Source organism: Canis lupus, chromosome 5 (genome assembly GCF_011100685.1).
Source record: "Canis lupus familiaris isolate Mischka breed German Shepherd chromosome 5, alternate assembly UU_Cfam_GSD_1.0, whole genome shotgun sequence".
Lineage (NCBI taxonomy): Eukaryota > Metazoa > Chordata > Mammalia > Carnivora > Canidae > Canis > Canis lupus.
In genome coordinates, this window is record NC_049226.1 from 67,058,668 (window position 1) to 67,198,534 (window position 139,867).

At 51.3% G+C, this 139,867-nt stretch overlaps 2 long non-coding RNA genes across 5 annotated transcripts; one reads left to right on the forward strand and one right to left on the reverse strand.

Annotated features, from left to right (window-relative positions):
• Positions 1-22,001: 22,001 nt before the first annotated feature.
• On the reverse strand, positions 22,002-44,601 carry LOC111096009. Its single transcript, XR_005359976.1, has 3 exons — positions 43,838-44,601; positions 42,519-43,765; positions 22,002-23,306 (listed from the first exon to the last, which is right to left on the reverse strand). It is a non-coding gene; the product is annotated as an uncharacterized LOC111096009 (long non-coding RNA).
• Positions 39,532-121,278, forward strand: LOC106558853. 4 transcript variants are annotated; one of them, XR_005359977.1, is made up of 5 exons: positions 39,532-39,731; positions 40,021-40,152; positions 67,732-67,864; positions 104,135-104,159; positions 120,906-121,278. It is a non-coding gene; the product is annotated as an uncharacterized LOC106558853 (long non-coding RNA). The 4 variants fall into 4 exon arrangements; XR_005359978.1 differs by lacking the exon at positions 120,906-121,278 and having other exon boundaries at positions 104,135-104,357; XR_005359980.1 differs by lacking the exons at positions 104,135-104,159; positions 120,906-121,278 and adding an exon at positions 74,015-74,344.
• The last annotated feature ends 18,589 nt before the right edge of the window (positions 121,279-139,867 follow it).

Below are 139,867 nucleotides of genomic sequence, written 5' to 3' on the forward strand. Positions count from 1 at the left end.
GTGCAAGGCTGGGCTGGAGAAAACATCAGTAATTCTAAAACTTAGAATTAGTGGGGCCCTGACATTGGGCTTGTCCCTCCTGTCCCCCAACCTCTGGAGACCTACACCTATTCTTTTTTTTTTTAATAAAGATTTATTTATTCATAGAGCACAGGGGCTGTGCTCAAGCTGACTCCTCGCTGAGCACAGAACCCAATGTGGGGCTTGATCTCACGACCCCAAGATCATGACCTGAATGGAAACCAAGAGTCTGATGCTTAGCTGACAGCCATCCAGGTGCTGCGACCTAGACCTACACCTACCCATTCTGTCCCACGCTTGCACTGCTCATCTAGGGTGAAGAGGTTGGGAGGTTTTAGCATGCGCTGATGGATTTTTCCTTGGGCCACTCAAGAGCTCACTCAAGAGTTGAGGAGGGATTTGAATGGCCTCCTGCAGAGTGCCTGTTCAGGAGGCACTGAATGCAGGGGGCGGAGGCCTCGGTCAGAGCCCACGCTTGAGTCACTCTCACGAAGGCCGGGCTTGGTGGATATGCCACAGGAGAACAACGTCACACGGTGCCCTGTGGACCTCGACTGGGTGGGGAGGCTCCGGGGAAATGGTAGTTCACCCTTGTCTGGAGAGGCCCAAGCAGGCTGTGACCTGGGCGCTGGGCGGTCAGCACGGAGGTGAGGGCAGCTTGATGGGAAAACAGGTAAAAAACAGGGGCTCTGAGTAGGCAGACGGTTTCAGGTGTGCCCTTCTGGATCCCACCAGGATGGGGGAGCTCCATCCTGCAGGTCTTCTCTCTTACGACTAAAAACCCTGAACGTAGCACAACCAACCAGTACACAAGGGCCAGGGAGAGTGGAATGAGGAGGGCTCACTGCTTTGGAACCCTGGCCCTGGAGGAAGGGTGGGCAGTGAAGTCCCCAAGTTCCCCAGGGCCTCCCTAATATCCCAGAGAGAGCGCAAGAGAAGGCTGCAAGCCAGAACCATCAACAGGTCAGACAAAACGATGCTTCCAAGCAAAGCCTGCTTCCCCAAGATCCCAGGAAAAGGACGGATGAACAGAATAGAAAACCTTTGTGACCAAACTGTCCTCCAGCCAGCTAGGCACCAGTAGAGCAGTTCCCTTTCCCTCTATGGTTTCAGAGGTGCTGAGGGGGACCCCCACCTCCGATGCCACGGAGGACACACTCCAACCCCCCTCTAGCAGCGTTGGTACAGCCAGTCAGGACACCTAACCCCACTGAGTACCAAAGAGCCCCAAACTGGTACCTTAAAATAGCAGGCGTGCATTCTCTCACCTGGAGGTCAGATGCCCCAAATCAAGGTGCCTCTGTCTGAGGGATCCAGCGGAGGGACTTCCTGCCTCTTCCAGCTCCTGGGGGCTCCAGGCATCCCTCAGCTGGGAGCCGTGTCACTCCAGTCTCAGCTTCTGTCTGTACGTGACCATCTTCCCTGTGTGTGTGTCTGAATCCAAATCTATCTTCTTGTAAGGACACGAGTCCCTTTGGGTCAGATCCATCCTGATTTGCACACACACACACACACACACACACACACACACACACCACAACCTCTACCCAGATCAGGTGGGCTTGGAGCTGAAAGACAGTAGCCTAATAACCAGGTGGGCATTGCTCTGCGAAGCAGGGACCCAGGCCTGTTCTGCCTACACAGGTCCACACCCCATTCTTCATCTATGATGAATAGGGGAAGACTTTGTGCGAGGCACGGTGTCTCATGTGTGGGGTACGAGGTAACGAGACCCGTGTTCTGCTCTTGAGATGCTTGGGGAAGATGATGGCAGCCCCAAGCCCCAAGCCAGCAGTGAGGTGGGGGAGGGGAACCCGTGAAGGCCCTCTGGGCAGCTGGGATTCCAGGCTAAAATCCTCTTTTGTTTGAGCTGGTGGGGGACAAAGCCACCCAGCTGGAGTGGGAATGGGTCCATGGATGTATAGGATCATGATGCCTTTCCTGACGCTTTCTGATGGGGCTGAGGGATCCCAGACAGGGAACAGAGCTTACGTACACTGTGCAAAGTGGTTTTCAAAGGGCCAGGGCTGTGGCTCCCATATTCATCCGACCCAGAGTAATGTAAACTGCCTTCTCCGCTAGACCTATGGTTTATTTGTATAATTTGGTCCATTTCTGTAAACGTTTGACCCGTTTGGAAATCCAATCCAAAGGGAAAGCACACGACGGCTTTTACTTCGTGCAGTGGGATTCCTGTCGGTGGCACGGACATTTTACCTACTGCGGCCTACTGAATGCTGCGTTCAGGGAGCAAGGGAAAGAAAGGACTCGTTCTGTTTTGTGTTTTGAAGAAACGTCTCAAAGTAAAGGGTGCAGTGAAGGGTGTGGAGATGTGAGATTGAGTAATCTCCCCACCACCATCGCTGCCAGCACATAGCGCAGGGTGTGGGGCGGGTGCCCACTAAGTCTTGGATGGGTGGAAGGCACTCCAGAGTCCCAGTGGGTGCCCCAGGTGGGTCAGTCGATGGGGCACACAGCCCTGCGTCCTTTCAAAGCAGAATCTTCCACAAGCTGCACATCACGCTTTTCTTGTCGATCGGACGTGCTGCAAAGAGAGAAGATACACGGTTTCTGAATAAAATGACCGATGACCACCAACTTCTCTTTTTTAAAAAATTAACATCGGTTTTCATAAAGCAGGACTTGCTATATTGCTAATATTTTGGAGGCAGGGAGAAAGGAAGAGAGGGAGAGAAAAGAAGAGGGAGGGAGAGCGGGAACACTGTTGGTACCTGCACAAATTCCAAATTATTATCATTGTCCTTGTGCTGTGCGACTCCTGGGACCAGAGATAGAAACAGCAGGAAACTGTGAGTGGGACAAAGAGGACACATCAGCTAGCAACCTGCTTAGGAGTTTGGGGGTGATTTTCCAAATCCTGAACCACTGGTACGGGTCCCTGCGTCCTGGCCCCTCCCATGCTTGCTGACCAGTTAGGAAGGACGCCCAGTCCAAGATGCAGTTTCTGTGTGTGCCAGATGGGACACAGTCCTGCTCCAGGCAAAGGTGTGACATGATGCTGCAGCGCTGGCGGCTCTGAGCCCGGTGCGTGGGCCATGGGAGTGGCTGGACCTCCATGTGCCCAAGAGCCCCTGAGAGTCTCGCTGGGACTTCAGACTCGGGGGCCCCCTCCCCGGAGGGTCTGACTCCCCAAGCCCGGGGCCCCCGAGGCTTCTTCACCGAGGCCTCCGGGGCTGCCCTGCGCTGTAGCATCTTGTGGGAACAGAGATCCTGCCAACACTGTTCTCTGCTCAGTCCCTGCACAGCCAGGACCTGGGAAGTGACCCAGAGTTTTTGAGAAATGGACATCCTGCTTGTATCTCTCTCAGCCAAGGTCCCACCAGGCAGCAGATGGACCACTCACATCAGAAGAATTCAGGAGGGTCCGTTTACAAAGGGATTTTTATTAAGGAGGGTTGGGGTGTGGGGGCCCCGGGGGAAAATGAGAGCTGTTGCCGTTTAGGGGACAAGGGAAGAAGAGATAGCAGGACACAGGAGAGATTCATGCACAAGGACCACCGGGAGGGGAATAGTGACTTTGGATTGAGGGACACACCAGCCCGAGGTGACCTCCCGGGGAGACCCTTGGGGAGAGGAGGACTCCTGGGCCCTGTCCTGTCCTGGTCTCCCTGAAGCTGAGGACAAAGAAGTCCACGCTCAGCTCGAGTTCACAGGACACAGAGGCTGAAGACTCCCGGGACAAATCTGCAGGAGACACAGCAATGTCCTAAATCTTCCTCCGTGCTCCCCAAATCCTGCTGCCCCTGCTGCTCACCTCCACCACCAGCGTCCGCCCCAAACCTGCATCCCTTGCCTAGTTTGTGGTCAGAGCTTCCAGACCAGATCCTCGACCCCTTCCAACCCCCCCTTCCAGAGGCCAAGACCCAGAGTTCTAACACCGCCAGGATCACACCCTCTGGTCCCCCTGCCTGCAGGACAGAGACCCAGCTGCAGGCCTGGTGCCTGGGCTCCTCTCAGCTCTCCACGCCCACCTCCCCAGCACTCCTCTCCTGACACCACCCTAGGGACCAGGAGTTCCCAGAAGGCTCCTGGCGATTCCCCAGCTCTGTGCCTTTACACACCTGCTTCTGGCTACAGTCCTCTCCCCCGGTCCTGGAGGGTCCCTACATCTCTTCAAGATTCTGCTCCAGTGCCACCTCCTCCAGGAAGACCCCCCTGACCTCTAAGGCTGCACCAGGCCTCCTTCCTCCGAGCTCCTATGGAATCCCAGTCCTTCATCGGAGTGATCCCACATAAATGGGGTTTATGCAGGAGCCGTGTGTTTGCAGGTTCACGTGGACCTTGGAAGCAGGGACCTAAGGAAGAATCCTCCTCAAATGAGACATGGTCAAATCAAGGACATGTGCGGTATGAGGTCTTTGGTGACGGTGTCGTCACTACCAACGATCGGCCCTCCTCGTGTGCCAGCAACTGTGACGCGCTGCCTGGGCTTGCAGAGGCGCGGGCCAGGCTCGGCCCTCCTCCCTGAGAACCTCTCTGGTTTCAGTAACTGCATTGTCCCTCAGGCCACTTGCCCTCTTCCCCAGAGACCTCGCCAGCAGCGGAGCCTCAGATCGGGCTTGGATCCCGTCCTGACTTGGAGCACAGCGAAGCCTCTATTCTGCTCAAGCTGCAAACCAGCCCGTTCCGGGGCGTTCGCCTTTCAGCTGGGTTTGCGGTCACATGCGCACTGTTCAATTTCACCTAAATCAGCAGCACTTGGGGTGTCGATCTCAGCCCTGTGGGTTTGGTGACCATCAGCGCCAATTACCCAAAATGCCATTTGCCGGGGCAGTTCTGCCTTCATACGAGCCAGCAGCAAGAAAAGAGTCGTTCCTAAAGTTAATTGAAACCAAACCGAGACCACACGGCTCCTTTCGGAGAACTGACCCCGGCCCTTTGCCATCTCCGTCCCCGCCGCCCCCCCGCGTGGTGTCGGAGCTGATCCCACCCGCCTCACATTTTGACTTTTGTACAATTCACCTTTGTTGGGATCCAGGTTTGAGTTCCTGGAGTAGTTGGTTGAATCAACAACGCAAGTGGATATTAGCATTTAAGGGGCAAACTAGATTATTTCTCTGCCAGACGAAATGTCTCCGCTCTGTGGGGATTTTCGCCTTCAGAGAGGCACTTGTAAGCTCTAGGATTATAAAAAAAAATCAAATCATAATAAATGGCATAAAGAGAGAGGAGAGGGCAGAGTGGCTGAGCCCGTGGGATATTGAGTTACTTCGGAGACCAGTTGATTTCTAGAACCTGTCCAACTTCCTTGCTTGTCGGTAGTGACGAAATTGATTGTGAATCGATTGGCCCAGGTTTCCCGGGCGAGACTCAGTGGGCTGTTTTCTGGTGTACCTCGGGCTGTCCGTTGAGCAAAGGCTTGGTTAATAAGAAACAAAAAATGGTAAAGAGCGTAAGATTCATTCCCGCGATGTCTGTGACGATGGATAGAATTTTATCTTACCATTCTGGGCTCCATAGCATGCTTTAAAGGTGTCTTGATAAAAATCAATTTATTTCTATTTGTTTTTAAGTGACTTGATTGAGGTATCAATTCAGGTATCGTGCCCTGTATACAATCTGATGAGCTTAGGTATAGGATATTATTAACCTTTTAAAAAAAATGTGGTAAAATACATATAACATAAAATTTCGAGTCTTAACCATTTTTAGGTGTACAGTTCAGTGGTGTGACTTCTTTCCCCCATGTTGTATAACCGTCCCCACGACTCATTTCGAAACACCTTACCTCACTCCCAAAAATATCTTTTTCAAAGGATTCTTTGTTAGCCTCCCCACAGATTGTGAGAATATCCAGATGAAAAGTAAAAAAATATTGTCAAGCTTCCTAAAAGGTATTAACCCCAAGTGCAAACACCTGGCTCACTGGTTACTAGAAAGTTCCGGAAGGTCCTTGAACCTGAGCTCCACAGAGGAAGGGAATTTGGCGCAGTGTCTCCAACATCAAGAGCCGCGTTTGGCATATGTAAGCACACAGTGTCACTGAGATTCATTCTTGGAAATGTCTTAAATTCGGGGTGTTTTGTTGGAACCACTGTGGTTGGGTATAGGATGGTTGACCAAGGAGGCGGAACTCGGTGTAGCCCCAGGGGGAGGTGACGAGGTCTGGATCTGGTGTGTCCTGGTGGTTCTCGGGGCTCCGTGCTGATGAGCCCCACCTCCCTCTCCATCCCATGCCACAGCCACAGCAGCTTGCATCTGTCCTGACACTCGGTATTTTTTCTAGAACTTTTTCCTTTTAACTTTAGAAGAATTTTTATTATGATGAGAAATGCTCACGTCATGTTAATAAAAATGCAAAACTGTATTGCTTGGGGTTACAGTTTTGTGTTAAAAAGCATAAATGTGGGATCCCTGGGTGGCGCAGCGGTTTGGCGCCTGCCTTTGGCCCAGGGCGCGATCCTGGAGACCCGGGATCAAATCCCACATCGGGCTCCCAGTGCATGGAGCCTGCTTCTCCCTCTGCCTGCGTCTCTGCCTCTCTCTCTCTCCTTTCTGTGCATTCTCATAAATAAATAAAATCTTAAAAAAAAAAAAAAGCATAAATGTGTCAGCTGGGTGACACCATGGGACTCAGTCATCTTGCTGGGCCTCAGGCCCCAGGCCCAGTGCCATCCTCCTCGCCTGCCCTCTGACTGTGCCTCTGGCTTCTCTCTTCCTCTCAACTCCAGCCTCATGAGCCTCTGCCTCCTCAAGCACCTGATGCTCATTTCCACTGTGCACAAACCACCCCTTCTTTCTGGAACAGTCTTCCCCAAACTTCCACACGGCCAGGTAATGACCTCCTTCCTCTGAGAGCCTCCCCCACCCACCCCATGTCTCCCTCTCTTCTTAAAACCCACTCTTACCACTACCTGACATTCCCTGGCTCATGCATCTGCTCATCTCCTGCCCCTGCCCCTGCCCCCAACAGGATTGGGAACTCATCCTGTGTGCCCTCATGATGCTAGTGTTTGGGATGTTTCGTGGCACTTAGTAGGTACTCAGCTAATATTTGTGGGCTATTCCAAAGTCGCCCAATGGGCAAGTGACAGGTGGTCATCTGGAGTCCCACCCCACAACCTCTCATCCTGGCTGTGCCAGCTGCCTCCTGCCCTGCTTCTCGGACCCTGTTCCCTGTCCCTTCTCCTGCGGGCTGGGGCCTCATGCAGGATGTGATGTTCCCTCCACACTGAAGGGCTCAGAAATAAGGCAACCTGTGGATGGATGCTTGGGTGTTTGTACTTGAGCAAACAAGCTCGTTAGATGACCACCTCCGTGGGGGTTTCAGTCCTGCAGGAGCCAGTGAGGGGAGTGATTTATTCTGTAGCTGGGCTGCCAGCATCTCAGCAGACAGTACCTCTGAAACCTCTCCAGGAAGCAGCTCTGCTTCAGGAATCGGGCCATTCATACGTCTGTGATGCCGGCAGTGACAAGATAACTATCACCCAGCTCCTGCCTCTGGCTCCTCTTTTCCTCTTTCAGCCTGAAGCCTCGGGGTGATGAAGAGACCCAGCTTCCAGCCTGCCCATGCCTGGTGACATGGAGACCCATCTCTTACAAAGCTGGTGCCAGCCACTTGGAAGGCTGCCTGCCCACCACTGAAATGTGAATGTCTATAAAAAGGACCCAGAGGGCAGTTAGCACAGCCCGGCTGGTTATTGGGCACTGGGTGTCCAGGGCTAACACTGCCCGGGGCAATGGCATGGCACTGGAGTCCCAGACGCTTTGGAAACAGCATGCCTGCTGGCTGCATAGGGAAGCCTTGCTCCCGTGGCACGTATGTTGTAGGACATCGTCCCTCCTGCTCAGTGCCCCAAGACAGGGGCTGGCATGTACCCACCAGGAACCCAGAGCTTTACTAGGACTGGGAGAGGTAAAAAAAAAAAATAAACTTCTGCTTACGAAAGCATGTTATTCAAAAAAGGATCGTCTGGGATTTGGGTCACGAGACGTGGATGTGAAGCTCATAGGAAGGAGTATCACACGTGGTGGAGAAAGTCTGCCATCTCTGAAGTGTGTTCTGTACGTGTATTACTGCACAGTGATGCTGACTTTATGAATCTGTCCCTTCCAGAAGCAGGGGCCTCATCAGATAAAACAAAACAGTAACAACAACCACCACTGAGTGTGTGTATTTTTTCTCGCCAGCATCACCGACTCAGACACTCGCAGACACCCTATAGCCCTCATGCCCAGATGGCAGCCTGGATGCCGCTCGTCAGCCCGGGTTTGTTGCAGGAACGTGTGCTCACTCCGTGCCGGGCTCTGTGCCTGGCTGAGGGAGGCAGTGGACCAGCCCCTCAGCTTAGGGAGTCTGGTGTCTCGAGGGGGAGACAGGCAGAGGTCAGACAATCCCACAAACATAAGGTCCTACACATGGCTGGTGCTGGGATGGCTCGTCCCACCTGTGGGGCAGTGTTTGACACCGTGTGGTACTGGTGGGCAGCCGGGACCCAGAGGAGAGAGTCCAGGCAGTGCGGCAGCTGAAGAGAAGCAAGTGGCCCCTGCATCCAGAGTCTCCTGACTCTGGGCTCCTTGTAACTGCTCGCCACCAGATTGGAACCTTCTAGAGCCCAATAAAGGACAAATGGGTGCTGAGCCCCAAACCGCCACCTGGATTTCAAACCCACACGATGGGAAGACTGTAACTGTCCTGCAGCTGTATGGTCTTGGCAGCTCTGGGGAAATGACCGCCAGCACCCAAGCCCCATGGGGGATGCTCGTGGATGCTCGAGGTCCCAGAGCCGACACATCCGGACACCTGCACCCAGGAAGGGTGCTGGAGGAGCAAAACCTTGTTCGCAGCCCAGAGTCAGGCCTATTGCTGTGAGGCACCAAGCTTGGGGCTGTAATGGGGGCAGGTCCACTTAGGGGCTGCTGGCCAGGGTGGTTGGAGACGGCCCCAAACCATAGGGAGCCATATGAGGTGGTTTGCTGTCTGTGCAAGACACAGGAAACTGTGTTCCGTGGTGCATCTTAGTGTGTGCGGAGTTGTGTGCGGGTCTGAGTGTGTGTGAGAACGTGCATGCGGGAGGACATGCACAAGTGTGTGGCCATCTGGGTGTGTGCCAGTGTGCACGAGCTTGTGTGTGGGAGTCTAGCGGCCAGGGCACCTCGGAGGGAAAAGGATGTAGATAGAGATCTGCTTGGCGCGCTCCCACGTGCTCCCGTGCTGGTCCACCGCACTCTCCGGACACTGCCAGTTATCAGGGGATTTCTGGAACACCCGGGAGTGATGGCAAGGTCCTTCCAGGAGGAAGCGGCTTCCTGGCAGAGGGAAGGAGGTAGCAAGTGCGTGGACCATTGGGAGGAGCTGATTGCAGAGGGGGTCACGGGGCTGGGCAGGCAGCGAGCTGTGCGCAGGACTGAATTGTTCTTCTCTGCGGGTTGGCATGCTCACAAAACCCTCTCGCTTCAACATCCTCCTGAATGCCTTCTCTATTTGTCTCTACTCTTTTTCCCAATATCCCCAGAGAGGAGGTCCACAGAGGGAATTATTCCCATTTTTGGCTGCAGAACTAGGCTTGATGAGATGACTTGTCCAGTGTCAAGTGGGTGCAAGTGACCAAGTGGAGTCCAGGGCTGGGGACCTGTCCATCTGCGTGGGGGCCCCCGAGACCTGACAAGGGGGGGTCAAGCAGAATTTTCCATCACAAGTGTCAAGTGTGTGCCAGTGTGTCAGCCCTGAAACGTTAAATCCCTCCCCATCTGTCCTCGATGGCCTCAATGTTAACGCCCCGGGGTGTCACTAGCTGCCCTGTTTTGCTAATTACTTGGTTGTATTACTTCTTCCATTGTTTATACCAAATACTTACACGCCTGTTTGAGGCAGCAGTTTGGAGGAATGCTTTGGGATGAGTGTGCACCGCCTACACCTCTGCTGCATTCCCTCTGGACCGTCGGGAGGAAGGATGGGCATCGCAGCCGTCCGGATGCTTTGTCCACGGAGCCCCAGACCTACACGAGTGCTGGCTCTGTCCTGTGGCCTCGGACGTTTGTCGTCCCAGAGATGCGGCTGCACAGGAGAGGCAGCTGGCTATTTATTGCATCCTCACAGTTTTACTGGGGTCCCCGTAAAACCTGCTTGCTGAGCCAGAAGGTTTATGGTCCAGGCTGTGTTCTGGGGATTGCAGATTCTGCGTGTCTGGTTTGTCATTTTGAGAAAAGCCACAAGTTTTGTTTTGTTTTGTTTTTGTTTTAAACAAAGGAATTTCAGGATTTGTGGGGAAGCTACATCCTGCAGGGAGGAAGAACATTTTCTGGGACATTTTCAAGGAAATAGAAGCTACAAAGATTGGGACCCTTCATCTGGTGTTTCTCAACCTTTAATTTTAAAGTTCTTAAATCTCTTTGTCTCTGTCTCCCTCTCTCCCTCTCCTTCTCTCTGTCTCTCACCCTGGTAAAATAGCTAGAGGCAAAAAGAAAAGCTTCAGGAAAAAAAAAAAGTTATCTCCATACAATTTCCAAAGACTTCATAGTTCTCGTAACTTAAACATAATTAAAACTTGCTTGCCAAGGGAAGAGGCGCAGGTCTGTGTTTCAAGAGGATGCCACATGCCACATGCCTGTTGTAAAGACACGTCTTGATTCTCCCAGAAGGAACATAAACTGTAAAGGTCACAGAGACGTGTTGTGCGTGAGTTTCAGGAGTGAGCAAGCACGGGAGCACGGCGCAGAGCGGTTTCCTGCTTCTGCCCCTTCCGAAGTAAGTGAGGAGCAGTGTAGAGAAGCCGATCCTGTCCACCTGGCCTCGTAAATATTCCCACTGCGTGATCTTTGCCTTCAGTGACAACTGCTACGGGTAGCATCCAATTCACAAAAACTGTGAGTCTAAGAGGAAAACTTTTGGTAGGCAAAGCCATTCTGCAAAACTTACCTTAGTGTAAATGTCACTCAAGGAATATTTCATGTATGTGCATATTCACGAGTAGTAAGTGCACAAAGTCACCTCGGGTGGGAGCAGGGCTTTTGCAATAGCTCACACTCGCCAAGATAGGTTGTTAGGTTTGCTGTGGCTGTGGACACAGCACGAGCCAGAATGCAGCAGAGTCTCCAGAGCAGCTCAGACTCACACACGGCACCAACCAAAGTGAGTGGAAAGGACTGGTAATAGCTCAGACTTAATCACCAATTTTAATAGGGTGAGTGGATGCACCCTCATTCGAGGTATTATGAATAAAACACCCTTCATGCTGGCTGTGGGGAACTGGTCATTTAAAAAAAAACACACACAGTAGGTCTCTCTCTGTCTGCACATCGTCTGCAATGAATCAATCAATAGATGTGGGTCATGTTCGCCCCCCTACAAGGCAGCAATGATCAAATGACCCCTGGAATATATGACGGCCGGGGGTCTTCTGGTGAAGACAGCAGACAGTTTCCCCCAGGACAGGGAGGGACCCGCTGGCTGCCAGATTGCCATCCCGCTGAGTGCTCCTGTGGGACACACTGTGCCAAAGCTGTGTCCCTCCCGCGTGGGGGTGACCAGCACACCCCATGGCGAGGGAGAAACTCGGTGGGCTCTTCGCATGTCTCAACAGCAGGGTTGACAAAATCCACAACTGGTGGAAAACGTGTCTCAGGAGTGACTTAACTTTTATGCTTTTAAGTTGGACTTGTGGCATTAAAGATGCAATCTGAAATACCTCTGCATCAAGCAACGTTGATGGCGATGTTGACATCCTCCCCTCCCCAGTCTTTGAGTGCTCCTGCTCGCTGGCCGTGGGAAGGAGTGAGCCAACCGACCCCAGGATGCCCGGTCCTGCTCCAGGCCGAGCCTCGGCCCTGCCTCATGCATGTGTGCACACATGTGCATGGAGCATGTATGGGGAGGGCACCCTCTGGGAGACATGAGGCAGCAAGGTGGGGAAGGAAGAGGAGGCGCAGGACAGGCAGTGGCAAGGAACTCCAAACCCTGTAGATTTCCCAGGCCCGAATTTACTCCATTTGCAGCAAAGAAGGAAAAAAGTCCTTCCCTTCCTCTGACTCGGGGCAAGGCTTCTGGCAGTGGCGCTTTAGGTGTGGCCTGCACTCCCCAGCTCAGGATGGGTAGGGCAGCGGGAAGTGTTTTTGAGTGGGAGCGGTGCCTTCTTGGAGCTCAGCAGGCTGAGGCACCCTAGAAGAATGACTTGCTCAGTCCCAAAGTATGGAATGAGGGTCAGAGGTGCAGGGGCAGAGACCGTCTGGCTCAGCTCAGGGACATTCTTCCTGCCATCTGACCAGGCAGGGGTGTGGGCATCAGAAGCAGTCTCAATGTGAGTGTGTCCTGCAGGGAGTGGCAGAGGCCAGAGTGCAGAGTGATTGTGGCCAGGTACCATCGTGGGCAGCTCCCACCTAGATGTGGGTCCCACCTCAGCTCCCCCTAGATGTGGGTGCCTGAGGGGAGGGGCCCACATGCCAAGATTCCATGGCCATCCAGGGAGAGGGTCGTGCCTACAACGAGCCATCTCTCTGTTCCTAATGGATGTGAGGCTGACAGGGGTTACATGAAGGTTCAAGATCTGACCAGATTTCTAGCATGGGATGGGTACCGGCCACCGCAGCTGTCACTCACTCTCAGGAACCAGGCTCAAGGCAGCCATGGACAGTGGCCAGGGACCCCCAGCCCTGGTGACTCGATCATTATAGACCGTAGTAAGTGCACAGTGCAAGGGCTAAAGCCATCAAGGCATCTCAGCACTGTTAGAGACTGCCATCAGGGCCGCAGGCAGGCAGGCTCTCCCACCAAGACCGTTGAGATTGGAGTCGGCACCTGCTTGCCCCTCAAGAGCACACATGAAGCCTCGGCGAGAGAGGAGAAAGGCAATCTCCAGGGGCTCCTTCTCAGCTGGTGCCCCTCAACCCGGCACCCCCATGAGGACCACAGCTCACAGTCATGCCTCCGCAACAGCCCTGGCCTCTGGCTTTGTGCGTCGTGGGGCTGAGGAATGACAGTGACTAAGGAAAATCTCCTTAAAGGAGGAAAATAAAAGAGCAGGAAGGTTGTTTAATATTCTATAATACATGTTATGGCCTCACCCACCAGCATGGCTAAAATACGATGTCGGCAAGAAGACAGGAAGCTGCTTGTGGGCACATGAACTTCCCCTGTGGAAGAGGACACGAGTGCTGACAGCAGGCCCATCGGGTGCCTGGGCGATCCTGCTCTGAGAGACACATGACAGAGGTAAATGTGTGCACATCCAAGAATATGCAGACGTGCCCCATTCCTAAGGCCCTGAACTGGACCCCGCCTGGCAGTCCCTCCGCAGGAGAACGGACAAGTGAGGTTGGTGGGTTTACTCCACGGAATAGTACGCAGCAGTGAAGACGTATCCCAGCCCTGCAACAGGTGGATCTCAGCAGGTGGAGCCAACAGGCCCCATGTGCAGAGTGTGTGCTGTGTGATCCCATGTGCAGAGTGTGTGCTGTGTGGTGTTCCAAACAGGGGGAACCACTCGGGCTACCAGGAGACCAGGAGAGCAGCTGCCTTTGGAGAAGCAGGGCTGGAGATGTGAGGGGCTTCTGGGGCACTGGCACCCCTTCAGTCCCTGATGTGGATGGGGTTATACAGCTTAATTCCCTGTGCTCTGCTCATAGGACCTGAAGCTTTCCTGTAGGTGCTTTATGCAGAATAAAGAACCAAATAAAAATCGTCTGACAATTTATTTATGTACCAAATGATAGTAGGGAAGGCAGTGGGCTGGCTGTGGGGGCCTGAGGCCAAATCCCCATCTACTTGCTCTGAGAATGAGGGGTACAGGAGGTCTTCACCTTTGTGAGAGCATGGACCTCTCCAACATGCTGTGGGTTCTCACCCAGCAAAATGTATGTACCATGTTTTGCATGGAAACTGTGAGGTCTTGTGGACTCCCAGAAGCCCATCCAGTGACACCCAAAGGGGCTCACAGACCCCAGGCCAAGGGTTAGGAAGCAGGTTCTAGAACCTGACACCTTGTATCTGAGCTCCACCACTTTCTAGTGAAGGGGTCTTGGGTGAGGGATTTGCTGTTTGGGTTTCAGTTTCCTTGTCCATAAAATGGGGACAGCAAAGCTTGAGGGGAGAAGGGATGGTTTGTGGAGATGAGGCGCCCCACGCTGAGTTCAGAGCTGGTGTCGCAGTGAGAATGCTATAAATGTCAGCAGCTGCTAGGAGGTGGTGGGAGCCTCTTCCAGCTCCAGAGTCCCGGGGTCCGCTTTCCACACAGCATTCCACCCCGAACTCAGAACTGGGTAACACGAGTCAGCCTGTGTCCTCTCTGTCAAGGTCAGGTTTCCTTTGGAGAGACATGGTTTTGGCATTTGGGCTCACTGGAAGCCAAAGTCAGCTCACGAATGAGGAGATGTCACATGTGTCCGGTGACAGCGTCATGGGCCTCCTGCGTGCAGAGAAGTTTCCAGGAGGACATCCGCTCCATCCCAGAAACCACAGGAGAGTCCCGCGTGGTCTCAGGCTGTCTGACTGGGGTTTTATGGCAATCAACCTTCGGCCAAAAGACTGCTTGGAGCCTCCCTCGGAGTCTGCTTACTGCTGCTGGGAAATGCGTGCCACATGCCTGGATTCCCGTGGGGCCGGGAAGGATGCACATCCCTTGCGGCCCTGCCTCCTCCACCCCAGCTTCTCTCCTCTCATGCCAATAAAAAATAATATTTGTAGCAATAATAAAATAAGCCCAGATGAACTGTATTCCTCCCTCTACTCCCTCTAATATTGAGAACATTATTTTCCTGATTGAGAACTGACCTGAAAGTTAAGAGACTCCTGGCCAGACTGGCTTTCAGTGATGTGTGTGTGTGTGTGTGTGTGTGTGTGTGTGTGTGTGTGTGTGTGTGATATGTACGTGATATATGTGGTATGTAAGGGTGTATGGTATGAATGTGTGTGGTGTATATGGTGTGATGTAGGTAGTGTGTATGGTGTATGTGGTGTGTGATATATGTGGTGTGTGATGTATGTGGTAAGTGGTGTGTATGTGCTGTATATGTGGTGTGTCGTGTGTGTGTGCTGTGTGAGTATGTGTGGTATGTATGTATGTGGTGTGTATGGTGTGTGTGATGTATGTGGTAGGTATGATGGGTGGTGGGCATGGTATGTGTTGTATGTGGTGTGTGTGCGTGTGTGTGTGTTGCTCTACCATTCGGAGTCAGGCAGGACTCCATGCTCATCTCCTGGCTCCCCAGTTACCCTCTATGCCCTGAGCCCTTCCATTCAAGAGTGAGCTGATTCTGAGAAGGGGACATGCCCATTCCAGCTGTCCCACTGCTGAAAGGGACCAGTCCTCCGCCAACAAGTCCTATGGTAATTATCATCTATGCTGGACATTTGTAACATCAAGTGCAACAGGTAGTCTCAGTTGAGGGCTTCTTGTGCTCAGGGTTGCATTGAACCCTCAAAGCAGGGTCAGGATCCATTTATATCCAGAGAAGAAAACTGAGGCTTAAGGAAGGTAGGTCCATATTAGTGAGTGCTAGAGCTGGGATTTGAACCCAGGCAGCACCAGTAGTCCTCCCCACTGTTACACAACATTCCCTTGATACAGATATGAGAGCTTTCTCTTCATTCTCCACTTGACAAAAGAGGTTCATAAGCTGACTAGGACCTTCATCAAAAAGTGAAATGGACCACAGTCTAATCATGAGCAAACACCAGACAAATCCCAATAGAGGGACATTCCACAAAATACCTGACCAATATTCCTCAAAAATGTCAAGGTCATCAGAAACAAGGAAAGTTTGAGAAACTGTCTCAGCCAAGAGGATACAAAGGAGACATGATGACTGTCATGTGATCCTGGATGGGATCCTGGAGCAGAAAAAGAACATTATGTGAAAACTAAGACAACAATATGAATAAAGTATGGGCTTTAATTAATAAAAATGTAATAATGGCATATCAATATTAATTAATTAATTAGAGCAAATGTACTATATTAATGTAAGATGTTAACAATAGGGAAATGGGGTGTTAGTTTGGGGGATCTCTGCATGATATTCTCAATTTTTCTGTGAATCTAGAACTAAGAACTAGTCCATTAAAAAGAATAAGATGACTGATCGGCTGGAAGGATGGATGAACAGACAGGAGGATGACAGAATGGATGGGTGGATAGATGGACAGACAGATGGGTGGATGGATGGATGGATGACAGGATGAATGGGTGGATTGGTGTGGGTAGATGATGGGCAGATGGGTGGATGAGTGGATGGGTAGATGATGGATGGATGAATGGATGAATGGAGGATGACAAGATGGATGGATGGATGAATGGATGGGTGGATGCATGGGTGGATGGATGGGAGGATGATAGGATCGATGGGATGGAAGGAAACAGAAGGAGGATGGAAAGTAAAGCATTAAAGCAAGAATCTCAGAATTAAAGCAAGAATCTCAGAATATTGACAATTCTAGAATCTCAGTGATGACTATATGGGTTTTCACAATGGGTAACTTTCCCATATGTTTGAAATTTCTTCTAATCCAATGTTGAGAGGATAAAAATGATCATAGGCTAAGGGATGTATGCAACCCTCACCATTTGGTTCCTTTATTCTTTGCACTTTGCACTACTCTGCTGGTGAGGAGAGTGAGGGTGGCCACATATTAAGTATCTAAATACATATTTAATATTCATGAAAACTTTGTTGCTGTCCTACTGCCTGAACACATTGCCTCTGGAATTATGCAGTATGGTCCCCTTTTATTTCTAAAGTGGATCCAAATTTTGACAGGGCTAAGAACACCAGGGTAAACTAGGGATTACCCCCAGTTTACTAGGGATGGAGACAGGACCCCTGGCTAATCACTATTCAGTCCTCACAGCACACAGTCAGGCCATTGGATGGAATCAGGATATTTTTGGGCATGAGCTTTGTGCTAGGCACCTCCTCCTGCATGGGAGGAGGAGAATCTCACACCCAGGACTAAAGAATCTGTCAACGCTTTGGAGAAGTGTAACAGAGAGAAACGTGCATCTGGTGACAGGCAGACAGCACTGGGCACATTGCTGCTACTGGCACAGCCCCTCCTCTGCCTGATTGAGGATGGGACGCACAAACAACCCCAAATGCTTCCAATCTGGTCCTTGAGGAGAAAGGATATTTGTGGTAACGGAGAAATTTGCCACCCAGCGCTGTTGCTTTGGTGTCATGTTTCTGTGGTCGCAAGTTATTCATCCAAAATTGGTCTCTGCTAGGAAACGAGAAAAATATTCCATACTATAAAATGAGATTTGAAGTGATCTTCCATCCCAAGGTTGACGTTTGGGGGGAATGAAAGAAAAAAAACGATCAAAAGAAGAATAAAAATTGAAGAAATCCTCCCACCTTTGAAAGGTTTTTCTCGTGTCCGGACACTGGGCTTTCTTTTCCTGGAGTCAGGGTGATCTGCCCACTGTAACTTAGAAGGTCTCTGGTCTTCCCTACCATGGATGTTGGGGTGCAGTCTCAAAGGGCTAAGGGTTAGGGTACACCCAAATGCAAACCCCAATAGCACACTGTAGAATCCCCATAAGATGGCATAACTCCCAAAACGTGTCCTCTCTACCCCCTCAGTTTCCATTTTGAAGAAAGAGGTTTCTCAGTCAGCCTCTGGTCCAGTCCCTGGAGGAACTAAATGCACGCAGTGACAGCCTACTCTCTGGAAGTGCAGAACATGGGGTGTCTGCTCGAGCTCCCCTGCCCACACCTGCCCCAGGCTCTCCATTGGCAGGATGGGCGGCTGACCTGGGGGTCTCTGACATGGAGAGCTGTAACCTCTTGGGAGCTGATCAGCCCAGGTTGGTCCCAGTGCAGATCCCAGTGGCTCTGCTGTGTGACCCGTCAACTTGCTTGGATCTTGCTAAGCCTCAGCAGCTTCATATACAAAATGGCAATGTGATAATGCTCACCCCTGGGATTTTGTGGGGAATGACCGAGTCAACCCATGCAAAGTGCTTAACATGACGCCGGACCAAAGTGATTACTCAGCAAGTGCCCCCATAATTATGAAGCAGACGCAATTCTGGAGGAGTCTGATCTCTCCTCCCAGATCCCAGGCCTTGCCCGCCTACAGCTGACATGTGAAGGAGTGCTGTTCGCAGTTGGGGAGCCCAGGCTCTCAGCTTCCTGGAGGAGTGATGGGGTGATGGAGCCACCCCATCAGAAACATGGAAATGCATTGGTTAGCCCACCGCTGCTCCAGACTTCCCCCACCTTGGGGACAGGTGAGCAGAGAGGAGCTACACACACTGTCCTGATCGGGCCCTTCCCAAGCCTGCTCTGTTCTGCCTGTCACTTGATGTGACCTGGGAAGTGACATTAATAATTATCCATTTAGGTACACTAACTTCCCCTTGTGTGTGCTCACAAGGATACAGGCCACAGATGGATAGGTTGGCACGATTCCTCACCATGCCCTGGAAGGTGAAGTCCAGCCTGTGTCTCTGGGCTAACAAGCATTTCAGTGTGGGCAGCTATGCTTCCAGTTGTTTCTTCTGATGACAGACTTTTGGGGGCAAGGACAGAGATTTTGAGCCAATAGAGTAGGGACTGGAACATGCTGGAATGGGTGCCTGAGTTCCTCAAAGCCCTCCTTCGCAGCAACACCTGGGGTGTGAGCTGATAACCAGCTGGCTCAGCTGCAGAGGATGAAGCCACTCAGTGTGGATGCAGGATCGCTCTGGGAAGCGTTCACAAGGGTAGAGAGAGCATGATCCCCAGTCACTGCCACCCTTAGAGCTCTGCTCCTGTGGGAAGATATCCTGTCACCTGCTACTCATGCTGCACACCCTCTGCTTGGGGACCCTGGGAACCGTGGATAGAACCAAAGGCCAACTAGTGATAGGGATTCCTGGCACTAGTCTATCCCAATGCCATTCATTGCTCTCCCTGTCCATTCATTCACTTATTCATTCATTCACTTACTCATTTGGCAAATATACCATGATATCTCCCCTGGGTCAGGCTTTGTTCCAACATAGTGGGTACTGAAATACTTCTGCATCCTCAAAGCCCAGACCAACCAGTGCCTGGCACCCGGTAGGAATACATTTTTGAGGGATAGATGGATGGATGGACAGGTGGATGGATGCATGCACACATGGATGAATGGATGGATAGAGGGATGGACGGATGGATGGACAGATGGATGGATGGATGGATGGATGGATGGATGGACGGACAGGTGGATGAGTGCTGATATCTGCGCTGTATCCACATAAAATCCAAGCAACAGTCTGTCTTTTTCACTTTTTCTTTCTGGAAAAAAGTAGATCACCCAGAGGTACAGACCCAGCCTCTCATTCCTACATCCTCTTATGTCCAACATTGACTGGGTTCCTACCTATCATATGTTCAGAATCATGCTGGGTCCCCAGGGTCGAAGTTAAAAAGAAATACGGTGTAGGTAGGTCTTTTCTCAGAAGGTAGGGATCTTCTGTTCTCATGGCCCTGCCCAGGTGAGGAATCCAAGATCAGAGAAGTTAGAGACTCAATCAAGATCACCCTCTCTGCTGCCTTGAGAGGCCAGTGTTTGCTCTAGGCTGGGGCTCTGAGAAGCCAATGCTAAGGAGGGCAGGGTGAGGAAGATGGACAGGCTCCAGCCACTTAGATTCGGAGGGAGGAGGGGCATGAGGGCTTCACGCCTAGGGGGGGCTCTGAGAGCTATGGAGCCAGGGGGTAGTGGGCAGTGGGTGGGGCCTGTGGGCTCTCAAGAGCAGAGAAGGGGTGACAGTGCCAGCTTTGGCCAGGCCAGCAGCCAAGCCCCCTCAGACACAACTGGCTCCTGGGACCGCCAGGATCTGCTCCACGTTCCCTCCATATCCCCCAAAACAACCTCGATGACAATAATGATAGCTGATAGACTTGACTCTGACTTGGTGTAGGCTCCCAAGCGGAGAGTCTGAGTCCACTGTTGTGCATGATGCTCCTGAGGGGGAGCCACCAGGGAGGGCAGCACCGGCGTACAGGTGAGGAGCTAGAGTGTGCAGAAGTAGGAAGGTCTGCCCTCTAGAATGGGCGCCCACGACCGCTCATCCCTGTGGCTCCTCTTCACCACCAGCTCTAGGAGCAGCTCCTGCTCACTATCCCAGGGCAAGAGCCCATAAGGATGGGATCCTCAGGGTGGCTGAGAACTTTGCCCCGGCACGCAGCATCTGAGTGGTGGTCTGAGGTTTGTTCCCTGTAGTCAGATCTGTCCCTGCCCTGTACCGCCTCCTGCCTCGGTACCCAAGTTCCTGGGCCAGACTCTAACTTACCTCCTCTGGGCCCCCGTTCCCCATCTGCAAAAGGAGCGGGTTCATTGATAACAGTGATTCTCAAGGGTGGCTTCGCCCCCCAAGGACATTCAGCAGTGTCTTGAGGCATTTGGGGTTGTCCTCACCGGGTGGCAGTGGGGGAAGGGTGGGATGATGCTCAACACCCTGCACCACACAGGACGCCCCCACAAAGAATGACCTAGCCCCAAATATCAACAGTGCCGAGGAGGAAAGCCCTGATCTAGCGGATGTCAAGCTTCCAGAAACTAAGTAAATGCCAAAGCTTGTCAGAAGTGGAATTCTCCTTCTGGATCTCAGAAAGGAAGAAAAAAAAATCCTTTCTCCCTTTCCCAGCATGGGCCCCAGCAAACCCACTCCCCAGCCTCACGCAGGGATCCTTGCAAAGCTGCAGTGAGTGATTGTGGGGGGCTGTGATCCAGACAGGAAAGGGACTAATTGCCCAGCGCAGACCCCGATTTTCTGACTATTTCATATCTGCACACGATCGCGGATCTGTTCCTACTGCTGTTCAGTGCGGGGGGCAGCAACTCCCTTCTTGCATTTTGTGTTTTCCCTCCCGGCTGCCCTGGGACCGAAGCTCAGTGAACTCTGGCGCGGGCTGCAAGAACGTCTTTATAAAGGGCCGCACGAGCTTTCTTACTCTATCGCAGTTCCTGAGGGTGATGTATCACGTTACTAATTCCCTTAATTGCATGTCTAGGCTAAAAACAGACTTTCTTAGTTTTCCTAAGAAGTTACATTCTTAATGACATTAAAACACTGTGGTAAATGAAGCTAAATGTTAACTGGTGCACTGAAATCATGAATCAGTATATAGAGTGTTTACCTAAACTTGTTTACCCTTCTTGGTCACTCATTTTGTAGGTTTTGCCAAAACTGAGAGACGAATCATGGTGTCAGATTCAGGATCTGGAAATAACTCAAGAATTCTTGTTTTCTTTCGATTTTCAGTCCCGGCCTGAGTGGATGCTGCAATCATGTAGTAATCAAAGAATTAGAGAGCAAAAGGCTGCAGGCTGATTCATTTCCCTGGATTTTTGCAGAGGATGGGAGGGCGGCGAGGCTGTAGGGAGAGATGACGTTTTTTCCCCTAAGGATGAAAATCTTAAAACTTGCATTGTTTGGTTCTTTTCAATTCAATTTTGGAAAAAATACAAAGCAAAGAGAGAGAGAGATGTGTGATTTAGTGTAAGGGGTAACAGCCAATGGAGTACCTACTGGATGCCAGAGGCCCTTCTAAATGCACTGCGTGTGTCGACTCCCAGAGTCCTCCCCACAGACCCAGGAAGCGGGAAGCAGCGTCCTTCCCAGATGAGGGAGCTGGGGCCCAGATGGGCTGAGTGCCTTCCCCAAGATGACCGGGCTAGCCAGCAGAGGGACTGAGATTGGAGCCCCAGCAGGCTGACGCCCGCACTCCTGACGATGATGCTTCCTGCCCAAAGGTCTAGCTATGAGGTCCTATGTGCTTTCAGGAAATAGAAACAGTCCACAACCGAGACCCATCTGTAACAAGCATTATCGCTTGTAAATCCCTTTCCCCTAGATAAGCTATCACATTGACTTCATGATGGGTTTTCCCCCCTCTCTGTGGGTTCAAAGTGCTCTTTTGCTTTGTTTCAATTTTTCTCTGTCTCTGTCTCTCTCTCCCGGGAAGCCACATTTTATTTGTAGATAATGTATTTTTTTATATAAACAATGAATTGACAAAATGATCAAACAGAACACTTCAGATCTCTGCATGTGACTTTATGTACATTTGGCATAAAAAAAAACCCCTCATAGACAGCTACTGAACTCTGGCTAATTGTTAGCTGTGCAAAAGAATCTGGAGCAGGGGGTATACTACTAGCTGCAGTTTGCTTTGAAATGCATCAAAAATAAGAGGGTTTGATGAAAGATGGATGGATGGGGGATGGATGAGTGGATGGATGGATGGATGGATGGACGGATGGGTAGATAGATGGGTGGATGGATAGATGGATGGTGGATAGGGGATGGATGGGTGGGTGGATGGATGGATGGTAGATAGGGGATGGATGGGTGGGTGGATGGATGGATGGATGGTAAACCAAGTACAGCAACATACTAACTGCAGAGCTAAGACGGTAGGTACACGGATGTTCACTGTACAATTCTTCAACTTTTCTTCATACTTACAAATTTTCATTAAAAAGATTGAAAAAATAGGGAAGAAAAATTCTTGATAGAAATTCAAAAGACACAAGTTAACAATAGATATTCCTCTACCTCACCCTCTCCTCAGTCTCTCGGTTTCCCTGGCAGAGCAATCCCTGGCACCTATGGTTCTGGGCACCCTTCCAGGAGCTTTCAAAGCCTACCTCAGCATATATGTGCTCTCTTTCCAATGATGGCAATGATACAGTAATAATAACTAGTATCGTACAGCCTTTGCTTCATGTAAGCACCATCCTATGTTGGTGTTTGATACATACAGGTTCATGACATCTCTTCCATGGCCCTGCAGGGTGGGTGCTGTCATCATCCCCACTGTACAGATGGACAAAGTGAGGAGGAAAAGGAGGCTGAACGTGAGCCCGATGTCAGCTGGCTCATCATGGGGAGCAGTCGGCATGCAGACTTTTTTGCACCCGGGGGCTCCCACTGAGTGACGTGTCCCAGTGACTGCTGCCTTTGCGAATCCGCCTCTTTGTTCTGAAGACTACACCACTTTCCATTTTGGGATGGGCCTTGGTTTATCGGCTTGCCTCCCCTCTCCACTCCAGCCTGTGAACCAGCATCTAGGCTGTGTCCAGGCTTCTACTACTGCGGACAGTGCTGCAGAGGGTGAACCAAACTGCACAGGCTTCTGAAAAAGCCTATGAGCTCTTAAGGTGGGACAAACCCTCGAGAGTGGAACCAGAGGGATGCCTGGGTGCCTCCATCAGTTAAGTGTCCAATGCTTGATTTCGGCTCTGTTCATGATCTCAGGGTCATGAGACTGAGTCCCACGTTGGGCTCCATGCTCAGTGTGGAGCCTGCTTGAAATTCTCCCTCTCCACCTTCTCCACTGCATCCATGTGCTCTCTCCCACTTAAAAAAAAAAAAAAGAGTGAAATTGCAGGATCCCAGAAAAACTGCATGCATCATTTTGGTAGTGACCACTATATGTCTTTCCAAGGGGCTTGTCCTGAATGCCACTGCAGCCAGCGACATGTGAGAGCCCCCGACCCCCACTCTGCACACACGCACTGCCCCTCCCGTCCACCACCCAGCGCTGCGCCCATGCCAACAGCACCTCCCAGGTTGTGCTGTGCACCACATGTGTGGTCACACCTAACAGCCCCGAGATGTTGGGAGAACAATCTAATTGTAGTTAGAATTTTTTTTTCCTTCAATGAAGAGTAGAACATCATTTTATAGATAGGTTGGAAACTCGTTTCTACTGCCTTTCCTTTGACTAAAATATTTCTCTCCCAAATTGTGGACTTAAGCTATTGGTTGGCACACAGACTTATTCCTCTCTCCCAGGGTTCTCATGGAACTGGTAGGTGGGAAAATAACATTCACTGAGAAAACACTTCTTTTACTGCTCTGAAGGAAGAAACAAACTGTAAAAGGCGATGTGAGGGGAGCACCTTGGGTGGCTCCGTCTGTTAAGCATCCGACTCTTGGTCTTGGCTCAGGTCCTAGTCTCAGGGTGGTGAGTTCAAGCCCCATGTTGGGCTCCACAGCCCACTTTAAAAAAAAAAAAAAAAGACAGGGAACATGAAGAAGAAAAGAAACATGGATTATGAGAGCCGCCGGGATCCCTGGGCCACATCACCCACTTGAATCTCATTCTGGTCAAACCCTGTTGCAACATTTTCCAAAAGGCTGAAAAAGGAAATACTCTGGGAGCAGAGGAAGGGAAACATGCAGGGAGCATGTGCTTGAGCGTACGTGTGTGTGTGTGTGTGTGGCACACGCGTCTATGTGTGTGCTTCAGACATGGACTTATAAAGACAAAGTAAGGAAGGAGAGAAGGCAAGAAAATTAAACATGAAAAAGCAAGAAAACACGAACGTTATGTTCAGGAAGGCATCAAGCAGGGAAACATTGCAAGGGGCTTTCAAGTATTGTGAGAGTCTGCAGGTGTGTCCTCAACATCTAGAACATTCCGATCCAGTGTGCATCTGTGCCCTCGGAGAGGAAGTGGTATGCTTCTCCAGTGCCCTGCATGCCCGGTGCCCTCTGAGTAATTCGCTGGTATTTATGAGGAGAACACAGCTTAGCGGTCTCTTTCTGATCTCACACACTTGGAACGTAACTTAGGACAGTACTGTGTGTTTTCTTGTGAAACTGCTCCCTGCCCCCCACCCCCACCCTGAAAGCTCGCGGTTCTTGGGGACTCTTGGGCGGCTCCTGAGCCCTGCCTGTCAGGAAGGGATGGTCCACGGGTCTGGGATAGGAAAGCCAGGCTCATTTTTGGTTTTGGTTTTTTTTTTTTTTTTTTTTTAATTGTGATGAAATTGCAAACTTACATCCTGAGACTAAAATTAAATGGAGGGAAGGTCTGCCGTTGTGGGTGGTCTTCCTCGGGCGTTTGGAAGGAGGGGTCGGATGGAGCAGGAGAGCGCGTTTAGCAACATTTCCAATAGGGTAATGACAGGAATAATGATAGCTGTCCCACTTGGGAAGGGGAAATCACAAAAGCCTACACGGCGACGAAAATAAACAAGCGTGCAAGGCTGGCCAAGGGGCCTGGGTCCGTTCTGAACTTGAAAAACATCAAAGTGAAGCCAGTTATCAGGCCGGCCAGGCTCCAGGCTCTGCTGCGTCCTGCCCAGCACTTTTATCAGCCTTGGACGAGCTCGGAGGACGGCTGCCCAGCACAGCTGTGGGAAGACGAACAGTGGACCAAGTCTAGGAGCATGTGCTCGGCTGCCGCAGCTGGAGGGGAGACGCTGATGCTGAACAGCGCACGGGACCCCCTGCACTCGGATGCCAGCAGCTCCGCCCCTCGGGGTGCAGCAGGGAGAGCCGAAGGAGCCCCACTGCGGCCCCAAGAGCCAGGAGCCTGGGCACATGGGGCTGTCTCTGAGGCCCCCTCTTCCGCACATAGGGGGTGTCGTGAGGGCGAAACGCACTGAACGTTCACCCAGTAAAGATGTTTTGAGTTTCTGCCATATGCCAGCCATGGTTCTGGGCACTGGGAACAAAGTAGTGAGAAAATAAGATTTTTTAAAAAGACTTTTGAAGAAATCAGGTTAAAATCAAAACCTCCAGAGAAATCAGATTAACAACGTCCTTGTGGTGATGGAAGTGTTCTGCACCACGCCGGTGGTGGTGGCAGGTGACTCTACGTGCATGACAAAGGTACGCACACACGCACACGACCACAGGTGAATCAGAGATGGGAGTAAAGAGTGGGTTGCATGGGCCTGAATACCCTGCTTGCAACGCCATACTAGAGTTTTGCACATGTTACCACTGGGGGATTTCCCTGAACCATTTCCTACAGCTACGTGTGACTCTACAATGATCTCAATACGAATTCTAGTGAAGCGGGACAAAGCCCCTGCCTCCTGGGACACGTGTTCTGGTGGGGAGCCCTCCCCTGAGAAGTAGGGTGGATATGGAGCCCTGCCTCCCATTAAGCATTAGGTGCTGGGCTGTGGGTAATCAGTAATTGCCTGGTTAGGGACACAGGGTCAGTCAGGGTCCTGCTGGGTTGGAAATAAACCGCCACTCAAACTGGGTTTTAAATGAAAGGGGGTTTAATTTATTAAATTAAAATTTAATAATTTTAATTAAAATTATTAATTAATAATAATTTTGCAAGTGTTTGCAAAGGTGTTTGCAAGGTGTGCACAAGGTTTGTGGACCTAGACGAGGGACGGCAGGCAGCAGTGGGCAACTGCAGGGACAAGGGAAGAGAGGTGACTTCCAGGTAGGGGGTCTACTTGGAGAAGATCCCAACAGGAGCTGTGACCTTAGGTAGGGGCCACAGTCAATCAGGTGGCCCAGTGGGGAGGGAGTGGACAACACCTGGCCTCCCTCCTCCCACTGCCAGCTCCAATCAGGAGCAGAGGCCGGGGCAGGACAACAGAGTCCATGAAGGTCAGCCACCAGGGCCGGCGAGAGGGCAGAGAAGGCAGGAGTGAATCTGGAGGGGCGCACAGAAGGTAATCCTCACAGAAACCGTCCATCAGGATGGTCTATCTTAAGACAAAGAGACTGGCGACAGCATCAACTTGCCCATCACATCTCAGGGCATCAGTAAGAGGGAGCACGGTGGGCAGCTGGGAAGGCTAGGGCTTGGGTAGCTCGCCCGTTGGGGCAAAGCTCTCCAGGTGTGACTCAGAGGAGTGGCCCCTCCTGGGAGTCACCTGGCTGTCTGCAGCTGAGACTGGCTGCATGCATCGGGGCCAGGGGGACAAAGGACTCATGGCAATGATGAGGAGCATGGGAAGAGGGACGAGGACCCCTCTCTGCATTCCCCAGAGCTTCATAAACCATAGGACAGGCTTTTGAAATTCCCCGGGTGGGGACTGGAGTGGATTTGGCTTCCATACACCCCAGGGGCTGACTCCCCACTGGGGTCTGGGGCAGTGCTGGCTCCCGCTGTTCTTCAGACCAACTACCCTGAGGACCAGAGCAGTGCTTCTCCCTCCCTGGCTCCCAGAGGCTCGCGTTGTCCCTGTTTGGGGCGCTGGCGCCACAGCTGTGAGCATCATACATGCACAAAGGCTTGCCCTCCTGACAGCCAGTGGGGGAAAGCCCATGGAGAGACTTGCACAAAACAAAGCAGAGAGGAAGTTGGATGGTGCATTAGTTTCCTAGGGCTGCCCTAAATTGCTACAAACCAGTGATTAGAACAACAGAAATGTATTCTCTCTCCATTCTGGAGGCCAGAAGCCCAACACCAAGGTATCACAACCTCCAAAGGCTGAAGAGGAGGATCCTTCCTGCCTCTTCCAGCTCCTGGGGACCCTGGGCGTCCCTTGGCTTATGGCCCTCTTCGTCTTCCTTTCTGGTTTAAAGTACCAGTCTCGGATTCAGGATGCTCTCCTTTGCAGATTCTTAACCTAATATATCTGCAAAAACCCTTTATCCAGATAAAGTCCCATCCACAGGTTGCAGGGATGAGAATGTGGACATACTTTGGGGGCCATGTGTGGTTACAGGGAATGGGGAGCCTGGCAGAGCAGAGGAGGAAGAGGGACCGCCCGGGCTGGGGAGAGGCGAGGGGAGGCGTCCACGAGGTGCACAGCCATCTGCCCTCTGAGAGCAAACTCTGGTGGCTCGGATCAGGCCCCGGGTGAAGTCCCACCCTCGCCATCACTCCCTGTGCTGGGTATTGAGTGCTCTGTGTGTACTTGTGGGATGGATTGCCTCGTGTTATATAAGTTGGGTGGCTAAAGCAGCCATCTGTGTTTTACAACATCCAGAAAGCCCATGCCGCCTTCAGGTACTGACCAAGTCAGCAGCCTGGGTCTGTGGGAGGAAGATCTCCTGCAGGTGGGCCAGCTGCATAAGCTGGGAGTGAGGGGGGGAGGGCTAAAGGGAAACCAGGGGCCCCTCCCTCAACAATTAGGATTTTCAGGATGGTGACAACTGGGGGTGAAACCTGGCTGGGCCTGTCAAACAGGGACCCAGTTTGTGTGGCGGAGGGTCAGGGCAGAGCTTCTCAGCCCAGGCTGCTCCTGAGAATCACCGGAGGTGATCGGAAAGCAAGCCCGGACTCCCGGACCCCACCCTGGCCACTGAAATCAGAGTTCAGGTGGACTCTCAGGCCTCTTCCTCAAAGGGCACCTGTCCCCTTGCACGAGGGCCCGCTTCTGCCCAGCACGGGGTCAGCGGAGCTGGAGTGGCGACACGGCGTTCTCGCCACTCCGCATGCTGGGGTGGAGCTCGGCTCCTGTACCTCCAGACGGTAACCGGCTAACTGTGCTGAAGCTCTCTGACACCACTGGCTCCTACTGGCTCCTGGGGGGAGTGCTGTCAGTGTTGGCTACCCTAACCAGGCACCTGGGCCAGCACTGAGGCACAGGTAGGTGTCCCGCAGGTGCTTGTGAACGCATGACACCTGGGTGTGAGAATTAGGGGAGGGAAGCAAGGGTCTGAGGTGTGCAGCATTCCTAGAGTCCTTTCCTGGCTCCTCATTTGGTTTTCTTGCTAACAGCAAGGACCAGCTTGAGTCTTTGCCTAAATTAAACAGCCCCTTCTGTGACTCTCAACCCAACGAAAATACACTCCCACAGCTTACACTCACACACACACATTTATTTTCATTGCTGTTCATACTTCTCCTCTTATAGTTTCTCTAATCCTGATCCTAAGACTCATCTGATTTTGTTCAGAGCCCAAAGCACAGCACTGAAGGCACACACCTGGTCTACCTGCAGCGAGTCAGTGAGTGGGTGGAAGGGCAGTCCAACACTGGGTGCCCACCATGCTGGGACGCATAGGGAGGCACAGAAAAGTCAAAGATATGGGTGGAGTATACCCTGCAAGGAGCAAGAAATATGATGTAGAGGAAGGAGCCATGGTCTACATGGTATAGAGGAGGGATCCCATGGTCTATGTGGAGTAGAGGAGGGAGCCCCTGATCTCTGCAATATAAAGGATAGAACCCATGGTCTCCATGGGGTAGAGGAAGGAGCCATGGTCTATGTAGGGCAGAAGAAGGAGCTGTGGTCTATGTGGGATAGACGAAGGAGCCCATGGTCTACATGGGGTGGAGGAAAGAGCTTGTGATCTACATGGTGTTGAGGAAGGAGCCAGTCTACATGATGTAGAAGAAGGAGTTCATGGTCTCCATGGTGTGGAAGAAGGATCCATGATCCACATGGTGTAGAGGAAGGAACCATGGTCTATGTGGGGTAGAGGAAGGAGCCATGGTCTAGGTAGTGAAGAAGAAGGGGCATGTGATCTAGAGGTGGACTGTCTGGCTTCAAAACCCAGGCACCGTTGTTCACCAGGAGCGTGAACCCAGGCAATTACTTACCTCTTGCTATGCTTAGCTTCCTCATCTGTAACCTGGAGACAAGAAGAGTGCTTTACTCTTTATGGCTGTTGGGAGAGTGGGATGATTGCACACACTGAGTTACTTCCATGCTTGTGAAAGAGCCTAACACCAACCAAGCCCCACGTGGGTTCACTGTCCTCATTATTCACCTACTGCGTCAACCAGAGGCTGAGTGCTCCTGGGCTCCTGGCTGTCCCACTGCCTCTGAGCTTTATTGTTTTCATCTATAAAATAAAGACGAACAGTGCTAGGCATTTAGTAGATGCTCAGCAAAATTATTCTCCTTCCCTGAAATTGCTTGTAGTCTAGTGGAGACAGGAACACCCAGGGAGGACCTCATAAGTGGAGGTGAGTCTGAGGGTCCTGTGGGGATTTCAGACAGTCGGCGTTGTGGAATCTCGGAGAAATCAGAGCCCCTTCTCACCCCGACTACGAGTCAGGGATGCCTCAACATCCTTTCCACTTACCCACCCTGAAAGCTGAGGTTAATTATTACAATTCCAGTATATCGCTTTCATTTTTGAAAAGTTGTAATTCCTCAACTAACATATATTTGTTGTGGGAAAATTAGAACATGCAGATATACAAAAAGGAGACAAAGACCCCACCATACCCCACCAGCCAGAGATAACCAGTTAACATGTTGGTGAGCGTCCATCCAGATTTTCTTACTTAAGACACAGCAATGGAATCGCCTTGTCCTCTAATCCACTCCAATCTGGCTTCCCCCTCACCACATCACTGACCCCCACCTTGTCAAGGTCACCAGTGACCTCAATGTGGCCCAGTTCCGAGACCACTTGGCTGATTTCATAGACACCCTATTGCAGTGACACTACTGTAATCATCCTTCTTGTGGAAACTTGTCATACATCTTATTTATATATAAATAGATTTTTAAATTAATCCCCTCCCCAAATGTATAGAATCTTAAAGCTATGGAAATAGCAACAACCACCCTGATCCCTGCCTTTGCATCCCTTCCCACCCCAGGAAACCAGTGCATGGAGTCCGATAAGGAGCAGCAGCCCCATTAAGACCAACTGGCCATACGGCAGACATAATGGGGGTATGGGATATGGCTCCGCTTGGCCGGGAAGAAGGAGGGTGTAGACCTATGCCACCCGGTACGGTAGCCCCTAGCTGCACGTGGCTACTGGGCACTGGCAGTGTGGCTGGTCAGAACTGAGATGTGCTGTCATATTTTGAAAAATTGGTATAAAGGAATTTTAAATATCTCAATTTTTAACATTAATTTGGGGTACTATTTTGGATATATCGGGTTAAAATATTTTAAAGGCATTTCCACCTATTTCTTTTTGTATCTTTTTTTTTTTTAATGTGGTTGCTAGAAAATTTTAAATTACATGTGTGGTTTGAGTTATATTTATATTGGGCAACACTGGCCAAAACATCCCCCTTTCTCACACCCGCAAAATTATTTATGCCTGTCAACGAGCGTTTATTGGCTTCCTGTGATCTCACCACCCCATCAGGTGAAAATTGCTCATCTTTGTTTGGCAGATAAAAATGTACCCCTTGAAGAGATGGGAGACTGCTGAAAAGAGCAGGCTCTAGAACCAGATCTCTATCCAAGGTCAGGGCGTGTCCCTATCCTCCTCGGGAGCACCCCTGCCTGGAAGGCTGGTCCGGGACTCCCAGCCTTCCAGATCTGGGCCTGAGAGCCTTTGTGCCTTGCTCAGCCTCGCTCTCTGCGGGAGTCTAGACTTCCAGGGGACTCTGCTTCTGATTCTGGAAGCCTGAGGGAGCCCAGATAACTGGGGAAAGAAAGCAGGGCCTTCTCTGCCCTTCAGCCCTGTCCTCCCCCTGCCCTGTAATCCTGCCCTGCAGCCTTGCCTTCCCCCACCCCGACACCCTCCCCTGCCCCTGTCTCCCCCACCCTACAACCTTGCTCCCTCCCTGCCTCCCCTGCCCTGCAGCCCTGCTCTCCCACTGCCTCCTCCTGCCCTGCAACTCTTCCCTCCCCTTCACTATCCAAGAAGAACAGGTTCTGTGGAGTGGAGGGGAGGCTGCCCACTGTCCTGCTGGGTCCTCTTTCCATTAGGGTGACTGTTGACAGGAACATGTCACAGGGGAAGACGGATGCTGGCTTTGTCACCTAAGTCCTCAGACCTCAGTGTCAGAGGCGGCCCCAAAAGGCCTTTTCTCTGTAAATCACTGCGTTTATTTAGTCCTTGAGGGCTGTACACAGAGCCCGGCAGGCCACAGAGGTGGTCCATCCAGTTCCCCCTGATGGTCACCAGTTGGGAGCGGGGCCTGCCCCGGACACACCATCCCTTCTACCACAAGGACACCAGAACCAGCCTGGTTCGAATCCACCTGCTTCAGGAATTTCTTTATGGATTAGAAGCACATGTCAGTCTTCACTAGATGTGATTCTAACCGTCCAGTTTGCATTATTTATAGCAACATAGTGAGTTGGTGAAACCAACACAGATTTGAGGGTCCTGCGGTGGCCTCTGACAGCACCCCGCATGCCTTCCGGGTGGGCCTCACAGCTGTGTTTATGGGGTGCCACTGTGCAGCCAGCAGTGGGCTTGGAGCAGCCCCTCAATCAGAGCCAGATGTGCCATTTTCTAAAAAAAGAAACTGAGGCCAGAGAGGCGTAGAGGTAGCCAGGGAATGGTGGCATCAGAACTTGAAGAGGGGCCACTTTTCATCAAGGGTCTCAAACAGACCACGGGCTGGGTGACTATGCGGGAGGCCCCGCCAGTGACCACAGCCCCACACTGGGATTGTTATGTACATAAGGAAGGCATGACAGTGTCCCTGGAAGGTGCTGTGAGTCAGCCTGAGCTAGAGCGGTGGGGACACCCACCTGCTGTGGGAAACCCAGCAGGCAGCTCCTCCGGAGGTTAAACCTACAGGCACCGTGAGATCCAGCAATCCCACTTCTGGGCTTATACCCAAAACGTTGAAAACAGGCACTTAAGCAGAATCTTGCACGCAAATGTCCCCCAGCCACACTATTCAGAACAGCCAAAGCTGCAAACGGCCCCAGTGTCCAACACCAGGTGCCCGAAGGGACTTAATGTGGCCCATCCACAAGGTGGGACGTCACTCAGTGTGACAGGGAGCGCTGGCACGCACACAGTGTGGAGCCCCTGGGAAGGGCCATGCTGAGGGAAGAGGCAAGCACACGGGATTGCATACGTGAAATATGGAATAGACACACCATGGAGCCAGAGAGCAGACGGGTGCTTGCCGGGCTGGCTTAAGGGGGATGGGGAGTGACCGCGGGTGGAGGGGCTGTGTCTCTTTGGGGATGATAAAGATGTTGGGAACTAGACAGAGGTTGGTGGTCATGCGACATCGTGAATGTGCTCAGTGCTGTGGGTTTGGCCCACTTGACGCCTGCAGATTTCCCAGCCGCATAAAGAACGTCAGGCACACGCAAGCAGAGGAGCAGACAACCGGGGCGGGGATTACGGACCTTCTCTGTGCTGTGCGGCAGGAGGGCCCTCCAGACTCTCCTATGTTGTCTTCAGTTTTTACAGCGCAGACCCCTTGTGCCTTCTTCGCGCTGCCCAGTGTCATCAGGGAGGAGGACTCCGCGATGACAGGCAGCGCAGTCAGGCGCTGGGGCGCAGGCGGGGAAGCCACTACAGGCCTCACGGAAGGCCAGCGGCCGCTGCAGCCCAGAGTCCCCCCCACCCCCAACCACAGGGCAGGGCGTTGCGGGAGCTGCAGGCTGATTCTCCAGGCTCCAGAAGGTTCTCAGCTGAGACCATTTGCTCTTTCAGAGAGGCAGGCTCCTTATCTCAAGCTTTCTTCAGCCACAGGGGAGGAGTTCGCAGGCCATCTCCCCGACTGCAATCTCCCGAGACGTCTCTGCACCCCTTCCTCCAGCTCCGGTCTGGGTAGGCCTCTCCAGCAAATTTCCTGCAGGCAGCTGAGATTGATAGCTGCCCAGAGAGAGCCCACCCCCCACCCCCCCAGCCCTGAGCTCTGCAGAGGGAGCTGGATGCTTTCACAGAGAGCTGCTGCATTTCCATAACAACCAGAGGTTGCTCTCCCGCATGTCCCAGCTAATGGGCTTAGAGCTCCCTTCGGAGACCAGAGGGTTCAGGATGAAGGCGTAAAGAAGCTAAGGCGGGCATCTCAGAACCACAGTGGAGATTCCACATCCTTGCTCCTTAAAGTAGCAACACGAAACAAAACAAAAAAAGTGAAAGGTGTTAATGCCCAGTGTTGACAAAGGTGTAACGAGACAGGCGTTGGCGTGCACAGCTGACGGACCGGTCAGTGAATTTACAGCCTTTCCACGCGGCCATCTGTCAGTGTATACACAGGAGCTTACAAGTGTCCACACCCTCGGAGCTGTAATTCCCTGGGAACTTACTGGCGGAAACACACAGGCGGGCCCACAGGACACGTCCACATCCTCGTGCGTGAAGGTGCATCTCCAGGAGCAGCTCACAGGCCGGTCCGGGGTGGGGGACAGGCTGGTGCAACGCACAGTGAGCTCCAGGGAGGCGTCAGCTTCACATCTGTGCTGTGTCCTGTCCTGGTGCTTCTGTTCGCTGGCAGAAGCATCTTCCTCTACACTTCCTTCCACTACAGGATTCATTTTTTTTTTTAGTTTAAAATATACATTTTCCCAAATAATATTTAAAGAAATGGAAATACTTCATGAAGAAATGGCAATGAGAGGGGCACCTGGGTGGTTAAGCATCTGTCTTGGGCTTAGGTCATGATCTTGGGGTCCTGGGATCGAGTCCCACCTCCATCTGGTTCCCTGCTCAGCTGGGAGCTGCTTCTTTCTTCCACTCCCTCTGCCCCTCCTCCCTGCCCGCTCTCTCTCTCTCTCTCTCTTAAATAAAATCTTTTTTAAAAATGATGAAAAAAATAAGATCTAAAATTATATAATACTTCTAACTAGGTTTTATATATATATATATATATATATAGAGAGAGAGAGAGAGAGAGAGAGAGAAAGGTTAAGAGAGAGAGATAAAATATAACAAAATGCATAAAGCTGTTAATCCCCAGATGGCAGGGTTATGATCAATAAATTATTCCTTAAATGTTTCCATTTCTTAATAAACTCTATAATGAATGTTTTGGTTTATAATAACATAAGATACTTATTTTACAATGGAAAGAAACGTGCTGGTTTTCAAATCCCTGCCCATTGTGAACTCAAAGTTCATCTTCAGATCCCCTGTGGAGCTTCGCCATCCCAGGGGGCAGGTGTGGGTCCTGCAGAGCCCTCAGATTTGGTGAGTTTGGTCAGTCAGGACTGGGTTGCAGACCTGGTGCTAAGCAAGGGGCCTCCCCATGGAGCAGAAAAAAAAAAAAACCGGCCACTGTCCCCCAAATCCCAGCAGGGCTCTGGGGCCCAGGGCCCAGAACAATGGAGGGTGTTAAGCTGTTTATTATTCCAAAGGAGCAGAATTAGCAGACTTCACCAGGTACTTAAGATACATGCCACCCTCCAGAACGCCTGCCTCCTTCAAGGGCCGCAAACCTCAAACCTCTTATTAGCGATGCTCGAACTGTTGAAAGAACACAGGCCCTTTTCAGGGCCTGACAAACCCCAGAGACCCCAGGGATGGCAAGGAACCTTCAAGGATGGTCAGCGACACCAGCTAGGGGTGCAGGGGGAGTTTCCCTGGATGTGGAAGGACCCGAAGCTGAGACCCCTCTGGATGCTGAGGGCCTGACACTGAACATGCCTTCCTCAGCCTGGTCCTCACCACACCCTGCAGGTTGGGAGCATTCAGCCCATTTTACAGATTTTTTTTTTTTTTTAACGAGCACAGAAAAGTTACCTGGCTCTGAGAGAAAACACCATTTATTCAGTCATCTGTTGAAAAATATGTACCAAAGCTGTACATGACAGGCCCTGTTCTAGACGCAGAGGAAACAATAGCAAACCCAGTCGACAAACCTCTGACCTCATGGACCTTGCATCTCCAGGGACGTGTAAACATCAGATACACAAATGTCAGGTCATGCTGAGTAAAAGGAAGGGAGGGAGAGGGGTAGTGGGCAAAGGAGACGGGGTCCATGCAGACTCTAGCCCTCCCAGAACCCTGCTGCCGTTTGGCCTGCACAAGGCGGTGGGTTATGTGATGTCATATCCTGGTTGTGACATCATGCGGCAGCTATGCAGGATGTCACCACCGAAGGAAACGAGGGATCTTCCCAAATTATTCCTGACAAGTGTGGTAGACGTCTACAGGACCTCCAAATAAAAAGTTTCTTGAAAAAGAAAAAATTTTCAACCCTCTCCCTAATGCTAATAATAGCTGCTATCCATCAGGTTAGTGGAGAGACTGCAGAGGCCGACAGCCCTTCCTCCAGACCACCGCCCTGTGCCTCCGTATGAGCCTCTGAAATATGCATCCAAGATGGTCCCTACCTCCTTCAGTTGATGGGAAGAGGAGATGTTTCTGAACAGTGCCCCACCTGTGCTGTTTGTTTCTTACTGTTGTGACTCCGTGGAAGGTTCTGGAAGGTTCTGGACTGACCTTTTAGGAGCAAGGGCCAACGCCTTACACAATCCTCACAGCCACACTTCAGAGGCAGGACTAGACCCATTTTACAGCCTGTGCGGGGAGCAGAGCTCAGAGGGCGAGCAGGAGGCCCTGGGCCCACAGAGAGGGGGCCGGCCCCTGGGCCCAGAGGCTGTAGGAATCTGGCCAGGTAGGGGGGAGGGGAGTGGGGAGGGGGCCTGGCTCTGCAGAACCCCCACCCCCACCCCACCCCCAGCAGCTCTCCCGCACCTCACCCTCCGAGGACTATTGCTGAGATTTGGAGATGCCCATTTTTTGGTGGACCAAGGTCTCGTGGTGAGGCTGGAGCTGGGTCAGAGCCCAGAGGGCCTGCCGCTGCAGCCAGCGCTCCTCCTTGCTTCCAAGCCTGCCCGAGGTTTGTCTCTGCAAAGAGAGGTTTGGTATTTCCAGAAAGGGTTCTTCTTTTCCCTGAGAACAAACAGACCCCAGCTCGTCACCATCCCAAGGGGAGAAGACACGGAGGAGAAGTCGTGGGCGCTCCTGCCTGTGGAGAGAGGGGGGCTCCGGGTGGGCAGCACATGAGCGGGACCACCCCAGCTGAGCCCCCCCCCCCCTTGCAAGGCTCTCAGAAGCAAGGGCACCCCACAGAGAGCAGCAGAGCTGGCTGGGCCGCTGCTCTGACACCATTTAAGAAGTTGTGGGAGAAAACAGTGACATCTCTGACTCCCCTAGCGCCAGCCTCTCCTCAGGGTACTGCCAACCGACGGGGGAGCCGAGCCCCCACCCCAGTTCCCACCCCAGCTCTGGCACTTACTATCTGTATCCTACAGGGAAGTCGACTACACCTCACTCACTCCATCTGCAAAGTGGGCACAAGAGTAACTCCTGCTCCATAGGGTCGTTGGCAGAGCAAAAGGCCCCTAGATTTCTAGATGCTCTCTATATGTTAGCTCTCCTTTGTGAGACTTGTGCTTTATGAGAAAGCAAAGAAGCCAACGAAACATCAGAATTACTGAGGATAAATGACTGCCATGTAGCCTCAGTTCATCAAGATTTGCATTTTTTCTTTGGAAAATTTTAAAATGTTGTGGTTTTTGTTTTGTCTTGCTACATTTACCAGGGAAGAGAAAAGGCCACATGTGAACATGAGGCAGCTTTGTGGAACTCCCATCCTGGGCTTAGAATCTCCTCGTTCTCCCAGTTTGGACGGCAGACGGCCCTGGGCTGGGAGTGGGACCCTTGGCTTTCCTGCAGACCCACCCAACGAGGGGAGAGAGCAGAAGCAGGCATTCGGGAAATGACCCCTGTGCTGAGCATGTCTCTGCTTCACCAAATGCACAGCCTGGAGGGCACAACTCCAGGGATCCTTATGGGTGCTGCAGCCCCTGGGCCAAGGCCAGCCCCCACCCACACAGAGCATCTCCAGGGCATGAATTACAAACAGTGAAACCTCTGCTGTCTGCAGTTAGGCAAGTGGGAGCTCACAGGAGTCTGCACGCAGAAGTTTAGGGTCAGGGCAGTGGTTGTTGTCCTTGACTGTCCACGGAACTACCTGGGAGCTGGTAAAAAGTGCTGGTGCCAGCTCCCACACCCAGCCTGACGCCTCCTCAGTCTCCGGGCTGGCACCAGGCATCTGCACTGTCAAAGTTTTCCAGGTGACCTAAGGCCAGTCACCAGGTGGGGGATGGGAGGTTTAGGGTGAGGGCAGCAGGACACAAGCTCCAGCCAGCTGACCGAGAGGCCAAATGGTGAAAGGGAGGATGATTCAGGGTCCATCTGGCCCCTCCTTTGTGACCGTCCCCCAGCCTCTCCTCTGGGCTCCAGCTCGGCTGCTAGTGAACCCCCACTTCTCCTCATGACACATCCTTAACCTTTCTTGTCCCCTCCCACCCGGCCCATTTGTCACCCCTAACTCAGTTCTCTTCCCTTGTGCCCCAGGCAGGACACACACCGTGTCTTCTAGATCCTGCCTCTCCGGGCCTTCGGGCTTCCTGCTTTGATGCTTGAGAGGTATAGGGCTCCTGCAGCCATGCTGGGAAGGAATACCAGGCTTCCTAGTCGCTCTCACTGACCAACTAGACTGACACGTGAGGCTTTTCTAGAGCAGCATTGCCCCAATACTGTCCTCAGGCCCCTGTCCAGCCAGAGTTCAGGCCACACTCAGAGCACCTCCTGGCCCATGCATTTCCAGCTGTCCCATCCCCTCTAGCCTGACAAGGGCCCAGAAAGCTCAGCACGGAGGTTGCTTTTGGGCTGCCTGCCATCCCGCTGTGAGGCTCCATGGCAATCACCAGGCCCCTATCCCTCCAGGCAGCATGCATAGGGGCCAGTGGTGCCTGCTAAGCAGGGAGCAACGACACCTGTCCAGGAATGAAAGACCGCACCCAGGGCTGGTACATACACTGCACAGTGGTCTCAGCAGGGCTTTTGCTCCCTGCCCATACTGTCACCCAGGGTGGCTTCCCAGGAAAGAATCAGCTTGTGTCTGAGCTGAAAAGCAGACTGCTCATCTGTCTATGCTGCAGAAAGGAATAAAACTTCCCGAGCAAGGGCCCCGGGAGAGATTAGGTTTTACGAAGGAAACCTGCAGGTCCTGCATTGCCTGAGAGGATGTATACCTGCAGATAAATCAGACAGGGGCTGAGGGTCGTGCGTCCCCTGTCTGGTCTGTGCGTCAAGTCAGTTGGCAAGGAAGACAATTCCGTGAAATAAAAGATCACTTTTAGGGTGAGGGAAGAAAGACGTGTGATCACTCACCCACCCAAGCGCACAGGTACACTGTGACATGGGAGGGCCTTCACCGGCTCGCTGATTCCCGGACGCTCATTGCCGCGGGCCAGGAGAATGTAACGAGCAAGAGGGTGGTCGTTGAGACGTGCACAGGATCTCGGCGCTGGGACAAGCCTCAGCACATTGCCAGCCCCCTCCCTGTTTACAGAAGGAGAAAATGTGGCCCAGAAATAAAGACGCCCCCCGTGGCCACACAGGCAATGGGAACAGATGCGCCATCTCCCCCGTCCCGACCCTCTGCAGAGACCCCAGGCCCTGCTCTGAGCTGGCGTGCACACACAGACGCACGGCAGCAGGAACGCGCCCATCTCTAATAAGCCAGCAAATGTGGGGAAGGGGTGGGATCTTCTACCCCAAATGATTTTTTTTTTTACATCTGAATGTAGACATCTGGCATCCTATAAATAAAATAGAAAATGTAAATATTGTAAAACCCATTAGAGAGTGGTTTTAGGTTTGGTGAGAGCGTGGGTCAGCTGCTGCCCCGCTGCACTGTGCTGGGCAAATAGCACCCCACACGCGCGGGTGTCCTCGGCTTGTAGCCCGTAACCCTTGTCACGGAGGCGGCCAGGCTGCCCTTTGCCTGATTGATAAACATGAAAACACGGGTCACTCGTCTCATATTCATGATGTTGCATTAACAGCTCTCGATAGCTACCTAAAACCTTTTCTGCTTTCGTTTTATAACACGGGGGAGAAATGCTTTGTGAAGGAGGAGTACAAACCCAGGTCCCGCGCACACCAATTAAGCCTCAAGACGTGCATCCCGCCAGATTTCCAGCACTGCGTTTAAACTCCCCTCAAAAGACATTTTCCGTTTGAGACATATTAAACAAGCTTTATTTAATAATGCTCGATTTGACTTATCCAGTTTAAATATTTGCTCTGATCAGCAACCATTTGATCCCGGCTTCGTTCCTGGCTGCAGAATGATTTCCCCGGGTTATTTTTCTATGGTACGAGGTTGATCCCAGAGGCAGGGTATAACTGCTCTCGGGTTCCCTCCATTTCTCTAATCCGCGCTGTGGGTAGAAGGGAATAGAGCCATAAAAAGCCTGAACTGAAGGCCGCTTTTATAAGGTTTATATTGCTCGTCCTCCCATCTGTCTGGTAGGAAGCAGAACATGGCATTTAAAAGACTTCTCCTAATCAGATAATTATAAGGAGAGATTTCTCTTTTTTAAGGAGAGCATTGGAATATAAAGAAATTCCCGGGGAGGTGATCTTTTTGAGGTATCTTCTGACATCTGCTTTCCCCCACCCAGGGATTTTTATAAATCGCTCACACCAAACGCGTGGTCATGCATTAGGAGTGGAAGATTCTAGGACAGCATGGAGAGCAAGAGTCATTTAATACCTTAATTCACCATGTTTTAAAGGAGGGAATGACACGTTGATCTCTACTAACTTTGGGGACGCTCCATATACATCTCTTGGTTATTACTACTGCTATTGTGAAGATTTTACTATCAGTGTTTAAAAACTGAAGCCTTTTCTTTCTTTCTTTTTATTTTCTTTTTAGGCTTTATCTTTGCACACTGCCTTTGAAAACAGCCACCTAGAAGCCGGTGGCCCTGGTCCCCTCCCTAGGTCTCGTGAAGCCATTCATAGCGACACAGACCTCTGACAGCTGGCCTCTGGATACCAGAGCAGGGTAAGCGGACAGCGGTGAGGGCAGCCCGTTATCTGAGTGGCCTCTACAAAGGGGCTCTGCTCCCAGCCGGGGAGGGGTCTTTCTCGGTGAGAGGGGCATTTATGATTGTGGGCCAGCGCCTGGTTTATGGACCCCAGCCGGGTGGGAGGGTGCCGCCCCGCCAGCCTGCAGCCTGCGCCGGCCTGAAGTGTTTACCGCCGGGGTGATTTACACCATCCAGGTGTTCATTTGGGAAACATCTCGGCTCTGAGCTGACACGGCAATTGCCCCGGATTTGCAGACTTAGGCATTTTTTTCTGTTCCTAACGGTCCAGGACCTGAAGAGATGGTTTAAAAAAAAAAAAAGAGGACCAGGCCAGAGTGGTTCGTGTCCTGTGATTTTCACACGGGAGGGCTGGGGAAGCACTAGCCCACTGCCCCGTGTCCTGCCCCATGCAGGAAATTCACCGGCACCGAATCTGCCCCTCATCACGCTAATTCCTCCTGTCTGCTCACTCTTCATAGATGCTACGTCAGGCTTCCTCTCTGTTCTCTTAGCACCCCGGTGCTTTCCAAAGGGCTCTGAAGCAGTGCCTTTCTTGGGCGAGATTCGGGGTCCTCCGGTATTGTGGACGCATCCTGGATGAGGGAGCCTGGGGTTGGTGGGGATTTGTTCTGTGTGGACCAGCCTCTGCTGGGGTGCTTGCACTTGGATGGACCCGCTCAACAGAAGTTTCTTCCATAATAGGACCACCTGCTGTTATTCTTGCTCACATTCAGCACAGGTGGCATTGTCACTATTTGTCACTAGGTTTGTGCCGGGAGTTCCAAACTCCTTGTGTCATCCAAACATTGAATTAGAACATGCCCCCAAGAAATCAAAATGATCTTTTCATTTCCCAAAAAAATACGTATTTTAAATTGTGTTTAATCATATCCATCCCACCCCCATTTAAAGGAGCTTGGACATTTATGACATATCCATTTTTACCCTTATACTAATCTTTTCTCCAGCCACTTCTGATAACGCTGATGAAAAAGAAAACAACTGGACTTTTGCCTCATAGAATATTATATCTATATCTATGTCTCGAGGTGAGGGTAGGTGAGGATGCTGGTAGGGGAATTGAGAATGATTCTTTGCCTATGTTTTAATTTTTGCAAATACCTTTTTTACCAATCCAGAGAATATTGGGCTGGTTTTAAGAGTTCATTTAAATTTAGCTATTTCTCTTTCGTTGATAAAATGCCTCCAAAAACCATCGTTTGCCTGTTCACACAATCTGCAAACATAAAGCATTTGGTCAAACACAAGCATGTAAAGAGAAGGGGCCATCAGACCGAGGTTTCGCAAATGATAGAATTCCTTCCGAGTCCTACATTTAAAAAGTCTTTTCAGCCAGTGATTTGAATACTTACAAATTCACTGAAAAACAGCATTCAAACCTCCCCGGTGTATGCTCCTCTCTCCCGGATTATAAATACAGAAAACTTCCCGCTATAGAAAAAGATCGTTGATGCGCCACACTGAACAGGGACAGCATTTTCACCAGCAGTGCGACCGTTTTAAATTATCAGCCCCGGGGCAAGAAAAAAAAATTCCAGCAATAAAACAAAAACCTTTATTTCTAAACATCAGGCTGGAGTCCTTTCAAGTGATCGTGGACTCCCGGGGAAAAATGGTTTTTCTCTGTTACCGTTCACAGCCTCATATCGAGAAGCACCATGGAAAATATCATGCAGACTCAAAGAAAAAGATCTGACGTTTAAAAGAACGACTTTTGCCTTCGCTGTAGACTTCCTGTGTGCATTCGTAAACCTCTATTCTGAATCTAAATAGGATGCCTCCACAGACGTCTGAAAATGCATGTGACCACGGTCTATTTTCAAGAATGGCCCGGAGAACGTTGAATTTTCAAGCACACGACACAACACCAACGCCACCATGAGTACAATTTCACTAACCTACCGAATTCATTTCTTTTAACCCCTGCTGGAACTGTCCCAAGAAAGCAGGTGACTATTGAAAGATTTTGGGTTGGCTTTTTTTTTTTTTTTTTATCCTAAATAACAAGAGGGATAAAATGAATGTCATGCTATAGGCTCTGAACATGAAAATGTAAGAGGGAGTTCGCCAGGATCTGGTAAATGGCTAAACAGATTAGTAGCCTTACTTTTTAACATATAAACATCTGAAACCCGTTTCCTGTTTAAGAAGAAGAAGGAAAAAAAAAAAAAAAAGTCTAGGTGGATGACCTCGGGCACTTTTTTTGATTAACAAATGTGAATTGTACATCATGGTGGAAAAAAAAAATGGCGCACGCTTGGTGGTCTTTCTACAGTCTGTATATGGGAGAGAGAGAAAAAAATACAAAAATAAACGTTACCTTCTCACTTCCAGGGTGGGCAATGCCATTTCTACAGCGGCGTCCAGGGCTCTGGCAAATGTTAAGGCTGTCACCGCGGACAGAATCCCCATGGTCTGTGTGCCTCGATAGAGTCCGAAGAAAAACATTCCCTGCATTCCTGCTGGCGGGTCCTATCTCCAGGCCCCGGGCTCGGCCCTGCAGACCCGTGTCACCCCGTCAAGCGGCGTAGGACACGGCTAATCTAAACCCACGCCTTCCCCAGCCGGCTCGGCAGCCGGGCGAAAACCAGGGCCAGTTTGCTGCCTACACCCCACACGCCAAGTCGATTCTCTACCTTAAGGTTGAAGCACCAGCTGCAATTCGTTCAGCCGAGAAGGGCTTAGAGGTTCTGGCACATTCTGACAAGATAGATTTTATAGGGTTTGTGCTAAAATTTGATATTGGAAGTTGGGATTCCAATTTTATGTCCCAAATGATAACAATAACAGCTGGGACCTTTAAGAAACGTGTGTATTCCTTCTATTTCAGAATTACATAATAAAAGCTATTTATGTCAAACACCTTATAAGGGAAAGATTTAGGCGGAATGTCAATATAACATATAATACTTTGTATATTCGGATCGGAGAAAAGAAATCCGTATCAGCGCCACATAGCATTCTTGGTTTGGACTATCGGATATGTGGGGCCTTTAAAAATTTTAAGTAAGCATCTCCTCGCTTTAATTTACAAATTCACTGAGTAGCGCTTTTTTTGGGGGGGGTATTATTTCTATTTAAAAAAAAAAAACAGTGCTGATGAATCATTATTTGTTTTTTTTCACATCCTTCTGGTGAAAGGGCACAACTTGATGCTGTTCGAGTTGATTTCTACAATCTCCAAGCATGCAATACGAGCACTCACGGCCCCCATGCGCTGATGGCTGTCCTTGTCGGAAAGCAGCCGCAGCTTTGGGGAGTCACTGGCCGCCAGAACTTTTGTAATTCTGATGAGCAAAGGGGTCAGCTGCTCAGAAGGAAAATCTCTCTGTGGCAGCCCCAGGCAGCCTCCGCAGCTGGATCTCAAAGGGGCTCAGGATCGTCGCCTGCTCCCCAGCGACAGCGACAGCTCGCCCCTGTTTTCTGAGGACAGTGACTCCACTGCCAAATCGACAGGATTCCTGCAGATGCCGGACGCTCGGAAATGACCACGTGGCCTTGCCAGGCCGGCTTGTTAGAAAAGCCCAGCTTCCTCCTTATCTTGTCTGCTCAGACAAAGAGCAGAACCTAATCGAGAGAAGAGAACCCCAATTAGCAAAGCCCAGAGACGCGGCCCCCCACCCCCTGCCCCGCACCCACTTGCAGGGGTTCAGCTCCACCCTCCCTCTCTTCTGGCTTATCGGGCTGGCGGTGTGACCGGGTTAATGAGAAGAGCCCAGCTGGGCGGTGGCAGGAACGGTCATCCGGACAGAGGCCACGGGGACAGACGCAAACCATGGCTTCTTGGGCCCCTCTGGAACCGGCTGACACCAACTGAAACTCGGCAAAACACACGCTTCATTCCTCCTGTTCTTAGGTCACAGCTTGAGTGTGAGTGCTCCCGAGCAAACCCGACTTGGAAAAGTGACTTCTGAAGCCTCTCCCTTGTCTTCTCTGGCAGAAAGCTGCTGCGAGCCCAGGGGAAGGCAGCTTCCTTTCGTTCTCTCCTCCCACGGTGTGCCCTTCGAGTGTCCCCACTAATGCAGCACAGAGGACAGCAGGCACGGGTGGCATGTGGACTGGTGCCCCGGGCGCCGGCTGACCGTCGGGCATAACCACACTCCAGGCAGGGCCCGGGAAGGGCATCCCAGGGCAGTGTGGATGCTCCAGTGCAGACGTGCTGGTGCAGAGGGTCCTGGAAACACGTGTTGTTTGCAACAGCAGCTTTATCCTGATCGTCTCCTCTCTTCGGCGACACCCACGTTCACTATCGTCACCTCCACCACAAGGGAGCAGCGGGGAAGGGAGAGGCGGCCACAGTCGCAGGAGAGGCTGCTCTGTCCCCAGTGATAATCACACAGCTCACAGCCGGCCTCGGGGAGGCGATGCTGGATGCCAGGCGCCTTGCACTGCTGCGGCAGCTTACAGGAAAAGCCAATCTGACCACCCCCCTCCCGCCCGACAACCCAGGAGGCAGACTCACATTGCCTTCATTTTGTGGAGGCAGAGAGAAGGTCAGCCTCCGAAGACCAGAGGGATGGACAGTGGCAAGTTCACAAGGTCAGGAGCCAAAGCCAGCAAGAGCTTGGATGTAGCTCAGTGCTGTGATTTTAGGGATAAAGCTTGGGTCACACCACCCAGAGTTGAGCTCTAGTCCATCTCCTGGGCATATTAACTTGACCATCTTGAGCCTCCAAATGCTCACCTGCCAAGTGGAGTAGTGATGGTCCCACCTCATGGAGTTGCTCGGGATGGCATAGAATAGGGCAGGAAGAGGGCACCTCACATCTCCAGCACTTAGCAGACACTAGGTGTTAGTCGAGGACCTCAGCCCCACAACCAGGCCCCCTCTCCACTCACAAGGTGAGCGAGGCCGAGAGGCTCGCTTCGGGAATCCACCTGGGAATTGGACCATGTTCTCAAACATGGGATAGCAGAGCCTTTGGGGGCAGCCAGTGTGGGCCCCTGCATCTGCCCACGGAAGCGGGGCTGGCAACAGATATCTTCAGTGCCCTCAGGGAGGGTGGGCACAGTGGCCCGGGCCCCAGCCCTCACAGGGAGGGATGGTGTGGAGGCCCCAGGCCTGGCCTCGGTGGTCACATGACATGTCATCACAAGACGGCACAGGAGCCCAGCAGGCTCGCCGGCCACCCACCAGCCTCTTGGCCACCCCGGCCGCCCTCTGGTTTCTGTTGCATCTGTTTGGACAACAACCCCCTGCGGGAGCCCTCTTGCTCTACTGTCTTCAAAGTCCACCAGCCCTCACCCTTCAAACAATGTGTTGACACTTGCACAGAGCCACAGGAACAATAAACAGCCCCCGCCGCTCCAGCCCGGGGGCCTTCCCACCCGCAGAGGCTGGGCGGCAAGGCTGGAGGGGGCTTGGGCGTCGGGCAGACCAGGTTCAAACCCCACGTCTGCCTCCTGAGCTGGGCTTGCGCAGGCAAGTAGCTTGCCCTCTCTGGATCCCAGTTTCCCTGGCCAGAAAAGGGAAGCAGAGATGGGCAAAGAGCTGGTTTGTACTGAGTATCAATTATTGCATCGCCATTTAAATCAGACTATGGAAGGAAAACACCTGAATGTGTGGAGAGCAGGAACTCCTTCTTAAGAAACAAGATGCTGCCCCGTGACTGCAAAGGCTAGCGGGAAGGTCGACGGTGGTCTGGCGTGGTGGAGTCGGAGGAGCGCTGCCGCAGGACACCTGGGCTTGGCTCGGTTCTGTTTGGTGCCAGGCACCTGCTACATGACCGGGGACAAGCTGCTCCTCATTTCTGGGTCCATTCCCCCCACTGTATGAGTTGATCCCCATGTTTCCTTCCTACCGTCTTCCTCCAACTACCAAATAGAACCTTGTACCCCTGAAACATCACCTCAACACAAGCACACTGTTTTCAGCCACCCCGGACACCCCTACAGTGCTGGCATCTGTAAAGAAAATGATGCTGAAATTTTGCAAACATAAGAAACCTGAACATGGTAGGATTGTGGGTGATTCTTTTCTATAATGTATCTCTCTCTCTCTCTCTTTTTTTTTTTTTACTTAAGTTTTAATTTTAATTCCAGTATAGTTACCATGCGGTGTGATACTTGTTTCAGATGTACATAGTGATTCAGCACTTCCATGCATCACCCGGCGCTCCTCACGACACGTGCTCTCCTTCATCCTCATCACCTGTTTTCTCCATCCCCAGCCACCTCCCCGCTGGTGACCACTAGTGTGTTCTCTACAGTTAAAAGGCTGCTTTTTTCTTTCTTTCTTTTTTTCTTTGTCCATTTGTTTTGTTTCTTAAATTCTACATATGAGTGAGATGGTGTGGTATTTGTCTTTCTGTGATGGACTTATTTCACTCAGAACAATACACTCCAGCTCCATCCATGTTGTTGCAAATGGCAAGCTCTCATCCTTTTTTATGACTGAAGAATATTCTATCATGAATATATATGCACCACCTCTTTATGCATTCGTCTGTCGATGGACACTCAGGCTGCTCCCATGATTTGGTATTATAGATAATGCTGCTATAAATACAGGAGTGCATATATCCCTTTGAATTAGTGTTTTCATATTTTTTGGATAAACATCCAATAGTAAGATTGCTGGATCATAGGGTAGTTCTAGTTTTAATTCTTCAAGGAGCCTCTATATGGTGTTCCACAGTGGCTGCACCAGCTTGCATTCCTTCCAACAGTACACGAGGGCTCCCCTTTCTCCACATCCTCACCAAAACCTGCTGTTTTCTGTGTTGAATTAGCCATCCTGACAGGTGTGAGGTGGTATCTCATTGTGGTTTTGATTTGCATTTCCCTGATGATGAGTGATGTTGAGCATCTTTTCATGTGCCTGTCAGCCATTTGGATGTCTTCTTTGGAGAAATGTCTGGTCATGTCTTCTGCCCATCCCTCCCCACCAACAGGGAAGAGGTGAGGGGCAGAGAGAGAGAGAGAGAGAGAGAATCTCAAGCAGACTCTGCAGTAAGCACTAAGCATGGAGCCTGACACCGGTCTCAATCCCACCACCATGAGATCATGACCTGTGTTGAAACTGAGAGTTGGACATTTAACCAATTGAGCCACCTAGGTGCCCCTCTTCTGTCCATTTTAACTGGATTATTTGTGTTTTTTGAAGTCTTGAGCTATATCAGTTCTTTATAGATTTTGGATATTAACCCTGTATCAGAGATGTCATTTGCAAATATCTCCTCCCATTCTATATGTTGCTTTTTATTCAGTTCTATTGACTGTTTCCTTTGCTGTGCAGAAGAGTTTTATTTTGATGTGTCCTGTAACATATCTTAAAGTCTCATGTCTTCTCTTCCTAACCCCTTCTATGAATTTCTCCTGATAAGCACATAGTTGTGATGGTAGATGTAGCTGTGCCCTCCACACAGCCCTGTTGCTCTGACATGTACCTCGCCCCATGTGCAATGCTCTAACGGGGAGCCACACCCCTCCCTATTGTGGGTGTTTGCATGATTTCATGTTTGTGTTACATGTTTATCTCTGTAATAGGAATATTTTATCCAGAAAGCTTTTTGTCGTATTTCAGTTTATTCAAGGCAGGTTTGGGGCAGATAGATTTCCAGTAGTGACAAAACAGAGGCAAAGGCTATCAGCCTTTGATGACCTTTGATACATTTTAATGGCACTAAGGAGCTCCCCAGGGGAACATGAAGCACCTATGCCCAAGCAGCATCCCAGAGGCTAAAGTTTGGTAGAAATGGCCCTAGGATCTTTGCTTTTGAACTGAAAGAACTGCATGAACTCAGACTTTTACAGACATGGTGAGGAAGACATTTTTTTTTCTTTAATTTAACTTATATCACAAATTCTCTGGAGGAGAATGGCGCTTTTTTTTTTTTTTTTAAAGATTCCATTCACTAATTCATGAGAGACACACAGAGAGACACAGGCAGAGGGAGAAACAGGCTCCTTGCAGGGAGCCTGATGCAGGACTCAATCCCAGGACCCCGGGATCATAACCTGAGCCAAAGGTAGACACTCAACCGCTGAGCCACCCAGGCATCCCTTGGAGAATGGCTTTATAGATGAGATTAGTATTAAGAGAATTCTTTACAGAGACTATGGAGAAAACACTTCTGCTGATTAAGGACATATCTAAAAAATAGAGAAAAATGCAAAACTTAAATCACCATGCCAATAGAAAAAAAAGACAGTTCCTGAACCATATCACCTCTTTAAACTCATACCCATTAAGTGATGGAGGAAGGTGGGTGGAGCCAAACCACAGGATACCAAGGCTGCAAGGCACCTGAGAATTCATCTCATCCAGGGCCCTTCTATAGAACATGCACATTATTCTCTGGAGTCTGGCTAACGTACAGTTTCAGGTTCAGCAGATCTGGGTGAGGCTGAGATTGTTCATCTTTAACCAGTACCCAGGGATGCCCAAAGTCACTGGTCCCTGAACCACTGAGTGGCCATTGATTTCACTAACTTGGTGAGAGTGGCTTCCCAAGCTCCTTAATTTGGAGCAAGAGTTCTCAACCTGGGCTAGACTTTAGAATCACCACAGAAGATTTTTAAAAACCCCAGTACCTAGGCTGCACCCCAGACTAATTAAACCAGAATCCTCATGCGTGGGGCCCTGGCATAAGGATGTTTTCAAAGCTCCCAGGTTCTCCAATGTGTAGCTGATGTAGATGCTTCCTTTATCTGGGCTGGGCAAGAGGACCAGGAAGACTGACCCCCCACTCTCTGAGGTCCTGGAAGTTCACAGGAAGGGTGCACACCATGGTGGACTGCCCAAAGTGGAACATTGAGGAATTTGATGTTTTTCCTGAACACACTGAGGGTAGAAGTCAGACAAAGGCCATCTTCAGGGGAAAGTATAGGCTGTGAAGGAACAGGGCTAATGGGGGAACCCCAGGTACTAGGGATATTGTATATTTCTACTAAGGTGAACATGTACATAAAATTCACCAAGCTATAAATATAAGATTTGTGCATGCTATATATTTTCTGTATATAAACTAAACTTGAAGAAAAAAACACTAAAAGTCAAGAAAGATAAACCTATATAACAAGTGAGATGGCTGAAAAAGCATAGAAGCCCAGAAACAGAAAGAACCTCTGTAGATTAACAAGAAAATCACAAGGCAATAGAAGGGAAAATGGAGAAATATATGACTAAAAAATTGGAAAAAATCAGAGAAGCAGTTAACAAAGATGAACCAATGAAGCAAGTCACATTAAATATGCCTACTATAAAATATAATCACTACTGTCAGCTCTTTGCTGGATTTCCTTATGGCTTTTTTCATGGTTTAGTATTGCTTTTATGTTGAATTTCATACAGGTATAGGGACAGCCTCATAATCTTTTCAGGGCTTATCTCAACCTGCCCTGGACTGGATTAAATGTCAACATTGATCAGCTGATACCTGAGAACCTGGAGGGAATATTTCTTCTAACAACACAAACTCTCAGAGGTTTTAAGCAAGGAGAATCCATGAAGTAGCCAGGGGTGGATTAAGTCAAAGACCAAAACAAGACTGACCAAGATATAACTAAAAATAAAATCAGGGCAGCCTGGGTGGTTCAGTGGTTTAGCGCCCTTCAGCCCAGGGCCTGATGCTGGAGACCCGGGATCCAGTCCCACGTCGGGCTCCCTGCATGGAGCCTGGTTCTCCCTCTGCCTCTTTCTCTCTCTCCTCTTTGTGTTTCTCATGAATAAATAAATAAAATCTTTTAAAAAATATAAAAATAAAATCAATGCTAAACTGTAAAATCAAAATTACATCAAAGTATTTCTTCCTCTCTTTGATGTATTGAATATCAAATCCTTTTTTTTTTTTAATTTAAAAAACTATTATTTTTGGAGGAGGGAACCCAGTAAGGGGCCTGTTTTCCCAGATGAGCTAAGCACAGGTGATGACAGGGAAGCTGGTTTCAGAGACATGAAGGCATTGAACACTGCTTATCTCTATAGTGACAGACCCTTCACATGTGTGCCTGCCATGAAAGAGGCTTGGTGTGAAGGTGGGTGGTAGGTGTGTCACAGTAGGTCTCTAGGAACTCTCCTTGCAGGAGCAGGTGCAGCTCCAGGGGCTTGGCAGCCCAGAAAGCAGATGGCAAAGAAGCCAAGGTTGCTCAGGGAAGGGCATCAGAGGTGGTCTGAACGTTATGGTGCAGGTACACCTAGCAAGCCCCTCCTGACTCTGCCTCTTTTACTTGAATGTTGCTCCTGGAAATAAGTCTTATTCATTCACAATGAGATGTAAGTCATAAAATGCCTTCCCCAAGAGGGATGGAAAAGCAGGGACAGAAGTTCATACCATGGTGCAAGTGACTACCTGCATGCAGAAGCCAGAATTGATGCAGAGCTTCAGGACATGAGAGCTTTGATGCCGGGGAGGGGCAGGAAGGAGGACCCTCCAAAGCAGCAAGAGTGGGCCCCGAGCCAAATCACTACCTGCTTTGAATCTGCAGCCCTTAAAATGAGCACAGGGTAAACTCCAGGTCAGCGTTGCTATCATTATTATCATAGAGGGTATCAACGGACTGATCCATCCTTACAAGTCTGGAGTCCCTTTTAGCTGGGTGCTGAGGGAGTGTCGGCAGGTTCTGCGTGTCTCCTAGGCCATTGCAACCAAAGTGGAGAAACAGTCAACACAGGTCCTCTGAAGGGTGAGCCCAGACCCGAGGGGAAATCCTGGTAGGCAGGCAGCCCATCCTCCAGACGGTATGTACTCTGGGGATGCCCGGGACAGAGGCCAGGGAGCAGCACCCCGGGGACTCAGAATGGCTGTCCTCAGCTGTGGAATCCCCTTAGACAGGCCCCTTCCTCTCCCCACCATGCCCCCTGCCCTGGGTGCTGCCAGTGGCTCAGCATATCCACTGCACATACACCCTCCAGAACTGGGGAGACAACCACAGGTGGGTTTGGGGACCCACTGGCCGTATCACAACTAAAACCCTGCTAATCCCCTGACCTTCCGGGACCCCCAAGACACTGTGCCTCCCGGACTAATGCCAGTGCAGAGCCTGTGTCCAGGGCTCCGCCAAAACACCAGATTGCTTTCTTTCCCCGGTACAGTCGACCCGGTCAACAGCTGCTCTTCCCTTGTCCGCACCTGCTCCCTGGAGCCAACCTCACACAGCAGCTGGGATGGCCTTTCACTCCCCAAGGTCAGTGTGTCATCCTTTTGCTCAAAGTCCTTCAGAGAGGGAAATACATCTACTGTTTCAAACCTGCACACTGCTGGGCATAGGTGGGACAACAGCCCCAACTGGGGATGGACAAAGTGGACCGTGTGGCCACCCATCGTTCATGGAGTGCAGCCAGAACGACCCAAGGGACTCATGGCACTCCAGTTATTGGGTTTTGGCCCCACAGTGGTCTTGTCCTGTCTTTGTGGCCCAGCCAACCAGGCCTCCCTCGGTTAGCCATATCTCTGAGCCGCTGCACACACATGGTTCCTCCTCACCTGCCTTCCTTTCTCATCTGGCTGCCTCTGAATACCGGGCCCTAGAGTAGCTCTGGCCTCTCCCCAGAGATATCCCCTTCCTGTCACCCTTGCCACACTTTGGTCTGTCATTTTTGCTGGTTGGCAAGGACAGGGCCACCCCCGAGCAGGTCCCCACTAGTGTCTGCCACGGGCACCCAGCAGACAACCGCAGATACTTGTCCAGCTCCCTGGATGCCTCCTACAGAAGAGGAAGAGTAGCTACCAGTCTACCGGGAGGCTCGGCGAGCAAAGGCAGCTTGGTGAAGCTTTCCTGAGCTGACATTTCCTGATTTGAACAACAGCCATCCAATGGAGAAAAATGAAAAGTCTAGAGCAAAGTGCAAACCTCCGTGGTTTCCCCAGATGTGAGCAGCCCCAGACTCTTTCCACGCACAGTCCCACGGCCTCTACTATAGGGTGAAAGGTGGAGAGCGAAAGACTGGCCAGGGCCGGGACTCTGTGGGCAAAGCACAGAAGTGGGAATCCGCGAAAAGCTCCTGGAGGAACAGGCAGGGCCACCAGAGCTGTTGCGAAAATTATCGGGGTGACTGCGCTCTGGGCAGAGTAAGCCCTACATGGAGTGAGGGGTTGGTGAGCTTCCCGTGGGTGGGTGGGACTGCCACCCCAATGACCCCTTGGCCAAGGATGGAGGCTCAGGGAGCAAACCGCACGGCTGCTCGCAGCAGCCCTGGAAGGTGCCACAGCCCAGAGGAGCCCTTGCTGTGAGTCAGGTTGTGCACAGAGCATCCTTCTCCACTTTCCTACCCTGATCCCCAGTTCATAGAACCAAACCCTGGTGGTACCCTGCAGAATGGCTGCCATTGGAGCCACCGCTTCAACGCTGGGAACAGTGGCTGCGCCTCCCCGCCCTATGTCATACCAATGCTATTTCCTTTTATTATAAATAGGAATTTCACTCAAAGGGGTACAGCCTCATACCCCTTGGCTGCTTTGTACTTTAATCAGAGCTTTCCTGCTGAAAATGTTTATCTTCCAGCAAAGAGGTGCTAATTTTATCTTGCAAAAGTGGATATCTGCTTACGTCCCTTCTACCTTGGAGAAAGATAACCAAAAGCGCATTATGTCATCTAAATACAGCATCCTTGGAGATCAAAAGGCATAATGTATACATCTGCCAAAGTTGATGGAGCGGCCATTGGTGGGCTCTTCCGCCCCGGTTGTATGCGCTTCATTGATAGGCACACTTTGCATTTCTATGAAAGAAACTTCCAAGCCCTCTGTTTGTGCCAGTTGATTTCGGTGATATTGGGAGGTTTTGAAATGAGAATCCAAAATAGATGTGCCCTTCTCACCCCTCTGTGTAAGCCCTCACCACAGGAAATGGCACAGGTTCAAATTTTCGTAATGGAAGCACCGTGGGACTAGATAAGGCATATGTCCCTCACAGTGACGTTCTGATGTTTAAAATATAGTCAAAATGATCCATAGCCAAACTCCACCTGAGCGTATTTGTCTTTTGACACGAGTCCTGCTTCTGGTTCTGGTTCAGTGTTCCTCACTTTCTTGGATCCCATTTTTTTAAGTGTGCACATCCCAACACATACACACACACACATTTGAAATCAATGTCCTCAAAAATAAACATGCTCTTAAGATGGGCATGGGACCCTGATGATTTGTCTATTCCAGTCTAGCAGGAAATCTCATCCTTTGCTTTTCAAAATGTGGTTCCTGGACCACCAGCATCAGCAGCATCTCAGAGTTACCAACACAGGACCCAGGCCCGCCCAGGCCTGCACAATGACGGTCTATAGCATCATCAAGAGGACAAGCTCCTAGTCGGTGCACACAGATAATCGAGAAGCTCTCGGTCCCATTTGTTTCCATTTTAAAACGTGTATCTTCTTGTAATTTGGTTGCTACTCTCTAAATGGACTAACCACTCCTCTGTGCTCCATGACCCAGCGTTTGACTAGCCTAATTTGGGACACTGGGGCCAGGATTCTTAGGGCTTCAGATCGCTCCGTTGGGAGAAGAAATTGATGTGTGCCTACAACTCTGCCCTTGGGAGATGCCCCAGATAGGTCTTCAGTATGCTCCAAAGGATGAAGGCATATAGTTACTTCTTGATGTAATAGTGCTGCATAATAACCAACCACAAAACCTCAGTGTCCTGAGGACAGTAAATGTATGTTGCTCATGTATCTGGGGTGAGCTGCGGGTCAGCTCTGCTCATCTGTGCTGGGTTTGCTCACATTACTGAGATTGGTGGGCTGTGGCTGATTCGGACTGGCCACAGCCAGGACAAATGCGAAATCAACTCAGCCGCATTGTTTCTCATAAACTCAGGCACGTCCTCATGGCATGGCAAAGACACAGGAGAACACATCCCACTGCGGGAGCCCATATCAAGCTCCTACTTTCCTCATGCTGGCTAATGCCCCATTGGCCAAAGCAAGTCATGTGGATGAGGCCAAGGTCCAGGGGTGAAGCATGCTGCCCAGTCCACAGTGGGAGAGCCCTTCACAGTCACACCCAAAGGCATGGATATAGGGAGGAGTGAACAACTGAGACCATAACTTACTGCCTTGAGCGTGTGACCCTCTTAGAGATTTGACTTCCCCGTAATCAGAAGACAGTTCTCTACCTCACAGTAATGCTGAGAGGCTTGGATTAGACAGTGTAGCTAGAGCAGATAGTGTAGTGTCTGCACGAAGGACATGCTTCATAAATGGCAGCCCTTCCTGTAATGACAGTAACAACCAAGGATGATGGCAGGTCTCATATTCCAGCCCCAGGGGCCTGACTCTCCCTATTCCTCATTCTCTACAGAGAACAGATAAATCTATGTTCTGTATTTCAGGGTGGAGGGAGTTGGAGTGTGTGTGTGTGATTCTGTGTGTGTATGTGTGTGTGTGTGTGTGTGTGTGTGTGTGTGTGTAGCCAGATTCCCCAACTCTTGCTTTAGTGAAGCTCATAATGAGGTTGAGGCTCTAGCAAACCCTGATTGCATTATGCAGACACATTTTCCCAATAATAACCACATTCAGAGCGATTGCCCAACACCCAGCTATGATACTGCAGCCGCCCTGGAAAGATCTCAGCTCTCACTACACCTCCCACAAAGATTAAAATGTGGCCATTATTTTAAGAGCCCAGTAGACATTTCCATTAGCCTGAGGGTAACATGAATACACATTTTTCTGCTTTGGGACAGATTTTTGAAATCAATCTTATTGAGGCAAAATTTATTTACAATAAGATGCGTCCATTTCAAATTTTGACAAATGTATATACAATGCAGCCATAACCCCAATGAACATACAGTTTATTTCATTCATTTATATCGCCACAAAAATCCCCATGGCCCCTCTAAATCAATCCTTCTACTCCAGGCTACCCCTCATCTGATGTCAAAGCTATAGATTCATTTCGCCTGTTCTAGAACTTCATTTAAATGGAATTATGCCGTATGTACTCCTCTATCTCACTTCCTCCACACAGGATAATATTTTAAGCTTCATCAATATTGCTTTGCATATCAGAACCTTGCTCCTTTTTATTGCTGAGTATTGCTCCATCATATGGATTTATCACAGATTGTCCATTAATTAACCTGTTGATGGATGTTAGGGTTTTAGGAGGCTTTTGACCACTATCAGTAAAACTGCTCTGATCATTTGCATGCTAGTCCTTTTGTAAGCATGTGTTTTAATTTCTCTCACTTTATTAGAAATTGCCAAGCTGCCTTTCCAAGTGGCTGTCCATTTTATATACCCACCAACAATATATGAGAGTTCCAGTTGTTCCTTATCCCCGCCAACACCTGGTAGCATCAATCTTTAATTTTAGCCATTCTGGTGGGCATGTAATATTTCCACACTAGTTTAAATTTGTGTTTACTAATAACTAATGATGTTGAGCATTTTGTGTGTCTATTGGATATTCTCCTTCTCTTGGTCATTTGTAATTGTCTTTTTAATATCACTTTGTAAGAGTTCTTTTGTATTCTGGACACACAACAATATCTAAGTATATGTATTGTTGCTATTTCCTTCCACCTGATGTTTGCTTTTTCATTTTTTTAAAGATTTATTTTTATTTTATTTATGATAGATACAGAGAGAGAGAGAGAGAGAGGCAGAGACACAGGCAGAGGGAGAAGCAGGCTCCATGCAGGGAGCCCGACACAGGACTCGATCCTGGGACTCCAGGATCGCGCCCTGGGCCAAAGGCAGGCGCCAAACCGCTGAGCCACCCAGGGATCCCCATGCTTTTTCATTTTTAATAATATTTTTTAAATTTTGAATTTCAATTTATCGATTTTTTTTATTTTGTTTTCTGACATGTCTGAGAAGTCTTTGCCTACTCCACGTTTGTGAAGTTTAGAAGCTTCATACTTTTAGCTCTTGCATTTAGATCTTTGATACATTTTATTTATTTATTTTTTTATTTATTCATGAAAGACACACAGAGAGAGAGAGAGAGAGAGGCAGAGACACAGGCAGAGGGAGAAGCAGGCTCCATGCAGGGAGCTCGACGTGGGACTTGATCCCGGAACTCCAGGATCACGCCCTGGGCCAAAGGCAGGCGCTAAACCTCTGAGCCACCCAGGGATTCCCTCTTTGATACATTTTAAATCAATGTTTCTTTATGCTGTGAAGTAGGGATTGGGGTTATTTTTTTTTTTCTCCATTTGACTTTCCAGTTGCTCTTCACCAGGTTGAGCAAGTCACCGTATCACACACTGAAATACTAACAAACATGAGTTGCAAAAATAGGTAATAATCACCAGGACTACATAATTGGGAATGGAAAGATTCGTTCCTTCAGGTGGCTTTACTGCCCTAACAGCTAAAGGCATGTGACAGAGTGTCAGCTAGTGGTCCAGCAGCCATAGGCAAATCTCTTTTCCTTATCTCCCCAGGCAACCACTTTTCAGCCTCTCTTACAGCTAGCAGAGGACACAGTTTGGCCAATGAGCAATAAAAGAAACTATATTGTAAGACTCCTGGAAAACTGTTTTTCTCCCTGATAAAAAGAGTGAGGTTGCTTCTCCATCTGCCTGCCTTTGGAAGCAATCATACAATGATCTGATGCCTAAATAAATACCTGCCCCCTGTGACTATGCTAGAAGGTCAGGAAAACTTGAGAGATGCTACCCAGGGTCCTGCCATCACTAAGAAATTAATTCCACCATAGGATGGAGAACCCCAGACTTCTTATTTGGGGAAATAATCTCTTTATTATGTGTGCTGTATCAGGTGGATATTATTTATAAACCATAACCAGTCCAGAATGAACCTTCTCTAGAGTGAATCAGCTAAAAATTTTCATTACCAATTCTTTCCAAACAAGAGAATTAGGGAAGGTACAAGCCAGGGGACGGGGTCTGCAGAACTTAGTGGAAACACTGCTCAGCCAGGAAGCTATAAGCCTGAGCTTTTGTGCTGCCAGCCTCCCCACATTTCTAGTCTTCCTTCATTTTCTTAGTGTCCCATGCTCCTTCTCTTGTTAGAGACTTCCTTCTGCTTGAAATGCTCTCTTCTACCTCCACCCTTTCCTTTGTCTGGCTGGTACTACTCATTCTTCAGGTCTCAGCTTAAAGATTACTTCCTTTGAGAGTGCTTCCTGATCCCAGGATCATCTCTCCTAAAATCCTGATTTTTTTTCTCACAACAATGATCCCAGTTGAAATTCAGCACCTGATTTGCTATAACCAGTCTCCTCCACTGGAACATAAGCTTCCTGAGTATGGGGATCCAATATGCTTCTTGGTACCCTAGTATGGTGCCTAGCACATCAGAAATCTTAAGCATGTATCTTTAATTGGTTGGATGATGAATGGATGGAGGGGTGGAGGGGTGGAGGGGTGGGTGGATGGATGGAGAGAGGGATGGATGGATGGATGGATGGATAGATGGTTGGATGATGGATGAATGGATAGGTGGGTGGGTGGATGGGTGAATGGATTGAATTGAATTGCATTACCACCAACTTGTTACATGACCTTAGGCAAGTCACTTCCCTTCTAGGTTATAGTTTTCTCATCTGTCATATAAGAGTTTGAACTCCGTGGATCCTAAGAGTCCATCCACTGCCAACTCTTTGTCAAATTCAATCCAGATGCTCAGATGTGGCTTTGTTTGTAAAACTGCCCCCCCCCCATTTATCCATTTACTTTCCACCACTGCTGGTGATGCCGCAATTGTTCCAGAAGCTCGTTCCAAAGAAGCATCCCATGGAGGACAGCTGGAGCTGGTTGCCCTGACTACCCCAAGATGCCGGGTGCAGTGGTTTACAGACATAGGAAGGCCACAATGTCTAGTGGTTTCTCCATGATGCCAAGTCCCTAGTCCCCTTGTTCTGTAATGCGAAAGCAGAATTTTTAGTGGGTTGGTAGTAATTGTCAGAGGAGGCCATACCTATTTGCTTACATTCCAGCACATCTGTTCATCATCACTCACATGGTGGATAAGAAGAGCCTTCTTTGCAGATTAAAGATCTCAACCAGTGCAATTTCCTGCAATGCCTATAATGGGCTTTGACATCTGCATAGCGGGTGCTGCAGGGGTTTAATCCTGAGCACCTGGCTGTACGTGGAAAGCTGTTCTAGAATCCACAGCATGCATATTGTGTATTAAACCCATAGCCTACACACTCATCATAGCCCCCAGTGGGAGCAAAAGCAAAGACAAGTGCCATCACATTTATTTTTTCCCTTTGTCCATGTCCTCAGGGAAGAAACACTGGCTCCTCTGCTACCCCCCTCCAACCACAAGAATCATGACAAGAGGTGACCAATTACTGAGCCTGCTGTACCAGGAACAGTACTGGGGACATTTCATACTTTCCCTCTATACTTCACAATTCTTGATTATGCATTCTCATTTCCATTTGGTAGATGGAGAAACTGAGGCACAGAGGCATGCTCAGATTTGCCCACAGTCACACAGGCCAAACTGGTGGGTCTGAGATTCTAATCCAGATCTGAGCATCCAAGGCAGAGCAAGTGTTCTATTCCTGGTTACCTTCTAATAATAACCTGTGTCAGAAACTAAACAAGGTGTCAGACTGTGGACTCAGAACCAAGTGAGCTGGCTGCTCAGCTGCTTCCCTTGCCTGGGGGTGAGATAGGGGTGAGCAGTTAGACATACACGGGGACCTCCTCTGGGTTCACTGCCGTCCACTCCAGCAGCCTGCAGCTTGAAGGCAGTGCCCCTACCCGAGATTACCATATAGCTCTCTGAAACAGGATTGGAACCATTTTTTTCCATAAATTAAAAGAGGATGCTTAGTAGAAAGAGATTGGGGTGGGCAGAAAACGAGATACTCAGAGCAGCTGCAACATCGTGGGGTAGAAGCTAAGAAAATCTCCAAGATGCCACTTTATAGAGTATTGATGTTGCTTAGCTAACTGCTTCCTCCAACCTTATTGTCCTGTGAGAAAAGTAACCTCCCATGTGTACCAGCTCTTGGTCTTAAATGAGTTACTTGTTGCTGATAGCATTCCTGAGTGATACACAATTTAAGCACCAAAGCACCTGCAACACACCCAGTTCCCTTCACTGGCTGTTGGTAGGAGAAAGGAGGGAGATCTGGATCCTTGACTCACTTTCAGAGCCCCCAGTACTCAAACCTCTGAACTTCGCTCCCAGACCATCTTAGGCAAGCCAACCGATATCCTTTGCTTCTCCCCTACAAAACCCCACCACAAATTCCAACCCCTGCATTGTCAAGGGATCCTTTTCCAGTGGGAATAATAGCCACTGTCTGTTCTCTAGCTGCACTTCCAAATTAAAAACAACCCCCCCACACACAGAAAATCAGAGAGAGAGTTAGCCTCCCCACATTCCCAGCTCAATAAATACAATCAAATGATGGGAGTTGAAAATCAAACAGCCTAGCATTCCATCTGAATCGGGAATCTGTAGCCCAGATCCTCTTGGGTAAAGCATGCCCCATCACCACATCATTACCCAACCCTGCCATTAGGGAAGGCAAACCCGTACTTACAATCACAATGAACGTAATGTGTAACCAGGAGGCAGCTCGCTTCCAGGAAAGGCAGCAGAGCCTTCTCCATCCCCCAGCTGGCCCTGCCAGCCTCCTTCCATCACCAGCTCTTGTTTCTGTGCTCAGCAGAGGTCCCCATGACATCAGAGACCTAAGGTCTCTCTGTCCCTCTGTGTTGTTCTCCTGCTTCCTGCCATGAGAGACACTGTCTTTCTCTGAACGTTGCCTCTTCTCTAACGTTAGCTTTCTTGGATAAGGCTCATTCTGCCTTCAATGGGGACTATAGGTCAAGATCTCAGGGCCAAAGAGTTTATATTTCACCATGAAAATGCACCTTGTTGGCCACCATGAAGGACAAAGAGGAAACTGGCGTCTTCTACGTGGCTTAACAGAGTCTGAGTTAGTGCAGCCAGGCTGAAGGGACAGTGGGTGGTATGTAGCCAGACCCCTCACCACGTCCAGGCCCATTGGCCCACCTACAGTAATGCCATCTAAGGAAAACCTGGAGATCACACATGAGCGTATGAATGTGGATACAGAATGAAGTGTTTTTATAGCAAAGTGCTGGGGACAACCTAAGTGTTCAAGAATACAGAATTGATTTTTTTTAAGTGCAAAAAAAGTATGCAGCCATTAAGAAGTATCTTTGTGAAGAACATTTAATGCAGAGAAAAGTTAATAATTCATATATATGAATGAAACACGCTGAGTGAAACAAGTAATAGAATGAGACACATACTGGATACTACTTATACCCTGTAAGTACCCAAGTATGAGGAACAAGGTGTATCTTTTGCAAGAATGCACTGGATAACTAACCCTCTGAAGGGCATGTACCCAGTAGTGTTCTAAGTACACTGATACCTACCTACTTCTAAGTGCCTGTGCACGCATCCTTTGACACAATTATTACAGCAACCCTCTAAGGCAGGGACCATTTCTATACACTGAGGCTTCAAGCCACCCAGCTCATCAGTATCAGATCTGGGACTCAAAACCAGGAAGTCCAGCTTTTCGATTCTATGCTGCAACAAAAATGTTTGCATTGAATCCATCAGAATGATGGTCAACAGAAAACAAGAAGGAGATGGAAGACGAAAGGAAATAAATAAGCAAACAAGTAAGACGGGGTCCTTCATGGTCCTAAAATGCAACCCTCTCCAACATGAGGTCCTAGGAAGGTGAGGGAAGAAGGAAGACAAACATAGGTATAGGTATAGATACAATACAGGTACAGGCATTTGTACAGGTACAGGTGTAAGTATAGATGCAGAGAGAGACGTAATATAGACGTACAGGTATGCAGGTAGGTATGTTATGTGTATCTGTAAACTTCCCGCTTCCTAGGAAGATATGCCATCCTTGGGATCCCACATCTCCCACCCACCGGCTGCCTTATCCTGGTCACACCAACTTACTCAGGGCTTAGCACTTAACCCATAGGAAAAATAATTCATAAGCTGGCCAGAAATCTCTAACCTCAAAAATGTTCACAAAGGTCATTTGATTCACTCAGGGTCCAGAGAATTTGAACTTAAAAACGTGGAAGGAATGTGCCAGTGAAGGGGATGCCAGGACAGAGGGATGACAGTGTGGAAGGGCCGCTGTGGAGCAGTCCAGGGGATGAGGTGTGTGCCTTCCACAGATGCTGTGAGGTGGGCTGGCTGGGTGCGAAGAACAGGGTCGTGGGGGCTGTGCAGGAGGTGGAAGAAGAAAACCTCCCAGGGCCTGGTGTTCCCCAACACCCCCCTCCCCGGAAGGCGGCCTGGGCTTCTCACTGCACGGCACCAGGCTTCCAAGAGAGAGCATTCCAAGTGTGGAAGCAGAAGCTTCAGATAGATGTCTTCGGACCTGGCTTCCAAATTTCCTCAGGGCACGTGGACCCCGTTCTGCACCCCCATTTCCCCATGAGACACACAAGCATTTGTAACTTCAGATGTCGGCACACCTTCTCCAGCTCCCCCTTGCTGCCTCTGCTCCCTGCTGCCTCTGCTCCCACTTGCAGGCACCCTCCCGTTGGCTGTGAGGCCTCAGGCAGGCGCTACCTGGGCTGGTCACCCCTGCCATGGGCAGGCACGGAGCCACCCCCCAGGCTCTCTGTGTCGTGCCTTCCATGTGCCTCTTACCAGCTCCCCACCGCCACCATCGGCAGGCCGCTTTAACGGTTAATTATGTACACTTTGTACTCAGAGAGGCCAATTCTACACGCTTATTTCTCTCCTTTTTCTCCTCTTAGAGAGAGAAAAAAAACTAAGCTTGACCTGGAAAACACAAAACGCTTGCCCAGTATTAACAATTTGTCTTCATCAACCAGTTAGCACTGGGACAGCATTCCCAAGGGAACTCGGAACTCAGAGCATGAAGCAGTCGGGCTCAACCACAAGCCTGGGAGCGGGCGCTCTGGGCCTGCTTGGTGCTCCGTGGATCTGTGTGGTCTGGGGGGGGGGGCCACTCACTTGTGACCTTAATGCCTCTATTTCCCAGCAAAAGTATAAATATCAATGTCCTTTCCTGGTTGAGGTTTTTCTCCCGCAGATACTCAAATGTTGGACTGAAAATATTTGTCCAAATGTGAAAATGAAACCATAGAAAATCCCATGCATATAGGATAACTGGGTTATCTTTCCCTGTGTGTGTGTGTGTGTGTCTGTGTGTGTGTGTGTGTGCTGTAGAGTCTAAGAAGCAGTGACCCATAGCTACAAGATCAGGGTTCTAATCCAGCCTGCAGAGGAACTAATACGTGGCTTTATGTAAAGCCACTTGACCTCCAGAAACCCCAATTTTCCATGTGTACGAAGAAGAATGCTGGCCCAGATTAGCAGTCCTCAACCTCAGTGGTACATCAGAGTCATCTGGGAAGATTTTTTTGAATACTGATGCCTCTACCCCACCATGGACCCATTAAATCTGAATTTCTGGGTATAGGGCCTGGGCCTTGGATTTTTTTTTTTAATTCCTTAAGTGATTCCCAGTATGCCGCCAGGACTGAGAGCCTCTGAACTGGGTTCATGGTTTTAAAACTATTTTTAATCAGAGATTCAGTTCTTTAAACAAACACACCAGAGGCCCTGTGTGTAGAGCAAATCACATGCAGTTGTTCTGTGTGAAGCTGGAGAGGGACCCAAAGTTCTGCCCACTGAGCCTCTCGTCCCTCCACCATCCAATCTTGGAACCAGCCCCAGGGACCCCTCGAAGCCTTGGAACCTGAGTGTTCTGCTGAGCACGGTTTAAAAACTGTTGGAGACGAGACAATTTCCAAGATTGTTTAAAGATCTAAACTTCTGAAATCATGTGAGAACAGTCAACATCTGGAGCATTATCTGAATCATAAATATCCTCACAAATCTATCTGCTCGATGAAACCTAGTTTCCGCCCTATATCGTGTCTGATTATAGAACCAGGAGCCAACTCGGCCACAGTTGGAAAACTCGGCCAGCTGCTGACTTCCCTGGGTGCTCTTGCCTTGCAGCCGCCCAGGATCTATTCCTCAGAGACCAAGGGTTAGTCCACATGGCAGTGGTTGAGGAGCAGGGTCGCCGGAAATGTCCATGGAGCCATGCAGCTGGGGTATGGAGGGAAATTTACTTGTGTTGCACAAGAAATACAGGAAGCCCATTTTCCAGACTCAATGCGGAGCTTGTGTCATAAGTCGGACCCCAATCAAGAAGTCCCTGTTCTAGCCCTCAACTCTTTAAAACAAACTTCCCTTTGCTGTGCGAGGTCAGAAACATAAAGATGCCAAATACAGCCCTGTAAAGACAGGGTCAGAGTCCCCAGAAGAGTGTCATGTGGGACGCTGAGGAGCAGCAACATGGAGCCATGACAACATGGACAATAGGAAATGTCAGCATCACCATCAAAGCACAGGGCCAGAATCAGCGAGGGGCTATTGAGGCACTTGCCTCACCTGCACCATTTAAGGAGCCACCAAAGAACTCAGTACTCAAGTAAGAAATATTTTTAGTGCCAGATTTCAAAAACTTAAAACTAATGCAAACAATTCTATAATTTAAAAAATGAACATTTTAAATAGAAGATCAGTATTCCTGACTTTTCTTATTGCCACAGGCTCCAATATGGCTCAGGTTAGTAAAAATAGAATCCTTTGGATGGAAATAAAGAAAGTCTCATTCAGCCTATTACTAATGAGATTTCAGGAAAGAAAACCAAAAATACGTCATCATGCCATCAACAACAATGACCACAACTACCACCATTATCAGCATCACCACCATCACCACCACCACCACCATCATCATCATCTTGATCACCATTACCACTATTACCAACACCATCATCACCATTACCACCATCATCACCCTTACCATTGTCATCCAGTGGTTATGATTACTGAGGACTCGCCATGGTCTAGACATAGGTATTCTCTGCATTTACTTTTCACAACCTTTCTGAGAAGAAGAAATTATCACTTGACAGAAGAAGAAATTACCACTTGACAAAGGCCTCAATGGATAGGAATTTATCCAAGTGTGAAAAGAGGAAGTGTGAGGCCCACAGAAAACTGCCTGCAGAACCCAGGAGGTGGCCTGCAAGCAAGAACACTGTCATCCTGGCTAAGGTTTCCACCAGTTCCCTGACCAGGAGTAATAGACACTAATATCACCAAGGCCCACTGGGTGGTATTGATAGTGGCCATGTTTAATTGTGATTATGATAACTTTATAGAAAATAGGACACATGTTTACACTCTGTTATGCACTTGGGCAATTGCTTTTGCAAGTCAGTTGGCTCAGCTCTAAAACAGGAAGAGGGCCTGACTGATGTCCAAGCATCTGAGAACACTACGGTCTGTTCCTCAGCTGCCCACCTCCTCTATGACCAGCCTTTGGGCTGGTCCTTTCCCCTTGACTCTGAGGTTGCAGCTGGGTATTACCTGGGTCTTTCCATGGAAAGGGAGGTAATTGCCCCAAGGCTAATCCTCCTGAGGTATTACCTGGGTCTTTCCCTTTCCCTGGGAAGGGAGGTAATTGCCCCTCAGCTTCTCCTTTAGGCTTTTGTAACTTATCAGGCAACCTTTATAAAGCTTCAGGATAGAGAAGCCTTCCTGCCTTGACAGCCTGGACACTGGTGGGTGTATTAGGCAAGCATATTAGGCCAGATTACTGAATGTGGAATCAAGAAGTCAAGTTTCTGACTCAAGCCCTGAAGATACATTTTTTTCTTAGCACAGCTGCAATGCAGTACACCGCGCATCCCCTCTTGCTCGTTCTTCTAGCAGAGACCTAACAACATGGAAGGTGTAGGGATGACAAAAAGAGAGAGAGACCCATGCTTAGTCAAAGGGCCCCTCATCGTAAAGAAGAGAAAGGGGCAAAGACATGGAGAGAGCAGAAGTCGCCTGAGGCGGGGAGAGTGGGATCCTACCCAAACCCACTTTATTTTATTGTTTGAGGAATTTCCAGGAATCTGGTTAACAGGCCTGACGCCTACGGCTTGGATATATACAAAAGCAAGTGGTCTTAAAATGAACAAAGACAGTGAATGCCACTTAGCTCAGAGCCTAGGCCTTGGCTAGCTGAATCCTATGCTTGTTTTAAGTATAAATTTCAGATACAATCTGGACACTGTGGGGTGGGCATGAGGGGGCAGTGTAGATGACAGTTCTCCCCTTCCTTCCTGGGCACAAGGCTGGGCTGTGTTTTCTAGAATCCTTTGCAGTTAGATATGTTTGATTGCATTATGAGCAGAAGTGGTGCTCTCCCCTTCCACACTTGGCTTGTCAACACTTCCACATGCTACCCTTCCATCCAGGGACCCAAAAGGGTACACAGCCACAGATGCATTCATCCCGGTCCCTGCATGTTGGCATGGAGGAAGGCACTCGGCAGATGTAGTGAGGGAGAAATAGCGCAGATCTGGTTAAAGCCCTGAGATGTTGGGGTCATGAGTTATGGCACTTGATTGGCTCTAATACAGGCAGCAACAGGCATTAATCTGAAGGGATCCAGTTGTCAAACCACCAAATATCAGGAAAGGCAGAATGAGGGCATCTGAGGACCTATGCCACAGGAGTTCAGGCATTACCTTTCTGGAAGTTTCCATCAATGTGGCTCTCCTCAATACTTTCAGATTCTGCTTCTCTCAGTTCAAAGTTTCAGATTCCCAGGAAAATTATTTTTATAGGCTCAGCCCGAGTCAGCTGACCTCCTCTGAGCAACCAACAGGCTTGCAGCTCCAACGGCCCTGCTGGGGCCCAGAAGTGGGTACCAGAGGCTTTTCTTTGGGAAGGGGGATTATAAATTATCAGCCACCCTAAGAGGTATCTGTCCCCCACAGCTTCACCTGAGGATGAAAGGATGTCCACCTGAATCCTTTTCTAACCCCCTCCCCCCAAATCTGTTCTTCCTTCTGTGCTCTTTCTGTGTCTCCTGAGATATAATCCCACCAAACCTTCCAAGGAAGCAGAGTATTTGGAGCTCACCTCACCTCTCCCCCTCAATCCCTGCAGCCAACTGGTCACCAAGAACAACTATCCAAACACCTGCCAATTCATTGCATTTCCAAGGTCCCCATCACTCAGCAATGCTCTCTTAACTCGTCTTCTTCTTCCCTCCCTCCTTGAACCCATCTTCAACCATGATCAAGCACAGGAGATGTACTTGTGTAACCACCAGGACAGCAGGGACCACTTCCATCAGGATGAGATAGTGAGCAATCAGAACAGACACTGGCCACAAGCCATCAGTATAGGCTTATCGGGGATTCCCAGCTCTGATAATACTACTAAAAAACATCTCCCCGATACCTACTAAAGCAGACTACGTGACCACCCTAGAGCCCAGCACTTCCACTCCCAGGTGCATACTCAGAGAAACGAAAGCATACGTTCACCAAAAACATATGTACCAGTGCTCATGCCATCTGTTCGTGATAGCCTTCTATTCTCCACCGACAGGTGAATGAATAAATACACTGTGGCTTGTCGTATAATGGAATGTTATTACTCTGGAAAGAGGAAGAATAAAGTACTAATACTTGCAATAACATGGCTGAATGTTGAGTGAAAGAAGCCAAGCACCCAAGAATATATACTGTATGATTCAGTGCATATAGTTCAAGAGCAGCCAAAATGAAGCTAGGATTTTGATGAAAGTCGGGGGAGTGGTTGCTTCTGGGGAGTTGAGCAACTGGCCGAAAAGTGGCTCCAGGGAGCTTCCTTCTGGGTACTAGAAATATTCTGTGCCTCGACCTAGGTGTATGCGTATTTCAGAATTCATTGAGCTGTACCCTTCAGAACTGGTCACTTCATTATCTATATGTGAACCTTGAGTTAAAGATAAGTCACACGTCTTCCCCGTTCTACCAGCATCAGGGCCTCCCCTTGCCTCCAGGAGAAGGGCCACTTTCTTTAGCAGGGTACAAATCTTCTTCACGACTTCACCCCCTCTTGGCCATGTCCAGCACCCACTTTCCATCAGTTTTCCAGACAAGCTGTGCTCATCGGTGTCTGTGTGCTTTCGTGGGCTATTCCTTCTGTCTAGAATCCATCCTTCCTCCCTGTTGGTGCAGCAAATTCTTCATCATCCTCAAGGCTCATTTCAACTGTCACCTCTCCCTTGAAGCCTGCCCTGATCCAGCAGGGAGAAGACGCTCCTCCCCTTCTGCATGCACTGGTCTTCATGGACCCGTTTTTGTTTCCTGTGGCCACTTTAACAAATGACCACAAACTGGGTGGCTTAAAACAAAATAAGTTTATTTCCTCATGGTTTGAGAGTCCAAAAGTCTGAAATCAAAGTGTCAGCAGGGCTGTGCTCTCCCTGAAGGCTCAAAGGGATCATTGGTTCTGTGCTTTTCTCTTAGCATGTATTTGTGACAGTCCTTGGCTTGTGTGTGCATCATTCCTGTCTCTGTCGCCTCATCCCATGGCCTCATCCCCCATGTCTATCTGCATGTCCTTTCCTGTCTCTTACAAAGATTTCATGGAATTAGGGCCCACCTCCATCCAGCACGATCTCATCTCCATCCTCACCTTAAATTTTGCAAAGATACTATTTCCAAAGGAATCATATCAGATCTGGAGGTTCTGAATGGGGGGGGGGGGGGGGAGGAGGGACTCTTCAACCCACCGCACTCTCTTCCTGTTGCAGTTCCTGTTTGTGATTATCACGTGTCTGTGTCAGGTGATGGTCCTGTCCCTAAGAGTGAGGCTATCTTCATTCTGGACCATCAGCCACTGGTGCCAAGCCCCTCAAGCAAGAACTCCAAGCACATATCCATTAGGTAAGTAATGAACGAGCAATCAGAGTGTGCTCCTCTGTCCGTGCTGTGCTCTAAGCCCTTCTAACTGTGGCTTCACTGGATTCGATATCCTGCCCGTTTGCGCGAATGAGTTCTTCCATCTGAAGGAGTCCGCCAGGAATCAAGAGGAAAGAGAGAAAACTCAGTGGGTTTAATTGCCATCCAGCTTCCTTTTGTTCCAGAAACTCTCAAAGCCAGCAGCCAAATGATTTAGTAAGTCTCAGGAACTCCAAAGCTCTGCCACAGAGGAGCTTGATGGGAAAGATCAGATCAGCACTATTGGTGTGGGCGGAGGGCTGTGAACGTTTTCCAGGGAGCAGATGGAGGGCAGAAGTTGGGGGACTTTTTATGAGTGTTTGCTCCAGCTGTTGGTTGGTGATTTGGTTCCTGGAGCAGCTGGAACCAGGCAACTCGGCCTCCAAATTCCAACCTGCTTGGCAATTACTGAGAAATGGCACAGCCTATAAATTGGGTAATCCCTGCCCACTGTCCCCAGGACCACTGCAAGCCCACGAAGGTGAATACTCAGGCTTGCTGACCTGTGGAGGCACCTGCATTCCTGAGGACCCCAAGCACTCTGTGCTCTTTCTGGGGGGTCTGCAGGAGACACCTAATGTGGGATCTCCAACCAGGCCTCTCTGTCCTACTCTGACCTGTCACTGTAGCCAATTCCTGCCCTGTCTCCTGAGGTCTCAAAGCTGAGCAGCCCTGTGAGTCTGCAGTGTGCTGTCTTCCATGCTAAAACAGGGGAGCTTCTTCCTCCTGTCTCCAGGGACCCAGGTTCCATCCATCTTGTCGGGACACCCAAGGATGGTCCCTATCTTCTGGTTGCTGGGTAAAGAGAGGAAGTGTCAGGAAGGCAATTTCCTTGGAAAAAATGCAGACACTGCATGGTTATTTCCACTCACCTCCTGAAGGTGTGGACGTGGTCACGTTGCTGCATCTAGTTTCAAGGGAGGCTGCAGATGGGTGGCCAGGGGCCCAATGAAAACCCAGGGGCTTTCCTGAAACTAAGGGAACCTTGTGTGTCAACTACACTTCAATCAGAGAAACAAACTAGGGGCTTTATTCATAAAGGAAGAGAGGGAGAAGGATAGTGAGGAGCAGTTAGCATCGTCTGCAGCAGACCTGCCTGTCCAGCAGAGGCTTCATGGAGAGTGCACGCAGGGCAGCTGTGGCGTGCTTGAGGAGTGACAGCAGGAAATGCACACTGGGGTCTTCAACTTGTTTCTCTCTGGTTCTTGGGAAGGGAAGAGACCTCTGCGCACTATTCCCCTTTGGGAGTCACCAAAAAATGACTAAAATTAGGTCAGAGCAAGTGATCTTATACACTGTTGGAGGGTTATAGTTTGCAACAAACTATACAATTTAGAAAATCCTATCAAAAATTTAAATGTACAAATTATTTGATCTAGCAAGTAAATTTCTAAGAATTTATTCTACAGCTATATTCACATAAGAGGCAAAGACATATGTTAAAAATGCTCAGAGCAGCATCATTTGTTATAGTAAGACTGAAAAATACCCCATGTGTCCATCAGTAAGGGGCTGGTTTAATAAATTATACTACATCCATATAGTAAGATACTATGCAGTTGTCAAAAAGAGTAAAGCTTATCTGTGTGGACCAACATAGAACAATCTTCAATATGTATATATACACATTTTAAATTTTAATTTTAATATATATTTAATTAATATATAGTTGTATATTACTACATGTATTTAATATACATATAGTTATATATTATTATATATTTTGTTATTTATTATTCATATATATGTTATTAAATCTGTTATCTGCTTAATACACAAATACGTATGATATATTATTTATATATTATGTATATATTATTATATATTCATATATTGTATTTAATATATATTCTATATCTTAATACATTTATATATTACAACATACTTAATACACATATCTTTAATATATATGTATATATTACTTATACATATATATTTTATCTGTGTGTCTATTACATGTATTTATATATACATATGTGTATTACATATACATATATGTAATAAATTTTATATATATGTATACAACAAAAAGCCAGGTAGAGAGGAGAGCAAATAGTATATTTCTGTGTGCGTGGTGGGGTGTTGGAGGGCATGTGTCCTACATGCCTGCATGTGCGTGGCCCGTCGAAATGTTGCACAAGGCAGTGGCAATGCTGGTGGGCTCCGGGTGGAGATACAGAGTCTGGAACAGGGGAGAGAATTTCTTCTATCTACTCCGCTTTGTACATGCTGATCTTTGTGACCTTGTGTACAAATCACCTCGTCTTATTTTAAAAGCCAGGCAGATAAATGAATAGGTCAATGGTGGGATTTAAAGATTCTTAGAGACGAAAACTTCTATTTCAGGTGGCCCCCTCCCTGCTGGGGTGACCTGCACCGTCACCTGCAGGTTCCCCAGCAGAGCTCATCCGCAGCCCGGCCAGGGGCCCCACTGCCTGGACAGATGCTCAGCTCTGGAAAACATCGCAGTGACTCTACTGTTTACGGAACCCAAATGCAGCAGCCGCCCGAGGGAAACTTCCCAGATCCCTAGGCAGGCTTCTGTCCCAGGAGTGGTTTCACTGCTACGCAGCTGTAACTGCAGTGTTCGTGGGGTCTCCACAGCCACATTAGAGCTGCTTTGTCCAGAAAACAGAGATTCCAAAGACTTTTTAGGACACAAAACACTGTCTGTGCAGTGATTCCACACATTACAAACCAACAGCATCAACAACAAAAACAAACGAGAAAACAAAATGACAGAAATAAAACCCTAAAGCTGGCATGTCTGGGATAATATGGGCTAAGGTGCCCATGTGGCTTGTTTTTAAACTGTAGATAGTGTTTTCTGTTTTCTTCTTTTTGATGATCTACAGTTTTTCGTTGTTCTGAAATGAACAGACAGCAAGGAACGGTAGCAGAGAAATTGATTTTTCCCTGGCTATGTCAAAATATAATTCACAGAGCACACAACTCACACTGCTGAAGTATGCAATTCCGTGATTTTCAGCCTCCTCAGTGACATGAGAGGCCACCACCACACTCAGTGGTGGAAATTTTCTTTAGTGGTTTGTGCTCGCTGTCTCTACCCGTTTTCCTGTGGCCCTGCATCTGGGCATCTGCCTCTTGTGGACACTTTGTACTGAGGGGGTCACTCTTAGAGGTCCTTGGTGTCTGGCTTTTTTCACTTAGCAAAACATTTTCAAGATCCATGCTGTCAGCATGTGTCCTTACCTTGTTCCTTTTTACCCACCATATAATACTCCACCGAGCAAACCATTCCACTAACTTTTTTAAATCTCAGAATTTGCACAGCAGCTGTGAAAATAGCAACTCTATTGTATTTGCCCAGCACCTACCACTTCTCTAGATTCTCAGTCTCCTTTTTGGGTGGCCAGCCAGGACCTCCCCATTCATTCTCCCCTCAATATGAGCTTTTCAGATACAGCAGCTCACATTTCACCTTTGGCTGTGGATTCGAGTCCAGACAAGTGGACTGAATTCATCATCATCATCATCATCATCATCATCAGACGTTTGGGGTCTTGCTGTTCATTGAACCTGCCCCTGTGCTATAGCTGTCAGTCTTTGGGAGGAAAATAGGATGAGGGACACAGAGTATGGGCGGTCAGAGAAACAGCTGCACCTGAGAGAAGGCAAGGTGGTCAGGCGAGAGCAATATGTGAGGAGATGTGTGCCACCTCCTTCAGGAAGACTTTCCCAACTGTCCTTGTCCATAGTGACCTGGGAATCTCAATAACTGAGACTCAAATATCGACTGAGTCATCTGCATGCCTTGGGCAATTTACTTCCCTTCTCTATACCCCAGTTTCCTTATTTGTCATCCACATCACATTTTCCAGACTTGACCACAGCAGTATGCATCCATCGTGCATGCCTACGATGTGACCCTCCTTCCGGGGAGAGCTGGGGTCCATGTTCTCTCTGTTTGAGTCTGGGTGGGCCTGTGACCCAGCGATAGCACTGCTGCTCCCACCTTTTCCTGGAACACTCGTGTGTGGGGCACAGGGCCACCATGTTGTGAGGAAGCCCAAGCCCTGTGAGGAACATCTGAGACTTGAGGTCATCCCAGCCCAGGTGGGAGCCATTAGTTGATTTAACCTCCCTTACCCCTCGCCAGTCACGGAGGCTTCCCAGCTGAAGCCCTGGCTACAGCAGAGCACAGACAAGTCATCTCCACCGTGCTGCGTCCAAATTCCTGACCCACAGAGGCCATGAGCCTAGTAAATTCAGTGTTGTTTCAGGCCAATGAGTTGGGGAGTTGGAGGTGCTCTATGTAATAGCAACTGCAGGAGGATGGAGAGAGGCCAAACCACAGACTTCAGTGGAAGAGCCTGATGAAGGAGGAGTCACCAAGTCTCAGTCTTCCTTCTTCCCCGTCTCCTTCAAACTTCTATGCTTTCTGTTCTCCAGATAACAGGAGCTCAAGACTCACAAACATTAACGAGAATTTTATCAAAATGTATCATGCCCTCAGCTGGATTGTGGGCATCTTGAAGGCAAGAAGCATGCTTGGCTCATCTCCTGTAGAGCAGGTCTGGCTGGGTCACACCTAGAAAGCAGAGACCTGACCGCACTCCTCTCTGTAACCCCGATGCCCAGAGCATAGTAGGTGCTCAATCAATTCTAGTCTGCGACTTGGACATAAACAATGATCATTTCTCTTAAAGAGCTTTGAACTTTTTCCCTCTTCATTGGATTTTTTTTTCTCAAGAATTCTTTACTTTTTAAAGGATAATGTGGTAATTCAAGCCAACCCTGGACTATCTGTTTAATCTTCTTTCCCCTAAATATTAGCTCAGTGGGAAAAGGAGCCTAACCTCTCTGTATATTTTTCTCTGTGTATACTTTTGGCCAGAAGACTGGAAAACCCAAGACTAAAGCAAGATGCTCAGAGATTCCGGGAAAAGACGGAGAGAAAGCTCCAGCCAAGGAAGGAATAGGGGTGTCAGGGGGGCAAGGACAGATGTCACACATCTTCTCTAGAAGGACTCTGTCTAAGGATTTGCCTGTCTCACGCGTGAGTGATTCTCAGTGACAAGCGCGCGCACCTCTGTGACCCCCGCGGGGAGGACGGTTTCCAGCTGGGGCTGCTGCCCAGACCGACCTGAGCCAGGCTGGGAGCACAGACCCCTTGTCTCTCAATCCTTTCTCCAAAGACATGTGTGCTGAACTGTGTTGACGGCTGCACAACCTAGCTGATGTATCCTAAAGGTCAATGAATTTTATGTTCAAATGGGGTGGACTTTATGGTATGTGATTTTTACTTCAATAAGGCTATTTTTAAAAATTGTGTCATTGGAAAAATTACATAAACAGATTTGCACATATATATATGTACCTATGGACGTATCAACTCACGTGTATATATTGTACACACATATGTACATATCTGTATATTCGTGTACACACCTGTGTGTTGTATGTGCATGTATGTGTACACCACTGCAGACACATGTCCAGGTGTACCTATTACACACATATTGCATGTGCACACACGTGTATGTGTACATATGCATATATGATTTAGTGTGTTAAGAAGGAAGGCCCTTTCTAACAGGAAGAGTCCCTGACTTAGAGGCTGGAGTCCTGACCTAGCCCTGGCTCTGCCACTAATGTGCCGAATGGCCCTGAGCAGGACACTGCCTCTCCCTGGACCACATCTGTAACTCTCGCCCTCTTCTCTCAAGAAGTTTCTCGTGCAGCAAACAGAGAGACTCTTTGAAAACGTCAGTCCTCTGATCAAAACCCTCCCACGGTTTCCCATGTCTGCCAGAGCAGAAGCTGTAGTTCTTTTAATGATCTCCGTGGGTCCTTACAAGGCCTCAGAGTAATACTACCCAGTAGATGGAGTGTTCTAGGTCTCCCACTCACTGTGGTAGCCACCAGCCACAGGTGCCTTGTTGAGCAACTGGAAATGTGTCTCCTGCGGCTGAGGAGTCAATTTTATTTTAATTAGTGTAAACATAAATGTAAGGAGCCAAGTGAGACAGTGACTCCTGAATCCTTAGACCATCTGACATCCCTCGCTTCCTCCCCAGCCTGAATCACTTCAACTTCATCCCCCTGACTTTCCCCTCATTCTCTCTGTTCCAGCCACATTGGACTCCTCACTGGCCTTCCACCTCTTCTGCTCCAGGACCTTTGCACCAGCTGTTCCCTCTGTGCAGTTTCTTTATTGATTATGTTTCCTGCTCACTGTCTAGAAAGTTGGCCCCATGAAAACAGGGATCCTCACCCATTCTGTACATTTGTGCTTCTCAAAGTTTTAGAATAGTGCTTGGCACATAGCAGATGCTCAACAAATACTTATTGAATATAAAAAATTGAATGAAGACTCCTGTTCTGGTTTAGCCTGTGGAGAAGAATGGTCTGGCCATTCACTGTGATGTGCCTTAGCTCTTTCTGGCTCACAGGACCCCAGATTCCCTGACCCTCCCATGTCCATGCAGATGGAAGGCTTTGGTCTGAAATAGCAAGCCACCCATTCCCAGGCATCCTGGCTTTCTGTGGCTCACGAAGATGCTTGCGTTGTTAACTGGCTGTAATAGGCTGGCAGGTGGGAGGGGCTCAGCCTGGAGAGTCCCCACCAACCCCCTCAAACCCCCGCTCCCCAGCCTTTCCCGGACGCCACTGCCTTCTGCGTCAAGTGGAGAGCTGGGAATGGTGAACTCATGTTATTGTACAATCTATCAGCTCATTCCGCTCCCCCACCCGCCCTCCTCATGTCTGGGAGAGAAGGCCGGCTTCTTAGTGAGAAGCAAAGGCTATGGATTCCCACAAACACACACAGTGAAGAGAAACAAGAAATTACTTCCCCTCCCAGACCAAACCCCATCCCGTGAATCGGTCTACGGGTTGGGTCTAGCGTCTCCCCTGAAGTAATTCACCCTTGGAAACTCTAGGAACCTGGAGGCTCCCCAGATACGGTTGCCTCCTAGACTCTGTCCCCTCTGGAGATTTCGTTTTGCCCTCCTTTGTCCCAGAGCATTTTGTCCACGTGACAATACCCAGCTCTCCCAACATAAGGGGAAGGCCGGCTGCTTCCCGGCTGCTAGATCCCCTCACCCGAGCTCCCTGCAGCCCGAGGACAGTTTACAAAGACAGGGCTGCTCTGCTCGCTTGCTCCAGCAGAGCTTTCCTCTTGTAGCCAAACTAAACCTTTAAATGGTAGAGAGGCATTTAGATTTCTCTTCTGCCCAGCTGACAGTAGGTTTACAGTTTATAATCTGGCCTTTGTAAAAGCATTTGTCAGCCTGGATATTTCATTTTCAGCCCGACCACCCATGCAGAGGGACAGGCAGGAAGCAGCCCTTCATTTGCACCAACAGTCAGCGTGGAGGTTGGCTCCAGAATCACAGAATTCGGTCGCAAAGGGGGACTTTTTTGGCATTATCTACTTCGCATCTCCCGGCGAAAGCAGCCCTTGTTTATAAGAAGCAATTCCTGAATGCTAAATTTGGAAATTCTACGTATTCCTCTAATCCGTTGGCCCTGAGCAGGACCGGCCTCCTCTAAGAAAGCTTCTCCACTTCCCCAGCGTCCCTCGGGTGTCCAGCTGAACGTCGGGGCCCGTCGGGGAAGGCGGGGAAGGCCGGAGTGCCGCGGCCCGGGCAGCCGGGGGCCTCTCAACTCAAGTGCTGCTTCTCCTGTCCAGCGACGCGCTCCGCGGCCGGCGGGTCTATCTTTAAGTGCGTGTGCACCAGTGTGCAGAACACGGCTCCCTCCGGGCCGGCCCTGCCCCAGCTTTGGCAGCATCTCGGGGCTCTGGTGCGTGGGAGTGGACCCGGGAGGAGGGGGAGGCCGGCACTAAGGCAGCATGAACTGATACGGAACCTCAGTAGCTCGAGCTGGCATGATAGCGGGGAAGGAATGTAATATAGTAAGTAACACTCACGTTTTATCTACATTGCTTGAAGACATTTTCGAGGGAGGAAATAACACCGTTTTGGGCGACAGATGAAGGAGACAGAGTCAGCGATGGTTCATTTGCAGAGCGCACTCCCCCTCCCACACCTTCCACCTGAGCCAGAACGCTGGAATTCGGCTCCGAGCTCTCCAGCCACCTCCCCTCCTGCTGCCGGGCCTTTCTTTTTTTTCTTTCTTTCTTTCTTTTCTTTTTCTTTTTCTTTTTTTTTATTGGAGTTCAATTTGACAACATATAGCATAACACCCAGTGCTCATCCCATCAAGTGCCCCCCTCAGTGTGCCAGGCCTTTCTGCATCAGAGCTCACACCTCTGTGGTCTAAGCTGTGTACACATGACCTCCTTCAGGGGATCCAGGGTGAGCTGGCCGGGGGGACACAGATGCAGAAAACCAAGGTGCTTCCCCACTCTGCCTACACGTCTCTTCTTGCCCTGGAGCTGGGGTGACTTTTTCTGCCACCCACAAGTTAGGCACACCCCAGGCTCCTGGACCTACTCAGCTACAGAAGGAAGACATTGGCCACATGTTTGGAGTATAGATTACATGCCAGCCACTTACTAATGGCACGGCGGAGGTGGGTGGGCAGGCAGGCATTTTATCCTGGGTCAGGTTGGGTGTCTCTCAAGCAGAGCCTGAGGTAAAGATTCTCACACAAGTAGATGATCCGGGACGCAACCCCAAAAACACCTGTAGGGGAGTGAGGAAGGGAAGGGAAGGAGCCTGCAATGCATCTTGTCAAACAAATTACCCCCTGGGGGCCCCTGCAGAGTAATCCCTCTGGGGAGTTCCACTGAGTAGTATAGAACATGCACCCAAGAGCTTCCCATTCTGAGGGGCCTGGGACCTGGCTGGTTACCCACCAATTCACTGTCTCACATCATCATTGCCTGAGGGATGCTCCCACGTGGCCTATTGTACACTTGGGCAGAACCAGCTCTAAGAGTGCAGGCAGTTGGAAAACTGGCATTTGCTTGAATAGCGAGGGTTAGGGGTATGGATGGGCTCAGAGAACCTAGGGTCACTTAAGTAGAAGGGAATGGAGACAGGCCCAAACCTAGGTGGCCTTACACATTTCTAACCCTCACCCCACTGCCTCACCTATCAAACACGATACCTGGTTTGTTTGGCGTAGAGCCCTCTCTCCAAACCACACTTTGGTTTCTGTTCATGCATTATCAATTCAAATGAATGTCCGTGAAAGCTTCCTGGTTTCTTACAAGAGACACATATTTTGTTTGGATAGATTTCTCATATGCTACATTGCAAATACTCCAACCCCAAAGGCTAATGTTACCCTTAAAGTGGCTGTAACCAAAGTCCGTTGGGAATATCCAAGCTATACTCAATTTCACTAGAAGTCTATGCCAAAGCATATCTTACCCTCTAAAAATTAAGATTTCAATGTAAAAGACTGCTGTGGAGACTAGTTTTTACTGAATGACTACATGGATATTGCGTTGGGCTGAGCACTCACTCACATAGATGTGCGTGGAGTAACTCCCGATCTCTTAAAAATATTGGTGACTTAAGGCAATTGCTTCTCTAAGAGTAGACCACCTGACCTAGAGTTGAGAGAGAATCTACCAATGTCAGCAATAAAGATACTACAAATCTAGGGGTGAGGCGTGGGTGGATACAAAAATGGTTCAAACTCATCTATCCAGGGAAATAGGATAGTGTTACACTATTGTTTGTTTTTACAGTGAGATTATTTTACATGTTTCAAACGACATAACATTTCTCTTATTCAAAGGATCAGTTTAAAAGAAGAAGTTACTCTCACACTTTTTTGACATTAAAAAGCTCAAAAGAGATGCCTTCATTCCCGAAGTCATATAGACCAACACATTGATTTTGCTGATGTCACATAGAGCTGACATGTAACCCACACATATTTATATAGTGGTTTCTAAGATTTTTCATTCAACAGAGATTGTTCCTGTGAAGGCCTATGTAGAACTTCAGTATGTAAAGCAGATAAATATGAAGCTGTTTTGATAGAAATCGGGTAATGAGTTCTGGTTGAAACTTTTATTTCCTATCCCCCTGCATAGTGTTTTCTCATATACCTCCATGCAACCCCAAGTACTGAATAAACCAGCTTGAAAACTACTAATCAAGACCAAATTCTACACCCGACACATGAGAAGAGTAAAACCAAGTGATATTAGGTCATTAGGGTAACATAACATAGCAAGTCTGCAGGCTGACCCAAATCAGAATCCAACTCTTTAACTCTGGGCTGCCCTCTAGAGCTGTAGGTAAACCAGAATACTTAGCAGAGATTCCAGAAGGGTCATGCCTTAGCAGTAGGGCTAAAGGGACCCTAGAGGCAAAGTTACTCTAGACCTTCCCTAACAAAAGATTAAAAACAAGCCTCAAAAGGATCAAGCTGCCTTTCAAGTAACTTAACCTCCTGCCAAAACAAATTTCAACCCTCTTTAAAGGAAGACAACCAAATCCAACAACTCAATAACAAGCATTTGTAATGTTTGGCATCCAATCAAAAATTACTAGACATGTGAAAAGCAGTAAAATATGACCTATAACCGAAATAAAAATCAGTCAAAAGAAACAGAGCCAAAGAGTGACAGCAATGTTAGAATTAGCATGGAAGGACTTTAAGCTGCTTTCATAAATATGCTCAAGGATTTAAAGAAAAATGTGAACATAATGGAGAAAGAATTGGAAGGCATGAAAAAGAACTGAGTAGGAAGTTTAGAGCAGAGAACACTATCTGTAAGATGAGATTTCCACTGGGTGGGCTTTACAAAAGACTACTTACTGCAGAAGAAGAGATCAGGGAACTTGTGGGCGTAAGAGGGTAGACCATATAAACTGAAACAGTTTTACGGGACATCAAACAGAATTATATGCATGTAATTGAAGTTCTGGAAGGAGAGGATAGAGAGAGAGAGAAAGGAGTAGGACATTTTTCAAAGAAATAATAGCCAAAATTTTTCTAAATTTGATGAAAACTATAAACCCACTATAAACTTCATCCAAGAAGATTAGCAAAACCCAAGTAGGATGAACACAAAGAAAACCACACCAAGGCACATCATGATGAAATTGCTGAAAAACAATGATAAAATATAAAATTTTAAATCCAGAGGGAAGAAGACACATGGAGTTCAGAGAAACTAAACGTAAGGATCCTCACAGACTTCTCAGCAAGAGAGAGAGCCCTCATGGCTGCAGGAAGCCGGCGAACAAGAAAGCCCAACTAGATCAGAAAGCCGAGGTAGAGCTTCTGGATGGAAAGACATGCCACCCTACAATGATCTATGCCAGCAAAGTGTGTGCCTCACATGCTGCCTCTCTACTCACACAATTCATCCCCTGTGGTAGATCAGATCTTTGTTCAACAGACCTTCATTCCCTTCTAGCCCCAGCCTCCATGGGAGGAATGTATTTCTTTACCACTTGACTTTAAGCTTGGCCAAGCAGCTTGCTCTGGCTAAGATATTAAGCAGGCATTACACTAGCAAAGGCATGATGTGTGCTCACACAGTTGAGTTTTCCTTCCTGCCATCCTGTCTTTGACCATGAGTAGAACACACTCTGGCCAGAGCTTAGCACAGCTCAGCCCACCCTGCATCAGCCCCACCTCATCCAATCTCAGCTGGCCTGAGAGATGCACGAGCAAGAAATAAATGCTTATTCTTACATGCCACCATACAGCCTCCTTTCCTTTAAAACTCATTCTGAAATATGTTTGCATATTCATTCTGTTGCCCAGATGTGTAACCTAAAGCAAACCACTTAGCCCCTCCTGGTCTCAGTTTTCCTCTTCTGTAAAACAGGGATGTCGGGCTGAATCAGTGGGTTCCAGCATTTGCCTGAAATATAAAAGCCGTCTTTCACTATTTTCCCACTCAAAGCACATTTGGGAAAAGTCTCCTTTACGTGAAAAAACTAACTTGGTAAATTATAATTAGTTAATACAAATTAGAAAATTAAATAAAGGCACATATGACTAGGAGTAAAATGGGCTCGAAGACATGAAATATTATCCCACCAAGGTATGTTTAGTTAGCACAGGAAAAAAAATCACAAGGCAGGGTGCAGTTTCCAAGGGATCTTGTAAAAAAAAAAAAAAGAAAGAAAGAAAGAAAGAAAGAAAGAAAGAAAGAAAGAAAGAAAGAAAGAAAGAAAGAAAGAAAGAAAGAAAGAAAGAAAGAAAGAAATGAGCCCTACGACCTCTCAAGACCATTTCCCTCAGATCTATACAGGAAATTCTCTCCAAAATGTATGTCTACAAACTCCACTCAGCCTTACCATGTTGGAGAAGGGTTCCTTCCCTCTCCAGAAACAGGGAGCCACTTTCAGCAGGAGGAAAGGCAATGACAAGGCAACCTCATCACCTCTTCTGGGTCTCACTCCCCTGAAATGTTGGCCAACCTCCAAGTCCATGAATTTGTGTTTTCCTTGCTGCCATTAGTTTGTTTTTAAAATGTTGTCCATTACTGTCTGAATTCTTCAGATTGTCATTTCTCTGCCCAACGTTTGATCCACTGCTTCCATGTAGCAGCTGTCTCCAGACGGGTCCCCCTGAAGGCAGAGCCTGAGACCAGGACTTGAGACTGTTTGGGAGATGACCCCAGGAAGCATAAGCAAGTCAGGAAAGGGGGATGAGATAATAAAAGTGCAACCTCTGATGAGCTGGGTGCAACACACTTCAGAGTTGTCCTATGGAAGGATGGGCAGTCCAGGGTAACTACCCACCAAATCCCGTTCCTCCTGGACCGATCACACCTTGGCGTTTCTGGGTTGCCCTTCACATGCACTGACAGATTTACCAAAGTGCTGGAGAAAGCTGCCAGGTAGAGGTGAGAAGGGGTGCAGAGGGCTGGAGGGAAGCCACTCAAGGTGCCCAGGAGCCACGCAGCACACCTCAAGGGGGAAGGTGTGCCAGCAGCACCTGCTGCCAAGCACTAACCACTGCTAGGGGTTGCCACGGGCCAGACACTGCACTATGCTCTTCGTAGGCATGATGTCACTGACTTCTCACTAATTCTGTGCAACGGACACTATTGTTCTTCTCATTTCTCAGATGGAGAAAATAAGGCCGTGAGAGGTTACATACCTTGCCCAAAGTCACCTAATTTGGGATCGATTTAGCCAGTCTGACTCTGGTCTCATGAGCACCAGACTTCTCCTTCCTTTTGGCCATGACCCTGGAGGGTCTATCAGCTCTGACCTCTGACCTTGGGCTCACCTTAAAGTGCCATCTGCTCTCCTCTCAGTCCCCTATCCCCCTTGGGTGCTCTCTGAGCACATGCAGGTGCTCAGAACCTTAATCTCAGAGCCACGGAGATCCTGGGCTCCGTGCTGACAGACCCCGTGCTGCCCGGCTCACAGAGGCCCTGCAGATGTGTGCAATTAGAGGGCGGGGAGGGCCCGCATTGGAAAACATAATTCTGCAAAGGATGCCACAAGGACTTTGTCAAGAATACCAGCCTCATATGACCGGTGCCCAGGGAGCAGGGAAGGCAACCATCATGCCTCCTGGGACAACTCTAAATCCTCCCCGACCGCATTTAAGAAGAAGCTTGCAGGAAGAACAAAGGGTTAGCGGGCTGGACGACCATCACGATCCTGGCTGGGCTGGTTAGGGTAATTCCAGGACAGACCATGATTAAACTGCTTATGGTTTTGGCTTTGAACCCACAGAGCTCAAGGCAAAAGGAGAATGATCTAAGAGCCAGGCCCATGTGGAACCTTCAAAAAAGGGACCCGAGGGATGTGGCCAAGCCCACCCACCCCCCTGAGCCATCTGTCCTAGCTGCCCCCAGGGACCTCCCAGCTGACGGAGAAGGGAGGACCCGGGAGCCAAGGAGACCTGGGTTCCAGTCACTAAATAGCCATTTTCCTAGGGCTTCCATCGCAGAGACCCCAAACTAGAGGGGGAGAAGGCACTTCAAAGAACAGAAGTTCATTATCCCACAGTTTGGTGGCCACAAGTTCACGGCCCAGGTGTGACAGGGCCATGCTCCCTCCAGAGGCTCTCGGGGACAGTGCTTCCCACCTTTCCAGCCTCTGGTATTGCTGGTCACCCTCAGTGTCCCTGGCTCATGGACACATGGCCTTCCTATCTCTGTGCCCCACTTCCCTCTTCTTATAAGGGTGCCACTCACTGGTTTCAGGACCTGCCCCAACCCAATATGAACTCGCCTTCACTTAGTTACATCTGCTAACACCCTATGTCCAAATGACGCGACCTACTGGTACCAGGGGTTAGGAGTGGAACATCTTTATAGAGGACACAACCTGACTTTGTGCTGTCCTCCCAGCTTCTCTAGAATAGAGGTTACACACTCAGCATCTAGGGCACCAGCACCGGTCTGCAGTGTGGCCTGCTCGTGCCATCCGACATGCCCAAACTATCTGTGGTGAAGGACCAGATCTTTTCTGTTTCTGATTCCTCATGGTCACATCCAAAGCCCTACTGCCCAAGCCTAGGTACTCAGCATTCACTGCCTGCAGTGCACCTGGTGGCCTTGTATAATGGCAACAGGCTCATGCTCGCTACTCAGTGAGATGAACCCACTGAATGGGCTGCCCTAGAGCTCTAGCATGCACACGCACGTGCACCCATGCATACACTCATGTGCACACCCATGTGCTCATGCACACACACTGTGTCTCCCCTACACCAGAGCTGCCGACCCTGGGAACCTTCACCCCAATCCCCTCTCCCCCAGGCAGCCAGGCCCTTGCCTCCTCAGCTGGCAATAATTCTCCTGAGCTCTGCTTCCCACTCCCCATCTCTCCTATGGAAAGTAATTCAAACTTGTCAGGGACTTTCTAAGTCAGGAAACTTTAGTTTCAGAAACAGGTTAGAAGAGCCTACAAACTGGGCTGCAGTGAGACCTTATGATACATTTTGTGTATCAGATTTGACATTAAGAAGCAGCCCATAGATAAACAGAAACTAAACCACTCTTCAAGGAGGCAGCTGCTTCCCACACCATCATGTCCTGTTTAATTACACCATCACTCGGGCCTGCACAAACGTTCACGGATGGTCAAGGAAGAGCCAGGCACACGTGACTGGGGGGAGTCACAGCCCCCAGAGGAGATGGCCCAGGATGCTGGAAGTTTAGCCTGTCGGTACCACAGGTGGCAGAACAGACGAGTCGCACCCGGTCGGCCCAGCACAGCCAGCAGCATGTGCATCATCACAGTCGTGCTATTTCTCCTGAGCCCAATCCCACGGGGTGAGGCGATGAGCCCAGGTGGTGGCTACACGGTCCATTGTCCCCACCCCAAGGAACCACAGACCAGGGGCCCGGGACCCTTTATAACAAGCAGTAAACAAGGTGTGCTCACCTGGACCTTCTTAACCATCTGCACGGCAGCTGCAGAAACAACTCAGCGTCAGAGGATGGCCTGGCATTGTGGCCTAATACCAGAAGGACAGGCAGTGAGACTTGGGGCATGCAGACTGGCCCTTTCAGTGAAGCGCACCACCCTGTAGCTTGGAAATGAAATTTTAGAGACATGATGGGAGACCCTGGGTGGGCCTCCGCCTTGAGCGATACTAAGAGTCTCATTTTACTACATACATGAGTATCTCCTAATAATAGAGTCAAGTTTGACATGTTTCTCGAATTCCTATAAGTAGTAGGATTCTGGGAGCCTCCTTCTGCTAGGAAAATTACCCACATTGATGTGCATAGCTAAAGTTCATTCACTGTTCACCACTGTGCAACATTCTGTAGTGTGACCATCTGACAGTATTTCTCCTCCTGTTGAGGGTGTTTGGGCTCTGACCACTCGTTTACCACTACAAATCGTCCTGCTATTAACATCCTTGAACTAGTTTTCTTGTACACACTTGGAGGATTTTTTTCTACGAAGCGCTTCTCAAAGTGGGGTCCTCAAGCCAGCAGCTCAGCATCACCCAGGAACTTACTAGAAATGCAAATTCTTTGGTCCTACCCCAAACCCATTGAGTCACTGCAGGTGTGAACAGCGGTGAGGGAAGGAACAAGTGACAGGTACGGGAGCCCCAGGGGCCTCCTCAACAAGCAGGGGAAAGAACAGCGATGGAAAGTCACAAACAACCCGACTTTTAACTACAGAAACAAATGAGGGGTGGCTGGAAGGGAGGTGTGGGAGGATGGGGTAACGGGGGTGATGGGCGTGAAGGAGGGCACGTGATGGAATGAGCAGTGGGTGTTACATGCAACCAATGAATCACTGACCTCTACCCACCTCTGAAACTAATACTACTCTATATGTTAATTAATTGAATTCAAATAGAATTTTTTAAACGACCCCCAAGAGCCAAAATAAAACAAAAATGAGTAAGTGATCTGAATGGACATCTCTCCAAAGAAGATATGCAAATGGCCAATCAGCACATGAGAAGATGCTCCATATCATTAATCATTAGGGAAATGGGAATCAAAAGCATGGTGGAGGAGACACCTGGGTGGCTCAGCGGCTTAGCGCCTGCCTTCAGTTCAGGGCGTGATCCCGGGGTCCTGGGATCGAGTCCCGCATCAGGCTCCCCGCAGGAAGCCTGCTTCTCCCTCTGCCTGTGTCTCTGCCTCTCTCTGTGTGTCTCTCATGAATAAATAAATAAATAAAATCCTTTAAAAAAAAAAAGGCATGGTGATGTAACTGACCCCTGACCCCCACTAGAATGGCCAGAATCAAAAAGACAGGTCGGAGCAGGCATTGGAGAAGACGGGGAGAAGTCAGAACCCTCACTCACTGTTGGCGAGAATGCAAAATGGTGCGGCCACTGGAAAACAACCCGGCAGCTCTTCGAAAGGTTGAACGCAGAGTTCCCACAGGACGCACCCATCCTACCCTTACGTGTATGTACCCAAGAGAAATGAAAACATGTTTGCACAAGAACTTGTCCACAGATGTGCAGAGCAGGTTTGTTCATGCTTTTTTATAGCTTATAGGTATGGCCCAAAGTGGAAACAACCCAAATGTCCACCAGCTGATGAACGGACGAGCCTAATGCCCCACACCCACACCAGGAGTATCACTCAGCCGTCGGAAGGAAAGAAGTACTGATGCTTGCTACATAGAGATGAACTTTGAGATGTTGAGTCGAAGCAGCCAGTTACCAAGGCCACATGCCGTAGGGTTCCACGTAGAGGGAACGCTCCGAACAGTCAAACCTGTAGGGAGGGAAAGCAAATTCGTGGTGACGCAGGGGAGGGAGGAAGGGGAAGAAGGGAGGGTGACAGGGCTTCTTTTTGAGGTGACGGAAATATTCTAAAACTAGTGGTGATGACTGCAGAATTCTGAGACTTTGCATAAAAACACTGAATTGTACGCTTTAAATGAACAAATCGTACAGTATGTGAATTATACCTTAATAAAGATGTTCACACAGACACACACACACAACAATCACATCGGAATGTTCTGGAACATTTTCCCTGTTCTTCCAGCAGACTGGGGAACAGGAGTGGTGAGGAGAACTTAGTGACAAGGGTAGAACACAATCCCTGACTCAGACACACCTGGACCCTAATCCCTCCACCGTGTGTGAGTCACATCAGCCTACGTGAGCACCTTTGCTTTTCTGCTCTTCCCTTTTCCTCCTTTGTAAAATAGGCGCTAACAGTGCCTAGGCTAACAGTGCCTAGCCCCTACGGCGCCTGTGAGGGTCAAACATGGTTATATGTGGCCACCAGCCACAGGGCCTTGACACATGCTGGGGCAGCCTCATGTCACCAGGTTACTTCTGATCCTGCCAGCCACCGGCCAAGGACCACTCAGGACCCAGAGAGAAGTGTATCCTGACGGATATAACCTGGAAAATTAGTAACTGGGGTGAAGGGGATACCCTGGTCCTGCAGTATTTGGGATGATGTGGAAAGAAGCCCCAGTCCCTATGTTTTTTCCTGACACAGAGATGGACCCCACTCCCCAAATTGGAAAGGGTGAGAAAGATCCTTCTGAGCTCAAGGACTACCACAGAGAAAAATGACAAAAGACAGGGGCCATTTCGGCTCTAACTTCAAAAGGCCGCCTCTGAGTAGGGCCTGGTGCTACCAGGGTCTCCCACCCAACCCCCACCTCTGCTTGGAGAGGAAAAAAAAACCCTTGGACAGGATCCATCTTTAACTCACTTGCTGTGTCTGAGGCCCAGACACACGCTGTTTAGACAGCCTGTTTCGGTGGGTGGTCAGGCCGGGAGACCCGCGTGCAGAGTTTACAGAAGGTCCTGGCACAAATGAACTGTTGACGACCAATTGGAAGGGCTCAGTGAAATCACAACATGTAAAATGTGAAAGGGGGCCCTTCTCCGTGTGGGGGGGTGGGGGGGAATGGGAGAAAAAAGGAAAGAAAGGCCCATTTGGAAAGAATTCAAGCAGCCACAATAAGGCAACGCACAGAAGTCTGGCCATCAGACACATACGCCCTCTGCAGAACTCGGCCCCCCCACCCAGCTAACACACACACACACACACACACACACACACACACACACACGGGGCTTTTTTTTTTTTTTTTAAGTTTCATAGATTTAAATAGTTTTTCTGCATCAAATACAAGAAACAGACCGACATTTTGTCATCCCCTGTTATGTGGCAGGCTAATATTTGGCTATTTACGCTCCATTGGAGACCATTTCTGGGAGAACACAGGCCCCTTCCAGGTTGGTGGCCGCCTGCCCGGCCACCCGCACCCACCTTGACCGCCAGGGCTTGGCGAGGCCTGAGCCGGGAGGGGCCGCCCCGCCACTGGTTTGGGCACAAAAGCCTGGCTGGTGCCGTGGAGAGGCCTCCGTCCGCCCGGTGGGCTCCCACTGCAGCATCACCCATGGAGGGGAAGGTGGGGGAGCACCCGCTTCGTGGGCCTGAGTGCCAAGCACCCACCAGCACAAGACGCAGACGCGTAAATCCTAGAACCTGCCCACGGTAGCTTCACATTCAGTTCCCCACGGAGTCCCACGGTCGTTCGCAGAAGCTCTTTTGTTTTTTCTAGTGTCTGTGCCTCACTGTTACTTTCACGCGCATCCAAGAACAACTTAGAGCTTTCTTTTGTATTTTTTTTCTTTTGTATTTTTAAGAAGCATCGACTGACATTTCCTTTTGAAACTTTCAAATGTTACTCCAAAGTCTGTGTTGGGGGGTTTTGTGCATAGGGATACGAAGCATTCATGCGCGTGAAGGGTTTTGAGCTCCCGGAGGAGGGGTAAGCAGGTGCACCCACCGGCTCTCGGGGGGCGCAGGCGGCTGGCAGTTCTGACAGGTAGACATACCGTCACCGTGAACGTTCTCTCACAGTCACGCACGGGACGGGAAAGGTGCATTTGAAAGAATTTCTCCAGGAATGTAAAGTGTGTCGTGGGGCTACTTCTCTTCAATTTTACTAGCTCTTGCCAAATTGCATGTCACGGGCGTGCTCTGAGGGACAGTCTCGCCACGGTGTTGTCACACTGTGGAGTCTGGTCCATACGACGAGCCCGAGAGGTAACTCAGGGCTTACATCACCGCTTTCCTACCCACTGGTGAGAACGCGCACCTTTTCAGCGGTATATTAATGTCCGGCTTCATCTTCAGCGAACCACCTGTGCGTACCTTTGCCTACTTTTCTGTTAGGTCCTTCTACCGTTGATTGATTCATTTAAAGTCTTTTGCAACCTTGTGTGATTACAATACTGACAACGCCAGTGCCCACGATGCTTCAGGGGCTGCTGTGAGCGCACTGCGGATGGCACCTGCTCCCAGACGAGAAGGTGGGGACGCTGGCAAGGGGAGCACTTGCAGGCAGGACGGGGCCACTGTCGGTGGCCCTGGGACGGGAGCCCAGGAGCCCTTAGGGAGGATGCAAACAGCTCCTTCGAGCTAGTGGCTCCATGGGCTTCCCTCCCCCACCCCCATCTTCTCAATGGCACATTTGTCAGGGAGAAGAGAATTATTTTCCGTTTTAATTGTAATGCACCAAAGCCCTTTCACACGCGTGGTGTCAGTGTGGGAGCTGCCCGGACTGCAAGCTCGGGAGGATGCGCTGGGCAAGTTCCCTCCGAGTTCCACGTCTGGATGCACATCTACTTCCTTTCTGCAGACACTTGACTTTATTGTACTACCTGTCGGGTAAACGCCGACCCTTTCTCTGGGGGGCCCTGATGGCTGCCGGCGTGGCCAGTGCATTTATGTGACAGACACAGAGTCCAGCCGGGACCTGGGGGGCTGTGTGGGACCTGCCCAAACCCTCCTGGGAGGGTGTCTGCTCGTAAGACAACCCCGAGAACCCTTGACCTATAGCCCGAGTGTATGGCCTTGGAGATTATCTGAAGGAGAGAAGGTGACAGTCCCACAAGATCCTGTTAGATCTCCTTTAGCCCCATCCCCATCTGCCCTACCAGCCACTCAGTGGCAGGGAGTGTCCCTCAGATGGCCAGCTCCCACCATTCTTGGGTCCAGGCCAACGGCTGAGACTAGGACTCTGCTGGGACCCGGCTCAACCACTGTGCTGAGCGCTGCTGCCTCTCTTCCATTCACCACTCCCCCCCTCCTCTGTCTCCACCTGTCTCTGCACTGGGCACTATCCCCACTTACAGATGCTGAACCCCTGGGGCTCAAGGGGGCGACAAGTCTTTGTTGATGTCCCACACCTGGAATTTAAACATAAACTGGGTGCCAAAATGAGTGCTCTCTCTCTCAGTCCCAGAATGTGGCCGTGTCTGCTTCTGGCAGCATGAGGGGATTTTAGGCGGTGTGTAGAGAACACCTATTTGTGTCCACAGTGGCAGGTTCCTTGTCAGGTGGGGTGAGGAGTTGCAAGCCTCACATGAGCTTCTCACACTGCTTAGGTGAGGCCAGCAGGGCTGGACGTGCTGGGTCACAGGCCTGCTTCTCTAGCCGCCCACCTGGGTTGCACCCCAGCCCTGCCCTGATGGGCCCAGTGGCCTCGAGCCACCTGCCTCACCTGCCCCCACAGCTCTGTGATGGGACTTATCTCAGCTGGCTGCTGCCAAGCCTCAATGCTGATGTTGAGAACAGTGCCCGGCACAGGAAGCACGCGGTGTTCTCAGTTAAGATGTGCAAAGAGGTTCTACTCCAAGAAAGATAATAGTATTTAAACTTAAATGTTGCTATTTAAAGTATTTTTATTTAAAGAAAAATGGGAATAGCATTTTGTAGATGTAGAAATAGTGGCCCAATTTACCCAATGTCTTCATCGACGCTCACTGATTCCAGAGTGTGGTTCTCCATCCTGTGTGTGCTTGAGAACCGCTGGGGGAGCTTTTAGGACGCTCAGGGCCTGGGCCCCACCTCAGGCCCCTTGAAGCAGAATCCCTGGGGGTGCAGCACAGGTCAGGAGGGTGTCGGGTCCCAGGTGACCCACACACAGTGGGTCCCCTCTGTGTAGGTGCTGAGTGAGGACTCTGTGTGGCGGGAAGACCAAAGGGCTCCAGCCTTGGAGATATGGATGGTTTGTTGGGGAGATGACTTTGACTGTGAAGGAGGTGGAGGGCTGGCATCGTGGGCAGCAGTGGGGACTCTGGGGGCCCAGATGGGGCAGTGAAGATGGCATGAGCCGGAGAGGTGACTGGGAGACATATTGTGTCATTGAGGCAAAATGCACATAACCAAAAACTAACCATTTTAAAGTGAACTATTCAGGAGCATTTAATGTGTTCTCATTGTTGTGTACCTGTCACCTGCATCTGATTCCAGAACTTTGCCAACACCACAAAAAGAAACCTGTCCCCATTAGCAACTAATCCCCATTGGTGCCCTCCCGGCCCCTGGCAACCACTAACCTCCTTTCTATGTCTATGCATGTACCGGTTCTGGACTGTCCTGTGGATGGGTCACACCATACGTGGTCATCTACGACTGCCTTATGCCGCTCGGCATGATGTTTCCCAGGTTTGCCCACATCTAGCAGGTGTCAGAGTTTTGTTCCTCTTCATAGCTACGTAGTATTCCCCTGTGTGTACAGACCACACATTATTTATCCAATCATTGGTTTATGGACATGTGGGTTGTTTACACCTTCAGGCTGTTGTGAGTAATGCTGTGAATGTTTGTATTCAAGTGTCTGTGTGGACGTGGATTGTCATACCTCTTGGGCAGGTATGATGAAGAACCCTATGACCCAGAATCCCATTCCTAGCAGAGACTAAACTCACATTCTTTAAACAGCAGTACTTGGGGCTGTTTGTTTTTCAGGAGGGACTGTGTATGGGGTTTCTAGACCTTTTCTTGTTCCAGCAGCCCTAGAAAGCAGGGCATAAGAGTGCTTCCAGCTTGCCCTCAGTGACAGAGCTAATGGAGGGCAAGGCAGGGAGGGCCACAGGCAGCCTAGGGGAGCCCCTGCAGAGACTCTGCACTTCCCCTCTGTCCTCACTCTGGTTTCTTGCCGGGCCTCCATCCACAGAGGTAGGTTGCCTATTGATGCAAAAGGAAGAGATCAGCTTTGGTGGGTCTACGCCAGATAAGGAAGACGTGGAGGCAGACAGATGAACAGCATGGTAGGTTGGAGAATCTTCTGGAAACATGGCATCGGGCTGAGTCAGTTTGGACAGGGCCTGAAACCTCAGATGGTCTGAGGAATAGAAAAGAGGAAAAGGGAACACATGCGGATGTGCAAGGCACAGAAGACCAAGGACCCACAGGGCTCCCGTGCGTCCACAGACATCACCAGGTGGTGGTTCTGGGCTCCAAGCTTGGGGGGATCTGCCATTGTAGACAGGAAACTCCTGCTTTTGTTATCCCTGTTGGGCCCTGGGAATTGCCCCCAGCCTGTCCCATCCAGCCATCTTATAGTGGAGGAGTCAGAGACGGAACGCACAGTGGGCTATGCTCAGACAACGATGGTAAGAGGCCTCCACCAGTGTCTCGGCTCAAGCCTGTCCACTCTGGGAGCTCTGAAGTCACTCTGAGGACAAGAGAGGAGGAGAAAGCCTGTGGCTGGGCCTGGGAGAACCCAGTGAGGGACAAGGGGCCAGGGAAGGTGGCCAAGGAGGCATGGCTGTGGAACAAAGATTCAGACAGGGTCAAGGAACCTGGCATGGCCCCCACTCTGCTGCCTGTTGATCCCAAGCAGACCTCACAGGCCTCGCAGACCCCAGCCCTGTCATGTGTCACAGGAGGTGGTGAGACCGGAGGCCGTGTAAGGACAACACCAGCCCTGAAGGACACTTCGTGGGAACGTGCTCACCTCGCCTCCCCCGATACCCTACGAGCACCAGTTCTGGGGTCCAAGGTCACACCAAGCTGCATGACTTCCTGACCTGATGAGTCTCCTTTTTCTTATTTGCGAAATGCAGATAATAAATGCATCCAGCCCCTACAGGAGCGGCCAGCCTTCCACGCACCAGGCCTGCCCAGCATCGGGTGCTCGACTTGCGCCAGCTTTTGTCGTTGCTGTTTAGCCACCAAAAGAAACCCTGAGCCTGAGCCTGGCCCCAGCGATGCAAATCTTAAGTGGAGGAGGAGGATGCAGAGGAGAGGGGGAGGAAGAAGCTGGTTCGAGTGTGTGAGAAAGTGGCCCTAGGGTCTCCAGTCCTCATTTCAAATGTGGACTTTAATTACACATACGGGGCCGGCAAAGAAAAATATGAACCCGCAAGAGGATCGTGACCTCAGAATATGTTTTTAAATACACAGAGGAAATTCCCAATTTGATGCTGCTGGATGGGTAGCGTTCCCGTTCTTTTCCCCTTGCTAAAATCTGGAGCGTGATCTTCAGCCAAAATCAACGCTACCTTGACACTCTGCTTTTCACAGGAGAGAAGGGGCCCGGCCGGCGTTGGCTGCGGCGGTGAGACCCTCCCGGGGTGGACGCGGTGGCACCAGCCGCACCTCCTGCTCAGAACCTCAGCGCCACCTTGGGAGGCGGTGGCAGGAGCGGAGACGAGAGCGAAGCGCATCAGCAGTTTCCAACACACAAAAGGAGGATGCTGCGCGTTGTTTTCTATCAAAAACCAGATGCCAGGTTCAGCGTCTGACTTACGAACAGGGTGTAACCTGGGCCACCGAGCCTGGTGGTCGGTTTCCCGGGCAACAAAACCGTCCGTGACCACAGCGCAGCTCAGCGAGCCACTTAATCAGGTCCCCACGTTATTTGTGCCGCTTTAATCAACAAAACTTTTTTTTTTGTTGCAACCATTTTTATGGAAATTTTTTTTTTTTCCAAAATGACTTGCACATTTCTCAGAGGGTTCGGAACATATTTTGAATTTCTCCAGATGCCACGGCTGTGAGTGTGGGTCAGCGCGCTGGCTTGCACGGCCGCTCTTCACTCATCCTGCCAGGAGCACAACAGACAAGATCCCTGCCCTCAGGGCACAGACACTCTGGGAAAGGAAGCCAGCAGGGGAAGAAAAACACCCCGTGGTGCTGGTGTTAGGAGGAGCGAGGTGCCCAGAGCCAAGACGGGGAGGGGGCGCGGGACCACGGCGAGGTCGGCCCCGTTCCTCCGAGTTTCGGGATATTTGCCTCCCTACAAAACCATCCAGCCTGCTATGCCCTTGAGGATCATATGATTCGTGTGGGTAATATGTTTCCTTCCCCCGTGGTCATCCTTGAATAGGAATTTCTGAGCAAACCAAAGGGAGGGCAGCGAGTGCGGACAGCTAGCTCACCCCCAGGCCCTCACCGCAGGCTGGCCTCTGCGCCCAGGCGAACGCGGTTGCCTCTCGGGTTGCCAGTCCACGTCAGCGCCCCCCAGAAGCTGGAAGCACAGGGCTGCGGAGCGGGGGTTACAGCCAGCATTAAGCGGCACAAATTGAGTCTTTAACCCATCGTGACAGCTCCAAAGCTTTTTCTAAGTATCTAAATTTACTTTGATTTTTTAAAGATTTTATTTATTTATTCATGAGAGACACACAGAGAGAGGCAGAGACACAGGCAGAGGGAGAAGCAGGCTCCATGCAGGGAGCCCGGTGTGGGACTCGATCCCAGGACCCCAGGATCACACCCTGGGCCAAAGGCAGATGCTCAATCACTGAGCCACCCGGGCGTCCCTAAATTTCCTTTTAATAATTGGCTAGATTCTGGAAGAGAAGTTCCTGCCTTTTGGGGAATGGCTCTATTTCCTCAGGATTCTGACTTCAATGAGGTCTTACAGGATTCTGGCTTTGGTGGGGTCTTTAGGATTCTGGCTTTGATCGGGGTCTTTGGGATTTTGGCTTCTATCAGGTCTGCTGGATTCTGGCTTCAATGGGGTCTATGGGATTCTGGCTCTGGTGGGATCTGCTGGATTTTGGCTTTGACAGAGTTTGTGGGATTCTCGCTTCAACAGGGTCTGCAGGTTCTGGCTTTGATTGGGTCTGCTGGATTCGGGCTTCAACAGGGTCTGCGGGATTAACCAGGAACCTCAAAACTAAGTGGACGGCAGTGACTGAGGAGTGCTTTCTTGGTGAAATTAGCACAGCTCTGCAAATCTGTCCTGCCCCTCCTTGAACCACTGGCTACCCAGCCCCAGCCCCAGGGGGACAGAGCAGCACTGGCAGCAGGTCCTGAGGCCGCACTGTGCACTGGGTCTCGGGGCAGGCTGCCTGATGACAGCTTGCAGGGGAGCCCCTGACCCCATGCCTGGAGCAGGACAGTCCATGCAGGGGGCTAACTTGGGTTCCAGGTCACTGTCACTGCGTGACCTAGGCAAGCTACTTGGCCCCTCTTTCCACTGGAGCATCCCCACCTCTAAATCGAGAATAACTATAGCCTCTGCTTTGTGGGAGAGTGGAGACAGGTGAATGCACTATCCATGTCAGAGGCAAAGAAGTACAAGGGCATAAGTGGGCAGCGAACTGTTGGCTCTTCACTATCACTCACGTCCAGTGTGGGAGGACCCGGCACAGCGCCTGCTCCTCAAGATACACCTACGAGGACTGAATGCTCCACTCTCACTCCGTCATGTGTTAGAATCACCCCGTGAACTTTAACATCCCCACTGCCCCAGCCAATGCTTATCAATCACCACCTGGGTGCTGGGGTGCTGAATCCAGACAGCGGTAGATGGTAAAGCTCCAGGTGATCCCTGTGTGTGGTCCAGCTGGGGACCCCAAGTAAATCTAGCACAGAGGCTCTCAGAGCAGGGTCCCTGAACCAGCAGGATCAGCATCACCTGAGAGCTTGCTAGAAATGCAGATTCTGAATCAGATATTCTGGGAGTGGGGCCCAGCCATCTGCACACTAACAGTCCCCCTTCCCTGCCTCTGTGATTCGAATAGCACTGGAGTTTGAGAACTGCTGATCTAGAAGGTTCTGAGTAGAAGAAGAAAACACAGCCTTTTTCATTCCACGTTCAGCTAAAAACCATTTTCACAAGCATGTGTTTTGAAGCATGGCAAGGTGTCAAGGAGAACCCCATCATCGCTCCCACCCCGTGGGGCCCGGGAGGAGCCTGAGGCCAGCTGGCCGTGGGATGCCGGGCTGGTTCTCCCTCCCACCCTCCACCATCGCTAATTCCACCACTGACACACAGACGCACCTCCTCGCCCCGCAGGAAGCAGAGCATATCCCAGCCATTTCTCTCCCGTCTGGGCTCTGCCCTGGGGATGATAAAGGCAGACCTCGGCTCTCGGAGCCTCCACGGCTAATTAGATCCAGATGCAGCCTAATGAGCCCACAGCCGCCTGGCCTGGGCCTGGCGGACCCTTGAGCCCACCACTGCCCAGGAGGGCTGCATCTGCATGGGGAGGAGGGCACGGGCGCCCCAGGCCTCCTTGTCCACAGGCGCAGATGGTGACTGTCGTGTGCGGAGGGCCACCACAGGGAAGGGGCAGGAGCACCTGCTGAGTGAGACGGGACACAGCTTAAGACAACCGTGTGTGCTAGAGCCATAGCAGGGGCGCAGGAGGGCCTGTGGGGGCCGCCCTTGGGTCCACTGGGAGACACTTCTCCCATCAGTGCTTCTCGGAGCCCACCAACTCCGCTTGCCTGTGAGCCCTCCCAGAGGGGCCTGCCCCACTGGCTCCCAGACCCAGCTGCTTCCCTGAGAACCACCAGACTGTATGGCCTGTTGGGTCTCAGCAGGACCTGTCCCTCCTCCAGGGGTTTGCTCAGGGATGAACAAGGTGTGTTTTTTCCCTGCTCCTGAGAACCTTCTAGACCAGCAGTTCTCCAACTGTGGTTCCATCAGACTCACCCAGAGGGCTTGTTAATGTGCAGATGTCTGGGCCCCACTCCCAGGGTTTCTGATTCAGAATCTGCATTTCTAGCAAAACTTCCCAGATGATGATGATGATGCCAGTCTGGGGACCCCGCTCTGAGAGCCTCTGCACCTGGCTCCCCACCTGAGCCACACACAAATCAACAAAGAAGGCTTTTGCATTCTCCCACTTCCCACCCTCCTTCCCAGAAATTAGGGAAGGATGGACTTTGGGGTGGCCTCTCATGCTGCAGATGAGTGCACTGAGGCTCAGAAAGCTCAAGGACACACTTGGTGTCACTCCGAGTCAGGCACCACCTGGATTCAACGGCTGCTGTTCCCACTAAATCCTGTGGCCTCCTTAGTCCTCTGTCCCCACCCTCCCTTGGTCCGGGCCGGGGGGGGGTTGTCTTCCAGGAGTGAGCATCCCCAGAGGCAAAGTAATGCTGAGGCTGTAGTCAGAAAGGCCAGCACATACCCCAGCCCAGCACTAGAGATGGCCACTTCTTGTTCTCAGTTGGTCTGAGATGCATGACCCTGACTGGCCCAGTGGCCCTCATCCAAACTGCGGTCAGACACCCACATCCCTCCTGTCTTGTGGCTCTGCCTTTCCCATTGCTGGCTCTGGTGGTCAACAGGTGCATCTGAGGTAGGCTGGCAGGAGGGCAAAGGGCACAGGGCATGGTGGGGAGGTTTGGCCTGGATGTGGCATCCCTCATTTCTGCTCATGTTCCACTGACACAGTCTGGCCCATGGCCCTCCTGCAAGGGCTGCTGGGAAACATGGTTAGGCTGGAAATCAGATGTGAACAACTAGAGGATCTCCACCCCAGGGAAGCTTCAGCCAGCAGCAGGGAGATTCCACACCTAGGAATATTTATCCAAAAGCAGTTAAAACATTTGCACAGAAGACTTGCCACAAAACGTTTACAACGGCCTCATACGTGAGATCCCCGCACCGGAGCCCGCCCGACGTCCATCTGCAGGAGGAGGAAGGATCGAGCAGGCTTTCTCGCACCGTGGAATACTACTCAGCGCTCAACAGGCAGGAAGGGCTGAGGCCCCCGGAAGCACGGGCCAACCTCAGAGACGTCACACAGAGTGAAAGAAACCAGAAGCGAACGAGGACGTTCGAATGATGCCATCGTACGGAAATCTAGGACAGGAGAAACCACTTCCAAGTGAGGGAAAGCAGATTGCAGCTGTCTGCGGCCAAGGTGGGGCAGGGCTGCAGAGGGCGGGAGGGGCCCTCCAGGAGGCTGGAGATGTGTCACGTCTTCTCGGGGAGCCAACAGGGGGCCATGCGTGGATGCATTTGTCCAAAGTCACCAAGCGGCACGCTCGAGATGGATGGTACCGTAGGCAAATACTGCCCAGTGAGGTTGATTGACCAAGAAAAATCTGGGGAGCTCTGCATGAGCTACCCTGCCCCATGGGTAACTGTGTCCGTGTTTTCCGCCCCACCCCATGGGAAGCTCCCCAGTGAACCTTCTCTGCCCCCTGCCAGTGCCGCACCCCACGTACTGCAGGTTGCTCAGCATCCTCCTGGAAAGAGATGCGATTTAAAGTCTCCTAGAAGTAAAGCCCCTCAAAGTCACCAGAGCTGGTGGCATCCCAGAGCCTGTACACCTCCCGGGCAGCTGTGAAATGATGTAGGGCGGGGGCTTGCCGCCAGCTGGCCCACACCCGTGCCTTGAGCCAGCTGTGCCCACCGAGTCTCCAGTGCTGGCCAAGGGCACCTCCGAGACACACACACTGGTGCCCCCAAGCCCCCTGGCTTCGGACTGCCGTTCCTCCCCAAGGTCCTCCTGACCTTTAATCCTGGGTCCTGTGTCATCCCCCGGACAGCAGGCCTTGCAGGTCCCATGACTGCTCACCTCATCCCTGACCTCTTTGTAGAGACAGCCAGCTTTCAGCTATGGGATACGTCCTGCCCTTCAGGCAGAAATTCAGAGTCACAGGTGGCCTAAAACATGTCTTACCTGGACTGAAGAAAAATTCATGGGACCAGTTAGATGGGTCTGAAATCAAAACTGGGATCCGTGGTGATGAGCAGAAGATCCGGGATACACGGGGATCACCTCACTGTGCCTGCCCATCTCCCCTTCACAGGACAAAGGACTTCCTGGCTCCATCTTGCTCCATCTCGCCAGTGCTTCTAGCAGGAGTCACCATGTCTCTTGTGACAGCTCCCCTTGGCCGGAGATGGTTGGGCCAAGGACAGGGGGGACCTGCCCCACATGGGCCAGTCATATAGCACTGACACCTGGTCAGCATCACAGGTTTAAGAGCCAGCTCCAAGCCATGTATGGACAGTGGACTCTCCCTGGGTTTTCTCTGGACTAGAAATGAGTGTGAGGCTCAGTCCCTCTTCACCAAACACAGCTTCTGGGCACAGGTCAGGATGGAATGGTGGCCAGTTGCCCTGCTGAGAGAGGAGGGCAGGGGTCCTTCTGGAGAGACCCCGGGGAGAGCCATGGAGGTGTGTGTGGTGGTCCCCTTGCCTGTGGTCCGGTCATATGCTTCTCTGCCTTTCTCTTGCTTCCTGTGGCTTTACTTTATGTAGCCAGAGAGATTTCAAGATGACAAGTTCACGGTGGCTGCTCGGGGCCCCTGCAGAGGGAAACAGTCAGGAGCCAGTCAAGGATACCCCTCATCCCAGAAGGGAGAAAGGGGCTCACATCCCAAGAAGATGAGGCCATGAGCACAGGAGAGAGGTCAGCAAACAGGCGTCCCCTGGCAAAGACCCAGCTCCCCTCATCCCACTCCCCTCTTTGCTCCATCCTTCCCTCTGTGTTGCTCTGCAAGGACATCTGTCAGCAGATTTAAGGCCCACCTGGGTAACCCAAGACCAGCTCCTCCTCTCAAGACCCTTAAATTCATCGCGTATTTTTTAGAAGATTTTATTTATTCGTGAGAGACACAGAGAAAGGCAGAGACACACACACAGGCAGAGGAAGAAGCAGGCTCCCACAGGCGAGCCCGATGTGGGACTCGATCCCGGGACTGCAGGATCACCACCTGAGCCGAAAGCAGAGGCTCAACCACTGAGCCACCCAGGCGTCCCACCCCAGGCATCTCTTTAATTGCATATTTTTGCCTACAAGGTAGTAGCCACCCCTTCCTCAAATAAAGTCACAGCCACACTTTCCAGGGATTAGGATGTGTCATATCTTTTGGGGGCCACCTTTGAACCTACAACACAGCCTTAGCGCGTTTGAGTCGGGTAAGACCTCAGAGGGGCTTCCGCCAACCCCCTCCCCATTTACCAATTGGAAACAAAAGCGCTAAAGAAGTCATTTCTACGGGAGATTACTATGCAGGTACACGAGACACAGGGTGGGGACAAGCGCCCCGGTTAGCACATCCCCAGAGAGGAAAAGATCGCTCAAAGTACTAAAAACAACAGTAGTGGGAGTGGTGATAATGCGTCAAATATTCACCGAGCGTTTACTTCTCGGCAGCGCTGCACGAGGGCACCGGGGATGCAACCGTGAACACAAGGCATCTTCCAGGCCGAACTTCCCTTCTCGTCAGGGAAACGGTCAAGGAAATATCCCACGCGGTCCATAGCAAAGCGCCAGGAGGGAAAGCCATCAGAGTGGGGGGGACAGGAGGTCAGGAGAGGGAGGTGGTAAGCTCTGAGCTCGGGAGGCCAGGGAAGCCCTCACTGACAAGGGGTCCTTACTGAGTAAACCTGGAAGGAGAGGAGGGAGGAGCTCGCAGAGACCTGGGGAGAACATTCCAGAGGGAACAGAATGTGCGCAATCCTGAAGCAGATGCGAGCCTGGCGCGCCAGAGGAGAGGCAGCAGCAGGGAGAAGCTAGCGGGTACTGGGCCGCGGACGGAGGGGGCTTTGAGCGCACGAGGTGACGGGGAGGTGGCCGGTGGGGCTGGGTCCAGCGCCAGCAGGATCTGCGCCGGGACTGAATGTACCATGTGCAGGGGTGGAGGTACACGGCCGACCCCAGGGCTTTTGGCCTGAGCAACTGGAAGGAGAATAATCATTTACTCTCTCTTTGATATCCAGCTGTGGACAAAACAGTTAAGGCGCTTGCCTCCTGGACTCTACAGGCCGGGGGAGGGGCGGCGGAGGGGGTGAAGCCCTTGAAAAAAAAAGGAATAAAAAAATTGCATGTAAATTATAATAAGTGCTTATCAAGTAAGTGGGGAAAATCCATTCCATAAAAATATTAGCTCTTGGTGGTCAGGAACACATTCTATCCCCGGCTGTGTCCCCGGCATCCCGAAAGCGCCTCGCTCTATGGCATTTGGTGGTCAATAGTATTTGCTGAAAAATAACTGAGAAAGGACAGGGGAGGCCACAGTCAGTGAGCATACACGTGTGTCAGGGGCTGTGCGCGGGGCTTGCGTGCGGCGTCTCAGGCGATCTCCACAACAGCCTTTGAGGACAGTACTGGCGGCATCCACATTTTAATGATCAGAAAATGGAGTCCCAACAAGACTAAAATTTTACTTGAGGTCAGCTGAACAGCAAATGATACAGATGGAATTTAAATCTGGCAGCCTGGCTTCAAGGACCCTGTTTTAACAATCACATGATTCTGCCCCAGTTAGCCTTCCATCCAGCCATCTGTCCACTCAACCATCCTTTCAGCCATCCATCCATCCAACCATCCACCCACCTACCCAACCATCCATCCACACAGCTACCCACCCACTCACCCACCAACCCATCCATCCACCCACCTACCCAACCATCCATCCACACAGCTACCCACCCACTCACCCACCAACCCATCCATCCACCCACCTACCCAACCATCCATCCACACAGCTACCCACCCACTCACCCACCAACCCATCCATCCACCCACCTACCCAACCATCCATCCACACAGCTACCCACCCACTCACCCACCAACCCATCCATCCACCCACCTACCCAACCATCCATCCACACAGCTACCCACCCACTCACCCACCAACCCATCCATCCACCCACCTACCCAGCCATCCAGCCACCTACCCATCCAGCCATCCACCCACTCACCCAGCAACCCAGCCTGCCAGCAAGCCACCTAGATACCCACTCAACCATCCATCCACATAGCTACCCACCATCCACCCACCATCCCAACCATACATCCACCCAGTTACCCATCCATTCATCCATCCACCCATCCACCCACCTACCCACCTACCCACCCATCCACCCACCTACCCACCTACACACCCATCCACCCATCCATCCCTCCATTCATACATCCAACCAGCTACCCACCCATCCAACCATCTACCCACCCAGAAACCCACTTAACCACCCTTCCACACAGCTACCTACCACCCAACCAGCTATCTACCCATCTACACACACACACACACACACACACACTGATCCATCCACCCAACCATCCATTCACATAGCCATCCATCCATCCATCCATCCATCCATCCATCCACCTATCTACTGAGCCATTCAATCAAGCATCTACTCAACCATCCATCTATCATCTATCTAAGCACTCATTGAGCACCAGCTGTGTGCCAGGCCCTGGAGATACGATAATGAACAAACCACACATGCTCCTCATGTTCTTGGAAATTCCGGCCTATAGGAGGAGACCAACATGAAAGTTGAACCTAGGAGGATTAGTGGTGTGAGCCAAGGAGTATAAACAGAGACACATCTGTTGGTCGTGGAATTGGCTCCACCTGGAATGAGCTGTCATTGCACATGGAAGCCAGAGCTCGGCCTGGAGTGGCTGAGAATGTGCTCACAAGTCCTGCCGTGACAGGGCTGACCCAGGAGCAAAATTGTGAAATCATGCAGCTTGTCCATAAACCTCTCTCTCTGTTTGGAAACTTCCAGCACCCACACCAGGGGTTCTCACGCTATCCTCTGAATGCCAGAGCCTCCCACTCAGGCTTCCTGAGCTCCAGAATTCTCTCTCCCTCCTAGCTAACTTTTCCCCTGCTCCAGGACCTCATGTCCTGCAAGTCCTGACCCCCCAATCCTGTTACATACTAATGATGATCCCCCATCAGAGTAGCAGAAGGTTAAGACATGGGAAACAGACCCTGGTCTTCAGAAGATCGTGAAGGAAATGTACCGAATGGTGGCATTTCTGGCACTGTACCGTACCGGATAGCCTGTCTTTGACCATTAAACCCCCATTACTCCTGCTTTAGGAATTAGCCTCTTGATTTCCTCTGGGGATCTGTCCCTTCTCTCCTCTCACTCCACGAGATTCAAGTGTGGTTGACACAACCCCCAATTTCAGGAGTGAACACAGGAGCCGGGCCCAGACAACCCAAGTCACAGTGATTGGTTCAGAGATGTCATATGACCAGGCCTATAAGAGTCACCCCTAGGGTGTTGCTGGAAAAGTGGAAAACAAACCATGTTCTTCATCTTAACATGACCACACTGGTACATGTAAGTCCAGAGTTGCCAGAGGCTGGTACATGGAGAAAATGAAACCAACCTAGAGCAAAGCAGAACCAAGGGAAGGGCAAAGGACAGACTGCCACATTATCCAAGTGCCTGGATCCAGCTGTGCCTGAACTCCTGGGTTGGGGGAACTTGTATTATGAGTCACAAAGTCTCGTGTTTTTATTACTTAAATGTGAAGTGAGTCTCTGCCACTGAAAACTGAAAGAATCTTGGCTACCATGATATGGGTGGACTCAAAGAACCACACATAAGGTCAACCCCAGAAGAACACCAGGCACAGATTGGAGTCCTGACATCACGTCCCCCGAGACAGTTCTATGGCTCCATCTTCCCCTCTCCCAGGCAGATGTGGAGACGCCGCTTCAGGTAGCTGCGTGGCCCTGAGCAGACACTCTCCCACTCTTCAGCTACATTGTCTCGTCCATATAAGGTGGAAGGCCGTAGCAAAGGTGCTGCCCGGTGCCCCTGGGGGGGCTTAGTGGGCCGATGCCGGGAGGGTGTGCAGAGCTCGGGTGTGAAGCAGGGGCCCGTCCCCCACAGTGACTGAGCTGTCCTCTCCCTAGGCTTCTCAGCGACCCTGGGGTCCTTCCTTTCCTCTGTGAAGCCACAAGCCTCTCATCGTATTTATTTAAGTGAATGAAATGAGGTGACAAACTGCACACAGATCAGCATCCTCTCCCAGCACCAAGGAGAGAAACACGACAGGGAAGGATAAAACCAGTGTTAACAGGGAATTATTTCTGGGAGATGGGATTTCAGACAATCTTAATTTCATTCTTTGTGCCTCTTTTGTTTAGCATTTTACCAGTTTTCTATCGTGAAGTCATATCCCTTTTCTAATCTGACCAAAAACAAATTTTATTTTAAAGGAGAGAAAGAATTAAAAACAGAAATGGGGCAGCCCCAGTGGCTCAGTGGTTTAGTGCCCAGGGCCCAGGGCCTGATCCTGGAGACCTAGGATCAAGTCCCATGTCAGGCTCCCTGCATGGAGCCTGCTTCTCCCTCTGCCAGTGTCTCTGCCTCTCTCTCTCTCTCTCTCTCTCTCTCTCTCTCTGTCTGTGTGTGTGTGTGTGTCTCAAATAAATAAATAAATAAATAAAATCTTAAAAAAAAAAAAAAAAGCAGAAATGACCCGACATGGAGGCTGGCAGGAGGCAGGGAAAGAGGTGGAGGGGATGTTCCTCGTGGGGGACTCTAAAACGTTGGCCTTCTCTCTGTCTTTTGGAATTTCAGTCCATGGTACCTTAAAATGGATATGCACATGGGGTTTACTTGCCAGGACTCTAAAGAAGCTGCCAAACCCCGGAGCAGCCCAAGAGACAGAAATAGACGAGGTGCCCCAACTGAGATTATCAGAGTTTCCCAGTGATAAGGGCTCCTGATGTGGAAGGAAACGTGTTATGTAAATGCACATCACAGAAGCCGAGTGGGCCGCTCCAAGGCTGTCCACACCAGACATCGCTCGCTGATCACCACTCTCCTCCCACTGAGCCCAGGGAAACCTGCGTGCTGCTCCTGGGATGCCACCCCAGTGGGCTGAGCTGGCAAAGGGGATGAGAGCTAGCTGCCCCACCTGGAGCCTCGAGGAGGGTCCCAGACTTGAGGGGTCTGTGCTCAGCTGGGATGAGGTCGGGAGTCCTGGAGCTGAGAGCAAGTGGACCTGTCCATGGATGAGGGCAGAGTTCTCAGACTGGAGGCTGCCTTGGAATCACTTGGAAAGCTCGTGTACTGATGTGTACACTGTCCCTGATTCTGCAGGACCCAGGTGAGGGGTGGGGACAGTGGGGTGAGGGGACTAAGAACCTGCATTTCTCACAACTTCCCAGGAGATGTAGATGTTGCCGCTCTGGGACCCTGCATTGAGAATGACCAGATTAGAGCAAGAAAAACCCAGAATTCGTCACTGAGGTTGATAAGACGCCAAAGGTTCTCGACATTAACTGCATCCAACCTGACCCCTCTACCTGCAGCCCTGAGATTTTGACCTAGTCGGTTTGGGGTGGGGTCAGTATGGACATTTCCTTGAAACCTCCTCAAGCATCCAAACATGCCACTAGAGCTGAACCCAGTGCTGGAGGCCTTTTCCAAAGTGTCAGATTTCTATTCCCATTACCTCTTCGTGCTTTGAAATGTCCATTTTCCTCTCTATTTATTTATTTGGGGGGACGTGGTAGAACCTAGTTTTAATTGTTCATAGCTATAATTTCAGTGCCAAAGATGGAGCTTGGTGGTTGGCATTTATTAATTACTTATTGAATGACCCATTTCTCTCATGAGTGACCTGGGAGTCCTAATGTGAATCTCATAGGATCTGCTGGATCTTGGGGGGATCTGCTATGGTCACAGCCAACAAGTCTGAAGGAGGAGTGCAATCTTGAAAATCTTGAAAATCTAGAGTATGGTGTGTGCTCCAAGAACAAGGTGGATAAACCAGCCATATCGAAACCCTAGTTATAACAAATGTGATGAAAGAGGAAGGAAAAGAGGGAGAGAGGGAGGGAGGGATGACTTTGATTCTGAAGCCAGAGTACTTAGAAAACCAGGCCAAAGGGAGCCCTGCCTCCGAGTAGAGTCAGAGCTCCAGGAGCCAGAGCCCCTGGTCCAAGAACGGCGCCTGCACAGGAGGCCCCCCAGGACATCACTCCTGGACTGAGGGAAATGAGTGGGGGCTTTGGGCAGCACCGTGGGAAGCTGACACCTGAAATCACCATGTATGGCCTGTGGGGTTGCTGGGCTTCTTGTGATATTTTTTTTTTTTTTTTTTTTTTGCATACCCCAGGGATCCAGATGGCTGAGGTTACTGGGTGAGTGGCTCTGGGCCCAGAAAGATGCTGCTGTGCTTCTTCATTCTTGCCCCGTAGACTGTGCTACCCCAGATCCAAGGAGGCCAAGATCCTCCTCGGGGAAGCATGTCCAGGCCTGGGGATGGGGCTGCAGGAGGAGCAGGTTGGTGAGTTCTACAGACCAGCCCCAAGGCCACACAGGATTGCAGGGCTACTTTTAAAAAGATACCAAGCTTTGCATAAGGGCCTTGGCATGGCAGGCTCCTCCTCCTGTGGGGCATCGCAGCAGGCGCGGGGCGGCGGGGGGGTGGGGGGGCTGGGGAGGGGGAGATGGGGACTGCTCCATCCCAATCAGTTTCTGGGATTGAGTCGTCTTTCTCTAAATAAGTAAATTAGCTCTAATACCCTTATTTGCTATCAACCTTATAAACCTAACGCAAACCAGATGGGCCTGGCTTCCCGAGCCCCCCACGCTGCACGGCCCAGCCTCTTCTGATCTGCCCTTGGCTGACTGGCTTCCTTAGCCTCTGCACCCCCTCCTCATCCCTACATAAACAGCCCCTCCAAAAGGAGAGCATGTTTGGATTGCTGCCCATGCAAGAGGCTTCCTGGGGTCCTCCCAGATCCTCCTGAAGAGCAAGCTCAGGAGTCCACAGAGATGACTCATTTACAGGGCCAGCCCCAACCACACCTTTGGTTCCCCATCTCATAATTTATTATTTTGCAATAAGAAAGCATGGATGGTCTTTCCTACTTCTCATCAAAAGTGATGTTTTTATTTCTGGAACTTTAGAAAAGACTATTTAAAAAAAAAGAAAAGAAAGAAAGAAAGAAAGAAGAAAGAAAGAAAGAAAGAAAGAAAGAAAGAAAGAAAGAAAGAAAGAAAGAAAGAAAGAAAGAAAGAAAGAAAGAAAGAAAGAAAGAAAGAAAGAAAGAAAGAAAGAAAGAAAGAAAGAAAGAAAGAAAGAAAGAAAGAAAGAAAGAAAGAAAGAAAATGTAACACCACCTATAACCTGTCTACAAGGATGGTTAATGCTCTGGGAACTGAGACTGGGTACAGTCTCTGCCGGTACTCCTGAACTCTGCTGCTGCAGCGTGAAAACAGCCGTAGACAACACGCCGATGAATGGATGGGCTGTGTACCAATAAAACTTTACCAACAAAACAAAACAGAAGCAGGTGCTGGGCCCTGTTCGGCCCGCGTGCCCTACCCCTGTCTGGGGCCTATGCTGTACGACAGAAATAAAGTCTGGGCCTCATATGTAGCTTGACATTCTCTACTAGTCACATTAGAAAAAGTGAAAAGACACAGGTGGAATTGGCATCCACCCTGTACTGTATTTAACCCAATGTATACGAAATATTGTTCTAACATGAAACACAATATTAACAAATTACCAATGAGAAATTTTACTTTTTCCTTTTTTATTTTATTTTTATTTTTTTTGGTACCAAGTCTTCAAAATCCAGACTGTATTTTTACACTGACAGCACATCTCAGGGAGGAGGAGTCACATTCCAGATGCTCAGGTGGCCGCGGTGCTGGGTGGCCTGGGTCTGTGCCCTACTTCACTCCTGCAGCTTGTTTTACAAAGCGGCACTCTCACCCACTGCACACTTGGCTGTGATCAGCTACTTAACCTCTCTGTGTCCTACGTTCCCCATTTGTCCAGTGGAGAGCATCACGTCTATCTCATAATGTTGGTTTAAGAATTAAATTAGGAAATGCTCACAAGTCCTGCCTAGAGCCTGGAAAACAGCAGACACCTAACAAGGTGCAAAGTCTCGGGTTAGCTGTCAGCATGAAGGCACAGCCATGGAAAAGCATTATTCTTGTGTGCTCTGGCATCACCCCCACCACCAATACAGCAGGGGCTATTCGAAGTCAACCATCCAGCCCAGCCTCCCAAAGTAGGGAGAGGCCAGCCTGAGGCCCAGAGAGGTTAAGTAATTTATCCAAAGTCACTCAGCCAGAAAGGCCTAAAAGCCGTTAGTAATAATGGGCACATGAAGCCTTTAAAGTGTCAATTTTTTATTCATCAAAAAATCAATGAGTTTGAAAAGCAATAAATGTGATTTACCACATTAATAGGTTAAACAAGAAAAATCATAATAATCTTAGTAGATGCAGAAAAAGCATTTGACAAAATGCATTATTCATTCATGACCAGAAAGAAACTCTCAGGAAACCAGGAATACAAGGACACTTCCTGATCCTAATCAAAGGCGCTTCAAAACCCTACTGGTGAGAGCCTCAACACTAGAACATGGCAAGGATGTCCTCTCTCAACGCCCCCGTTTACACCCCAGGGCAATCAATTAAGAAAAAGAAATAAAGTGCATGCAGATCAGAAGGGGAAAAGTAAAACTGTCCTTTATTTGCAGGTGACATGATTATCTATTTAGAGAAATCCCAGAGTTCTAGAATAAATAAATGAGCTTAGCAAGGTCATGGGACACAAGGTCAAGATGTATAAAGAACTGACACATACTTCACCCTTTACCCAAAAAATAACTCAAAGTGTATCATTAACACCCACTCGAAGAGTTACAGCGATAAGAGACACTGAACCTGGTTTTATTCCAAGTCTTTTACCCCATAATGTGAAATTAGTGGGACAGTTGATAAATTTTACCCTAAACACCGGTGCATATAGGTATATCGTCCTCTCTGTTTTCAGTGGTGAAAATTTGAATGGCCTAAAGAAAGCTGGAGTAATCCTGAAGCTGAGAGTGTTTCTTTAATTGACTTTGTTCTGTGGTACCAATAACATCTGCGCATATCATCTTTATATCTGAGCCAAGTTGTATGTGGAGAAGTTGCTATAGCTATATTTACAGAAAACAATTTTTACAATTAAAATTCACATTTTAACATAAAAAAGGAATTATTAGCCTAAACATAAGATGCAAAACTATAAAGTTTCTAGGGAAAAAAATATTAAAATCTACATCGCTTTGCATTTGGCAATGTGTTTAGATATGGCACCAAAAAAATCCATAAAAGAACAAAATTAGGGGTGCTTGGGTGGCTTAATCGGTTAAGTGCCTGTCTTCAGCTCAGGTCATGATCTTAGGGTCCTAAAATTGAGCCTTATGTCAGGCTTCCTGCTTGGTGGGGAGCCTGCTTCTCCCTCTCCCTCTGCGCCCCCTCCACTAGTGCACTCTCTCTCTCTCATATTATTAAATAAAATCTTTTTTAAAAAAAAGAACAAAATTAATAAATTGTGCTTTATCAAAATTAAAAACATTTACTTTGTTAATGACACTGTAAAAAGAATGAAAATACAAACAACAGACATGGAAAAAATATTTCCAAATCAGATAGCTGATAAAAATGACTTGTATCCAGAATATATAAAGAACTTAACAATAAGAAAATAAACAGACCAATTAAAAATGAGCAAAAGATTTGAACAGATACTTCATCAAAGAATATATGAAAAAATATCCAACATCTGTTGTCATTAGGGAGATGCAAATTAAAATCACAGTGAGGGGCCCCTGGGTGGCTCAGTCAGTGAAGCATCTGCCTTCGGCTCAGGTCATGATCCCAGGTTCCTGGGATCAAACCCCACATCGGGCTCCCTGCTCAGTGGGGAGTCTGCTCCTCCCTCTCCTCCCCGCTCCTGCTCTCTTTCTCTATCTCTGTCGGTGTCTCTGTCTCTCTTTCTCTTTCTCTCAAATAAATAGTTAAAATCTTTTGAAACACACACACAGTGAGATGTCACTACATGCCTGTTAGAATGGCTAAAATCCAAAAACCTGGTAGGAATTCTCATTCCTTGCTGACACTGCAAAAATGGTAGGGTCACCTTTTAAGGCAGTTTGGCAGTTTCTTATAAAGTTAAACATACGCTCACTATAGTGAACAGGAAAAGTCATGTTTACACAAAATCATTTATGTGAATGTTTAGAGCAGCTTTATTTGCCAAAAACTGGAAACGACCAAGATGTCCTTCATCAGACGAGTAGATGGACAAACGGTAGGACATCCATACAACGGAATACCACTCGGCAGTAAAAAGGATGGGTTTGTCATCACTTCACACTACAGGAATCAGCCAAGTGCATTTTGCTAAGTTCACGAAATCAGATGCAAAGGTGACATCTTATCTAAGGCATTTATATGACAGTCTAGAAAAGGAAAGATTGCAGCATGGACAGCAGAGAAGTGGTTGCAGGGAACTGGGAGCAGAGGAGTAATGCATTAAAAGGGACACGCACGGGAATCCTGAGGGCAGTGGAACTGCCCTTTGTGGCACTGGGTGACGCCAGACTAAAAATGTTCGTGGGAAAACGGGTGACATCTGAATGAAGTCCACAGTTATCTGATGATAATGTACCAGTGTGAATCCCGTCGCTTTGATTGACGATCGACGTTCCAGGGCTGCGAAAGGTGACAGTGCTGGGGGAAACTGAACAGATGCATACGAGAACTCTGTTTTCCCTTCGCAATTACTCCAGAATCAAAGAGCTCCCTTGTGTTTCTAGCCAGGGAGCTTTGTGGGTCACCCCTGTTACTGTCCACACTCTGCGTCCTCTCGTCTGATCTGGTGTGCAGTGCGCTCCCCCAGGTCTCATCCACCTGTCCTCATCCAAATGTGGCAATAGACACAAGAAATGAGACCCCGTTCTTGCCATTTACAGAGGAGGGTCTGGGGTGCCCAAAGATGGCGAGGAGCTCGCCCCATGTCGCAGAGAACGCAAGCACTGGTGCTGCTGGTTCCTGGCTGGTCCTGGCTCCAGCTCCCACCCCCGGGAGGCTCACTAACCATCTGTTTAAATGCAGGGAATGTAGCAGTCATCAGTACTCTTCACTCCACACTTTGGGTCCCCTCCGTCCTGCGGCATGCAGACACGGGGCTGTACTTCCACCCCCTTGTGCATGGATGGGTCATACACTAGTTCTGGCCACTCCATTGTGGGCAAAAATGATGTGCATCATTCCAGGCCAGGACATCCTTCAGGCCCCCATCTCCCTCAGGCAAAGGGGGCTGGCCATGGTCCAGGAGGTGGCTGCTCCATCAGCCGAGGACGCTATGGGACCACAGGGAGGCAAGGACCCTGTCTTGCATGGGGCGCATGGGGGGAGAAGAGAGGCCTGGTTTGCATAAGCCACTGTGAAGCCACCGTGATCTGAGGGTCACTTAGCATTGCAGCAGGACCCACCTGATGGACTTGGTAAGGGCAGGGGATTAGTAGGTGCACAGTCTGAAAAGTAAGGAGAGGCCTTCCAGGTCACTTTGGCCTTAGAAATTGGGTCCTGCTGTCTTGACACCTGCTCTTTTCTTACTACCTGTGTAGCGGGCCCAGAGCCCCCGGGTGACATAGGGGCAGGGAGAGGAGTGTGGACAGCCAACCAGCCGGAATTCCTGTGATCCCGTCAGGACAGAGCTGTGCCTCACCCCAGCCCCCGTTCCTCCAGGCAGTGGCAACGATAAGCACAGCGAGCAAGACAGCATGGGGATTCAACGCATGGCTCACGGTCGACGCCCTACAGCAGCCAGATCAGTGGAAGCAATGGCAGGTCTGCAACATAACAAGAGGCTCCCTGGGCTTATTCTTCACCTGGGACATGAGCCTTCCCGGCCCCCGAGGGGGGCTAACTGGACCCCGTGTGCCATCGCCGCATGGGTCTGTCAGTTAAACACCAGAGCCACAAGGATGGGGCCATCCTGCTGCCTGCTGGTCACCCAGCTGGGCACAGGGGGGCCAGGGTTTCAGAGTCCCCTGCTCCAAACGCCACCTGGCTGGACGCCCTGGGACTTGGCACACATTACCGCAGCTGGGAGGTACAAAGCCAGCTCAGTCCTGTTTTCTCTCCATGAAGTACGATGGCTCCTAAATTCATAAAAGTGACTTATCACCCCCTCACTCTATTAATCCTGACTCCTCCTGAAACCTGCCCGGCTGCACATATCCCATCGACAGAGGTTATGGGTCTCATACACGTGGTCATGGTCCCCTTGCCCCCCGGCCCCAGATGCCAGCAGTGCTGAAGGCACACAGGACCCACCAGCAGGGACGTGAGAAGATAGCATGCAGCTTGCCCAAGCACTGACCAAAAACCAGGTTTTTCCACCAAGGCTTTTACAGGATGTAAGGGTTTGGGGTGAGGCCTCATGGGGCCACTGAGTGGTTGGCTAAGGGGTCGTGTGGAAGTGAGCCAACAGGCCTCGGTGTCCTTGGCTGTGGGGCAAGCAGCAGCCCTCCGTGGGAGGGTTGTCACAAACACAAGCCAGGTCACAGATGCCCCGCTCTCGGAAGCACTCAGGACCCAGCACTGCTCCATACTTGATCAGTGTGGTAAGGATTTCTGCTTAGTCATGAGGCCTGTCATCCCGGGAGCATGACGGCTACACACCCGTGTGTTCGTGCATCTGGCACCATGCTAGGGGCTTCAGGGCTCAGCGGCCTCTTCTCCCACTGAGGGTGAGGATTGTTCTGAGGATCAGGAGTTTGAACAAAGTGCTTGGTGCATGTAGTGGGCTCCTGGCCCCAAAAAATACAAGTCCATGACTTCACCCCCAGAGCCTGGAGATGTGACCTTACCTGAGGAAAGGGTCTTTGAAGATGTGATTAAGTTAAATGTCCTGAGGTGAGAGCATCCTGAAATACTCGGATGGACCCTACATTCAATGTTGAGTCCTTAGAAAGACTGAGGGATGTTGAGACACGAAAGACAGGCCATTCGAAGAGGGAGGCGGAGGTAGAGGGACACCTGCAGCCCCCCACAGCTGGAAAGAGCAGGAAGTTCCCTCCCCTGCAGCCCCCCAAGGAAGCACAGCCCTGCCACTCTTGGATTTCAGACCTCTGCCTTCCTGAACCAGCAAAGAACAGGTTTCTGTGCTGTAAGCGCCCTGGTTTGGTTCCAGTGGACTGCAGGAAGGGCGCACGGCCCAGCTCTGGGCACGTGGCTCACGCTCAAGTGCATCTCGAGCACCCTCCCCGGGGCCCCCCGGTCTGGCAGCAGGGACACAGCAGTGAGCATCGTCAGCGCCATGGGGAAGAACACTGCGCGGGACTACTCCTAGTCATCCCTAGGCCATTTCGCTCCACTGCCCCATGCCCATGTCTAAAACAGAACAAACCTCAACCCCACACCAGGGAATGCCAATTATCCGACAGACTCCGTTTGCCTCCCATCTGGGTCTGTCCTGAGGCCTCTGCATGGTTTGCAATCTGGGTTTCGGGGGATGGGTCTTGGGCTGCTCAGGCACTAGAACAGGGCCTGGTGGTCAGAGAATCCCTTAACCCACAGGGGTGGGGTCCCAGCCAGTAAGCCTGGGTCCCCCTGGTCCACGGAGAACTCAGGCTTCGAGCCTCATTGGCAGGCCTCGATGCGGCTCCTCTGGCCTAGAGGGTCAGGTGACCGAGCCCTCTGAGATCCCAAGGGCTGGAGACCTTCGTTGGCAAGGAGAAAACCAGAGAGGAGGCCACCATCCCTCCCCCCGAAGCCCTGTGGGTGCTCGCACCCCAAGATAGGACTGGGGCCAGGCTGTAGGGGTCAGAGACACCACTTCCCGGGCCTCTGTTTTCTGGTCTTATAGATGGGCTTATTCGGAGCACTTCACATGCAAGTGCCTGCATGCTGGACATTACGACAACATCTGCATTAAATCGTGGCGCCTACAAGGTGGACTCCAGCAATCTGTTTGAATTAGAGACATCCTGATTCCAAACAGAGTCCACTAGCTTTTTACTCCCAGACAAAATCGAGTCCACCCTGTTAGACATGAGCCCTGTGATCACAGGGAGGTGGCTTCGACAGAGGCAGGGCCAGCAGTGGCTGAGCCACCCGCAGGCCACCCGCCACCAAGCCTGGTGGTGGCTTAATCCATCCCACATGGAGCCCTGGTAGGCGCTGACCTTTGCCCATTAACCCCGAGACCCCACTGCCCTGGCTTAGAACTACTGTCTGTGCCCGATAACCCCTCGCGCCATAACCCAGCAGGCCTCGCCCTGGCTGCAGAGATGGGCTGATAACGCACTGCGTTCCGGGGTCAAGTGAGTGGGGCTCGGCTAACAGCCCCACTGCCTGTAAAAAGTAAAGATCCCGTGCCTCAGCCCCTCGAAACAAGGCCACTGCGCTCTGGGCCTCCTTCGCCATGCAAACCTGGAGGGAATCACCCAAGCAGTGCAGGAACTGCTGGCAGAGGGCGGCCAAACTCGCCCCAAAGAGGCTTCTCCTGGGCCTTGTAGCCCTGCTGAGAAGAAGTAGCCATGATGTCTGTCCTGTTCCAATCTTTCAGACAAGTTGTGGATGTAGATTCAAGGGCTGTAAGAGAGAGCCCAGGGGGGCAAGGAATCCCAGAGCTCACCCAGGAGGTGACCTAGGACTGTGGACTTGGCTTCTTGGTGGGGAATGGGCCTGGGTCCAATCCCACCTGCTTTGCACCTGAGCAACCATAGGCAAGTCACTCCCCTGACCTTGGTTTGCTCCTCAGTGAGATGGGGCAAGGGATCTGGGAGGTGGTGCTCCCAGCAGCTTCCAGCACAGCAGCCAACGGGCAGTGACAGCACGGTCAGCAGCATCCCCCACCCTCCCTGGCTTCCATGTTGAGTCACCCCTCAGACCTCCTTCCTAGGAAGGCCGGAGAGTCAAGACATGATGGGTGTCCGGCTAGCCCACACCGGTGTGATCCCTGCAGCGAGTCCTGCTCCCGCACCCTGCCCCAGGTGACACAGAGTCACCTCAGATGTCCTCTGAGCCTCTTCCTCCCAACTCGACCCCATGTGTGGGAAAGTCAGATCTGGACAGGAAAGAGCGGGTCCACCAGGCATGAGACTCAAAGCCCCAAAGTGTCTGTGGATGTCGACAGAGAACCATCCTTGCCAGGACACCAGGCAGGTCCCTGAGACTGGTGCAGACACAAGCAAGGTGTCACCCTGGGCCTGGGTGGGCGGCCAGGGCTCACCCCACGACCGAGGCTGCCCATAGCAGAGTCTTGTCCGAGCCCCAGACATCGGAAGCGCTACACGAACACCTGAGATTGTGCCTCTGGGGACTTCGGGGACCGGCTTTGGGGCCAGGGAGCTGTCAGAGGCTGGGGGAAGTTTGAAGAGAGCCTCCTGGGAGTGCTGTGAGTGGAGCGTTTTGGAAGCAGGAGGACGTGAGGAGTGTGCCCCACTCATCCTGGCTGGAAGCAGAGAACACCTGACCTCTGGAGCAGACCGCGCAGATCATGACATCTCGGGGGGCCCCCCTCTGGTGCCCTCTGGGGCTGGGAACACAAGAGAGAAGTCAGGGGGGCTGTGTTGCAGGCTCTGAGCTGCTGCAGATGCTCAAAATCACACACGGAGCAGGCTCCACCTCCACACTCAACCCACAGGAGGCTGACACCAGAGACTGTTTGACTCGTTCTGATTCCAAGATGGAAGGGAAAGGGCAGCGTGTTTGGGACCCATGGCCCCTGTCTGCACTAAATAGTTCAGGACGTGCTGCTCAGAGTGGGGTCCCCAGACCAGCAGCTGCAGCCTCACCTGGGAGCTTGCTGGAAATGCAGATTCTTGTCCCACCCCTCCCTGACCCCCAACACCGTGAACCGGTGACTCCAGGGGCAGGGCCACTGCTCCTCGATTTAACAGCCCCTGCTAACTGCCGAGAAGCTGTGTCAGAGACCCTGGGAGGTTTAAGGTACCCCGTCCCAAATACCTGGCAGCGGGGACACAGGTGCTGACAGTAGGCCCTGGGCACCAGGCGTGGGGCATGCCTGGAGCCCTGGCTCCCCAGACTGTGTCATGGGCTTGATGCCAACAACCCTCCACGGACCCTCCATGGTTAGACTGAAGGATGGTCTAGCATGATGTGAGGGAGACCTACGCTGCTGTTTACATTATTTATTCCTTACCATCATCATCATCTGCTTGGCTGGGGAGCAGCACCTGCTTGAGTTGAGACAGGTAGACATCACCCACAGGGCAGCTGGGAAGTCTGAGAGAGGAACCCTCTGGGCTGGGACACGTCAGAAGTGGTCCCCCTTGAGAGCAGATGCCATCGGCCAGAGGCCAGCTCCCAGACTGCAGATAACCCAGAGACACCCATCCACCCCCCAGGGATGGAGCTCTCCCACGGAGGTTGTGCAGGTGCCGCCAGCCCACCCGCCTCCCTGGGTCTTGTTCCCCTCTGCCCTGCCTTCAGGGGCCAGCATCAGGTACTGGGAGATGCTCGAGACCCTTGTTGGACCAGTGAGCCGGAGCAAGGGCGCTGGGTCCCCTTGGCCACCCGGCACATCATGAATCGCCCACTCCCTCATCACCTCTTGTCCTCTGTCTGGGACACTGGCCCCTGGGAACTCCACCTGAAAGTGTGGCCCTGCACCCCAACAACTAGCTCCTTATTCTCCAGACTTCTTCAACCGGGCAGCTAGTTGTGTGTTCACCATGACCCATCTCAGCATGATTTGAGATGCACAAAACAGTCTGGACACAGGGAGGTCTGGCGATAATGATGATGACGATCTTGCCCACCGTCCAGTGGCGGGACCAATCCACCAACAGCCATTAGCCTACCAAACAGTATTGCTTTGTTTTATTTAATTACATAGTGCGTCCAAGTGCCCAGAAGAACGGGCAGCTGCGCAGAAAGAACATTCGAATCAACTGCCCCGCCCCGCACAGATGCGCACTGGTGCTTTCTTGGACAACAAAGTCTCCCCAAGAGCTGAGCAGACAGGTCCAGGGCGAGGGGGGCCGGGGAGGGGAGCCGGGGCGCGGGGAGGCCAGCGCAGAGGGCAGCTGCAGCTGGTCTGACTAATGGAGGGGCCCCCCCTTGGACAGGGCTTACAGACATCAGCCCAGATAAACGCATCGTCTGTGCAGGCCATTTTTCCTCTGCTATCTCCTGTTGAGGCCATGCTAACACCCCGTCAGCCCGCCGAGTGATGGATGGCCTTGGGGCGCCGACCCGCCCCACCCCCTCGTGCAGACCTTCTGAAGAGCTTTTCAGAGCCCACCTGCTAGCCTGCCAGAGCGCTTCTCTTTGGGGTGAAGAGGGAGCACCCCAGGCTGCAGCGTCACACACGTGAACCCCTTGCACACACGCGCCCGCACATGCACACTCGCTACCACTTCACACCCACCGACGTGCAAGGTGTGGGCCCCAGCAAGCCCGGCTCTCAGAAACTCATCTGGGATCACACGGCCGGACCTTGAGCCCCTTCCTAACCCTCTGCACGTCTTCATAGGGGTCACACTCAAGCCCCAAGGGGGCCACCATGCCAACAGGACAATTCTGGACGAGGCCAGCTGTCTCCGGGGAAAAACTGGCTGGGGCCTCCAGTCCCCCGAGCCCTCAAAGGCGGTCAGAAGCGGCGGGGCGATGGCGAAGCCCGAGGCCAAGCAGTCCACCTCCAAGCCGTGAACTCCCTGTGAAGGAACAGAAAGAGCCACACATGCTCCTGCTTGGGAATGGATGTGCGAGTCACGCGGCTGTGCCGGATAAGCAGCGGGCTGGCCGGCGGGCCCGACCCCTCCTCGGACACATCCAGGCCCGTCGCCCACCCCGCCCCTCAGCCCCAGCCGTCTCCGGGGAAATGACAAACACCGGATAGAACCGATGGGACCCCGGAGGCCGGATGCCCACCACTGGGGACTGTTTATGTTTGAGTCCGTCCTGGAAGAAAAATGTGAGAACGCCTTTCCAGAACATGGTGGCCAAGCGAGGTCTGCCCGGGTGCCAGGGAAGCCGCACAATGGGGCAAATGCGTAGCGGAAGGATAGGGCTGGGCACGGCCACCGCCGGACAGGGGACCGGGCAGATTGGGCCCTTCCCTCCGCGCTCTGCCCACACGCTGCACAGAGGCAGCTCGGGTCTGCTCCCCCGCCTGGTACTCCAGGCCTGACCCTGTCCCTGGGCCTACCGAGGCACACGAGCCAAATCCAGGTTGGTTTTGATGGTCTGTAAAAACACTGAGTTTGGGGCAACGGACACTCTACACGCCTGCACACAAGTTCCGCGTGAGAGTTGTCGTAGGGCCTTTCCAGGAGGGGCCCTTTTATTTTATTCCAGCTCAGACACTGTGTCCACTCAGGGGCAGGACGAGAGTCTCCTTGTGGAAGACGGGGAGCTTTCAGCATCAGGCATCAGGAGGCCGATCGTGTGACTTCCCAGGAAGCTCCAAGAGCATCAGAGCCAGACCACGTCACTGTTACTGGCCTCACCTCTTAATAAAGAACCAAATTCCTTGGGGTGTCCACCCAGAAAAAAAAGTCACTGTCCATTAAAACCCTGCCATGTGCAAAGTGCAGTGGGTTAAAAACCCCTGACGCCCAAGGGAAAAGCCAGCAGCTTCTATGAACCAGGGGAAGTCGTCCTGGGCTCTCAGGAGACTGGCATTTGGGGACTGTCGGGCCTGGTGTCCCTAGTAAGAGCTCTGCTTCGCACCGGTGGCGTGGCTGCAGGCAAGGGGCTTGCCCCTCTCGGCCTGGGCGTCCTCGCCTGCAGAGCGGACACGGTCGTGGCACACCCCGCCCCTTGCTTAGGAGTGGCCGAGAAAAGCACATGAGGTGATGCACAGAAAACTCGTGAGTTGGCCCCAGGAGGTAGACGGATGTGTCTGTGCCTACGGGGCACCCCAGCCGACAGAAGTCCCTTCCCTTGGTCACAGAGGCCAAACTCTGCTCCACGACGTCCCCGGTGGGCCAAGCTCCCATCACGAGGGCCTTGTCCTGGTCCCTGTGGCCCAGAGCTGCCCACCCGCCACAGCGGGGCCCAGGAGAGCGGTGCAGGGGCACTGGGAAGACCCACAACCACAGCATCAGACCCGCCGGCCCTCACCCTTGGCAAGGAGGTCTGAGAACAGTCTTTATTTGGGGTGATGACTTCCCTTGCTTTAAAATCAGGGGTGTGATGACACAGAGGAAGGGGAGGTGGGCGCAGGGAAGTAAGCACCGTCTCGGTCACAGCCTGTGAGGTAAGTACTCTTGACTCCATTTCACAGACGGCAACACCGAGGCTCAGAGCCTCCCCACGGTGCTGCCCCGCCCCCGAGGCCTGGGCCCCGGGGCATGTTTTCTCCCACCAACACGTGCGGGCTCACCCAGCAAGCCGTGCAGTGAGCGTGGGGCCTCCAGGGGAGAGACCACCCTGCCAGGGCGGCCTGGGGGCCTTCTCAGGAATGTGCTGCTCAGAGGCCCTCCCACAGGGTCATCTGTCTCACTGCCTCCAGGGATTAAGATAGCAGAGAGGGAACCTCTCCCTGGAGAGCCATGCTGCCCGTCCTCCCCTCCTCCCTGCGCCCACCTCGTCGTTGGCAGTGCCCCGTTGGAGGAAGGCCAGGCAGGGCCAACTCTCCACCGCTGCTCTTGACTCTGGTGAACCCACACTGGCAGGGGATCTGCTGGGCCGCACGGAGCCAGGCACCGCATGGCATCATCAACCAAAGAGGTGGTCACTCCCCCATAAGGACGTGAAAGCACAGAGGCATGAGTCACCTGGCCCAGGTGACTGGGTGGGAGGAGTCCTCCCCACACAGGGAGACGTGTCTCTCTGGCCAGGTTCAGCTGAACTGTAGCTCAACACGACCTCCCGATACATGCTGCCACTGCGCACTTGTGCCAGCCAAATCCAGAGCCACCCTCGGACAGGTTTCAGACTCCAAGAGATCTGGATTCAAAAAGAATACTGTTGCCATGGGGGGAGTTAGACCTGCACCACCCATGTGCAAATCCTGGCTCTGCCCTTCCTGGCAGGCATTGCCTCTCAAGGCCGCCGTCCCCCCAACCTGCAGCCCGGGGAGCACAGTGGCTGCTCCTTCGGGCTGTTGGGAGAAGGAGACAGTGGTTGGCATCACTGTCCTGATTTGTATTCTTCTTTGCATTTGGAATGAGGCCAAAATTTGAAATAATTAAATGCAAGAGAAAAGAGATGGAGGGGACTGTGCAGGGAGAGGCCCAGCATGGACTGTAGCTGCCTGAAGAAGCATCCTGGCCGCTGCCCCGACCGCACCCCCTTCTGCCTACCTGTTCACCGCAGAGCCGCACAAATGTGCCACCAGCAAAAAAAAAAAACACAGTGAAAGTTTTACAGCTTCTTCCTTTTATTTTATTTTATTTTATTTTATTATTTTATTTTATTTTATTTTATTTTATTTTATTTTATTATTTTATTTATTTTTTCAGCTTCTTCCATTTCAAAGCATGGTTCTTGCCCACAGAGAACTGGTCTGGACACAGGAAGCCGGATCAGGGAAGCCCCAAGTTCAGTGATGGCTGGGATGGCACCCCAAGGTGTCTGGTGCCAGAGCCACGCCACCCCCATGAGGACAGGGCACCAGGCCATGTGCTGGGACTGTCAGATGCCAGCCTCCCCAGAGGCAGACCCTGAGACAAGGCTCTGAGAGCCAGCACTGTATTTGGGGGCAACCAGAGGAGCGCCAGCAGGAGAAGGGAGACCCCAAGGGCGAGACTGCCCTGCTAGGTGCCTCACAGAGCAGGAGACCATGTGGGCAAGTGGGCTAGTCCCCTGGACACTTGGGGAGCTGAGCAGAGATCACCCCGCCTGTCCAGGACAGGGAGCCAGCAGGGCTGCCCATGTGGGAAGCCACATGGGGCCACACATCCCACCCCAACATTCCTACCCTAATCTGCATTTCCCTAAGTTTTATGTCATGTGCTTTTTAATAAGAGAGCTAACTATGAATCTGATAAAAGACACAAGAACAGTTTGCCCCGAATTTCTCCCCAGAAGTGTCAGCTCTGCAGTGTCATGGTCCCTCTGCATCTGGACCCAGGTCTTTGCCTCTGGCCACACACCGCTCCCACCCCCTTGGACACCTGCAGCCCATCGGGTGACACGTCATTATATATTTGAACAACTACTGGTGTCCATCAGCAGCCTGAGGCCATCACTGCCTGGCTCCGATAACCCAGTCCTGACAAGGCCCCCTTGAGATAGAAATTCCTCACTTCTTGGTGGTCAGGGCTGGAGTGACCCCAACGGGAGCTTGCCTTCATTTTGGCACATTCAAATTAATACTAAACCGTTGCCCGTGGAAAGGCAGTACCCCCAACACAGCAGGCGTGGAGACCTGGGCTCTCCTCCTACACCCTGGGAACCTTGGGATGCTCCAGGGCTGCAAGCTGGACCCCCTGATGCCCAACCATCCAAGTCACCTGCCTGTCCACCCCTGCCTTTGACCTCATGATACACACAGTCACAGGGCAAAGTGCCAGTCAAGGATGTGTGTCCTTGCTTCTTTCTTTCACACATGGTTTTTTTCTTGCTGCCTATCAAATGTCTGACCTTCTCCCATCAAAACTCACCCTCAAAAATAATGTCTTCCCCATCACCCACACCCCATATGAGTCAGGGGGTCAGAGGGTGATTGCTTTGGGGGCAAAGGGTCACACTGGGGGCTTGGATACTGCCAGCGCATGTGTGGCAACTTCTACTCCAGCTGAGTGCATGCCCACGTCGTGTCCCAGCAGTTGCGCTCCTGGGTACACGCCCAGCACGAACGCCTCCATATGGTCACTAAGTTCCACATGCAAGAAGGCCCATCGTAGCCCTATTGGGAACAGCAGAGAACAGGCAACCACCAAACACTTACTGCCAGGACCGTGAGAAGGATCAACCCACGGGTTGTGCTCATGACGTGAATACTTCAGGGCAGCAAGAACGAGGCTCAGGGCCACCCCAGAGAATCCCAGCTAGCTCCATGGCTGGGTCTGGGATGCCACTTGTACATGTGCCCCCAACACAAACCAGGGTCCTCCCCCAGACGAGGTTGAGAGCCACCTCCTGGAACGGTATCTTGGGAACAGAGACTAGACCTGAAACCCTGCCGGGGTCAGCCATGCTGTGTGACCTTGGGCAATTGCCTCAAATTCTCTGCACACCTTCCTTTCCACCTCTGAGAGCTGGAGGTAGTGATACAGGCCACAGACATAAGCAAAATAGCACAAAATCTTGTACATGTGATAAAATAATACAGCAAGGATACTAATTGGGAGCTGTGGTGCATAGGCAGGGATTCGATGCCTTGTTGTGTTTGGAGCCCTTAGAACGTCACCTGGTGTCAAGCTAGATGCCTCAATGCGACTGTGATTTTTCCTAGGCAGTGTGCGGGGTAGTAGAAAGATTGTAGGCTTGGAGACTGGGGCACCTGTGGGCTCAGCCACTTACTGTGTGTCTTTAAGAGAATCACTTAACCTCTCTGACCCCAGTTCCCCATCCATAAAATGGGTTGTTTTGGGGACACAGACAAGAAAGCGCAGCTTTCTAAAAGGTACAGCATGGATTCTTGGGTGGTAAGGGAAAGTAATTTTAGGTGGTCAATGGGCAAAGCTTTTATTTTAATGGTAAATAGATTTCTTTTAATGCTCATTAGGAAAAAAATGCAGAATTAAATATCAAATTTATCACTTTTCAGAACTATTACTGATACTGGGGTTCCTTTTCTATAGCTAAATGTCTTCTATAGAGAGCCCATTTAAAGAAAAATATTCGTAAAATAGTGCCCAGGGAACAAAGACACGGCACCCAGGTGGAGTTCGGCTGGCACGCTGCCCACAGTCCCCCTGCCACCTGAGCCCCCACTGAGCCCGCCTGTCCCTGCTTCTCAGCCTGGACCAGGGGACGGTGCCCGCCCGGTGCGGGGAAGCCCCGTCGGGGGAAGCCGTTCAGGCGGGTGTCCTGAGGACGCAGGCACTAGCGTGTGGTCTGTGCGGTTCCTCCGAGAGCCCCCGCTGGGGCTTGTGCAGGATCCTGCACAGTTACCAGAAACCTTCACTAACCCTTTGGCCTGTCTCCCTTCCCCACAGCCTCGTCCGGGCTCTGTGTGGACAACAAGTGACCACGAGCGTCCTGATTTCCGACCACATAAAACAGAAGTCCCAAACTCAGCGTGTCGGCCGGGCTGTGCTCCTTCTGGACACTGTAAGAAGAATCTGTTCTGTCTTTTTCTGCATCTGGAGGTGCCTTCATCCCTGGGTTTATGACCTCTGCCTCCATCTTCAAAGTGGGCAGGGACGCAGCCTCAACCCCCTCCCTCTTCCTTCTTTCAAGGGCCCTGTGGTGATGCTGTGCTTGCTCAGATGACCCAAGACAATCTCCCTGTTTTAAAATTTGTAACCCAATTGCACCTGCCACGTCCCTTCTGCTATGTAAGGTCACATACTGGCAGGTTCCAGGGATTCAAACGGAGATGTCCTTTGGGGCCATTATTCTGACAACCATAGACGTCTGGGACGACCCTCCCCACCCCGCACTCGGCTACCTCCACCCAGATCCTTGCCTCAGGCTCTGCCTCTGGAGGACTCAAACCCACCAGATGCACGCTGCCCCTCGGCCCTTGCAGCTTCCTTGTCCTGTCCTATAGGGAACCCATGTGGGTTGTCTGTGTGGCACCTGACCTCATGCTGCCGCCATGCCCACCTGCATCCTAGCGCACCCCCATCAGCCGGTGTTCCCGGTGGCCCTGGAGTTTCCCCTCTGGAAGAGCAAGTTTTGTCTCCAAGTTGATCCTGACGGCCTATTCACCTTACAGGAAAGACCCCAAATGAGGCAACATTGGCTGCTTTCCCTGAACCTCCCAGCGCCCCTCTGCCTACTGTAGCTGGGATCCCCAGGCTGCCAGGGTGCCTGAGACTGAGCGGACACCCTGCTCAGCTGAGGTGACCAGGCCACAGGACAGCGGGGCCTCTCTTGGTAGAGGGAAGATTTTTTCCTACACTCCTGGGCCTGGGAGTTGAATCTGGCTGCCCCAGTACAAAACCCAGCTCTTCCACTCCCTAGCTGGGTGACACTGGGCCAATCATTTCATTTCCCTAAGCCTCCACTTTCCCATCTGAGAAATGGGACAGTATTTACCTAGTCCAGGGATGGTGCCGCAGAAGCCAAAGCTGCACTTGAGGAGAAGGCAGCGGCGGAATTGGCCACAGCTCCACCAAGTCTGGACTTTATCTTGAAAGTCCCTTGAGGCTTTCATGACATTGCTCAACTGGAGCATCAGGCCTTGGCACCTGCATGGGCAGACGACGGGCCAGGGTCCCCAAGAGGTCGGGGGGCACAGGTGCGGGGCAGCTGATGTTCTGCTCCGGGGAGGCCTCTGGCCAGGATCTACCGCTGGGAAGACATGGGGCCCGTGTGACCTGGAGCCAACATCTACGGACTGTGTCTGGGCCGAAGCTGGAGCCCCGCTGTTCAGTTGGTTACCTTCAGGGGACACACACCCCACAGAGGAACAGCCTGGCTTGGAAGCACTGCCTCGCTCGGGAAGAGCACCGACCATGCTGCCCAGCGTGGATTCTCCTTTCCAGGTCTCTCCTGCGCGTGGGCAGCTTGTCTGGGGCCTGTGGCAAGGTGGGATGGAATACAGACGCAGAGCATCCCCTCGCCTCGGGGACCCTGGCGGAGAAACCAGGCAGAGGCCGACGATGGATGAGACCAAGACGCACACCATCGCTGCCTGCATCCCGGAGTGTGTTCTGGGGAGGACCTTGCCCCCAGGTGGCCTTGGATGAGGGTGGGACTCGGGGCTCTCCTACGGCTCTGTCTGCAGCAGGACCCACACACAGTCGGACGGGAGCCAGCACAGGCGCAGCAGAGCCCCTGACGCATGTTGCCTTGACCATCCTCACAGTAACCCCGGGAAGGAGGTGCTCTGCGTCGGTGCCGCTTTATAGATGAGGAAGCCGAGGCCCAAGGACACACAGCCAGTGAGTGGTGGAGCCTGGGCTCGGAGGAAGGCCGTGTGAACAAGCGGACGCGTGCACACGATGCAGCCGCAAGCCAGGGAACGAGGCAAGGAGAGAGCATGGCCCCGCCGACACCTCGATCTCAGACTCCCAGCCTACAGAAGTAGGAGAGGACAAACCTCTGGTTGGCGACGGCGGTCCTGGACATCTGGAAACAGCTGCTCTACCCGAGAGCGCAAGGCAGGCTGCAAGTGCTGCGGTGTTAACGCCCCTTGGGGGAGATGGGAACCAGTGACGAGACACCCGGCACCTCACCCCTCGGCTGGGACATCAGTGGGGGACGTGTGCCACACCCTCTCCGAGGACCCCCATGGGGCCATGCTCTAGGAACCCAAGGGTGCTACCTGGATGACTCCTTGTGGCCTTGTCTCACCTCCCCACCACCCTGCTGATGCCCTCCCAAACATGCTACGAGCACTTGAACTCGAGGCTTGTTGGGGAATAAAATGAAGACACCATCTCTCCCTGTCTGGACACAACACCTCCAAGGACAAGGACCCAGAAACATGAACCTTTCTTAAAGACTTATTGAGTACCTGCTTGGAGCTTTGCATGGAGTACAGCAGAGAACACAGGCCCAAATCGGGGGCTATATGCAGACGAGATGCCTCTCATTGACGGACCTAATTGGCTGCCAGGGGGAGGTGGGGGTTCACCACTGAACATTGCCTTGTCCACCTTTACCTAAGTTGAAGGTCTCATCTTTGCACACCATGACTCCTAAATGGACTGACCCAATGCACAAAGACTCATAATAACTCAACTCACAAGAGACTGATATATACTCCATAACCTATATTTCGTGAGAGCCTGCCTTTCCAGGGACTGGAGTTGCTCAGGCTCCCAGGCACCACCTTTCTGGCCTTCTGACACAGACACCCAAGGCCGCTGGGAGAACATGGGCCCATCCCTGCAATCACAAGGCCTTAATGATCGTGCTGCCTGTGTTCTAAATGTGTCCTCTTCTGCCCACCCCCACCCAGGGCAGGGACCTCCTCTGTCTGGTTCACAGCTGTGTCTCCAGGGCTGGCACAGACTTCAAGGCAACACTAACTGCAGGAGCTCACATCTCATGCATGTGAAAGTGCAGCGTGGAAGCGGTCAGTCAGCACCCGCTCTTGCCACACGGTCATGCAGGAGCTCCGTCCAGTTTGTGTCCTTGTGGTCCTGGTATCCGATCCTGCGGCATCCAGCGGGAGACAGAGGGAGACGGAGAGTGTGGAGGACACGGCCCACTTCTGAATACCTTGGTGAGAAACAGCAGCCACCTTCCTGCTCACTCCTGTTGGTGAGATCGAGTCATGTCACCCCACCTGGATGCCGTGGCCTCTGGCCAGGCGGTGCTCCCTGAACACCGTTCTGCTGGCTGGAAGGAGAGGCAGCTTTTTGGAGGACAGCCAGCCATAGTAGGTGCATAATCCATGCTTGTTGTGTTCATTGATCAGTGTGTTAACTAATGAACGAACAACCCCCAGAAAAGAGATTTCACGAATGGGGGGGGGGGATGCTGAGCTGACTCGGGGACCCCCATAATTGAACGCGTCAGGACACAGACCTACTGCCTGTCCCACACGTCACCACCAGGTGCATCACCCACTTAACGGGGCCTTGGAGGGTCCTGGAGGCCAGGCTCTCCAGCCTCTGCCTTTCTCACCCAGTGAAGCAGGCCCAGAGGGCGGGGGCTGTGCCCAAGGTCACAGGGCAAGTCTGTGAGTGAGGAGCCAGGCCCCCGGCCACCTGACCCCCAGGCCAGCGCCTGGGCCACTCCATAGCCGCTGGACCCTCATTGTTCAGCTAATTACTGCAAGTCTAGGCCTGCGGAGCGTCTGTGTGGGGATGCTGTGTAAACATTTCCTCTTGGGCAGAGCAGGAAATGAAGGGATGACAAGGTCAAGTGACTTTCCTCGGCTCCTGCTGTCCTGCCCATCATCCCAGGCCCCGCCCAGGCCTGCTAGTGCCTTCCCAAAGCTCCCGAGCTGGGCCAGGGGGTAGCCGAATGATCGGTCGTGCAGGAGCCAGGGCTCTGGGGTGGGAGGGCATCGCCTCCTGTTTCTGGGCCACGGAGCCCCAGGGTTGAACCGTGCCCTGCCCCTTCCTGGCTGGGCGCTTTGGGGCAAGTTGCTCAACCTCTCTGAGCTTCCATTTCCTCATCTGCCAAGTCCCCTCCCCGTGGGTTGTATGAAATGACACAATGTAAGCAGAGCATCTGGCACAGACCCTGACAGGCAGGGGGTTCTCACCATTGTTTTACTATTTTTAAGCTCTATTTAAGAGATTATTCACTAAATTGTACACTTTAAAATGGTTAATTGCATGTTATATGATCTTTGCCCCGATGAGAGAGAAGATCATGTATGAGATTGTTTCTCCACCGTCCCCCACCATCACACACTCACACGCTCGCGCACTCTCATCCGTTATCACGTTGAAAACTCACAACACCGCTGCAAAGGTACAGCATGTCCCCAACCTGCAGACGGATAAACCAAGGCTCAGAGAAACAAGGCCTTGGAGGTCATGCGAGGAGCTAGTGGCAAGGCCAAGAGTCAGCCTCAGTTGTATCCAAGGTCAGAGGCGCACACTGACTGTGTATCCACTGGTCGGCCCCTGTGTCCCACACGAGTTGTGAGACTGAGGAAATACCTCTCCTAGGCTGCTCCCCCCTCCCCACTGACTTTTCTGCCCAGAGGTACTTCACAATGAGCTAATCCGGCACTCTATTTCCACAGAAGAGTAAACAGACCAGAGAGGTTAAGTGACTTGCCCAAGGTCACACAGCTAATTAGTACCAGACCAGATGCACAGCCCAGGCTTCCTGCCTCCCCCGCCAGGGCGGCTCCTGGACTCTCCGCAGACATCTCCAGGGGAGCTGTGCTCCAGAGACAGGCCTCCGCGACCGCGACGCCAGCAGGCAGGCCAGTGGTGAGGAGCTGTCGCAGGTTCCCCGGACTTTCATTCGGGGACTTTTCTGTCCCCGAGCCAGTCAAAAAACTGACCCGTGCCTCAGGTCCCTCGGAGTTCTAAAAAGAGAAAAGTGGCTTTGAAACTTAGAAGGAACCAATTTCCCAACTGCCTGTGCATCAAATCAAGTTATTTTTCCCCCTCGTGCGGACTGTGGGATTTTTTTAAAAAGATATTTCCCATTACAAAAAAATAAGTTCAAAGAGGGGGAAAAAAAAACCCTCCGTGAGCCCCTGTGAGCACGGCGGGAACTCGGAGCCGCCGGGGATGGGTTGCCCTCTGCTGGACGAAAGGGGCACAGCCGTCTCTGGACTCGGGTCCCCGGAGGGCTTCGAGAGCCCCCTGGCCAATCCCCAAAACTACCGTGACCCCACGAGGCGGTTGCTGCGCTGCTCACGGCGGGTGTGCGCTTTGTCCACAAGCAGGAGCTACTCAGAACTCAGACGTGCGTTTAAAGGCTGAGCTGGCTCGTTCGCTCCCTGTCCCCCCGACCCCCACCGCACATCTGTACTGAGCACCCCGCTATCTGTTGACCCCCATGCTGGGACAGGACGGAGAAAACCCTGTTCGGCAGGGCGCGCCCTGGGCCACGGACAATGAGCAGTTTAGCAAATTAACAGACGCAGCCGAGCAACAGAGTCCGGGTGGTTGTAAGTGCTGTGAGATGAATCATCGAGGCAGGAAAGAGGCAGTCGGGCCAGGGCAGGCCACGCAGAGCACGCAGCTGGGCACGGCCCGGGAGCCGTGCTCCAGGCAGAGGGAACAGCTGGCCGGAGGGAGAGCAGGAGGCCCGGGGCCGCGACGGAGGGACCGCGACCGAGGCCACGCCGCAGGGCAGGCGGGCCCCACCGCCCCGTCGTCGACATTCGAGTGGAACCACGTCTGAGCAAACCCGTAAGAACAGGGCTCCACCCATAGGTGTGACACCTGCACCCTGTGCCGAGGGGTTGCTGTGGACCAGACCTGGGAGTCGGGGGTGGGGGTGGCGGTGGTAGGAGCAGGGCTAACACCACACACCCCCAGTGGCAAGCCCGGGAGTCCAGCCCAATCGTGGGGTCAGCCACGGCCAACTCTCATCTGGGGTCAGGGGCCAGGGTTTCCCGACTTCTGGTCCCCACCTGATCACCCATGGAGGCAGGCGGCCCTCGTGGAAAGCTGGCATGGGGACCGCACAGCCTTCTAGAGGTTTCCAAGCCCTTGAGAGCAGAGGCAGGCTTCTCCGGAGTGTGCTGTGCTTGGGCTCCCCTGCCAGACCCCCACCCACCCCAGCCCAGCCAGGCTGGACCTGTTGTGCTGAGCAAAGGCCTCTGTGTCCAAGGCCACTGCTGCCCTCACTTAGTTTCCTCTCAGGAAGGGGCCCTGTCTCCCTGTGGCTTAGGTCATGATGACGAATGGAGGACAGCTGACCCCTGGCCCCAGGGTCGGAGGGCACTAGCATGTACCCATGCCGGGCGGCATCGGAGGGCTGGGCCTGAGACCCGCAGACTTGCACTGGTTCAGCCCGTTGACCCCTCTGAGGGGGTAGGGGGGAGGGCAGGTTTGACCCCATTACTAGGCTCCCCTGCAGCTACCTGGCCCTTCAAGCAGAGGACCTCCTGTTGCCTTGGCCAGCAGCATCAGCATCACTAGGGACCTGAGAAAAATGCAGAGTCCCAGGCCACACCCATACCCACAAAATCATGCTGCATGTTGTAAATGCCACCCTGACTCAGGGTCCTGACATGCACAGCAGGTGAGACCGGCCTTGAAGCCCAAGCTGGGAAAGGACCACTGTGCGTCCCGCAGGCCACTGCCAGCTGCTGGCCTGGCCTCCTCTCCCCATCACCTCCCTGTATCCTGGCCTCCTGAGCTGACCGCAGCTCCCAAGTTGCCCTGCCCCCTCAGGCCACAGTGGGGCCATAATTAGCTCACACCCATCAGCACTCTCCAACAGCCCCCCAGAGAGGAAAGCACTTCTCAAGTGCTGACATGTGAATATGCCAGGGAGGAAGAGGAGCCGCCACAGTGGGACACCCTGGCTCCACCGCCTGGGACCTGGGGCAACCCCAGGGACAGCAGGACCGTGGGGACGAGGTGTGGCCATGGCACTTGGGCCATGTGAGCGACAGCCTGAAAGTGTGCACAGGGTCAGGGCCCTGGGAGGCCCCTCTGGTGGGAGACGGCCTGGCCAGCTGGGACTTGGGCATCGGAGGGGCCGGGCCAGCTGGCGGTTCCGGCTGGAGCTGGCTCCCACCTGCGGACCACTCAGTACACGTGCACACTTGCCAAGGAGGTTCTCCACCGTCACCCACGTTTCTAAGATTGCATTATGAAATTTTTTAAACACAGAGAAAATTAGTAATAAAAGCAAATGAGTCCCATGTATCCACGACTTGGACTCAGCAATTACCTTTTTGTCAAATTATCTGCTCAGCTGATCGTCACAGATATTGTTGAACTCTGGTATCTTATAGACATGCGGGTACTTCCGTCCTAAATATTGCAGCAGGCATCTCTAATCACAGAAAGACGTCCTTCTATGCGGTTGCCATGCCATTAGCTCACCTAGCAAAATTCACAGTAATTCCCTAATCTTCTGATACATGGTACATAATCAGATTTCCCCACTTGTCTCCAAAATGTCTTTATGGCTGGCTTTTAAACCAGAACGCAGTGGAGGACTGCGTGTCGCACATGGCTGTTTGCAGCTTCCTACTCCAGAGGGGTGTCCTCGGCTCACCCTGGACTGCTGAGGATACCAGGCTCCAGCGTGTAGAGCGGCCCTGTCTTCAGCTCCAGGATGAGCCCAGACCACAGCCGAGGGAACTAGGCCCTGGCACTCAGACCACACCTGGCCTGGCAAGAGCGACCCCGGCAATGCCCCCACACAGCATCCGTAGACAAGCCAGGCGGACCTGCCTGGGAGAGAGTCACAGCCGAATTGGGACAGAGCGCCCCAAGGCTGTCAGCCGGAGCTGCCCAAACCCCTCTGGGTTTGTGCAGACGTGGTGTCAGCTAATGGGAACCAAGGATCAGAGGACACGTTCGCCCACAGTCACCGGCAAGTTGGCTCCTGGCAGCTCCATGGTACACACACGTTGGCCCTCCAAGTTCCGACATCCCAGCTGTGGTGAAGCTACAAACAAGATGATGTCCCACCAACCGTGTGGTTTCCATGTGTCCTTCCCCCAGCCTCTCTGTTTCTGCTTCGACGGCCATGCTTCGGGGCTCCTGGAACGACTGACTTACCACATGGGAGTCTGAAAGCCCGCTCTGCAGTGTGGCTCACACCCTACCCCGAGCTCCCAGGAGGCTTGAGCTGATGCAGGGGACTTGGCTGGAAATCACTGTGGGCCTGGGGTCTTGTCTTTCCTTCCTTCCTTCACCCCTCCTGGTCTGTACCATGGCCTTACCCCTCGCACACAAATCCTGCCTCGGCTGTCTCTAGGGAACCCGATCTAAGCTGACCTGCTGAGCACCTTCCCAATGAGCCTTTAGAGAAATCTTATTAAATCAATAGAGCTGCTTCCCAGGGCGAAATAATTCATATTTACATAAATTTGCATGTAGTTCTGGGTCCCCAGGAGTCCACCACACCCCCCTTTGAGACCATGCACCCCGCTGTTCACATCTGCTGGCTTGATGGGGGCAAGGGTGTCTGGTGGAGGGTAACAGGCAGTGTGCTGGCTGGCGCCGGGACTTCTGCAAGCTCCGGAACTTTGGGCAGCTTCCTCAGTGCAAAATGGATATAATAATAATAAAGCCATCCTCACAGGATTCTCACGGTGACTGATTGTAATCATCCATAGAAAGCATTTAGCACTGTGCGACACATAGTGTGGTACACTCACTGATCCTGTTATTCGTGTCACTTAACTGGAAGCTACTTCCAGTCCTTACTGGTCCACTGGCTATAACTGGATATACTGAGCTCCCGGAAGCCGTGTAAAAAGGTCTGACTCTGTTCCAGGATCCAGATATTAGAAATCACACTCAGTAGCTACTGCCCACATATCATCTCAATTAAATCAGCAGACAGGGCCCGCGAGGGGCGATGCTATCATATGGGGCAAGCAGGTGCAGCGCCAGGGGAGAGAGGTGAGCTGCCCCAGGGCACGCAGCCAGCCAGCAGGGCGGCGGGGAGCCAGGCCCACCCGTGGCTCCCATCCCCTGCCCCCAGAGGCTCTGGATGTCTTTGGGAGACTCCCAGGTGCCACGCGCAGTGTTTGCCTCTTCTCTGGAAAGGGCGCTTGAGCACCGGAAATCTGGATCTGTTGTCCTAACTCCCATGTCTTCTGCTGTTCATCAACCTTGGAAAGCAGCTGCTAAAACATCGCTTCCGCCTCCTGGGTTCCCATGCAAATCACTCCCAGAGCTGGGCAAAGTGCAGCGCCTTCAATAGGTCACAGCCTTCACCTCTTCCTCTCCTTCCCAATGCAGGAACTGAGTGTAGTTCCTTTCTCCCCACGCCGGGCGAGAGAGGAAGCCGTTTCTGCCCACCGCAGGCCTGGGTGGGCTGCCTGCCGGCTTCCTGCCTGCCCTTTGCCCCCTGTCACCCCCCACCCATCCTCCACCGATACATGGGCCACTTTCAGTCCCACATTCCCACTGCTCCTTCCAGGCAGCCCACCTGGATTTCACCTACCACCAGGCAGGAACAGGCCACGGTGGCCAGGGTTGGCAGAGGGGTCTCCTTTGAAACACAAAGAGGGGCTTCACCCACCAACAGCACGGCTGTCTATCCCTCCCCACAGGACAGCCACCGAGTCCCTGGGGCTCACAGATTTGGGGTTGGGTGTTTCTCACATGGCCATTCTACCGCACCATTAACGCCTGCTCGGTGGAGAAACACGTAGAACAGAACACAGGGAATAAACCACCCGTGCTGGCGTCCATAACAAAGATGGACCATTGAGAGGGACCAACTGGGCCAGGCCCTGTTACGTGTGTATAGACTCTAATCCTACGGCATGCCTCATTCAATGCTTGAGTCGCCAAGAAGCTGCCATCCAGCTTGCATGCTCCTAGGAGTGAAGAGCTCACTCCTTTCCAAGGCAAGAAATGTAGAAGATGAAGCTGGCCTCACTGCTCCTCCCTCCACCAAACCTTGGAACACCCTCCAACCACCCCCTCCCGGAGCAAGCCAGCTGTGGCCCCGAGACCCCTGAACTGCCCTTCCTCCCAAGTTACCACTCAGTATGGTATTTGCCACCATCTGACTCCCTTTCTTTGGACAACAGAAGCAAGCCCCTGCTGATGGCAGCCTTCATGCCAGGAGCTTGTGGGCATCCTCTCAGGCCCCCAGAGGACCACCACGCGGCACTGGTATCACCCCTGGTGCACAGGTGAGGGCCTGCGTGTCACAGAGGGGAAGCTGTGCGTCTCAGCCCTCTGCCCGGAAATGCTTCGGGAAGTGTTTCCATGAACCCAGAAGACACCAGAATACCCCAGAGCTCCTGTGGAAGTTCTGTGAGCCTGATGCAGGCCCCTCGCCCTGACATGCGAGTGTGTCTGCACCTCCTCACACCTGCTGGAAACTCCAAGGACTCCTTGGCAAAAGGGGCGTTGGGGGCAGCTCCTTGTCAATGTTTGAAATTAGCTTTACCCTGATGCAATCATTACCTCTTTGTGGTACTTTTAAAGATGGAAAAATTAAGGAATCTGAACCTCTGGAGGGCAGAGACCATGGGATAGTCATCTGTCCCCCAGGGACGGGGGCGTTAGTGTCTGCTTGAACAGAGGAGGGCAGGGGGAGAGGCAGGAAGCCTAAAATAGCCTCTTGGAAAATTGCAGCCAGATTTTTATTTTTATTTTGTCCGCATTTGATCACACAGCAGACATCGTGGGCTAAACTCATCCAGAATGAGCTGGGAGGGGCCAGAGGCCTCTTTGGTACCTTTTTTCTCTGCTGTGGCCAGTCCCGTCGAGATGTCCTGGGCACACACCTTGGGAAAGCTTCGCCTTTCGTGCTGACCACAGGAACTGCGCATCAGACGCCAGATGGAGAAGATGAGCGAGTTTCTAATTTGGGGTGTGCTCTGGCCGGAGGGTATCAGCTCCACCCCGGCCAGGCCCCGGCCCCAGGCGAGGTCTTCAGTGATGCCCCAGCGAACACTAGAGGAGTGACCCGACCCAGCTGGTATTTGCTCTTTGCTCGGGGAGTGCGTCTCCCGGGCTGGCCAGCCGCCCAGCCCTGCCAGGCAGAAGGGCCTCCCACCCGTGGGCCTCCCTGCGCGCCAGAGGGAGGGATGCTCCCAGCAGCTCCACCACATCTCCCTGCAGGTGCCAGGACCCTCCCCAGCACACCGCCACCCACACGCCTCTAAGAATAGCCGAGGCCACAAGTTTGCACGAGTTCTTTGTCTCGGGCAGAACTGAGCGGGCAAAGAAAAACCCAGGAGCCAACAGGAGAACAGCTGGCCGGCTCTCAGAATCACCCCTACGGGGCATCTCACACGCTGATGAAGGAAGTCAGATCCCCACACCCACCCAGCCGGGGCCGCCCGGGCCATTCCTCATCAACACCCTTAGAGACGTCCACATCTTGCACCCAGCGAGGCCACCACCCGGAACGCCACCAAGGAAGAATGTGCAGCTCAGCATGTTCACGAGAGCGAATAATGGGAAGGAGGCTACACCTGCCGCCGCCGCCGGGGCCGGGGATGTGGACGCCGTGCACCCAGAGGATGCGGTCCTTTCCTTCCGCAGCCACTGGAAGTGTGGTGTGGAAGTGTGTTCTCAAGCTGCTGTTAAAGGGAACAAGGGAAAAGGGCCCGGATTTTGTAAAACCCCACATGTACGCAAATACGTACAAAGAAAATGTCTACAGGGTCTTTCTGGCTGCACCCTAAAATATTGACAGGCTCACATCTGATGTGCAGGGCTGCAGGTGATGTTTGCTTGGTGCTTCTGTGAATCTGGGCACTCCAACTTGACCTCTTTGAGGTGTGATCGGCATACACAAAGAAAGTACTCATTTCAGGCGTGTATCTCATCAGGATCCGACAAGCCTGTACCAGCCGTGAAAATACCGCCATAAACAAGATAGAGAACATCCCGTTACCCCAAGATGTCCCCTTAAGCCCCTCTTCAGACAATCCCTGCCCCCTCCCCCAACCTACCCCACAAAAAAACATTTCTCTCCTTTCTGCCACTACCTTGGAACCGCCTTTTCTGGAGCTTTCTATGAGTGGAGTCACACTACATCTTGTCTTGTGTGTCTCCGTCCTTTTGCCTGCCACGATGTTTTGAGCCTACCGTCTATGTATCAGTAGTGGGGGATTTTCCCCCCTTTATATAGCTGAGTAGCATTCCACCGTGTGGATGTGCCACCATGTGCTTATCCGCTCACCCCTTGATGGGCATTTGGGTCATTTCCAGTTTGAGGTTATAATTACAAAGTAGTTGTGAGCATTCACGTTCAAATCTGTGCGTGCATGTACGTTTTCCTTTCTCTGGGAGGGATGAGTAGGAGAGGAATTGCGGATTCATACGGTAAGCGTATGTTTGGTTCTAGAAGAAACTCTGAAACTGCCACCCAAAGTGATTGTGTCATCGTACGTTCCCACCAGCAACAGAAGTTCCCATTGCTCTGTTCCTTGCCAACAGTTGGTATTGACAGGCTCTTTAATTTAGCCACTCTCGTGGGTGTGTATCTCGCTGTGGCTCTAATTTGTGTTTCCCTGAGGACTCGTGCCGTTGAGCATCTTCAGCGTGCTTGATGACCATGCGTACATTTTTTTTGATGTGAAGTATCTTTTAACATTTTCCTAATTTTTTTCATGAGACTGAATTATTATCCAGCATAACACATTTTTGGTTTTGGGTTTTTTTTAATTTACTGGATAAAGGTCCTTCATGGGATCCATGCATCGTGAATATTTTCTCCTGATCAGTGACTGGAATGGGCTTTCCCATTTTCTTATGATGTCTTTTGAAGAGCCTAACTTTTATTTTTTTTTAAGATTTTTATTTATTTATTCATGAGAGACACAGAGAAAGAGAGAGAGAGAGGGAGAGAGGCAGAGACACAGGCAGAGGGAGAAGCAGGCTCCATACAGGGAGCCTGACATGGGACTTATCCTGGGTCTCCAGGATCACACCCTGGGCTGAAGGCAACGCTAAACCGCTGAGCTACCCGGGCTGCCCTGAGTTGTTTGTTTGTTTGTTTGTTTGTTTGTTTGTTTTTTAAGATTTTATTTATTTACTCATGAGAGACACACAGAAAGAGGCAGAGACATAGGCAGAGGGAGAAGCAGGCTCCCTGTGAGGAGCCTGATGCAGCACTCGATCCCAGAACTCCGGGAATCAGGACCTGAGCCAAAGGCAGACGCTCAACCACTGAGCCATCCAGGTGCCCCAGAACCTGAGTTTTAAATGTTGGTTAAGTTCCATTATCAGGAAAAAAAAAAAAAGTTCCATTATCAGTGTTCTCCTTGTATGGTTTACACTCTGTGTTTTTATGTAAGAAATCTTGGACTATCCCAAGGTTATAAAGATTTTCCCCCATACTCTCTTCTTGGAGTTTTCAGTTTGGGCTTATATATTTAGGTGTATGATGCATTTCAGTTTAATTTTACAAGTGTTGTGAGTTCATGTTCAAGGTTTATTTTTCATCCATCATCTATAATGTCCAAAATGGGAGCCATAGGCCACAGGTAGCAACAGCATGCTCAAAATGTGGCTAGTCCGAATTGAGACGTGCTGGCCTGTAAAATACACAACACATTTTGGAGAACTGGAACAAAAAAAAAAAAAAAGTAAAATGCCTCATTAATGATTTTATTGATTACATGCTGAAATGACAAAGTCTTGAATATATGGGCTTAAATAGAATTAATTAAAATTAATTTTACCTATTTCCTTTTGCTTTTTTAGTATGGCTACCAGGAGCTTAAAATCACATATGTGGCTTGCATCATGCCTCCAGTGGATGGCTCTGGTCCCTGTGGACACCCATACCGGCACCATCTGCCGAAAACAACTCTCCTTCCCCTGGCCTGCCTTTGCACCGTGGTCGGGAATCAACTGTCCATGCACGTGTGGCTCTCTGCCCCCGGTCCCTGGTCCCCGTGCCTGTCCATGTGCCACGGCCACACCACCCATGACTGCAGCTTTATAGGAAGATTTGAAATCGGGGCACGTAAGTCCTCTGATTTTATCCTTGTTTTCCGAACGTGTTTTTGTTATCTTAAGTTCTTCCCATTTCCATGTTAATTTTCAAATCAGCTTCTCAAGGTTTGTTGTTTTTATTTTTGTTTTCATTTTTCAAGCCTGTGGAGATTTTATTAAGATTACATTAAATCGGCAGGTCAATTTGGGGAAGGCTGGCATCTTAGAAACAGTGAATCCTCTGAGCCATATATGTGATGTAGCCTGCCGTTTCAACCCACAATACGTTATGGTTTAACTTATCCCTAAATAAGTTATGGTTTTGGTAATTATTTTACATGGTGCTTTTAGATTTTTATTTTCCAATTATCGACTCCAGAAACACAACTGAATTTCCTACAAAGTGGCCCAGAACATTGCTCTCTTACTGCATTGACTTACTACTTCCAGTAGTATTTTTGTAAGCTCCTTAGGATTTTCTGTGTTTACAATTGGTGCCGTTTATGAAGAAAGACATGTTCTTCCTCCTTTCCGATCGCTCTTTGCTGGCGGTGCCTTCTCAGGCCGGCCGTGCCCATGGGCAGACCTCAGTGTGCGTGGTCGGGCGCAGGCTCCTCTTCCTTGGCTCCAGGCTCAGGGGCGCAGCAGCCTGTGCTGCCCATTTATCCGTGACCCCTTGTCTGGTTCAGGAAATCTCTCTCATTTCCAGTGTGCTGAGAGTTTTCATCATGAGCTGGTTTTGAATTCTCGCATTGTGTTTACTGGCTGTACCAGGATGACCGTACGGTTTTTCTCCCTTATTCTGTTAATGTGGGTGTTCCCATTTGTTTGGCCAGCACCGCTCACCTGAGACACCTGCTGGAAGCCTCGTACCCCAGGTGCCCAGTGCATCCCAGAGCCCACGTGACCGGGGAGCCTGGGCTCTGCCCTGATGTGCTCACCTTGAGCCCAGCCACCTGGGCACCAGCCAAGGGCAGGGCTCCCGAGCCAGGACAGAGCTGCATGGCCCTTTGCCTGCAGAGTGCTCTCCTGCGTGCTGGGCGGCGGACGTCCCCAGGGCACCCCGAGCCGCCTGGATGCCCTAAGCCACCTCCAACATCAGCATCCGCGCGCCCTCTGCAGCCCTGCAGGGAATGGTGCCCGCGTAGCACCGTGACACTGCGGCGGTCCCTCAGCACAGCTTGGCCGCAGGAGCTCCAGACCTCGCCTGTCATCAGGTTCACTTAATCCCCAGAAAACATTTTAATCCATAGCGTCCTCCGCAGGATTGAGGACGGAAAGCGTAATTTATTGCTGCTGAAGTACGTCTTTTCGTATTTCCAAACTTCCTTGGGGAGCCATCCCTCACAATGTCAGCAGCTGGCTCAGGAGAAGAGGAAAGGGCAGAGCCAGGAGGAGGGAGCACCCTGGCTCTGGGGACCCTCGCCCAGGACCACGGCTGACTACCCCAGGCCAGGAAGACATCCGGCCCTGAAGTCCTTGGAAGGGGGCTCCGAGGGCCCTGGCGTGACCCAGGCTCCTGGGCCCACTGGAGGAGCCCTGGGTCTTCCCCACTTCCTGCCCGCCTGGGCCCAGCTGCCCCGGTTTTATTAGAACCAGTTGCACATGAGTTTCCTAGAAACAAAAGGGGCTGATCTCATCCGCCTTGCCCCGAGCAGAGGAAGTGCTAGCACGAAAGCCTTCGCCTTGGGCCTGCAGCCTCTCCAGCACCACCTCCCTGAGTCCTCACAGCCAGCCAGGAGGCCAGTTCAATCGCGGGAGCCACTGTAGAGTCAGGGAAACTGAGGCACAGAGTGGGCTTCACAGTGAGAGTTGGGCTGGTGACCCCAGGCCTGCCCCTTGTGAGGTAGCAGTCGGGTTCCTGTCCCTGGTTCTGCCCAGGGGAAGCAAGAGCCCTGCAGATACTGCCACTCTGCCGCCCTCCTCTCTGCACCTCAGGTGGAGTCAGTGACCAGTGCGAGCCCCCCTGCGTGGTGACCCTTCACCTTTCGAGGTGAGGCCCAACCCCCTTGGGAATAATAACTGAGCACCTGCCACCATGTGCCACATGGCTGCCGGCTTCCGAGGTATCACCCCATTTGGTCCCAACAGCCATCACTGTCTCCAGGGCACAGCTGAGGACTGGGACCTGCAAGGTGGGGGCTCCACACTGCCAGGGGCATAGGACCGAGGCCACTGCCCTGAAGCTCAGCACTCCCACGTGACTGTGGCCCCGTGATCTCCCATGGGGTGCACAGTCATGGCCCCCAGAGCAGCGGATCACTTATGCATCTGGCCACTGTCTGCTCCTGAGCCAACCACAAGCCCTGGGAGGGTGGGAACTTCCACCTCCTTGTTCTCGGCTTGTCCCCAGAGGCCAGGGCTGTGCCCGGCACACGGCAGGACTCAGTAAATAAAACTGTCGAGTGAATGAAGAACAATAGTGAGCATTCACGAAGCACCTGCTGGTGTCGGGGATGGTGCACCTGACTCACCTGGATACACACACCTCCTCCTCGGAATGCGGGGAGCTACCATGTCAGTACGGGTGCCCGCTCTCCCGGCAGGTGGGAGTTGGGCCGGGTCACCTGGAAGGCACACTTGCTCACCTGTCTGCCTACTGGGCTGGCAGGTCCTGGAGCCGTAGGGGCGCACAGGCACCCCACCCCAGAGGCCTCCACACGTGGTCTTGATAAGGCATTGGGGCAGCCAGATTCTCAGGTGGTGCAGCCTGGCTTCCCGCATTCTGGGGCAGCAGCCTGGCCAGGCTCAAGGCCAGGAGACAGAGATCCCACCACCAGATGGGAGGAGGCTCAGTGTGTGGACATGTTTTAAATCTGCCACAGGTAAGCACTAGTATCATCTCCGCTTCACAGATGAGACCACTGAGGCACAGAGAAGTTAAGTGGGCGGTCCACGGTCACACAGCTGGCCAGTGGAGGAGCCAGGATTCCAGCCCTGAGCCTGTGCTTGGGACTACCATCCTGTATTACAAATGCAGGAGTTCGTGTTTCCCTGATGCTCCTACCTGGATCCCGGACCAAAATCCTTCTAATTGGAGCAGGAAGTTGAATCCCCCATTCCAATGAACCAGTATTTTCTAAGCTCCCTGGGGGCCCAGGCCTCAGGTTAACCCCTAGTGATGAGGACACAGGAGGACACAGTCCCTGCCCTTGGGGAGCTCCAGGCCATCCCCCCATCGGCAGCCCAAGAGCTCTCAATCAGACCACGGGAGAGCTGACTGCTGGGCCAGAGGAGGCGGGGACGCTGACGCCGGGGGATCTGGGGATCTGATGGGGCTTCACCGAGGAGACGTGACATCTGATGGACTTAGGACGGGGTTCCTTGACCTCACCTCAGCCTGGCTGACATCTGGGGCCAGATATTCCCCGTCCTGGGGGCTGTCCTGTGCACTGTCACCCACACCGCCAATTTCTGACAACGAGAAATGTCTCCAGATAGTACCGAAAGTCCCCTGGGAGCAAATTAGCCCTAGTGGGGAACCACTGGCTTCAAGGAAGGAGCAGATGGAAGAAACACCCCTACATACAGGCAGGTTCATGGTGAGGCTGAGAGGCAGGCCGCCTGGCAACATACAAAACCGGACAGAGAAGCTTCAGCTGCCTGGGAGAGCCTTGGCTATCTCGTTGGGAAATTTGGACTCTGTCCTGTAGGCAGTGGGGAGCCATGGAAGGTTACTAAGCAAGGAGTGATAGGAAAAGGCTTACTGCTTAGAAAGATCACCGTTAGTGGTATGGAGGTGGGGAGAGTGGCTGAGAGGCCACTGCACTGATCCAAGCAGGAGAGGACATAGGCACACACAAGGAGTGTCGCCAGGCGAGATTGGTGAAATGCTACAGGAATCTGGGGCAAGGGGATGCTGAAGATAGCAGAGCTCCAGCCAGTGGATGCCCTGTGTTGGGCCTAGAAGGCAGTGGCCAGGAGGCGGGGGCATTCCTTGCTGCTGGAGAGGCATGCAAGCAATGAAGCAGGGCTGCAAGTGAGCCTGGCTGAAGAGGAGGGCACACCTTCCAGATGCCCAGCTGAAGGACCCAGGCACAGTTCTGGAGCTGCATGCCGAGGAAGGGCGTGCTCACACGTGGGTCAGGAGGGTGTGCTGGAGGGTGGTGTGTAAAACAGACCATGCGTGCACATGCCCATCGGGGATCCCAGGATGAAGCTCCCTGCCCCCCCCCATGTTTTTACAGTTGACTGACCCCAGAGGACTTTGCAAGTGCCCAAAGAACAGGCCAAGGACTGCCCTCCCAAGGGCCACCCCATCGGCCAGAACAAGCCCAGCAATTTTCTCAGAGTAGGTGTAAATCCCAAAAGGAGAAACCTGATTTCATGTGGCCAAACATGGGACTGTAGGTGAATCCATGTGACGCGGAAGCAGAGTCTGAAGGCATCTTCTGCAGCCCCTTCCCCCATCCCTCCGCATCTGTCTGCATCGTGCCAGGAGGCCTGGGAGGTCCCATGGCACACACCCAAGAAGGGGCTGGGACTCCATTGCTGCATGCCCCACATGCCTTGCTCTGTGCCTGGCACGGAAACGATGCTCAAAGAATATGCATGAGTCCAAGCTGCTGCTTTGCCCATTAGACAAGTTCTGGAACTCTTCCATAAACACACCTTTGAAAGACCAGCTCCTTCTGCTAAGCTATGCAAACAGTCAGCACCTTTTAATCCAAAGAAAGAACTCTGAGCCTTTTTATCTGACCCCGAGACTCAGCAGGGCCTGAGGATTTTGAGCCAAGGGCCCACACAGAAAGCGGGAGAGAAGGGAGAGCCGTCAGCGCTGCCAAGTCAGGGCATCTCCAGCCGCAACGCCCCCTGGGTTGTCCCCAGGACTGACTTGTGCACAAGCAAATGTTGTGGGTTGAACCTTTACTGCTGTTGTCTCCCGCACGTCCATCTGCTCTGATGGATGATGTTTCCCGATGGCGAGATGCGTGGTGGGTGACGCCGTGGACCTGTCCCTGCAGCCAAGCTCTCAG